This window comes from Lepisma saccharinum, chromosome 1, assembly GCF_977018435.1.
Source record: "Lepisma saccharinum chromosome 1, izLepSacc3.1, whole genome shotgun sequence".
Lineage (NCBI taxonomy): Eukaryota > Metazoa > Arthropoda > Insecta > Zygentoma > Lepismatidae > Lepisma > Lepisma saccharinum.
In genome coordinates, this window is record NC_139229.1 from 153,012,906 (window position 1) to 153,129,562 (window position 116,657).

The 116,657-nt window shown below is 38.2% G+C and overlaps 2 protein-coding genes across 2 annotated transcripts; both read left to right on the plus strand.

The window, feature by feature from the left end:
• The first annotated feature begins 396 nt into the window (after positions 1 to 396).
• Positions 397 to 22,738, plus strand: LOC145989701 (uncharacterized). Its single transcript, XM_083124942.1, has 4 exons — positions 397 to 767; positions 12,037 to 12,245; positions 13,866 to 13,986; positions 22,260 to 22,738. The coding sequence occupies exons 2-4, from the start codon at positions 12,066 to 12,068 to the stop codon at positions 22,424 to 22,426; spliced, it is 468 nt and encodes a 155-aa protein (XP_082981068.1). The 5' UTR covers positions 397 to 767; positions 12,037 to 12,065; the 3' UTR covers positions 22,427 to 22,738.
• Positions 22,739 to 36,077: 13,339 nt separating this feature from the next.
• Positions 36,078 to 79,635, plus strand: eEF2 (eukaryotic translation elongation factor 2). Its single transcript, XM_083140637.1, has 18 exons — positions 36,078 to 36,209; positions 42,153 to 42,367; positions 42,704 to 42,897; positions 44,292 to 44,500; positions 54,311 to 54,435; positions 54,901 to 55,009; positions 59,235 to 59,348; positions 60,129 to 60,275; positions 61,051 to 61,152; positions 62,445 to 62,583; positions 63,594 to 63,761; positions 69,382 to 69,491; positions 71,192 to 71,371; positions 72,721 to 72,930; positions 73,274 to 73,456; positions 73,840 to 73,972; positions 75,237 to 75,361; positions 79,323 to 79,635. The coding sequence occupies exons 1-18, from the start codon at positions 36,207 to 36,209 to the stop codon at positions 79,389 to 79,391; spliced, it is 2,535 nt and encodes an 844-aa protein (XP_082996763.1). The 5' UTR covers positions 36,078 to 36,206; the 3' UTR covers positions 79,392 to 79,635.
• Positions 79,636 to 116,657: the final 37,022 nt, after the last annotated feature.

A 116,657-nucleotide genomic window follows, 5' to 3' on the forward strand; every position in this document is an offset into this window, starting at 1 on the left:
AAGTCAAATTGTTCATCACCATATTCATTCACATTGCTTTATATGCAATTCGAGCTCCGAGAATTAGAAGCAAAGTTTCCAACGAACCAGAAGACAACGTCTGCCTCAGCTTCAGGATACAAGTTCTTCCCTTTGAAACACACAGGAGGAGCAAAGTAAGGACGATTAAAATAACAATGGGCAAATTGCTTACTATTACATTTGGTGTCGGCTGTACCGTGACGTTTTCAGCATGATTAATCATCTGGTAAACACCCACTGCGTTCGTTCTGCGCCTTCGTTAATGAAACGACTGATAATCGCATTTTAATTTGTCTACCTAGACTGCGAAGCTTTTTTCATAACTCAGCATAGTTGCCTCTGGTAAGAATTATGGAAAGCATGCGACGGAAGAAACCTTGTAGTGCAGTGAAAGTGGTACAGTGTAGTTCTTACACATGTGCGATGCATGCTAAATGAGTAAAGGACAGACGATCTTTTTTATACATAGAAAAAAAATATTCGTTCTAGTAGCTTGGTAACTGTGCCCTGACAATTCATCGTTCACAACACCTCACACGCAGTTATAGAAATCTCCTGCCCTACTTCGCCATGCCTCCGCGCCTGAGGATACAGAGAAAGGTCACAGTGGAGTTTTGACGTTCCGACTTTACTGGAGTCGAAGGACTACCGGTAGAACCACGCGGTGTGCGGCAAATTGCATCGCTTCCAGTGGCGATACACATCGCTTCGGAAACGACAGCGCATCGGGCTCTCTCCCAGCATAGGTAAGTACCTTATGATTATAATTTTTCGTTTAAAGATAAAATCTGAAACTTGTTAAAAGTGTTTCCGTATTTATAATAGTAGATGTCTTTGATGTTCGTGAATACTTGCAAATTTAATAACGTGAATTTCGATGCTCAGATATGTACAACAGTACTGAATTACGTGTATCGCAAATGTAAAATGTTGAATATAACTTTTGGCCTGTAAAAACTGTCACCTATTCGGAAGTTGTGATTTTGTTAACATAAATGTATTCCAAGATACTTAAGCATTCAAGCAAATATGGAGTTTCAGTTAATTAATGGAACAAAGCTTGTACGTACGAAAAAGCACTTTGCACATAGTTTTGATAAGGTCAAGTGAGAAATAGAGGTTACAAGTGTTGTTTTCAACAACGTTAGAACTATTGCGGTTTATCTGATTTTATATTGAAGTTCATTATTATATTGTGAGCTAAATTCTAAATTTTGAGAAAGTAACTATTATATAAATTATTAAAAGCGTATTATTTCAAACTATTTGAAATAATACGTTTTAAATAACAAAACATCTGAATTCTTATTGAATTTTATGTGTCAGTGCTGAAAGTGAGGGGATGCGGGAAACATCATTACTCAAAATTTGCCTAAAGCTTTCCCTACTTGATCGATTATCATCATTATCTATCTACCTATTAATTTCACCCTAAGCACCTCATTTATTTGCCTTGGTGAAATTCGTTTACCTATTTGTTACATAAATAAAAAAACTGTTGAGTGACGTCGTTTTATGTTTAGTTTTAACACTAGCTGGTGTTTACACCAATTAAAAAAACACGTGTTCCTTATATATGTACACTTACTGAACGCATATAGTGCGTATAGTTTTCAGTTACAAGCAGATATTCCGTTAATAAGATGCTTTTAATGTGAGGCGTAAGTTCGAATGTTGTCTGTATATATCTGTTTGACGGGAAATGTTCCTCCATGATTAGTACATTTAGTCTAGAAGATATCTGAGGCTCGTCTGTGGGAGGTTACTGTACTTTCTCTAACTAGACAATTCTGAATAGAACACAATATTTTTAAGTTTCTTGACAACCTATGAAACCTTGGCTTCTGAGATAATCGAAGCAAGTTAAGTGAGATTTGCGCATTCATAACTGCAAACCAGGCCAAAAGCACAAGATGTGTATCTCTTCAATTTTTTTCAGCTCCGAGATATCGCATTTGAATATTGGCCAATATAATCACGGCCTGTGCACGTGTGAATGTACATTTCTTGTAAGTACGTTTTCTATTCATGCGCAGATAATAATGCTCGACGATTGGATCTATAGTTTAAAGTGGAGTCAGATCTGAAATGTGTCACCATCTGGAACCAGACTCGGGATATCTACAAGGTTACCGTGGAGAAAAAGTAAATTAAAAGTCTTGTCCCCTCCCCTTACCTCCACGATAAAATTGTACTCAATTACAGTAGTCTTCGAGTCAGAAGACGAAACAAAGAACTATCAAAAACTTTTTCTAGGAAATGCTTTTCTCTTCTCAGTTCCCATTCTGTCCCTCATCCCTCTCGCATGCTTGTTTCAGTCTGGTTGAATTTTTCAACGTATTTTCTTAAGCACGGCATACTGTAAATTCTTTCGAGAACAGCGGCGCACCTCCTATCTCGGTGTAGCTTTGCAAATGCTGCTGCGGTGAAAGCAGCTCATGCGACCCGTAACATGAATTTGACGTTCCATGACATCATTGTCATCCGCAGTGCCTGAGGTCTCTCTAGCAGAAAAGATGCTTGTGAAATGTCCAGTGATATACACTGAGCTGCATCGCAATCTCCGCTTTTCCGCATTGAGCCGGTCCCAGTGGCAGAGTGGTTATCACACCGCGCTACGACGCCAGAGGTTCCGGGTTCGAATCCCGGCATGGGTGTTCTTTGTATGTCCCTTCATCAATTTCATCATATCATCACTCGTTCTCATCTGCGAGGTTAGCCAAGAGTGGCAGAAATGCGAATTAAAATAAACCAAATCAATCAATCAATTTTCCGTATTTAGACAAGATGAGGATTTACATTTGTACGTCCATAAGAATTTGGTGTGGGGGAGGGGGAGCAGAACATGAATCTCAGGTTTCTGGTTTAAAACATATCCCTAACGCAAATTTTAATAATCCTGGGAATTTGGGGTGAGCAAGCATGATGAGCGTACATTAAAATAAATGTATGTAATGAATACACGTATCTCATTGTAGTCTTAAAAATGTACCATGGCACCAACTAGGGGGGGGAGGAAGGACAACGCATTTTGAGGTTTTATTGTTACACTTTTTATACCATGAACACATGAATAATTTTGAATCCACAGTAATTTTTCGTTAATTATTTTCTATTCGCCATTATATATATATATATATATATATATATATATATATATATATATATATATATATATATATATATATATATATATATATATCCTATATTAGACACAACTTTCATATTTAATTATTTAACTTAGAACATTCAGCAAAGTCAACTTCATGTGAAAATCAACACCGAATTCTGTAAATCGTGGTTTATGATATAAAAACATAAACAATCCGGCATGGACTTTGAACAGATTTATGCTCCGTCTGCCACCTTTCCTTCCCTCCATTTGGTATCGACAGTTTTTAAAATGTTACTCTAAAACTACTTATTACTATAGTTCGATCTCAGTTTTGATCTTGGTCCGGTAGTTCTTTAAAGAAAAAGACGTCAATGGCAGAAAAGATGGCAAATTGAGCACTGACTACTAAATCTTGTGCAAATGGGGGCACTTATACCTTCTGCTGCGAGGACAACTTGCGGTTGTAAGCCTTCAGATTAGAAAATGAAACCTCGTTTTCATGACAATTCGCAAACTTCCATGGTGACAGCTTTCACAACGGTCTCTGTCATGGAAAACGCCATCTAACGGATGCAATGCGCATTCTTACCCAACCATTCACTCCGTTCCGACAAGCAAATTCTTGGAAAAAGCAATTTCTCTCCGGTCGTGTTTACATCCTTCCCATTTTCAGCAATTTAGCCCGCTGTTTCGAATTGGTACTCCCAGTTCGAAACAGCGGGGTAAATTGCTAAAAATGGAAAGGAAGTAAACACATCGGAGAGAAAAGAATTTAGGAAGGGGACATTTTCATCCAAAGATATGTGCGCAACTAAGATATATGTTTTAAATTCACTTTGTGCTCAGATATGCTATTCGGGACAATGTGCCTCCACCGGGGATGGATCCCGAAGTCCTTCATCTCATCACATTGGCGTCCGGAAGAGGAGGAGTAGCGGAGGCCACACCCACCGAAAAGTGAATGACAGGTGAAAATGTCATATTTCCTACACAAATTCCATTTCAACGGAAATACATTGTGTTAGTAGCCAACATGAACGTCCGCAGGATTTTTTGCAGGGAGGGGCAAGGAAGGTATTTTTTTCCAGGGGGGACAAACGAAAGCAAAATTTCCCCCAAAATAGTGTTGTTCCCTAAAAAACATTGCTTAAATTTGAATTTATGGTGTTTAATGCAATAATTAACACAAATTATTGTGACTAAAATGAAATTATATGTGTGAAATACATATTTTTTGGTTGACTTTCATTTTCCAGGGGGGGGAGGCACGCCCCCCCTTTCCCCCCCTTCCGGACGCCCATGGTAGCCAACCTCCATGGCGAGTGGTTCGAACCCTGATCTGGCATTGATATAACATTGTGTTTGTCCCATCAGCATTTCACCTGTTTATCATACATCCTCATCGTCGCAACTAACTTAAGATGTAGAAAATCGACGTAAAGCAATCGAAATGGAAAATTACAGATAAAATTGTTACAGGTTCATCGCAGATATTCCATAATTTCCAATTCGAACATTGTTTGGGAAAGAGTAACCTATTCTGGAAAAAGTATTTTCCTACCCTTCAAAATTCTTGTTCTATCCACATTTTCGTGTCCAAAGTACAATCTGCCATATTATGCACTTGTAGGGGTACACAGTGCATGTGTTAACGTTCAATGCTCGAAATGTGGAATCCACTGTAAATAACCACTATATTTGTGTCATTAGCTGTAGCACGTTACATATTTTTTAGTGTAGCTTCACTGTAATCACATCCTCCCTTAAAGAAAAAAAAACAGGGTTGCATTAAATACTTTTGTACATTACTGTACAGCGACAATCAGTTTACGATTTTACAGCGAGTCAATTACCTTCACTTCGGCAGAACTACAAGAGTCGTATTTTTGTTCGTCAGCTAGAGTGCGCTGTCTCATTATAAGCAAGAGAAATAAAGGGCAGTCGCTTGTATCAGATACACAGAAACTGGCAACACTTTCCCGCCGGGATTGCGAAGGAAAAGTTTAGTGTAAGATGTAAAGAGAACGCGGATTTTAGCCAAGATTTCCTACCTTTCGTTTGGCGAAGGGTTCTGTTTTCTATTGGCACGTGTAAGTATAGTGTTGACTATTTTCAAGGCTGATATGCACACAATATTTATTCACGTGTTGTGTTTTAAATGTCGTGTTTATATTTCACTATCCTTAACAAACAGTAAATTTTTCCTCACGCTGAAATGAGCTCAATTCGCTACAATGCAGTTATAGTCAGGTTTCTTTCAGGCTTTCTCTAAAAGTGCCAAGTTGCGTTTTTTTCTAAATACCTAGGTAGCTGTTGGTGCAGAAAGCTCGAAACTGAAAATTGAATTATTTCTCCTTTCTCTGAGAAACTGCAGCTTACAGAAAGGTGAAACAAGAATGTAGGCTACTGGGCTGATAGTTAATATGCACGTATTGTTTGCAGCTGACTATGCTTCCAGTGACTTATCTAGCATTAGACAGTGGCCGATAACATTGTTTGGTTGATTCACGATCTCGACATCGAGGTTTCCCGGTTTGAGTTCCAGTCTGCGCATGTGCATTCCTTTTTGAGGGCCTCCTTACTATCTCGCTGATTAGTCTAGATGATGGATGATGTGACAAACACCACAGTACATCCATTCTTTACCCAGGGTTTGGACCTGTGACCTTTGGCTTTGTAGCACGCTACGGTAACCACTCCACAACGGAGGCCGGCAAATTAATACGGTCTTATAGAATTTTGGGTGATTCTACGAAATTTGTGGGTAAGAGGTGTGAAAAAAATGTAGGTAAATCACTGTAAGACCTCTTTTTCCGACATTTTCAGTTTGAGAGCGTTCTTTTACAGGATTATAGGCGCCAACTTCGGGACTTTCTACCCTCCTCTCAAAAAAAATCTCGTAAAGTGACAAATATTATATATATTTACAATCATAAAGTATTGTTTATGCCATCCTTGCCCCCCCAAATTATTTTAAGTTGATACAAATAGAGCCTATAACCCACAGAAACATATTTTGGGCTCGCCGCTCTATAGAATTTAACATGTTGACCATGCCGTTCCCGCCATTGTTGCTGCAGAAATGTATTTTGAATACAATAATAATGTAATTTCCTAATAACTGTTCGGTTTGCATACATTATTTAGTCAAGTGACTGAGGCCCTGTGGGATAATTGAAAATACGCTTCCTTTTTTTTAAACCTGGAATGTTGCATTTGCATTCAAGGTTTCCCTGAAAGAATCAGCTATTGTTGCCAAGGCAATTTTGAAGTGCAAATTTGACAGGGGTCTCCAAGTAGCTCATAAAAATAGTTTTAAAAAAAATAACTCTCGCAGAACAGGTCCATTTGAAAAATGGAAATTAACAATAGTTGCCCACATGTATCTTTCAAAAGCAAAACTGTGTTAGGAACAGATGACCTTCAGCTGTTTTAAATGGAGCATATCTTTCCACGTCGCTTGCAAATTATTCTGCTCACAGATCGTCGTCCTTGCAAATGTCTGTCTAGATGCACTTTTTTGTTTCGGCGAACCACATCCTGTTCCCATCGCCCTGTGCGGAATAGACAATCACTAATGATGAAAGGATAGGTTCGGCTTATGCAAACCAATTTTGAAGTTTTGAAAGTGATTAATACACGCACTGGCCATTTAACGACTTGCTGGTGAATATGCATATTACATTGTTTAAAAAAATCATGTTTATTTATTAAGGCTATAAGAAATGATTGATGAAAGCACGATCATTTGTCTTTTAATTTTAAAAAAATACTTTTGTATATTTGCCAGGTGCAAAATCTCCCCTCCCTTTTCGTCCAGTTTTCTTCTTCATCTTCATTAACTGTAATCCAGAATCCCAAAACTATTATTGTTATTACAACTAACTAGGATTGTGTTTCAAGGAAGAAAATTTCTATCATTAATGTGAAATTTGATATCTTGCCATGCACTCCCAAAGGTCGAATTATGGAGGGATTACTTAACCTGCTAGAATAAGGAAAAATTGTACACTTACCCTTCCTTGTTAATTCTATTTGCAACCTCTCCCTTTCATTTTCCTTTTTCAATACCTACAATTTAGATTTTCACATTGCTTTTCCAGTCCTAGAATATATTTCATATTGCCTACTCCATCTCGTTCCTTATTATTCCTTTTACCTAATTTTCAGTTCTTCGTCTCGTTCCCCTTTACACACGCACTTCCTTTCTTTATCTCTCTCTCTCTCTCTCTTTGTCATTCTCTTGCTTCTCTTTCTTACTCTATGTCCCTTGCTTCTTGATTTCTTTCTTTGTCTAACTCTCTTCTGCCTCTTTATTTCTTCTTCTCTCTCTCCATTATTTCTTCATTTCCTATTTCGCTTCCTGCCTGTCTTTGATTGTAATTCTGTTATTTTTTCCTATCTCTTAAAACATTTATATCTTAAGATTGCTCGTAAACGTTTGGTGACATCACACATTCAGTGGCTTGGCGATTGGGTTCCAAAAGTTGGGGCAAGGACAATTTACTTTCCCTTGGCACATAAGGTTTAGCATAGTGCAGGGGCAAAAGTGGCAAAAAGTGAGGGGGAGGGGTGGTCAACTGCCGCCACTGAACACACACTTCCATTTTTGGGGAAGGTTAGAACATAGGTTTATAAAATCGGTTTTGAAATACAATTATAATGTATCTATGTACTAAATTATACTCTACAATTATATAATAACCAAACCATATTACAAAATTACGGTCATCAATATTACATAAATAGTTTCGAATGGGATATTCTGAATTTATGTTGTTCATTATTTACAACATGTTACTGCGTATATTATCGTGTCCATTTTTCAAAATATTGGTGACCTTTTTGACTGCCTCTTGGACAGTTATTGGAGCCTAGAAATCCTGGCTAATTATTATTGAACGCATTACAAAATAATATAGCGTCTTGATAGGCAAGTGAGTTCTCCGATTTTAAGAACTGAAGAAAAAGCTCTTAGACTTGGTGGCACCCGGATTAAAAAGAATGTTAGCCGCCTCCGTTCTACCCTAAATTCTCGAACGACAAGAACAGTATATTTTAAGACGGATCTACGAAAAAAAAAAAAAAAAAAAAGGACCTGCCGTTTAACAATCCTGGCTTCAAAAATGTTGGCAACATTGCAAAATGTTAAGTCCTATTACTTGTGCAAAATTTTTTTTTTAACTAAAGTATAATTTTTTGTTTTGAAATATTGTTCTTTAAAAAATAAAAAAAAACAATGGTCATTAGGCTAGAGGAACTGTAATAGCTTCCATAATCGTTTACCTTTTTTACTTGTAACAGATATTTGCAACGTTGAATAAAGAAATAAAGTATTAAATTATTTTACAAAGTTTTGCATCGTGCCAGAAAATGTAAATTAAAGAAAGAAATTTAGTACACGTGAAGAAAAGTAAGATTGTCAGGTTGGCGTCCCCAAAGCCGAACGCGCCAACGTCAAGTGTTGATGTTGCTTGAATCGCTGGCAGTTGGCCAACGTCTTACGTATCATCCACATCACGTAAGCGAAAGGCAATCGTCTTACCCAACGGAAAACGAGCATTGCCAGCGAATAAAATGACATTTACCTTCACGTGACCCTTTTTATGTCCTTGGTTCGAGCAACCGTTAGTTCCGAAAGTCAATAATCACGACACCTTGGTGCGTGAATTATGCAAGTTACATTCAGTCATTGCTAACTTTGGTGTGAATGACTCACTTCCAACTATTTCGCTTCCTGAGTTGTGGAAAAGCGCAATTAAGGAAGGAGAAAAATAGCAAAGAAATGTACTGAAGTACCACAATATCTTACATTTTTCCCATTCTGATCACGTTCATTCCTGCAGTTGCAATGGTAGTAGTCACATCCACTCCCTGTGATCTCCGTTTGATGGCTATACTACTATTTAGAAGTTAAATTTGATTTGATTTCTTGTTATTTAGCGTCGCTTTTCTGCCACTTTTGGCTAAACGCGACTATGAGGATGAGTGATGAAATGATGAAATTGATAAAGGCACACTCACAAACAACACCCATGCCCAGGCTGGGATTCGAACCCGGGACGCCTGAGGTCGTAACGCGCTATGCTAACCACTCCGCCATAGAGGTCACGCTTTCCAGAATGCACGGGTGCACGACTCATGAATCACTGATGCACACTTCGGCGTTCCGAAAATCACCAATGTCCAACAGCTTTCACCAGATTAAACCATAACGTCATCATTTTGCACCAGCCTGCAGAACTGGTGCTGATGATGCATCAAAATGGTATAGTCTGATTTGGAACTTGTTTTGATATGTAATATCCGTTCTGTAGTAGGGATTGTCACGTCGATTTTGTTACAATGAGGGCGAATAAAGTTGATCTTGGCAACATTTTGTGCAGTACTGTGCCTTAGCTTAGATGCAAAATAATATAGACGTTGATTCATTCATTCATGCAATGCATGAGTCCATTTTCTACTGTAACTTGCAGGAGAGCACCATAGGCCAGCCATCTTCGCAATTTATACAAATAATACCAATTACATTTCTTATGCTGTTCGGGAAAATGCAATTTTACAGCAGACTGTTTCGTTAAAAAAATATTTAAATAGCAAACATTACGGACATGATATGCATGTTGGATCATCACTGTTTAGAATCATTTTACATGTCCAATATAAAATTATACTGCAAATATTTTCATTCTTAGTTTTGGACTTTTAACCACTGTGTTAATCTTTAAATACCAACGTTTCGGAGACTGATTCTGCCTCCTTCTTCAGGGTAGTGTGTTAATTTACTAAATCATAGTTCAGTCCCTGGACACATGATGTGTTTGGGGACGGTGTCTATTATGGATAGTGAAAAAAATTGTTGCCTTGGGGGATTATTCTCAGTGGCCAAGGCTCCACCTCGTCTGCTGGTCACAAATATCTCTTGTACATGAAGATGCCAGGGATGATTATATTGCGGTGGCCCAGGCTCCACCTTGTCAAAGGATTGATACTGCTGGAAATCAATCCCAAAAATGCAATATTCTCCATCAGTGCCGTTTACGTGCAACTGTCAGACCCTGAAAGGTTGTGGGCATACAATTCTCTCAATGCGTGTGCTACACTGATCCTCGTTTGTATGCTGACTGACCAAAGCAGAGTGGCAAATGCCCACTTACAGTGTCTTGTACATGAAGATGGCGTTGGTATGTAAAGATTAACACTGTGGTTAAAAAATACAAAACTAAGAATGAATGAATCACCACTGATCAGCTACAAAGATGAAAATATTTTCTTTAATTGATGTGACTTATGTGCCTTTTCCCGAACACCCTAGATTTGTGGTGAACGTGTAATATGAGATATATGGAAGAGAGATGATGTGCAATGGTTTATCCAGAATTTTCCGTCTGGGGGTATGAATTTGTATTTAGGCGTGGTGTAAGGGTAAATGTAGAGCCAGAATAACAAAATTTGAAGCTTTGAGAAACATTTTGAGGTGGTAGGTGGATGTTGGAAGTGTGTTTTCATAAAATATCTTTCAAAATTTCGTCACTCACTGATTTTTTCCTAATAAACGCGAAAATATATAAGCTTTCGAAATCAAGTCTTCACTTGTTTCAGCAAGGAGCTTTCCAGAATATCAACGAATTTGTTATCATTTTTAGTTAACCATTACCAGTCTGGGGAATTCTGGAAAGTGCAGTTTTCGTGGGGTTGTCCTGATCAGCTGGTCGAGTGCATTGTCACGGCTACCCCGTGCCCACTTATATCCTGGCTATTTCACCTTCTCAGGCTATTCCGTTACATTTGTAGCGGCATACAAAATTCGGAGTTTTGTAAAACGTTAGTAGGATTGTAATATTTGTAAACCGAATTTGAAAATAGTAGGCAATACCAGGGCTCGAAAAATCCCGGTCGCCAGGTCGGCATGGCGACTAAAATTTTCAGCCTGGCGACTGTGATCTTTTGCTGCATTATGTACGAAATTTTGAAGATTCTTTATTTCCGTGGGCGAGGTTCAACCTGAGGCTGTTCTGTCACCTAACCCGTGTCATGGAGTACGGCCAATATTTAAGCACATGTTGCGTGCGTCTGTTGACAAAATTTCGACCTGCTAGTGTTGCCATTTACGGAGGATATGTACCAAAAATGGCACTTTTTCACCACTCAACCCATAAAATCGCCAGTCAAAAATCTATCAAATGCTGCACATGATCAATATTGGTCGCAAATGACAGGGCATCCGACATCTAATTATAACCCTTTGATAATTTCTTACATATTTTTCTCACTCAAAAATACATTTCTGGAAAAATTTTAACACTGCCTTTCGCCAGTTATTAATTTATCTCATTTTCTGTGTGGTGTAAACTGATATTTTTTAGCATTGAAAACTATCTCAATGATGAGGCTTTATAATGCAGCAAACCCGGTGTAAATATCGCTTACGCTTTTCAAGATATACATTTTCAAAGTTTGGGTTGCGCGACTTTTGAAACACCGTAGTATGCACAGTTGCTAGTAGGTGGTTTCCTGGCGCCTGATATTCAGAGCTGGCTCCTAGCTCTGAAGAAGATTTTTCGCTCACTGGGCAATACGTATGTTGGATTCAATCGTTAGATTTTGATTTAATGAACATGGGTTTGAGAAAACGCTGCGTACATTCGACTATTAAGGAGAAACTGGAACAACTATACAAAATACGCAATGTACAGTACATGAAGTGAACTTAAACTAGGCAACGTCTAATGTCTGAGAGCTTCTCGTCTGACTTTCATTGGCTCGGACAAGTTCTCTCCTTATTCTAGATTTGCACATGCGCTCTGGCGGGAAAACGTCACTTGCACCAAGTCCAAGTCCGAGCGTAGAACTTCAACGTTGCCATTTTAATGAACAACTATTATTTTCATATTTTGCAGACAAATAGTGAAAACAGGAACAAAAGACAATGGATTCAATTTGGAAATCCCTGGCTGTGCTTACATTTGTGTCGCTTGCCATGGAGTCACAGTGCAGCGAAAGGAATCTAAAGGCTAATTTGCAGCAAGACAGTCCAAGACTACCCTCAGAGTCGTCATCTCTGGCCAAATTTGTATTAACATTCTCCAAGCCAGGAGCTTTCGGAAAGGTACGTTGCAATATTTTGTGTAATATTTCACTTATGAATAACCGGGTATATAAATTGTAAAGTTGTTGCTTTAAGTCCACTTTATGCACAAATAGGTTAATTAAAACTGAACCTACAATTTAAAGTGAGATCCGAACCACTAGATGCCTCCATCGGGTATCGGACTGCATTGATATTTGTGTACAAGTACAGTCATAGGCAATAAAAATGAGACACCTTTATTCTGAAATACACGCTTCCCTGAAAGGTGTTGTGTGTGTTACCTAACTCTACAGCGATTAGTGGATTTTAATAGCAAATTTTCAAGGGCAGGTTCTGTCACCGCCGTTGAGTTAGGCCACACACATAACGCCATTATTTCAGAATCTAGGTGTCCCATTTTTATTGCCGGTGACTGCAGGATGTGACATATTTTAATCACCTGGTATATTTTCCTTGACAGAATTGATTTATGAACTTTCAGTAATTGAACAAATGTAATGTTTCTAAAAATACGATTGATTCCCATTCGCTTAAAAAGAAAATTTCTGACTTACTTTTTTCTCCATTACCACTAAAATTTTCATGTATTCAAAACATAAAGGAAACTCTAAAACCTAAAGCATTAAATTTCTCAATAGCATGTTTCACTGCAGTCACAATCCTTGTAAATTATAATTAATCCGAACCGAAGCGTTTTATTTTACAACATACTTTACCTTCATTTCTTCAATTTACGTATATCTCACAATCGTTTTTTATGCCACCTTTTTCACTTCATTATAATTATAATTACATAGTTGTGATTTTGCTAATAGTATCTCGTTTTCATATTTGTAATAACGCGTTGTAAATATAATAAAATTAAATTAAGTCACCACATTTTACATAAAAGATTATATGTAGATGTAATGAAGAGTATTTAATTGAAAGGTTACGAAATGAAATGTATTGTAATTTTGAGAAGTTCGTTTGTAGTGTGTGTTACTGAGTCAGGAAGTGCACTGAATTTTTTTTTGACGAGAACAAATCAATATTTTGTACTTTTCAGAAGTCTAAGTGGGGCAAGGCACTGTATGAATAAGTCTTGCCCTTGTCTGGATATGTCCACGATGCAAATGTTAAGCCCCACGACAGGTTAAGTTTGCAGCAGGTTTTATACTGCACTCAGAATCTTCCGTGCCAGTCTTGTCTCAACCGCCGAGCTGTTCATATCGCAGCCAGTGACAAAATCGGCAGTATTGCAGCGGAATTATATTCTGTGCGCACTTTTGGGTCTATAGGATGCGAAAAGGTGCTGCAAACGTAACCTGTTGGGGTCTTATTTCGTTTCATTTTCTTGTGACCGATTGGTGGATTAGGGTGCTCTTTGAAGGGCAGAGGGGCTGAAGATGAATTCTCCTATCCGGTCACCTCTCCCTCTGTGATTGTAAATTATTGGTTTTAAGGGGGAGATGCTATTATATTTAATTTATATAATATCTGGGTGTTTCGACAGAAATTACTTGAATCCTTCTCTCCCCCTGAAGATTTTCTAATACGGCATAGTTGACGATTGTGTAATCTTGCTCTTGTTTCGATAAATCGTATGGGTTTGGAAGCATATATTGTTCTTGTTTCTACAAAATATGTATTTTACAGGGATCCGCGGTCGTTTTCAACGAAGATACGCCCGTGAATCTGACATCTTGCCCACCGGGAGACGAAGGGTTGTTGTGCAGGAGAATGGAGGCTCTACGCGGGGCAGATGAGTGCTCTGGAGGTAAGTCACAGTCCGGATAAATAATCATAAGGTCCATATAGGAACACAAATTTCCATGTTCGATTTGAAGTTTGAAACGTATACTATACAGCACAGATAAACATATATTATAATACGTTTATCTGTGTACACAGTATGGTCATTTGTCTGTGGTATAGCTAACCAAATAATAGGTAACCAGTTCCGTCCTTTTCCAGAAAGTAGTGCTTATTGAGTTTAACTTTCACGTGCATGTTCTTTTTCCAAAAAAAACAACATAAACATTCCACACGTTTTAAATGTAATGTGTATCGAAATTTCTATAGAGCGACAACAAGGAAAGAACCTTCGGCGAAAAGTCTCCGCGCACCTTTCCCTTCTTCCGTTCAGCTCGGGCCATAAGGAAGCATGCTTCACTCTGCCCCTCCCCTCCACGGGGGAATACGGTGCACAGGAGTCGCTGTCTGCGCAGGTTGTTTTTTTTGTTCCACTATAACATGAATGTTATCTGAAACAGTTTGACTTGTAAATTTTCAAAACACCCACCCTACATACCAGATTTGAATCCATGTGATAATTCTTAGTATTTGTATTTTTTTAATATATTTAGACTAATTGCGACGATGAGTATGCAAGATCATGAGGAGACAGTCACAAAGGAACTCGCAACCTTCGGTGATGAGGTCACGGATCAACACATCATTTCTTTGTACTTCTAAAGGAGTGCTCCGGAGAGACCAATCTAGCAACTAATGCGAGCCTGAACCACACTCGCGACTGCATTATTTTGCGGTGTTATAGCACAGCATATTAATGGCGTGCACACGACGGCTGCGTGGATAATCACATTTACTTTGAAGAGGCCCCAAACCAATATCCTGAAGGGACCCCAGCGACAGAGAGACTGCAGCAATTAAAGATCTCCTGGCCCCGGTTGTTTGTTGAATAAGACATTTCACCTTGAGGTCTCCCGATATGGCGAGTGGCGACTTCCGTTTGTCAATTTACATCTTCCTCCTTCCTTGAAAACCTCTTTCTTGAAATGCAGGTCAGCGAGTAGTGTCAAGCCACGCCCTGGTTTATTTGACTTTCGTTAATAGTCTCCTTTCAAGACCTTTGTTTTCCTTGAAACTACTTGGCACCTACACGGCCAGTGATGCGGCATTCCTGCGATATCTGTCTGTCGGCGTCTCTCCAGTGGCGTGCCCAGGTGATGGGCTGGTAGACCTCCTTAGACTTAGACCTCCTTAGACTTAGACCTCCCTCCAGCCAATCCAAAATAGCCTGCGCGTTAAAATTTCAGGAACATTTATAAGAATCACACACAGAAAGAGAAGGGAAAATAGGATTAAAGAGAGATAAATTAGAGAGAGAGAGAGAGAGAGAGAGAGAGAGAGAGAGAGAGAGAGAGAGAGGTAATATAGGAGAAAAAGATGGAGAAACAGAGGAAGAAGATAGACCAAAGGAAGAAAGGGCGAGAAAAATAATGAGAAAATAAACAAAGATAGCCAAACAGATCAAGAAAGAGAAAAGGGGAAGAAAGAAAGAAAACATATTCTTAGCAGTCATGAGTACTGAAGTAGAGCCACATGAAAATATTTCGTCCAATCATTGGCGAATTTAGCGGGCGCACAGGGGCACTTGCCCACACAAAGGCAATAAGTAAGTATTATGAAAAACTGATAATATCATCGTTATATCCTAACGAACATAGAAAGTTCAAGCAACATGAAATGGAATCCTTCAGTAATATCCTTTTCCAGACTGCCAAAGAATACAAAAGAAAGGTTTAGCACAAATAGGCTATTCATAAGTGATCTATTTGAAATTGAAGTGTGCCCCACTGAAATTTTAAACTGAGACATTTGATTACAAGTCGATAATGTTAGTATACGAGTAACGTTAATACATACCAGCAGCTTTGACATAGGCATAACTTTGCGGGGGCAAGAGGGGGCCCCTCAAATTTTTATGCTTGTTAAAATTTCAAGTTAATGGTTATTTTTGTTAATTTTAGGGCCTGAGGAGCAAAGTAATAAAGACTAATTTTTATGATTTCACAAATGTAATGTTTATTTAGCTAAATAGTGCTGGACGTTATTTTTATGTGATGGAAAATCTCTTCGATTCGCCCCCCCCCAAAAAAAAAAGAAAATTAAAGTCCAAGTTCCATTCTGCCACCTCAAAGTTAGGCTTCAAGTTACGCCCATGAGGTCTGGACTCCCCTGCAGAACTGATTGGACCCCTATGCAAATCGAGTTTCATATTTCATCTCAAGTTTCCAGTTACATTTTACCTACTCTGTGGTGAATACTACAAGGTAGAAGAAATCGTAAGATATAAATTCTTGTGCTTCGCTAAAACATATGTCGGAGTTTACCTCGGACCCCACTTGCTATAAAAGGGAGACTCTTCACAAAATTGGAATACGACTTGATAAACACCTTGTATTATAGTAATATCCAAATAGGCTAGTCAGTTCAGCCGTTAGCATTATCGTCTTGCAGTGTTTCGAAGTAACGAGTTGCGTGTAATGCACTTACAAGTCAGAGTTACGTTTTTCGGGTAACGATACGGGTAACTACTTACTTTTCAAATAATTGTAAATCAGTTACTCTTTTAGAGAGCAAGTAACGAAATTAGCCGTTATTGTTACAGTTACGTTTCAACAGCAATGAAGAAAATCATGGTTTGTTTAAAAGAAATAAGATCCCTTGGGGTAATAACGCCAAGTGCACGAAAAATAACATACTTGGGGAGAAATCCGAGAGATGACATATGCAGCAACTTGATTGAAGCTTCTGAAGTCACAAAAAGAAAAAAAAAACGTTCTGGAATATTTTCTGTGACGGTAGTATTTCTCTATATTGTGCAGAAGACAGTTGATTTCCAGCCCGTTGTAAGATAACTAAGGTGAGTCAGTTGTATGTAAGAGTGTAATTTAAATGTCTGTCAATTACAGCGTGAGCACAAAAACACTCCCTGGTTTCAAGATGTCATAAAATTAATAGTTACTTGAATGTTTTGATAAAATTGATATCCAAAGCTCAGTTAACTCAAAATATTTTAATATCTTTCTTTTCAGAATCGCTAGTTGTGAATTCGGTAGCTAGAGGGCAGTAACATCGAAAATGGCGTTCACTCCGCAGCAAAGAAGCTGGTGCGTGTTAGAATTTGCCAAAACAAGCACTGTTGTGAGAGTGCAGCGTGCATTTAAACGGAAGTTTAATGTTGATGCACCTACACACAAATCCATTCTGCAGTGGCATAAAACATTTGTTGAGAGAGGATGCATTTGTGATCAAAGAAAAGAACATTCTGGCCGACCGTCCATCTCTAAGGAAATTGTGGAGCGTGTGCGAGAAGCCTTTGTACGCAGTCCCAGAAAATCAACACGTCAAGCCAGCAGGCAGTTGCAGGTGCCACAAACTACCGTAAGCAAGATTTTACGGAAGCGTTTGCGTTTTCACCCGTACCGGCTGCAATTGGTTCAAAAGTTATATCCACAAGACAAGGTAAAGCGACGTGAGTTTTGCGAGACTATCCACACTTTAATGGAGGACGATGAAACCTTTCTGACAAATATAATTTTTAGTGATGAGGCGACCTTCCACTTGAGTGGAAAAGTGAACAGGCATAATGTTAGGATCTGGGGAAGCGAGCATCCGCATGCCACTCTTGATGTGGAACGTGACTCACCCAAGGTGAATGTTTTTTGTGCAGTGTCCGAGCGTCGAGTGTACGGTCCGTTCTTCTTTGAGGGGCCAACAATCACAGGTGAAAGCTACTTAACAATGCTACGTGACTGGTTAATTCCTCAACTTACTGCAGAGAGAGGTGACTACATTCTACAACAAGATGGACCTCTCCCACACTGGCATCAATCTGTACGCAACTTTCTGAATGACAACCTCCCACACCGTTGGATAGGACGAGCTGGACCAAATGATCAAAATCTATGCAAGTGGCCCCCACGATCACCGGACAAGACAGTTTGTGACTTTTTCCTTTGGGGGTTCGTGAAGGACCAGGTCTATGTACCTCCACTACCCACAACCTTGAATCATCTTCAGGAACGCATCAGTACAGCTGCCAACTTCATCACACCGGATACGCTTGAGAAGGTGTGGTTGGAGCTGGATTATCGTCTCGATGTTTCCCGCGTAACAGGTGGCGCGCACATGGAGCATTTGTAATTCCAATGAATACCACGAAAACTTTATGAGTTTTTACAACTACTGTGAACATTTCTGTAGAATACTACTTTTGGTATTAAAGTTATACCCTTTCAAAACCAGGGAGTGTTTTTGTGCTCACGCTGTATATTTAATGTATTACCGTTATACGTATTCTTCTGTGTGTTCAAGAACAAACTCGTAAATAATATAGAAAGTGTAATGGTATGGTATGGTATGGTAATATGGTATGGTAATAACGACAGCTTTTGATGTTTTCAGTTTATGAAGACGGGGGGGGGGGGGGGGTTGGCTGAGGCTCTGTCCGAAAGGTACAAAGTATAGACTTGAGGTATGGTCTTGACGTAAGTGACGTCACATAGTACAGTTCGAAAGCACCAAGCGCAGAAGTGCACAAGTGCACAACTCGCAGCACAGATAGTTGCTGACTAGGTCACGTGATTTTCGTACTCGTTGTTCGTTTGTTTTACATCACGGAGGTATGAAGCCAGCAACAGAGATTAACCCTTTCACCCCCAGACAGAGAAACGTGAAAACCCTCTACATCCCAGGTTCTAATGTAAAATCTTCAATAATAAAATCATTTAATATTGCATGACAAATATTGCCTGAATCTTCATCCCAATTAATATTGTATTTCTTTGAACTTTGTGGGAAGTTCAGTGATGACCATAATTTGTTTTTGTTTTTATATACTGTGTTATATAATAGTACATAAAGAAATAACAATACATAATAAACATTATATGTAATATATATTGTTATATATTGCGTCGTTATTCACTCGCAGCTACACATTATGTAAATATTACATTGTTATATGGATATGCATAATATAATACATATAATACATAAACAAATGCATATTAGTATACTAAAACGAAGTACAGAGTATTACATCAAGTCCAGATGAAAACTTCCTACTTATTCTTGTCCATTCTCTAATTCTTTGTTGTTTTTCTTAACTTTGTGAAATGTTCAGTGATAACGATAATATGATTTTTATAATTTATTTTTTAAATTTATATACTGCGTTATATAATAGTACATAGTGTAATAATAATATGTAATAAAAAATATATATCACACATAATAGAAATACATTGCAATACATATTGTGTCTTTATTCACTTGTAGCTACAAATTTTGTAAATTTTACATTGTTATATGGATAACATAATAAATATAATACATAAAACAAGTACATAGTAGTACAGCAGGTCCAAATGGAAATTTTCTACTTCTTCTTGACCTTATGGTACTTAGCAAAGTGTTCTGGAGAGCATGAACCAGGTTCATCTGGCAAAACTTTCCACCCATCATATGATAATGGTGTGTCTTCTTCATCTTCCGAAATGGATTCCGAAGATACTTCAGATTTTGTAGAGGCTCCAGAATTCTCCGGAATATAGTCTGAATCACTAGAATCACTAAAAGAATTCATTTTCGGAATGAAAGAAATCAACCGTCCTTCTTCGTCAACTCTCAACAAATAGGCCCAAAAAAACGCTCGTTGCTTCTTTACATATATGGTCATAAGAGGCGCCACTGTTTCACACACCTGCTGGTTATTACGGAAGGCAACAATAGAACCTTCACGGTAGAGCGTCCCAGAAAGAATTTTCTTTTTCCCTGCCTCAAACCAGATACCCACGTTTACAAAGAAAACAATACACTACGAACACATCATACGTGATGTGCTTGGTCTGCACGACCATCCTGTCAACACATCATACGTGATGTGCCTGGGGGTGAAAGGGTTAAATATACGTTATATGGGCCAGCAAGTTGTTGGTGAAAAACAAGTGTTTAAAACACGGGGAAAACAACGTGTCCTCAGTTTTATCTACTGATCGTATTTGGCGCTTCAGTCGAAGAACAATTCGAAAGACTTTCACTTTCAGTTCACTACTTCAAGACCGCACTGCAAGACCACGGAGTAAGACCATACTCGGGGGATGCTCGCTTCAAGTACAGTCTTGCACCTTTCGGACACGGCCTGAGATCAGCATGGTTTTGTCTTTTTAGATGCGAAGGACCTACAAAAAACAAATTTTACATACTGCATGCACGAAGAGGTGCTTGAAGCTATCGCTAGTTTTGCAGCAATTTTAAAGACAGTAATCTTCCCAAAGAATAATAATTCCGATGGGGTTGGTAGTGCATCTTCATCAACTTCTACTGAAAACTGCTCAAAGTGAACAGAACCCAAGAAAAGAGAAACAGTTCATAGTGAAAACGAAGAAATATCGTCCAAGGACGCAGTCGAATCATGGTACCGTTCAGTTTGCTGTGAGGACAAAGTTCTCGATATGAGAAAGTGTATAATGTGCAATGCTTATGTTCTTTAAAACTGTATTGGACAAAGAAAAAAATGCGTGCCTCATTGTTCTTGATTTATAATGTATACAAGACCGTAATTATTACTATCCAATAATATTATATTAAAAATATCTTGAAATTAATGCGTCGCAATGTTTCATCGAAAAATCATAATTTGTAACCTGTACATATAATTGGTATTTGTCCGAAATGCATTCCAACTATAATACTATTGATTAGGATTTAATATTGTTGAGTGCAAATGTACTTTCCTTAATTTATTGTCAATTTAAGAACTTGGCGTTATCATGGCCGTATTTAGAGGGGGGGTTTCTAGGGTTCAACCCCCCCCCCCGAAACTTCTGACATGTTGGATTAATGGATGTTCAGAAACCAAAATCTGTAACAAATTTTCAATTTTTTTTTCGAAGCATCACAAAAGTACAAGGAGACAATGTTGAAACGATCGAGCTAGAATTTTCATACATTTGGAATTCTGAAAGTTGAGTGAAACAGGATTTATTCTCGGGATCGCAGCCCACCGGCGACCCCTCCATTATCATTTCTGCTGTCATCTTTCCAGTGTTGTTCCTGCGTCACAAGGAATATAGACTGAAGATCCCCTTATGATTGTCCCAAAATTCCCTTTCCAGCTTCTAAATTTCCCGTCCGATAAAGTCGAAAATAAATCCCCCTTGATAGGAGTTCAAACCTAGTACCTCCAGTTTCGTAGCGCATTATGTTCGCGATTGAGGTTACAATCCATGCACCAGGCTAAGCTTTTAAAGAGAATAACTGGTTCCACACTTTTCAAAATTCCAAAAATTTAATTTTAAAGTCAAACAACAAAAACTTTATGACTAAAATTTCCATCTAACTTTTAAAGTCTTTTCTTGAAGGTATCTAAAGTTTAATGACGAAGTAAAATAATTGTGCATTTCAGTACACACTGTATGAAACGTAAAAAAAAACAAAAAGAAACTTATGCTGGATATTCACTCATCTGCTGGATTGAGTAAGCCCCCTCAAGGATATAACAATAATATAATAATAATAATTATTAGTATTATTATTATGGAATAAAATTGTTTTATTATTATGAAATTTGAATTATTATTATTATTTCTATTATTCAAATTTCTGGCGATGCCCTGGGAACAATTATGAATTAACCCCCCCCCCCCGAAAATTTTTCCTGCCTACGGCCATGGGCGTTATTACTCCTTATCTAGTGGCGTTATTACTAACGCAGTTCGATAATGACGCTAGTTTACAACGTTTTCTTTAAAGTTCCCTACAACATTTGTTTTTGGAGTTCAGCTACCCTTTTGCTATTCTGTGGGTACTACATAAGCTACTCTATACCCTGTGCTTGTTTGTGAAAAATAACTTTCATCAGTAGAGATATAATTGACAGAACCTTAACGTGGTGTTATTATTACCCCAGAGACCTTAGAATAAAAGGCAGCTGGGATGTAGTGCAGATCACATCACCTCCACGCAGGCCGAAATAGTGAATGGATTTTGTATTTTTGTTATTTCACGTCGCTTTTCCTGCCACTATTGGCTAATCGTCAAGATGAGAATGAGTGGTAATGAGATAAAATTGATGAAGGGACACTCACAAAGAACATCCATGCTCAGGCCGGGTTTTGAACCCGGGAACTTCGGGTTTGTGGAGTTCCTATTTCCACCCCCCCCCCATGTGCCTTAATGTCATATTGCAACGTGCAGGGAAGGCTTTATCTTTTTATCTTTTATTTTCCTTCTTTATAGGGGACTGCGAAAGCTGTAGAACCTGTGACGTGAAGGCAGCTGGACTTTGGCCACAGTGTTGCAAAAACCATTACAGATGTTGTTCGGAGTTGGCTGCTGCCTGTCAGAAGTGTGATCGTCCTGAGTTGCATCCATTTTGTGCCAAAAAGTTCAAACGCTGCTTTTGAATGAAAGTACAGTGAATTATTGATTCAAACTTTTCTATAAAACGACAGACCTGAGTGTTGGACCCAGGAATATTACAAGAACCTGCTTGAAGACAGAGATATGCGTGCGCATCTGCGGAAAGGATCCATCCTGAGGTCTCTGGATATGTTGTCATAATGAATATCTACATTCTAGTGTAGAACTAATGAGTCCTGCTTCATAACCCCAACATTACTGGATCAACTAACATGAGTGAAACATATTTTGCCCAGCTAAAATGTATCCAGTGCTGTATAGAAACAAGTAAAAAGAGTGTAATTAAATATTTATTTATTTCCCCTTTTGTGTGTTAGGTGAGGTAGAGGTTTTAGAGAGGATGAAGCCGTTTCATGGCCGAGGATAAGGGGGTCGAACTGTCCTTCCAAAATGAATATCAGCCTAAAATTACATATTTCACACATAAAATGTAAATTATTACAGTAATTTGCATGCATTACTTTTCAAACTGGTAATTACAAGTAAGGAACACGATAACTTCAAAGTTCAAACTAGAGCAGTGTTTTTCGGATGTCAAACACTGTTTTGAGGGCGGAGTTGGCCTTGAACGTGTCGATTTAGTAATTTGTTTGGAATACTTTAGCTTTACATTGCGTAATCTTATTTAACCCAGAGGGAACTGTATTTTCTGACTTGGCACGCTTTGTTTCTTTGTACCTGCAGCTGCAGGTGGCTAAAATCAGATTAATAAACGTGTTACGTGATATACTCGAGTAGAACTATTACAGAAAAATCAGCAGTAGCCAGCCTCCTCTCCCCAGTATGTTAACAACAGATTCATATATATTCCGTAGACATGGACCTAGAGTAGCACGTAATATGTTACTTGCCACGTTCCCTTTTCGTTAACAACGACTCGAAATACAATTACCTGTTGCCTTTGGCTTTAAATCAAATTAACCCCTAGACTGGGATTGGCACGAAAACCAAGAGACTTGCCGAGATAAAAACAAGAACGAATATAAATCGAGACTTCCGCTTCGTTCGAGACACTGGTAAACAATTTCGAAATTTCATATAGACTAAAACTTTTATTACACTGCTCATTACACTGGGGTGAGTCACTGATATTTATAAGTGAGTTGTATATTTTGTTTATTGTAATTGCAAAGTAAATCGATGAGTTGAAACTGGATCTGTTCAGCGTGGTTTCATATATTCAGCACAAAATGCACTTTCTAGTGAATTTGTTGAGTCGAAACAAGACATCGAACAGAGAACAGGACTAAGAGTAAGTTGTTCCTCAATACGCATTTCTCTTGCATCACATTGTTGGTTACTAACAAACTGAAATTTCAGTCTGTAATGAATGAATTGTTTGTTTTTTTAAAAAGTTCACTTTATGCACAATTCGGGACTGTTATCTACAGTTTATAGTGGGATCCGAACCACTGTGCCATGTGCCTCCACTGAGTATTGAACCCGGGACACCTTGGTTACAAGGCGACTACGTTACCACTATGCCAACGTCGTCGCCAGTCTCTAATGAAAACGGGATCAACAAGAACAGCACTCTACATGTCATAGTGTATTTTGCAAACATGTTCAATACATTGATCAATATTGTTAGATAATTTGGCCAAATTTCTGTAGGGGCCAAGCTCCCGAACTCTTGTCTGGTTACGCCAGTTTAACCGGCTTTGTTTGTTTATTTATTAGATTTTTTTAAGTCCGCTTGATGCGCAGAAAGGCTAATGGGAACTGGACCTACAGTTTAAAGTGGGATCTGAACTACCGAAACACTATTATCGAAGCCGGGACCCAGGGTGCGAAATCCTGGGGGGACGGGTGGATTCCCCTACACCAACAATTTTGGTCTCAAACCCCCCCCCCCACCAAAAATTTCCGGGGGGAGAGTTTTTGTTATAACAAACAAAAGATACGCCTTTACTTTTAATTTCAAATATACTTTACTAAGAATAATATCGAAAACACACGATTAGTGTTCGCAGTTGTGAGTATTGAATGCAATTGAGTTGAGTTGAGTTGGTGTTTTAAGTCCACTTTATGCACAGTAAGGCTAATCGGGACTGGACCTACAGTTTAAAGTGGGATCCGAACCACTTGTGCCTCCACCGGGTATCGAACCCGGGACCCCTTCATTACAAGGCGGCGACGCTACCACTGCGCCATCGGGAAGGCCCGAGTATTGAATGCATTCTCTCTCCAGAGATCCCTATGAAATTAATTGATTTATCATAAAGCACAAACTAAATAAAAACTTACACATAATAAAACTATTTCATAATTTATTAATATCTTTAACCAGTTAGTTAAGGAATTAATTAGCTGCTTTGCAATATCTAATATGTATAAAAGTAACAAATTAGTTTCCTTTATGTAATTAATAATAGTTGTAGTAATAATAATAATAATATATTTTAATTGAGTAATTTATTTTTACTTTTAATAACATTACAAATATGTATCGTATAATTTATACCTATGTTTGTGGGGGAGAGGGTTTATAGATGAAGAACTTTCTCCCCCCACCAGTTTTCAATGATTTCACACCCTGCCGGGACCCCTTGATTAAAAGGCGTCGGCGTTACCACTACGCCATCGGGGAGGCCCAACCGGCCGGGAGGAATGAGCAAACTCGAACTTGTTTCTGTTTAAGGGCTTTCGTAGAAACGCAGATGTAGATAACATTTGATGTAACAATCAAGACGGTATCTTTAAAATGTGTGTGTTCAAAAAATTCACAATAGAAAATGATAACTTATCTTCATCTATCGCACGAGTATATATTACATGCACCAAACATGTGACTAGAATTTTTGCACGGAACTAGCTCCACAATTACAATTATTTATGAAATATGATACAAATGCTTTATTTCTTATTTTTATATGTTTAGTTAGTTATAAGTTGTACCTGAATAGAATAGAAAATCGCCTTTATTGAGCAGACGTGTTTCTTCCTCCCAGCCCGCTCTTACAACGAACCTTTGTCAAATACATATTACAACTCACACATTACACTTTCTGAAAATCACTGTTACAGTAGAAAAGAATATAGAAAAATTAAACATTTATACTTATTATGTAAACAATTAATATACTGGAAATACAGAGTTAAATCTAAAATCACAATTAGAATACTATTATTACAGAGTTAAAACAGAAACTAAGACCAATACCTCATTCCTCTTCCTTACAGAAATGAGAAAGCCAGGCACTATTGTTTGAACAGTAGTGTTTGTAACTGTTAAATTGATGAGATGAAAAGTCAGGGACGTCGGAACTTATTTTGGGGTGGGGGGGAGCAGGTTTTCAAATCTATCAACCAGTTTTTACAATCTCATCCCCCATACATATATATACACTATGTGGAAGAAAGTCATTGGACACCACATGTCAGCGGATACCATCAGTTTTCTTGCAATCAATAGGAGGTCGGTCCGCCTTTTGCAGCTATAACAGCAGCCACTCGTCGTGGTAAACTGCCCACAAGGTCTTGTAGTACACCGAGTGGGATCTTCCGCCATTCCTCCTGCAGTACAGTCACCAACCCTTTAACTGTAGAAGGACAAGGCGATCGCGACCTCAATTGGCGCTCCAGTTCGTCCCATAGATGTTCGATAGGGTTGAGGTCAGGGGTCTGAGCAGGCCAATCCAGTCGGATGACATTATTTTCTGCATACTACTCCGTGGTAGCCCTGGAAACATGACAAGTCGAATTATCGTCCTGGAACACACATTCTTCGTTTCCTTGGAAACTCCACAATGTTGGGAGCATGGACTTGTCGAGAATATCTCGGTAGGACGCAGACGTCATGTGGCCATACACCGGTATCAGTGGACTCACGCCATGCCAGCTGAAACAACCCCAGAACATGATGCCGCCACCACCATATTTCACTGTGGGCACTACACACTTGGGTAACAGACGTTCTTCGCCATACCCACACTCCCCATCTGATCGAAACAGTGTGAAGCGTGATTCATCGCTCCATAGGACCTTCCGCCATTGTTCCACCGTCCAGTTTCTCCGCTCTTTACACCAGCATAGTCTCTGCCGCTTATTGTTTTTTGTTATCAGGGGTTTGTGGGCAGCGGCTCGACCATGATAACCGAACGCATGGGCCTCCTTGCGAAGGAAGTGTCTTCGTCGAAACAGTCAAATTGGTCGCACTTTGAAACTCTTCTGCAATCGAATGCATCGGACGGCTCCTGTTTTTCCGAATCTCCCTCTTCAGCACTCTCCTGTCCCGGTCGTCCAATTTCGAGGGTCTTCCACTTCGTGGTGCATTGCTGCAGTGTCCCTTTTCCTTCCACTTCTTGATGACAATGGTTACAGTTGATTTAGGGACCTGTCGGGCATCAGCTATGCTACGTATACTCATGCCTCCTATGGAGCAGCCTACTATGATCCCTCTTATAAACATGCTGAGCTCTTTCCTGTCCGTCATTTTATCAGCGAATGATCTGAGAAGCCTCCTGCTGTTGTATATATACCCGTCTGTAGTATCTTTTCCATGAGGAGTTCGTTTCAGAGTTGAAACCGGGGTGTCCAATGACTTTCTTCCACATAGTGTATTACATAAATAATAAATAGTATATACGAGTACTTATTGAATATATGAAAATTCACAGTGACGAAGCCTCATAAAGAGATAAGAGAAGGCCCAGAGACCTCTATTACGGAATATTTTATTACTTATAATTCCATTAAACGGCGCTTAAATACATGAAAACTGACATTTTAGGTCTTACGATAATTACCGCAAATTTCCACCCCTGCCTGGCACTCGATCTTCGCATGCAGTGAGGCATGATGGTATTGAGACATTCCTTTAATTAAATTATTAGTAACATAACTGAAAACGCACTACTTTTAAAAGGGTGCGAAGTACACGTGCAAACGTATTGAGAAAATCCATGTTTCTGAAGCTTTCTGATCGATGTGTTAGAAAGAAAGTTGCCCGTGGCCGTGTTCTCATTTACCATTTCATCATTTTATAAATCTTAGTATAATTTTAACAAAAACGTCGCATACTAAAGAAGAATTACATGAATGAAAGAGTTAAAAGGAAATAATTTAATGATAGTTTCAGATTATTTTACTTCACTTTTCTACCATTTTTTGGCTAATCGCGAAGGCAATCGATGAGATTGGGGCAATATGGTATCTTTTATTTGGTAAGCGCTATATTTTTCATATTTCAACATATAAAACATTTCTGATTCTCAAATGGCGTAACAAAATGATTCTTTCACCTTTTACTGATATTTTCAAATCCCAGACTGCTATTCAGAGATTAAGATTAAGAAATGAAACTATCAGTAATCTTAGAGTATTTCAAGGCTAAAGTTTTGCATCGAAGGCCTTCAAATTGTAATGGTCGGATTGACCATTACTGGTTTCTTTTGTGTTATTATATTAATTAATTGCTGGTCAGCTACAAGGTATAGGGTTAATTAATATGTTTCCATGTGTGTACTTTTATGTTATTATTGCATGAAAGTGTATGTGCTTAATGAATTGTGATTTTTACTGGATATTAGATTCCCCTGTTTTTTAGCTTCCCGGTTGGGGGAGCTAGCTGTCTTTCAAAAGACCGTTGTAGTGGAATTTTTCAGTGCTACGGGGTCCACGTTCACGGACGTTTACCCCGACTATAAAAAAGGCTAGTTGGGCTTTAGAAAAAAACAGTTTTTTACCGCCTTCGAAACAACGAGAAACCTTTCCTCGAGTCTTGTCCATTTATGGTAGCTGGACAGAATGATTGGAAACTAAATATAATACTTGACAAATGAACATCTTCGGGAGTTTAGTCCACTTATGGTGGCTAGACTGATGACTGAAATTAATGTATCTTTGGCTAAGGAACCTACTTCGAAAGTTTAGTCCACTTATGGTGGCTAAACTAATGATGGAAAATATATGTAGCATTTGGTAAAGCCAACCCCTGTTTGAAATCCCCAAGTTTCCCAATTAGCAAAAGATTTGCACTTGTACGATATTGCCGAGTCGCATCAGAATGCCTAGCGGGCTGAATGAGGATGCTGCGTAAGGAAACGCAAGACTAGTCGGAATATCAAGTAAGTCGACGGTAGGTCACAGAGATAGTGAGGCTAACTCTGTGTTAATGAAAGTACCAATGGTTAGGCCATAGGTACGCCTTTGCTTGAATTAAGGAAATTGGTTGATTATGTAAATGCACATATGGAAACACTTTGTAAATATGTAAATAATAGCAGCGTATAATAAACCCACATAATCCTACTACATATGTTATGATTGCTGAATTAACTCCAAGAACTTCAGTACTGTCTATTTTAAGCCAAATATTTATTCACTTTCTGTACATGTGTAACGAACCAGGGACTAAAAATATAAATGTTATGTGGAAACCCCCTTTTTATAATTCCGGTGTTAATATAAATCTGCCCGCTTGGCACCCAGGGTGAGGTGGAAGGAGAGATTTGAAAGGATAATACAAGGAAGTAATCAAGAGGGCCGGAGTTAAACCGGGGAGTGGGGGGCCGCACCTTTCACAAAATATAGTGCACGTTTGGAGAGGGCCGAGGTGTCAACTATAGGGCAAGTCGCCACGCTACGCCAACAGCTTTAAATTTAGATATTCGTATCTGTAATTATCGTAGCATCTAGATACTTGGTATTGCGTTTGAATGAAATCAGTCTGAGCTTTACATGTCTTTTCAGATCAATGGCCCCTCTTAGATGTTTCAGATTTGAGAGAAGAACCTAAGACTGGCCTCGACCTTGCCACCTAAAACTAACCTCCCAACATAAAAATAAATCACCCGTGAACATAAGAATGAACGGTATTACCTTACTCTGAGGTCTAAAACTAAGCCATCAGCCCTAAACATGACGTTTAAAATAAAACAGTAAACTTTTAATAAATGAAAATAATATTTATTTTGGTACACACGTAAAACTAGTATGGATAATTACCAATTACATTTTTATGAAAAAGAAATTATAATTGTTATAAACTCCTACAGATAAGATTTTAAACAATAATTTTTAAGTTTCGCGAGTTGCAATTCACATCATGAAATTTGAGCATTGCCAGAGATTTACGAATGAAATATAGGGAAGCTGCTGTGAAATTATAAATAACTATTAAAAAAAGAAAATAACATATTCGACCGTATCATGATTAGCCAATATGAGGGCGGGGGTTAATTCTTAGGAGCAAGAAAAGGAATTTTCAAAACTAAATAAAAGAGAAAAGTAATTGTTTATTGGTTTGGTTTATTTATTATACTTCGCTTTTCTGCCACTTTTGGCTAATTGCGAGGTTGTGGATGATTGATGATATGATGAAGGGACATTGACAAACAAAATCCATGCCTTGGCCGGGATTCGAACCCCGGCAATCATGCCGTTGCAAAAGAAAAATATGCTGTCAGATAACTTTTTAGCTTAGTTCATTGACCCCTAGCGTTGTAGGACGCTGTGATAACCACTATGCCACGAATTTCGGCGAGGAGAAAAGTAAGGAATTTCAATGATTCAAACTTGCAAAATAATGTTTGCATTGTTTAACTTGGTAATTTTTCCTTATTTTTGAGGAAGTCTTCACGGCGATAAAAAAGGGGGGAAGGGGGGGTAAGCGGACACGATAATTCGCAATAAATTAAAATTGGCCTGTATTTTGTAAATGTATTTTCGCTAAGCACTCTGGCGGAGTGTCTAGCACAATGCGCTTCAAAGCAGTGGCGCATGAACGTTTTTCATTGGGGGGGGGGGGTACAAAATTCAGCCTCCCATATATATACTCTATTCCATTCCTAGGTATAATGTGAAGGTATGGGAAATATTCCATTTTAGAACCGCAAATGCTAAATTTGAACAAATAATTTTTATTTCTTTGTTTTTCTTAAGATTTATGATAATTTTAAAAACATTATTTAAGATCAGATAATAATTCCGAAACATATAAAGCTCTGGACCTTGTTCTGGGCTCATTTTGAATTTAATGGAACGGAAAAGCAGGAGTTCGAAATGTGAAAATTGCGAACAAAGATACATCTATTCATTTTTATGCAGATTGCGATTTAAAGGGTGTGAGGAAGATTCCCACCCCACCCCTCTATCTTGAGCCATTCCAACCAGGAATAATCATCTCCCACCTACTGGATATAGAAACCATATTATTGAATATATCATACTTATAGAGTTCCACTTCAGTTCAGATCATTTTAATGTCCCATGCCTACATATAAAAATAAGTAAAAGTAAAGTGTTCCCCTGTGCTTTGCACCACGTCATGAAGGCATATAGGGGTGTGGGGTTAGGGCCCCAAACTTTCTTGATGTCGGCCGAGCTGGGTGTGATGTGATCAGCACTACGCCCCTGGCCGCGTTTAACCCCCAGAGTTTCCTCCAGGTACCCACTTTATACGACGCTGGGTCGGCGCCGGAGCAGCTTGAACAGGTTGAAAAAGTCCCGGTTCTTCCCCGCCGGGGATCGAACCTAGGTTTAACGATTGAGCTACCGCATCTTTAAAATATTCATGGCAAAGCATTTATTTGTAATATAATTAGCTGTAACTAATGACGCTGTTCAAGCACTGAAAGTATCCCTTCATCAATTTCATCACTCATCCTCATCTTCGTAATTAGCCAAAAGTGGCAGAAATTCGAAGTAAAATAAACCAAATCAATCAATCAAACATTCCCATCTCACTCAAAGACCTTGTGAATCCAATCCAAAATCAACTGAATGTGAAAGCGGGTTCAATGCCATAAACCTAACTTAACTGATTAGAGAAATTATTTAGAAGTTTTAAACCTACTTTTCCTTTCAATAAATAGACCCCCAGTGCATTGTTTTCATGCAGAAAAATTTGCAAGAAGTTGGACCAAGTCTAAGACTCACAGTGCCCTTGACAAGCAAACTGGCAAACCATAGAACCTGCAGTGATTCTGATTTCTCTCATACATTCATCTGATTTTCTTACAGTTTGACTTTAGGGTTTAACTTAAAATGGCGTTGTGTTTGTGTTTCATTGGATATCAAATTTGATTTTAAGCAATTAGTGTGTAATTCTAGGTATATCTGATATGTTGGTAAAAATAAGTCCTCCTCCCTCTGATAAAATCACAAATGTCTTAATGTCTATGAAACATTTCATTTCACCTAGGAATAATATTGCAATGAGACGAGTCGAGAATTGTCACAGCCTCATCTCGTCTCCTGTGTGGTGAGGTCCTTCTCGTTCTTGTTTGTGCTTATTCTTGTCTCGGTTTCGGTCAGAAGTTATTAAAACTTTTTCTAGATTCACTTCATGCTCAGATAGACTAATCGGGACTGGATATACAGTTTAAAGTGGAATCCAAAGCACTGTGCATGTGAGACCTTTTAATTACAAGCCGAGGTATCTCGTCCTGACCCACGAAAGGTTTAGTATAAGCAACATGTACATTGTGTCACCACTCTTACAACGTACAATATCTTATTAAAGCAAAAATATTTTAAGTATAGTTTTCCGAATACCCTCTTACAAAGTTATGAACATTATGGGTGAGGTACAGGAGTAGATTGTACCCCCAAGTTGGTCAGTCGTGTCTAGTCTCGTTTGTGTAAGTGTTTCGTTTCTGAAAATTCCATTTGAAAAATTCAGAAGAAAAGGAGGTCAGTCATGTTCTCTTCTGACTAAGATTTACATCGTATCTTCGAATAGACGCGACCGTTTCTTAAGAAAAGTGTACCCAGAGCATTCGCCTGAGAGTGATTTTCTGAGAGTAGGTTAACTTTACCTGATTCCACTGTTCCACACACATTTTAAACAATTTTCATCTCCTTAAAGAAGTTTTCAAGAACACAGGTCAATGAACTAAATCATAGCAAGCACAATGTAGCAGAATAAGTTTACAATGGTTAGAATTTCTGTGGTAAGGAAGATAATGCTTATAAGTTATAAACAATTTAAACTTTTTTTTATTGAGCTAATTGAAAATAGGTTATTTTAACAGTAGCACCTTGCGTCTGTCAAATTATCTAAGGGGGTACAATTAGATTTACGGATTTAAGGGGGTACAGTACCCCCTTCAAAAATTTAAGGGGTGCAATGTACCCCTGTACCCCCCGTTTCTGCGCCACTGATTCCAAGTCCCAGGTTCATATCCTCGATAAAACATGCGCTGTTATATTCGTACTTTTGTTTTGCTTTTCTTGCTTTCTTCGACATTTGGCAAAGGCACTCGAAGAAAAAAAAGGAATCTTAGCTTCGATTCTTGGCTAAAATTTCGCCTTTTGTATGCTTGATTAACCAATGTCACTTAGATTCACTGTTCTCTTCTCTGCGATGGTGATCAATAATTGGCATCTCTGCGTGTTTGTAGCCCCCTCGGTCTGGGGGAGGGGGTGTAAATTTTGTCTGATTTTAGGCTGGCTGTGAACACCCAAGGATTTACACCATGCGACGTCGCTGCCTTTATCGCCAGTGTCTGTCTGTACCTTCCAATTCCTCCACAGTAGCAAAGACATAGAGATCGTTTTCAAAATCTATAATTATAAAAATCTACATACGCAGTACTATGTCAGGAACGTCTCTAGCTTTACTTTCAACTGAATGACAGAGAAAAAAAATCAAATTTAACAAAGTAATCGAACCGTCAAACCGTGCCACCGCCCAGAGCGGCAAATTTTCAGGGCGGCAAAATTTGAAGAGATGAAAAAAATAAGCCTATTGAAAACTTGAAAGTTATAATATTATATTATATAACTTGGGAGTTAATATATGCCAATCCATCGTTTTGAAGGAATATGTCAGTAGTCTCACTTTAAAACCATGAGTGCCACAAGGGGGGAAAGCAGATTCGATGCCTAACTCCGGTGAGATATGATGCGCTCCTTCAAATATAATTGGCGACAATAAAACTGTCCAAACGGTCGCACTGTCGCACATAAGGCTCAGTGTATTGCAAACCAGTTGTGTGGCTTTACATTCCTTTGCTCACTAGTTATCTGGTATGACATTTTACTCCACGTAGTGAGCAAATGTCTTCAAAACATTACTCTACGATGTGTCAGATGCTGTTAGATGATTTCTCGCAAACATACCAGTGCTTTGAAAAAAGCAGGAGTGATTAAAAATTTCAAAGTCCCTTAGACGCCACTTGGCAGCCTGTCAGGGCCTTCCTACCTCCACTCGTGGCGTCGGGGGGCGGCGACCTGTGAGTCCTGGTTGATGAAAGAGAATTGGCATCAAATTTAGATATAGACTATCCAAAGATAGGCAACACTGTACAGGGTCGAAATCGAAAGAAGAAGCAGTTTCAGTGTGATGAAACTGTTGAATATCCACCAAAACGGTACAAAGTTGTTTTTTATTACCATGTCCTTGACAATTATTTTAGCTCTAAGAGAAATATTTGAGCAGCTTAAGTATCATAGTGAATTTTTCAATTTTTTTATGATATTAGTAAGCATGCCATCTGATCTTTTGTCTGAAAAGTTTAGAAAACTTGCAAGAATGTTAACACATGAAGGCTACTGAATTAAAAAATGAACTAAAAGCGTTTTCGTCTATAATAAAACAATTACACCAAAGGAGATCTTAAACTGATAAGGGGTCATGATTTTGCACCTAATGTGAGTAGAACTTCGAATTTATTAACTTTGTCGGTAACCGTGGCAAGTGGCGAAGAAAGTTCTTTATTTGGAAATTAAGGCTAATAAAATTACTATCTTCTGTCAGTCATGTCTGAAACACGCTTGTTTCCATTTTATGCAAAATAGCATTATACGAAAAAGAATATTACATGCAAAGGTAAACGTAAAGTTCCCTGTGGATATAGCACCATGTCATGAAGGCACATTGAGGGGATGTGGGGGTTGAACCAAACACATTCTCGATCTCGGCCATTTTGGAGGTGATGTGATCAGCACCCCTCTCCGGCCGCCTTTACCTCCCAGAGTTGCTCTCAGGTACCCATTAATTTGAGGTTTGGTGAACCCCAGAGCTGGTTTATGCAGGGTCAACGCAGGAAAGAATTCAGACCTCAGATCACCCATGCAGAAGATCCGAGAATATTACATGTAATTTTTTTTAATATCCAATCGTATATCACAGACATACAACGGTAAACGTATGAAGTGAAGCCTTCATTTCTTTCCTGATACTTGTTACATTTAAGATACGTTTAAGAGAGAGAGAGAGAGAGAGAGAGAGAGAGAGAGAGAGAGCGAGCGACAGAACTTTCATAAAATATAATAATATTGTAATATAAAATTAGTGTCTCATTTTTTAAAGATTAACTGTGATCTAGCGATATATCCTTTTGTGCTTAATAGTATTGAAATAGCGTAACAAGTCTCATTATTTATTTTATAGTTTGATGTTTTACTTAGGAATATATATATATTTTTTAATTTCCCGTTGCTGCGTAATGACGGGGAGTGTGGGGGGAGGGGGGTTGAAAGAGAACGGCATCTGCCGCCACCGCCCAGGGCGGCAAAATGACTAGCGCCGGCCCTGATTGTAATTAATCATAAATCTTAATTTATTAATGAGTAAAGAATATATTTCCCAGTATCTATTTTATTAGTTATATTTACTATTCGTCTCTAGCATTTATCAAAGACAAACAAATCTGTAATCATAATAAAGAGAGTTAGTTATATTTGCTTATACTCCATATGCTAAAATTACGCATTGTTTCGTATTCGTAGTTACAACCACTATAATAGCAGTAACTGAGTGCCCCAATTTAGTCGTCTGCCCTGCAACGCTGCCCTTACAAATTTGGAAGCATAGTTTCTGCCTTAAAATGAACGCAGAGAAACGCGAAAATTTGCAGGGTCCATTTTCCTATGGTGTAGTTGCAAGTAAAGTTTAGTGGAAATGTCAATTATATCTTATTTCATCGTTTGCACTCATTTTCACCAATTCTCGCCCCCCCAAAAGTTTTCCGAAGGCACAGATCTAATGAGCTTCACTGGCACAGCTAACAGGAATGATAATGATAGGCAGATTGTCCATTGCTATTTTCATTCCTTTTTTATGCCACATTCCATGTTGTTTTAATGAATGGAATTCTGTTGATTCGAAACAGATTTTACCTTTTACTTATTGACGCTTTTATTCCAATTCATTATCATTGTGGAAAATAGACTACATGAAAATGGCGATAGAATATTCTCCTACTCTTTCTATTGCCGTTGGGTGTACCACTATGAAGTACTATAATAGTACGTTTACGTGATTTGAATTCCTTGCTACAGAAAGGTAATTTGGATAACTACCTAAACTGTGATTTAACGTTTAACAAGTTGAGATTTTTTCAACAGCAAATTATTTTTCTGCCAATTTTACTTGAAGGGGTACAAGGGTTACAATTTGAATCTAATGATTTAGAGCGATAATACTGATGTCCATCAAAAAAATTAGGGGGTACAATGTACATCTGCACCCTCCCGTTCTTGCGCCACTAACTGTTCGGGATCCACTAAGCCGAGAAATAGTTTCTGGAAGTCGAGATCGTCACGGGAAGGTTTTTTCAATACTGGCACCGACTTTCATGAATCTCGCGCTCCTCTACTTAATATTTCTTAATTGAAGCAAACATGGATAAAACATGGAAGACGCCGCACCGTGATACTACCCATCTCTGACACGTCGCATGGGAAGATCTCTTTTCTCCTTTGACGCAGGCACGCTGGTAGCGCTCTCTGCCAGACCTGTTCCTTTTCGAGTGGAGTCGGCCATTGTTTCCTGATCTTACATTACGGTGGAAGGGAAATCGGAAAACATCCAGGATGGTAAGTATCCGACAAGTATATTATTTATGCAGTATTGTGCCGACAGTGTGACACTACTAATATTATGTTTTTAGTATTTTTTCAAATTGTATGTGTCGTTATATGCGAGTTGACAGATTGCACGTTTGAAACCCAAAAGGAGCGTGACATCTTGTGAATATTATACATTAATAAACTACACACTGAAGTTATAAGGAGTTATGCTGTTATTGTTGCTTCTATTTTATGCTTCATATGATTTACTCAATAAATTGAATGAATTCACTTTCCAAAACTCAAATTACAACACTAATTAACCACCACTTAATTGTATGGTAAGGTAGGTCAAGCCGAAATTTTATATATATATCCACGTTGTTCATTTTATTGTGATTAGTTCTGTCCAGTACAGGTATTAGAGACACTTAATACTTTAAAAAACTGAAAAGATAAATAGTTTGTGCAATACATGTACTGGAACGGGTACAATCTTCATTACGTTATGTTACGCAATACGTGTCACCGTATGGGAAAAGTTGAACGGATAGATTGTTACGTAGAAATTTCGGAGAAATTCAGACCCGGCCAGGTCTCGAACCTGGCGCTCTGGCATACTGAAAATATAGAGGTTATTATTTGTTGGCAATAGGATAGGTTTATTCAGCTAATATTACACTCAATGTTGAAGCTTGCAAGTGCGTAGTTTTAAGTACTGGACATGCTTTATACTATCGATTGTATAAGTACAGAAGAATTTGGGAGCATCTTTTCCCAATTGCGGATATGGTATTCTAGTGTTAACATAGTTTCACTGCGAACCTTGGGGAAAACTATAATATGCTTTACACTCTGATGAACAGTTTGCTTTCTTTAACGTTGCACAACAATTGCAATGATAAGATCAATTTGGACCTTCGATTTCAGCAATGATTGAATTATTACACAATAAGATAGAATTAACTCTACTTCTCAAAACTGAAAACTGCACTGATGACATCTAAAGTATGTCATGCAAAATAAAATAAGTATAGCAGGCATGTCCAATGTGTCGATCGCGGGGCGTTTTTTGGTCGATCGTATTTATCTATTGTAATTATACGAATATAGCTACGTTATTTGAATTCAACTTTTATAATGTATAATGGCTGAGTATGTACAAATTTTTGCAAAGATTAATGATTAATAGTAGCTCACTGCCTGTTGTGACAATAAAAAGTAGATCACTATAGATCGACCACAAGGAAAAACACCTTGGGATGAAAAGTCCCCATGCAGCTTTCCCTTCTTCCCTCCACCTCGGGCCATAAGGAAGCATGGTCCACTCCCCCACCCTTACTCGCGGGGTACAGCGCACAGCAGTTGGGGGTCTGCGCAGGTTGTTTTGCTCGTGGTTCCACTATACTTGATTGAATCTGGACATGCCTGAAGTATTGGATAATTGTGGCATAGTAAGTAGAAAAAAGTATAAAAGTAATCGGTACTCTTTTGAGACTGTGGTGGAATTGCTAGTGCAGAATAGAACTGAGTTTTCTTTAAGATAGAACTGCAATGCGATCCATTGAAGTGTGGACCACCCATTGTGTATGATTTTCAGCAAATCTACATGCAATGATGATTAAAATGCATGACCTTTGGATTACACTGTTATACTGCAGACCCAATCCTGTGATTGTAATCATATCATATAGGTATGGTTATGCTGAGAATTGGGCTTCAATGAATTGATTTTCTTGGCAGAGCAGTCAAGTTGAGGATACATCTCCTCCTCTAGTAGAAACAAAATTTCCTGCTTGCGTTCTGAAGAACATTTGCCTAGGAGTCATGTTTAGCGTGTAAATTGTATTCTCGACAATATCATAAGAAATGGAATACGTAAAATATAGGGAAACGCATGACTGCATTAAGCTACATATCTCCTCAACCTCATACTAAGAGCACAAGACACAAATCATTCTCTGCTCGAAATCATTTGGTCCATTTACTTTAGGACAAGAATACATAGTTTTACATATTTGCTGTTATTTGTCTGAAACCAGCTTTTATGCTAATTAAAGAAAAATATAGAATTTTTGAAGCCTTCTAATTCAATTAAAATTTATGATAGCTCTATAAAACAAAAACAATAATTTAGCAAATTTTCTGCTCTTTCAATTTGGTTATCTTCACTTTTTGTGTACAATGCACAGGTTTGGAGATATTACATTTTTTACTTTTCAAGGTGAATTTTTGGTGCCATTTTGGCTCCGGTACCCCTTTCTACACCCTCGATTTCAGGCACATTTCAAAAATATTTAGTTCCTCATAACAAATAGTGTGCAAATAGCGCGGAAGTTAATTTTTTAGATCTACGTGCTACGAAACTTACGTGTCTTATAAAATTAAAATTCCTTGTGTACCGTAAAAAATGTTTTTCAGAACTTCTATGATGGCGGATGATGGATTCATGTCACAGGCGCAAGTCTGATTTTTTCTTTTTCTTCTTATGATTGACTTGTGCAATGGGGACATTTGCGGTTGCGATGTTATTTGTGTGATTTATTAGCGGATTGGACATTACAGACATTGGATTTCATTTATGCGACTTCAGAAATTGGAATTAATTATTTATTTTGGCAACTGCAGACCGTAAAGGGGTGGGTTGTTTTTCTAAATGACTTGTGGGTTGGGATAATTTGAGACTTATTTTTATGATGGGAAGGGAGTGGAGGGTGTGGAAAAGGACAAGGACTTCCAACATAGGATTTATTTCATTTTTGTACTTAACAAATTTAACTTCGACCTGCAATTCAGTGCCTGGCCTTGGTAAAAAGGGTAACACTTTACTATACCGGAGACGGATTTCTTCAAATTTACAGGAGAAAGTACTTACGCAAATCATTTTCTGTAGCGTTGTTGATGTTCGGGAATGTAGTTTTGATGGGCACATTCTTTAAAAGAGTGGGTACGACAGCACAAGTTTGCAATCTTTGTGTACAGTTACAACTATCACAAAACTAGTTACAGTATTGAGTTTCTTGGAAAATCCTATTGTTTTGATACCCCACATGTCCTTGTCATTTGAAAAAATTGATCTCTCTCCAATATGGCGGACTTCAAGCTGTTTCAGCTCTTGTTCTGGACAATGTTAGAAGATTCCAACTATGTGCGCTGAGGTCACAAAGATAATTAGTGTGTACATAAATACTGTTTTGCGCATATTTTAGTTCCTTGATCTATTCAAAATAAATATGTTCATTTGGGGAAACTAGCAGATGTCGCACACAGGTAGCAAACAAAGAAGTTAGTATTAATGTTGGACATATTTCAGTTTTTGCCTATTATGTATAATTTTTCAGCAAATCTACATGCAGTGATGATTAAAATGCATGACTTTGGGGTGTACTGTTTTAGTGCAGCCAAATCCTGTGAGTGCAGTTATGTCATAGTTACACTGAGCATGTTGGTTTATAAAAGATCATAACAATTCAATCTCATTTAGCCACAAACTAAAACATATTCCTAGATTTTTAAAAAATTTTAAATTTCTTTGTAGGAAAAAATAATTTGAAGGACATTCCAAGAGCACTGAAGCAAATAGGCTGAGGTTTTAACATGAGAAAGGTTTTAGCTTCGTAAATGTTCCTTTGCATTTCCAACAACTGCAAGGTTTGCAACAATATGAATCAAGTCAAAACAGTGTATATTAGTGAAACCTTTTAAAAGTGTCAGTTTCAGTGCTGTGCATTTTGAGGTGCATGACTTGATGTAGTGTCAATCTCAAAGTACACGGTACTTCAAAATGAATGGTGTAATTTTACACAGTTATTATGACATTAATATTTGTCCTCAATATAAAGAAAAACTGCAAGTTTTCTTTTCACTAAGCAGGCTTATGCTGCTTTGCCTCTGTTCCACCAGGATCGCCAGTGTTGCAAAATGGCTAGGGACCAGTAGAAGGTGTATTGTGGGTTTCCACATGCATTTTGGTAGTAATGCAAATGTTTCACCTTTCCGAAAGATTTGCCAAAGGTACAAGTGTGAATTGTTAGTGTCTTCGAAACCATGGACAATGACTTGCTGTCTCATGCATAGCATGTACTTGATTATCGTTTGGATGTTTACCGCATTACATGTGGTTATCATGTTAAATTTTTGTAATGTGAGTCATATGAGTAAAATTTTCAGCTTTTCTTCATGTTGATGCCTTAACTGATTTTCTATCATAAATAGTAACGTCATGATACGTGTAAAGTTGCACCTTCATTTTTAATTACCCTGTATAATAGACAGACAAGATACATAACTGAATTAAAGGCATAAACCTCTTGGGAAATTTCAGAGCATTCAACTTGGTACTATGTCTTTGTGGGGTAATCAATTATAACATCTCACTGACATAAATGTCTTCCCTGTCTATGTAGTTTGTGGTCCAGGAGAAAAATCACAATTTTCTCCTATCATCTTTCTTGTAGCTGCCCCTACTGGTGAATCATTCAACATAGCCGGGGCAATTTGCAGACAGTGGTGTTGGAGAATTTAATTTGCTACAAATTACACAAGTGTTTGTTGAGGAAAAATATGAAGGATTATGTGTATAAACCTGGATATCCAAATTGGAATTTTTGCAATGTTTCATCACTTCAGCTGTGATGAGTAGTGTACTTGTTGTTTGTAAAGTTTTCTTTTAAAACTTAGAATTTGAAGCACTAAATGCACCAGACGTGTATGTGCACACATTTTCAATTTTCATGTTTACATAGTCGATCGAGATATTTACCTGTAACCCCTCGGGTACCAAATATCTCGATCGAGATATTTCGACATGTTCGTAGTTTTTACGTCATAATGTCGCTATTATTTGCTGGATTTGTAATTTTCTTCTTTTATATTATTGTGAACACACATTCTGCACCGTAAAGACTCTTGCAGGTCTTATTCTTCCATAAAAAGCAGGGAGGGAAATGGCGGCTTCATTTGAAACTGAGTCAGTGGGGCATATACATGTCGTGTGGTGGGGGTACAAGTCGTGTTCTATTGCTCGTATGATAATAGTGCAATTATTTTCTTGTTCGGAAATGCCAGCGATCATTTCCATGTGTATTTTGACAATGTCCTGTACTCTGTTCAGGAAATTTTATAGTCTGATTCTATGGTTCATTCCACGTATAACGATATATCATTTTATCTGTCTAGGGCAGTTAGCCTCCGATCTACAGTCATCGAAATGAAACTCTGCATTTTGCTTAAAATTGACCTGATACCAGGGAGCTTACCTGGCAAAATGGGCTTGGTAATCAAAAGGTTAAATCTGAGAATGTATCATGAGGCTTCTCACTTGAAGACCTTGTGTGTAAAGGTTCCAGAAGTAGAAAATTTATATTTATCTTGCAACAAGTCCCTTTTCTGTCTACAAATGCATACTGTATTTTGTGGGTAGATTTTTATCATTAGATAGGAGCTCGTACATCTGGACTCTTGGCTAGTATAAGTCTCTGTGGAGACTAGTGTTTATGACCATTTTCTTGATTTGCCAAAAGTTGTAGAAGGGCGAAACAAAATAAATTCATAGTATTTGATAATTTATATCTAAAGAAAGTGCTTTTAGTGTAAATTGGTGATATCTTTGATGGCTGAACTGGCATATCTAGTGAATAAAATGTATTGCAGTGGAGGAACAGAAGTTGTCCACATATTTTTCCCTAAAACTTAGATTGCTCACATAGTATCAGTAAAATTTTCTTGCAAACATAATTTTCAGATATTGCGTAAACATGAAATCCTGTGCACTGTAGACAAATGTTTTTTTTTGTTCATTTCATTCAAGTTTCACATGCAGTGCGCACAATCAGCAGATACACATTTTGTTGCTGTTACATTAACACAAGTTGGATATACACGCTGAAGGTGAAAAAAAAAGTATATAGTTGTAGACTTATAACGTGTAATTTGTTTGCAAATCCGAGCATAATGAATTTTCTTTTTCAGGTGAACTTCACAGTAGATGAAATTCGAGTGATGATGGACAAAAAGCGGAACATCCGCAACATGTCCGTCATCGCTCACGTAGACCATGGCAAGTCAACACTGACAGACTCCCTTGTGTCCAAAGCTGGAATCATTGCCAGTGCAAAGGCTGGAGAGACCAGATTTACAGATACCAGGAAAGATGAGCAAGAAAGATGTATTACAATTAAGTCAACGTAAGTAATATACCAGAATAATTTTCATAAATATGAGTGCATAGAGAATTATCAAATGTGATCATATAGCTAACTACTAGATTGAATAAATGTTTTGAGTCCCGCCTAAGGGTGCGGGATAGCTGCGAATAAGAAATTCTCTTGTATACTCAGTTGAATAAGCACTGTTACAGATAGTAGAGATCGTACATTCTTCAATATGTAATACCATTGTTCCAGGTTTGTTATAGATTACAAGTTTACAGATTGCAACCTGAAAGCTCCTAATACGTGCTTTACTCTAATGTACTAATATAACATATGCAAGTTTAATAAATTTATTCATTTTCACCCTAGGGCCATTTCTATGTTCTTTGAGCTTGAAGACAAGGACTTGGCATTCATTACAAACCCTGACCAGCGTGAGAAGGCAGAGAAGGGCTTCTTGATTAACCTCATTGATTCCCCAGGACACGTTGACTTCTCTAGCGAGGTGACAGCTGCGCTGCGTGTCACAGATGGAGCCCTGGTTGTGGTGGATTGTGTGTCTGGTAAGTAATCTTCTTGCTGTTTATTTTTGAAGTTGCTTTTTTGAAATACACTCCGTGGCCAAACAGAATCTCCCCCTAGTGATAAAATGTAATATTTTCTTTCAAGCAGTATGTTTTATTTTTGTAATTATTTTGACAATTGTATATACTGTACGTAATTTTAACATTTTCTGATATTGACTTGATTTGACCTTGAAAAGAGACGCAAAAGAGAAGTCCCTTATCCCACCTTTCCCCCTCCGTTTTCATGAAGACTAAAAAAAAATTTCTGTTAAATACATGTGTTAGGAACAATATAAAAAAAAATCTAAATTCTAGCCAAAAATAGAAAAGTAACGTAAAAACTACGACTTTGACACAGCGTCTCGATCGAGACGCTTGGGACAGTGAGGCTTACATTTGGGTATCTCGATCGAGACGCTTGCGATCCAAAAGGTTAAGTGTTTCAGGCAGTCTTACAAGCCAAAGCTTGTCGGTGCATGATACAATGAGAACCAATGATGTTAGGGTTTTGCTTTTTGCAAGCTGAACAAATTCAGAACGGCATCCTATCATGGCTTGTGAGCCATGTCAATATATCTACAGTAAAACAGCAACTGAGAGTGGTTTGAAATGTCAGTTGTCTCATCACATTGCAGAGAAAAGAACTGAGGTTTCTTTAACTTTTCTATTACTTGTTCTTTTAAATCTTGTGCCATCTCATCAATTCTAAGTTTTACTGTTGTCATTTGAGAGCGGTAGTTTTGCAACTTTCCTCCAAGTAAAGTACTGCATGCAGTTAGTAAACATGGTTTTATAAGTGGCTCACCAATGGTATGTTGTTTCTTGGCTTTTGCTATAAGCAAAGTGAGATTGTAAAGCGTGCCCCCCAGGTTGAGAACCCCTGTTCTACTGAAAGAATATAAAATTCCACGTTTGGTATTGAGTGGTCAACATTGGATCAACCGCCCAAGTTGCCGAAGTTGGTGTCATCCTCATTTAGATCAGCCAAAAGTGGTATAAAGCTGACGCTAAACAGCAAAAATACAAATAAAACTCCTCTTTGAAGAAATTGCTTTATAACCTCCAAAATGTTTGTAACCAGGTGACTGCAAAATCAACTATATTTACTCACTTTAGAAAATGAAGATAGTTATGCGTAAATAATTAAAAATAACAATAGCAGAATTTGGCACTAAATTAAATTTTTGAATATATTACAAAGGAATCTGATACTGATGCGTATTATCAAACAGTACCTATAGAAGAATACAGGTTAATCTGCTTCATTCTTGATTTATTTACAAGACAAAGTATAAAATATATTCCATTTGCTTGCAAGCAAAGTTAATGTTTCTGCATTTCACATTTGACCATTCTCTTTAAAATGTCATTACAGTCAAGTTCCGTTTCAGGTGTGTGCGTGCAGACAGAAACTGTGCTCAGACAGGCCATTGCTGAACGTATTAAGCCTGTGGTATTCATGAACAAGATGGACCGTGCCTTGTTGGAGCTGCAGCTGGATCAGGAGGACCTGTACCAGACTTTCCAAAGAATTGTAGAAAATGTAAATGTAATCATTGCAACCTACAGTGATGACACTGGCCCCATGGGAGAAGTGCGGGTAAGTGTTTTTTTTAAGGTAGTACAGTACATCTTTCATTGGTAGATACCAGAGTTTATTTTAGGTTTTCCAGCTTTTATTTTCCCAAAAATTCATTTTCATACAGAAGCCAGTTTTGATTCAATACTTTCGCTTTTTGTGCTCTACAGAAATAACTGCTTGGTGCTTCAGATTCAGAGCCTTGCTAATTACCAAATAAGATTGTCATAAACGACTTTGTTCTTAAAACCTGATTTATATTATATACTATTCAGTGAGAGGCATGACATTTTTTCCTTCCATTGTTATGTGAATTGGCTAATTTTACTTTGCTTTTTGTGCCACTTTTGGCTAATTTGCGAAGATGGGGATGAGTGATGACATGATGAACTTGATGAATGGACACTCTCAAACAGCCATGCCTAGGCTGGGATTCAAATCCGGGACCCCTGGCATCCTTCCATTGCTATGAAAAGCAGTGATTACTGACACAAATTTGAAGGGGGCCTTGATAACCAACCCCCAGGGCCAGTGGGTTGTGTAAATGCCAGCCCACTGCGGGAAGTGTGTTTACTTGTCAGAATATTATAGTTATCTAATGCTTGAGTGGCTTCATATTTACATTATTTTCTGGTGAATGGAAGAAAATAATTATTTCGCAGGATACACGAATTGTCACATAATGGATAAAATTTGAGTTATTTCAAGATTTATGAATGTAAAATTTTTAGTGTGACATTTTATCTACTTATAACTTTCTGGCAACATTAAATGTTTCTAGTGTTTCTACAAATTGCAATAACTTGCTTAAATGTTATTGGTAAATCAGAAATTGTGAATTATTATTGTGCACTGCTATAGTTTTGCACATTTGAACTTGGCTAGACTCATGTAGATCAAACTGTTACTGTGGAACCCCAATTTTACGTTTTTCAGGGGCCTGTAAATAAAAAACTTATAAAGCAGGAAAGCATAAGGGAGGGGTGAAACTAGTGTCAGTAAGAAATGACTTCACAATCAACTTTTAGAGGGTATATTGTGTCAAAAATTACTCAACAATGGAAAAGAAGTATGGTTATGAATTTCTAGGGGAAAAAAGCAAGACTTGCTGTGAAAATCAGTGGCAGATTAACGTGATCCACTTTCGAGGCTAGGGACGGTAGGTGACTGGCTTCTATCTGCCACCTATTAGGCTCAATGTATGCTTCTGATTGTGTGGGATCTTCATTTACTCTGTAAACTGGTAATTAGTTGCTAGTTTAGAAGTATTGGATAATTGGAGGTGGGCGATCATTTATAGTGGACGTCAAGTATCTTTATGTACTGTAATCATTGTGTCCTGGATTCAGTTCACAGTGGAGACATGTAGAATATTTCAGATCCCACTTCAAGCTGCAAATGTGTCCAGTTCTGATCAGCCGAACAGCATAAATTGAACTGAAAACAAGGTTTTGTCAAACTTAGGCATTTTTAGACGTCATAATAGGGTGCTTGTTATCAGTGATGTGCCCAGGATTTTCAAAAGGCTCATACTTATTCTTTTTTAATAGTCTGCCCTCATTTTGCATTATTTCCTGCCTTTGACATTGTGTTGTTTTTTTAGAAATACAGTCAACTCTCGATTCAACGACCTTTCACAGTTCCCGGGAAAAGGGTCGTTATTGGAATTTGCTCCAATTTTCAGCTTAAAGGGAGCTCAAACGGACACAAAGATGCCTAGGAGATGGTAACACCATTTTTCCTGGTAGTTATACAACCTGTTATGCACAGGATGCATGTTGTGAGAAGGAAAATAGAACATGAAAAAGTTTTCACAAAAGAGAATTTAAAATAATGTTACTTTACTTACGTGAAATTTAGAAGATTTCGTACTTCCGCGTTGCACAATTTAATGGTTCAATCCTATTAATTACGAAGATCCACTGTCTTCATTCACAAAGGGTACGGCGTTTGAAGCGGAGATGGTACCGCGTCACTACATTGTTTGTTCCCGGGCGGCGGTGGTTGCGATTTTTCCCGTTCGGCAGCACTGGCGCGCGCATCTTGGTTTGTGTCGTCTGCTTCCTGTTGTCCGGTGGCGTTGTCAGTTGGGGGTTGGGGGGCTGGGCAGTGTTGCTTGGTAATGTGCCGTTCCTGTTTCCCGCGTGGCTGGAGGGGGGTCGAGTATGTGCATAGCATCTTTTCTTTTTCAGGTCGGGGATCTTTCTGAGGACAGGGTGCCAAGTTGGGTGTGCTTGCCCATTGTCCAGGTTGAGTGCTGGTTTCTGCTGGATGATGGCATGGGTTTCTTTGATGGTGTTTTCTATTACAGAGCCGGTTGGGTGAAGTATGGATATGGAGGAGATGGTGTGGTTAGTGGAGTGGAGGTGTTGGGAGAGGCCTGATTTAGGTGTGTCGTTTTTGGCATCTTTTACATGTTCGTTAATCCGTTCTTGGACGGTGCGGATGGTTCTGCCAATGTAGGTGTTGTGGCATCCAGAAACTGACCGCCCACAATGACAAACTCGCCTACTGCCTAAAAAACAGCCTCGAAGCAAAAGAATTTGTCACCTCTTTTGTCAAAGCCGACAACTGCAAGGTAGCCAGCATAGACGTAGTGGACATGTACTCCTCCATTCTGATCAGCCTTGCACTTGACTCCACCAGAACATGGCTACTCAGCAATAGCACGCCTCCATTTGTAACTGATGAAATATGCAACCTTCTACAAGCCTGCCTCACCCACAACTATTTCCAGTTCGAGGACAGTTTCTTCCACCAGACAGGGGGCCTAGCGATGGGCAACCCCCTTTCCGCACCCCTATCCAACATAGTGCTGCATGTGGCCGAGAAGTCAATTCTCACCCAACCAGAGTTTGCTCATATAAGATACAAAAGATATGCCGATGACACCATAGTCATTTACAAACAGGAAGAGGACCTAACCCGTCTCCTAACTGCCCTCAATAACATACATCCCAACATAAACTTCACCGTTGAAAGGGAACAAAATGGCCACCTCAACTTTCTCGACCTCAGCATCCGACGACTCCAAGACAAGTTCGTCACATCCGTATACAGGAAACCAGGTTCGGGCACCCAGTATATCCATGCAAAATCCAACCACCCACCAAAACAAAAAGCTGGAGTATGGATGAGCTTTTACAGAAGAGCATTCACACACAGCTGCACAGAAGATGACCTGCAAGATGAAATAGCGTGCATAACGGAAATAGGCCTAAACAACGGTTACACCGAGCGCCAACTATCCATGTGGTGCGCAAAAACAGAAGCCCAGTTCAGACACCCAAGAAACAGAGATATCCCGAACCAAAATCATCCTAAACCCAAGTGGATCGCCTTTCCCTACCACCCCACCACATCTGGAAAATTTGCCAAGGCCCTCAAACCCTTCAACATCCGAGTAGCACACAAACCAATATCCCAAATCGGAAGGGCACTTCCCAACTTCAAGAGATACTACCTACCCAAACTTGCATCCCCCGGTGTCTACAAGACCACATGCCAATGCCACAACACCTACATTGGCAGAACCATCCGCACCGTCCAAGAACGGATTAACGAACATGTAAAAGGTGCCAAAAACGACACACCTAAATCAGGCCTCTCCCAACACCTCCACTCCACTAACCACACCATCTCCTCCATATCCATACTTCACCCAACCGGCTCTGTAATAGAAAACACCATCAAAGAAACCCATGCCATCATCCAGCAGAAACCAGCACTCAACCTGGACAATGGGCAAGCACACCCAACTTGGCACCCTGTCCTCAGAAAGATCCCCGACCTGAAAAAGAAAAGATGCTATGCACATACTCGACCCCCCTCCAGCCACGCGGGAAACAGGAAGGGCACATTACCAAGCAACACTGCCCAGCCCCCCAACCCCCAACTGACAACGCCACCGGACAACAGGAAGCAGAGGACACAAACCAAGATGCGCGCGCCAGTGCTGCCGAACGGGAAAAATCGCAACCACCGCCGCCCGGGAACAAACAATGTAGTGACGCGGTACCATCTCCGCTTCAAACGCCGTACCCTTTGTGAATGAAGACAGTGGATCTTCGTAATTAATAGGATTGAACCATTAAATTGTGCAACGCGGAAGTACGAAATCTTCTAAATTTCACGTAAGTAATTTTAAACCGCGTTTACCGCAATCACCATGAATAATGTTACTTTGTTTCAATTGTACACAGTCGTTGCTTTTCCAGGAAATTCTTACAATTCTAATTAATGAGAAACCAGTTTCCACTGAGACCTATGGAAAGGAAAACAATCTCTCGCTTATTGCAAGCGAAACTTGAAGAATCTTGACACCAGTCAGACTGGTGCCAGCAAAAGTCGGGAGATAATCGGGCAGAATGAATGTTGGATTTTATACGGGTTTACTGGAGCATTGTCTGTTAAAAGATTAACTGGTAAGATTAGATCTCTCGGGAGAAACAACACAACCTCTCTAGGTACCAGACAAAAAAAATAAAGGCAGGGCTGTAATTTTCATTCTGGTTCGGCTGTGTAAAATACATCGTAAAAAAAAAGTCACTTTTCTTTTTTCTTCAACCAACTTCATTCACCCTCCTTCCCCATTCAAGGGAGCAGTCCAAACTCCTTCCTTGACTTGCATTGTAATCCAGCGTGAAAAAGGAAATGCGCAACTTGCGATCTATTTTTACCCAAAGCGTATTGTAGGACAGGTCATTAATAGAGGCACATATTTTTGGTAAATAAAAAAGCAAAATTTCGGTACAAAAACTGAGTCAATTTCGGGTTCAAAAGCGGTAAATAAAATAAAATATCGGTGTTATAGCGGTGAAAAATTGGATGAAAAGTGGTATATAAAAAGACATTTTGGTTTTAAAATTGTGGATATAATCCTAAATTTGATTTAAAAACTACACTTATTCTACAGAATTAACATTTCACTTCTAATAGCACATTTATGTAGTTATCAGAGTATTAAGTTTATTTCTGTGTAAAGGAGTCCATTTTTGCTTCTCCAATATTAACAGCAGAATTAAGCAATTTTCCGGGAATTGCATAACTCTCAGGATAATTCAGACCTCGGAAGGTGTCGCGTCGGTGAATAAACCCTAAATTTCGTGTTTAAGAGTTAATTTCGCTTTTTGCAGTTCATTTCGCATTATTTCGTGACAAAACATGGTCAAAAAATGCATCTCACACCTTTCAAAAACATGAAAAATTAACACTACAATGTGTTTTTTCAAATTTCGTTTTTTCGTCAAAAACGAAATATACATGCCCCTAGTCATTAAACAATGTGGCAGTTGATAATCATTCGGGTTTGGAATTGAATTTCACTTTAAACTGTATATTTAGTCCCGATTAGCCCATCAGCATAAAATGAACTGAAAACAAGCTTTATGAAACTGCGCATTTTCACATATCAAAATGGTAGATCGTTATTTATTTACTCTCACGTTAATGGACGATTTAATGTTGGATTTAGGAGTATTCTCGATGTCAAACACCCACCCCTCCAAACGTTTTAACCTTGAATAATGTATTTTTAATCAGTCTCAGCGACCATTCCTACATTGAACACACTTTTTTTTCCTCCACATGAATGGTTCTGAAGAAAGGTAAATTAAATTTACAGTTGTGCTTATCAGAAGGCGCAGAACATGAAGTTATTTTAACTCTTGTTTTGCTTTCTGGAGATCGAATTTCGTTATCGCACCAGCTGCATGGTAAAAACAAAGAGACCGGCTGGAAGTTCGAGCAACAGGTGGCGGAAGAGAGGTCCCAGCATTTTAAAGATAACGCAACTGTCGAAGACTGAACTTTTAACAGCAGTGTAAAGAAGAAAGAAATGACCCTTGCTTTACGTTTTACCATGCAACAGACAATAATACGGGCAATATTTCCTATGCAGACAACAGCATTAAAAAAAATATAATAAATACATTTAAAAAAACAACTGAATTCTGCAATTATCAACATTGCCGTGCACACCAGTGGCGGAGAATGAACTGGGGAAAGGGGGTGGTCCCTTTTTGTTTTACTTGTTCTATGGTTTTTGTTCGTTTTCAAGAATATATCCAGAACTGGTTGCCCCATTTTAGACGTCAAAGGAAAGGAAGAGGGATGGGTCCTTTTCCACCCTCGCCTGTAATCAGCCCGCATCAGCAAGAAAATCGTGGCTGAAACAATCTGCATCGCACCCCCCCCCCCCCCTACGTTTCCTGACAGGAAAAGAGGGAGAAGTCAGTAAGCCAACGGAACACTTTTTTTTAGCAGATATTACGACATCGACACAATTAGGAAAACATATGAAGTGGGAAACGGGAGTTATGATGCACGTAAGATCGAAGTAAACTTTTGTGGAAACCTGGATGTCAACGCAGTAAGCGGGTTGACGATCTTCAGTTCACCTATGTGGTTTTGATTATCTCTAACAGTTTCGCTTTTTTATGAAGTGTTGCAGGGAACAAATAACACATTTTGAATGAAAGCGGTTACCGGAAGTTGTCGGCTACAAGGCCGAGAGTTGCTCACTCACGGGAACCTGCTGAACTGGACAGATGGGCCATACTTCCAGGCGCCACACATCTGTATTTTCGAACATTCCTGCGATCTTATCTCTCAAGGTGGTGTATTTATCGATGAAAGAGCTTGACCTGCCATACACATTGGCAAAGACTGCAAGTCCAGCAGTCATTTCAGGCTGCTCCCACCCTCCCCGCGAGTTTTCAGCAGCTCTTAGGACAAGGCAACAAAAGGTCGATTTAAAATAACATCCAATCTTCTCTTCTCGCGTATCCAAGAGAAAGCGTGACAAAACAAGCCTGTCGCGTTGGGTAGCGGCCGTCGGGTGCGAGGAAACATTGGTGCGCTTGAGGGAGGGGAGGGCAGAGGTCAAGTGCTATTGGATATCACTCAAGCATGGTGTGGTGGTGTCTATTTTTAGTTCAGACCCAATTGTGAGCGGTAGAGCGCTCGTGAAGGAAATGAGTGGGGAAAAAAACAACGCATTTTTCGGCCGATTTCCTTAAATTTTTCAACTTTTTTTTTTTTTCAAATTTTTCTATCTTTTTCTAAATTTTTCACGGTTCCCGGGAAAAGGGTCGTTACTTCGAGAGGGTCGTTATACCCGGGGTCGTAGAATCGAAAGTTGACTGTACTCTGCAAAATATGGTTTATGACCCCCATCAAATCCTCCCCTGGGCATGCCACTGATTGTTATTGACGTCAGTATTAATGTACGATTTATTGTTGGATTTAGCAGTGTTGTGGAGGGCAAACACCTCTTCCACCAATAGTTTTCCCATAAAAAGTTTTTTTTTGTCTTCCCTCCAAGTTTAATATTTCACAAATGATTTTCAGCACATGAATGGTTCCCAAGAAAAGTATAGAGCATATTATTATTAGCATCGTGTGCATTTCCTTCCTGAACTCTTCTGTATGTTCAAGATGTTTATCAGAATGCAAACAAGAAAAGAAACTAGCTTGTCTTTTAACTCGTTTCTTTGTGTCTGGTACTAATGTTTCAAAATCTTCAAAAGCAAAACAAACTGAGGTGAGATTGAAAACAATGCCATTTTTTTTCCGTTTACGATGGTCATTGCTCTGGAGCCAGGAGACAAAACACTGATGCCGGCTGCCCGCAAACACCACTCTGAACGGGGATAACGGGAGGGAGGGAAAATGAAGACTAACAGGTGGTGCAACGGCGCAAATGCAGTTGTTCAACAAGTCTTATCAGAAGTGTGCTCATTCCTCATCAAGTTGCAGAAAGAAAGGGGGGGATCACTGCTACTGACATACGAGCAACATTTCTGATGCAGATATAGGCATTTAAAAAATAGAAACTGACTGAATGGTGCACACCAGTCCCTAATTAATGAGCTCGTGCTGGGGAAGATGTGGTCAGCATAATCCTCTGGCTGCCTTTACCCTCCTATTCTTGATCTCTACCAATTTAGAGGTATCAACACCATGCTTGGGCAGCCTCTACCTTCCAGGGTTGCCCCAAGGTACCCATTTATTTGAGGCTAGGTGAACTCCAGAGCTGCTTTATGAGGCAGCTTAGATCACCCACCCCAGGAATCGAACCCAGGTGTCCAGTGTGGCAGTCAAGACACCCTACCGACTAGGCGATCACGGCTCCCCAGCAAATGAGAAAGAGTAAATAAAAATAATAAATATACGCTCAAGGCCGCGGTGGCTCAGTCGGTAACGCGTCTGACTACCATGCTAAAGGTCCCGGGTTCGATCCCCGGCCGGTTCAAATCCGGGAACTTTTCTAACGATGGAAGCGGCCCCGGCGCCCACCCAGCGTCAGATAACATGGGTACCTGGGGGAAACCCTGGGGGGTAAAGGCGGTCAGGGGCGTGATGCTGATCACATCACCCCCACTCACGACCGGATCAAGAAAGTGTGGGGCGTTACCCCCACACCCCCTATGCGCCTTCATGGCATGGTGCAATGCACAGAGGAGCACTTTACCTTTTTAAATATATGCTCATATACTCTTTTGGCTCAAACAAGCATTTTAATGGTATTCAGATGTGCACTAAATTTTACTGCCCCCAGAGAATATTGCCACACCCCTTGTTTATCCTCATTTTTCTCGACTCAGTCACTACAACACAAGTGTCACATAATCTGCATGAAAGAAACCGTTCTCTGCCCCAAGCATAATAATGTGTGTGTCCAAACTTTGCCCCCCCACATCCCCCAAATAATGGATTTGACAAGAATAATTTTCCGTCAGGGAGTACAAAATCACTCATCTGCCCATAGAAAAAATCACTAGCATATTCATTTTCATCTTCATTCTGATAACTAGAACCCGGATTTTAGGCAAAATGCCTATTCGTTTCAGATGCTGGTAGGCAAAAATTGAACACAAAGGTACACCGATCTGAAGGTTAACTGTCTGAACAATACTTTCTTGCCTTATTAGTTTGATGCTGGTAGACAAAAATTGAACACAAAGGTACACCGATCCGAATGTTTTTAACATTCTAAACAAGACTTTGTTGCCCTTTTTTTTCCTATTTCACCTTATGCTGTCTTTTTCAAACATTTTTGCCTCTTGTCATTCAGACAAGGCATTTTTTTAAATTATATTTCTTCTATTGATTTAGTTTTTCAATAACCCTTGTTATTCAAACACCACAATGTATTTAATTTATTTACACTGCAACAAATCATGCACAAGTTTTAAATTCAATACCGGGAAGTTTGGCAACAATGCATTCATTATCGGTTTTGCAGAAACAACACAACTGACTACATTGCTGTAGCAAAACAAACGTACTTGATCTCTTGTCGTGATAAGTGATTATTCTCTAATTCGCCTTCTCGAACAGAAATTCGCTGCCAGTTCTCTTCTGTAATTTGAAGATCAGCAAAATCATAGCGGGTGACAATACTGTCAGAGTTGAAATCTATCCATTCGTGACAGCATGTTTCAAATATGCCCCTGTAACATCCGTTGACGTGGAAAAGACAGTATTTCATGACTGACAACTTTAAGAAAAGCCTAGTTATGTGCAACAAGTAAATACGTACTGGCATTACTAAAGTGTTTGAAATGAGTTTTCTTAAATGTTATTGTTGCAATATCTTTGAGATGTGTGTTTATTTGTGTTTATCGTTGCTAAATCGGCAAATTAAGAAAAAGAAACATTCATTGAAGCATGAATATTTTACAAATATTCTGAAGGCAGTGGGTATGATAAAACTTTTACTGGGTCGTGACTGGATGAGCATATTAAGCGGGAAAACTTGCAGGAACGTAAAATTGAGGTTTCACTGTATCCTCTTATATGAAGATAATTTCTGATGTTTCATTTCAGGTTGATCCCAGCAAAGGAAGTGTAGGTTTTGGATCCGGATTGCACGGTTGGGCTTTTACATTGAAGCAGTTTGCAGAGATGTATGCCGAAAAGTTCAAGATTGATGTAGTAAAACTTATGAATAGGTAATGTAGTTGTTTGAATGTTTGAGTATAGATAAAAAAGTGTTCTTTATTCAATTCCTAAACCATATTACTTATAACTGGACGTTTGTCTGAAATGTTAACACTTTTTGCCTGCCTACTTGAGCAGACTCTATTAGTAATAAGGTTTGAGTAAAAGTTCTCCAACAAATGTTCATCATAGATATTGTAATAAAAAGAAACACAAATAGGTAGGTCTCTTGTTCTTTTCTATTCAGCTCAACCAATGCACTTTTTCGTACCAATGTCTAGCTTAAATCTAAATGGAGAATTTTTTTTATTTTGAACCCTCTGAGCTAGAGGTGGCTGCTAAGGATAGATTTAAATTTTGTTCTAGTAAATAATTTCGAAGAAAACCTTTTTCAGGAATTATATTTTTCAATTATTGAGAGTAAATTAATATTTATTAACCCTACATCGAAATATAATTCATTTATTTTGTTACAGGCTGTGGGGTGAGAACTTCTTCAATCCAAAGACAAAGAAATGGACCAAGCAAAAGGAGTCTGACAACAAACGATCTTTCAACATGTATGTCTTGGATCCAATTTACAAGGTAAGAAGCTCCTTTTTTAATACTGTTAGTGTATAAGTAGGTAATCGAAATGTGAGGTCTAGGAACAGAAATCAATGGAACCTCCAAAAAATGCAGTAACACCACAACAGTTAAAAAAAAAAAAAAATTGGACTTGTTCTGCATTATAATTATATATTTCTTAAATGGTCATAAATTCATGTTGCTTCAATTGTGTGTGTAGTTTGAGTGGATTTAATTACCGTATTTACTCTTCTATAGTGCACTTTTCCCAAAATTTTTGCTCCCAGAAACTGTGGTGCATATTATACAAAGAATAATTTGGACAGCCAACATAAATCCGTACAGGCCTTTCCATGATTTTGTGACACTTGCATTGCATTGATTTTACATGTTTACAGAACCCTATCATGTTATACAGGATGGAGCATTTTCGATTACCCAGTTTGAAAATAATATACTCATCCCTAGATTCAATGAACTCCAAAAATGTGATAGTTTTCACTACAGTTGTCCATTTACATACATGCCACGTAGACTTTACTACTGCACTTTGTGTGCATTTGCTGCAGTTATTTATGAAACACTGTCTACCAAACATTTTTGAAAATTGAGAGTTGGCTACACTGCGTGGATGGAGGACGACTGAAACAGGTTTGTGGCCTTGACTATTAGTAGCCATGGAGCCCTGGCTCATTCAACAGCGTGTTTGTTTTGTGTAGAGAAGTTTATTGAATAGAAGTCGATCATAACATTCCAGCATGCCAGACACAGTGTTTCACAAATAACTGTAGCAAATGCACACAAAGCACAGTAGTGGCATGTATGTAAATGGACAAGTGTAGTGAAAAGGATGATATAAAATGTTTAAGTTTCATTGTGTCTAGGACTCAGTATATTATTTTCAAACTGGGTAATCGAAAATGCTCCACCCTGTATATTGTTGTAAAGCCTAAATTATGCAGTTTCTGAATGACAACAGTATTCCATTCAAGATTGCGATACTAATGTGCAATGAGATTGAAATAAGGTCATCACAAAATGAGGGGAAGTTCTGATTTCTATTGTACTTTGGATGAAAGAAAAGATAAGGAAAAAGAAAATAATCAAAATGTGTTACTGGACAAATAATACACAGTGCTGTTGTGGCAGAATTCAAGCATGCACCTTCCTTCACGTGGGATGCATATCACCGGTATTTGTTGGGTGAGAAATAATAGAAAATAACTTCCTAAACACTAAATCCATAATGTAATTTTGATCTTGCTTTCTACTATTACACAATAAATAAGTTGGTTAAAGAGTAAATGCTATGGGATGCTAAACACAGTGGAGGTAGAGGGGGGAGGTAGCATGGGTTAGGAACTTATTGAAGAGGATATTCTTCTCATGGTCCACATAGCTACAGCTTTACAGCATACAACTAAGAATGCTATTTATTGAAACTGGTTTGTACTGTACATTACAAAACGAGATATAATTTTTGGCACTTTTCCCCATCAAAAACCAATGCACATTATACATGCGCAAATACGGTATACAAAGAAATATTGTTTTGAGGCACTCATTTATGAATTTTGTGATCTGTATTGTTTTTTCCTGTGAAATTTGTAAGGTACCTCCAGGCTGGTTGTGGGGTGAATTTCCAAAATACACCATGTATTGTACCTGTGTCTTCATGTTATGACTAGGGAAAGGAACTTTAGGTAAATAAATGTTTTTTCTGCGATAAGATGGAGACGCTCATTTTTGCCAAAATTCTGATCATAGCCTTATATGTCAACACAGCAAATTTTATTTGACATAAAAACACATATTTTCCAGTTTTCCGTATGTAAATACATATTTTGCGAATTTTCATTTTAAATACATAAAATCGCTCATTGACTTCAGCTACCTCGAAATCCTCGAAGGAAAAATGTTTATTCTCCGCACCTTTTTCATATCGAGAGTGCTAGGTTTATTTTGTCTTTGAGCACCCTCGCTGGCAGACTTCTGGCACCTCGCCTACGATCCTATTGGGAGAAAATAGCTGTAAGTAGCTGGGGCTGGCTACACGTAACGATAGCAAGGCTTTTTAATGAAGCAATGCAGCTATTGTGGCCGGAAGGCATAACATTTGACAATGTTCTTCTCTTGACAGATGCTGCAGCTTACATGCAGCAGGCCTTGCCGTTAGCTACCTCAAAAGGTGCACGTTAAATGTGTGACTCATGCGTTGCATAGAATATGTGAAAAGATAAGAGCTCTTTATCCCAATGTCGATGAACTGGTTTCAAATGGGAAGAAAGTTTTTATCAAGTCGCCTAGAAGAATAGACATTTTTAAACAAAAATGTCCTGAAGTTCCCCTTCCCCCTACACCTGTAGTTACGCGATGGGGCACTTGGTTGGATGCAGATGTTATGCCCAGAACTTTGAAAAAAAATGAGTCTGTTGTAAATGATCTCGACAAAGAAGAATTCTGTAAGAACTGTTGATGGAGCCCTCCTTAAAAGTCGAACTGGCATACATCTCAAGAAACCTGTCCTTTCTCTCCAATTCCATACGAAAGCTTGAATCGTCCGCGTATAGTAGAAACGAAACTGAAAGAATTCACTGGATCTAACGCACGAGTGCAAATGTCTAAATGTACAGAATTTTTTTGGAAAAAACAAGGTTTTCAAACTTTGTGCCAAATTGCACGTGTTTTGGAAAGTGAAGTAGAGGAAGAGGAAGCTTTGGAAAACTTCAGCGTTAGTGACATTTCGTGCTTCAAATATGCAAGAATTGTTTCTTGTGACGTGGAGCGATCTTTCTCACAATATAAGATGCTTTTTAGAGATAATCGTGACAGATTTACAATGGAGAATTTGGAAACAAACTATGGTGATCCACTGTTAACTCTTCCAAAAAATAGCTCACTAAGAGGTAATCATTTAGAAACTGATTTCAGGTGTTTAAAATGCATGTTATAGTTTGTTTTTGTTACCAAATGTTTTTATTTTTGTCACATATTTTCCTGTTTTTATCACATATTTTCAACATTTATGACACATAAAAAATAAATATTTCTGAGTTTTTTAGCACATAAAGTTCCGTTCCCTAGTTATGACATAATCCTATTTTTATGGTTTTCTTCATTTTGAGCATAACCTGCATTGAATTAGGAACTCACTAAAACCATGTATTAGTTTTTGGGTGTTCATTCAAAAACTGTGTAGCAAAAGGAAATTATTACAAAAATTTGTTGAAAATCTATTAAATGAGGTCGCACAATTCCTTTCACCATTAAGATATTTTAATCCCTCCCCAGGTACCCTGCTAGATGTATGTTGTTGTATCAACAAAGTAGCACAGTTAAGTTTTTCCTGCACATGACTTCATAATTGCTGAAAAATTTATAAATTTTCATTTGAGGGCTAGGTTTGCTTCCAGTGAAAACATTCTTACCTTCATAAAAATTATGCTGTTTAACCTTTACTCGGCCAATGGGTCATCCCATCGTGCTGATTATGAAGTTCATGTACTTTTAGCACCCTCATACTTGTATGTGAGGTTGTAAATGCTGACAGATGTTCAGATAAGATTTTGAAATGTCCTGTCGAAGAAAACCCACTTACCCATGACCCTCTCCCCTCCCCTCCCCTTCCTTTCCTGTCACGTTTTCGAAGTGAGGTTTGACAGCTGGGAAATTAATGCAATGCAATATATGAGATTTACGAGCTTGTTTTCTGCCTCCCAGCTTGGGAAACCCGAGCTATCTTTTGTCACACCCTTTTCCCAAAATAGCTGGAGAAGAGGGGGCAAACGCCAAATTTTAATTTTTTTTCTTAATTGAAATTTGGGGACTTAGCCCCCCACCAACCCTGTTTTTTCTCATTTGGGGCACTGAATTGTATACGATCATCTGCTCAGATGTTTTTTGTTCCAAACAAAAGTTAGCCGAAGTAGATTGCTCAAATAGTCTGAGATGTAGTGTTTTTCTGAAAATTTCTAAATTGCACACAAAGGCTGCGGCCAGAAAGGAGTTACTTTCGAAAACCCGCTCGGCCGTGTAAAGGTTAATAAAAAGTTGTCGTGACTGTGTTGGGTTATGTTAGATGCCAGTTAATAATTTTTCTGTAATAAATCAATTTTACTTTTAAACCTGTTCTAATTATAATTTCTGATAAGTGTAGGACCATTTGAATATGCCTCGCGATGGCATGTATGTGTTGCTGTCCCATCAAGTAAGATGGTGTCATTGTTTTTCTTTCTTGTCCTAGGTGTTCGATGTTATCATGAACTACAAGAGGGAGGAAACTGCAAATTTGCTGCAGAAGTTGAACATTGAACTGAAAACAGAAGACAAGGACAAGGATGGGAAACCACTTCTCAAGGTAAGTTTGAACTTTATATCAAAGCACTATAGTAATTTGTCTAGTTTTATAAGCACAAAAGTAGGCAATGTAATTTCCTTATTCTGGTACATGGGATTGCATTGTTGCAGAGTAGTGAGGCTCTTGCAACTGGACTCTTGGCCAGTATAGTTCTCTGTGGGGTTTGTGTTGTTTATATATGTTGGTGATTCTCCCTTCATCCATTTCATCACCATTCATCCTCATCTTTGCAATTAGCCAAAAGTGGCAGAAGATCAAAGGAAAATAAATCAAGTGGATCAATCTTATTCTGGTGAACACTTGTGAATTTTTCATTTCTATTGTATTTTTCTTTGGTTGATTGGTATTTTTTGGCTAATTTATCAAAAATGGTGGTTGGATTAAATCGTTGGGCACTTGCAGAACAAGAATTACCTTCTGTAGAGACCAAAGTAGTGAAAGATACCAGGATGGAAAAAAATGCACTTACAAACACTGAAATCATCAGGCTTGAAACAGTGTACCCTAGTAATGATGTGTGTGGTACTAACAGCAATTTTGTCGGTTTGCCTAGGAAAAAGAAGTTTTGCACTGTAAGATAGTACAGTATTAAAGGAAGTCTTATTACCATAGTTTGATATTGAACACATTATCATCTTTGAATAAGATTTGGCAGAATATCCATACATTATGGAAAAGAAAAGAAAAAAAAGTGGAGCTTACACGTGTTTTGAAATCAGCTTTTATCAGCTCATTTGTTCAACTGGAATTAAATTTTGGTTAATTGCAATTGTATTGCAGGTTGTGATGCGCACCTGGCTCCCAGCTGGTGAAGCTTTGCTTCAGATGATAGCCATCCACTTGCCATCTCCTGTTGTGGCACAGAAGTACCGTATGGAAATGTTGTATGAAGGTCCACATGATGACGAAGCTGCTATTGGAGTAAAGGTAGGATTTCTTTATTAGTGAATATCCAAAGTTCATCCTACGATAATTAGTTCTTGATCTACTATGTTTTTGGTACTTTGTGACAATTTCGAGAAGCACACACTTAAAAAGGTCCGCTAAAGGTTGAGGGTTAATGTTCAATTTGATTTAGAAGCTTAATGTTTGAACATAGCAATTTAATAGTGTGCAGAATATATATAAATTAGCTTGTCTTTAATTTCAAAATCCATTTTTCCAGTCAGTACAGGTGCAAAATGAATTGAAAATATGGTTGGACCAAAATGAAATTACATCAATACTGGTAACTGATATTCTACTGATCCGATGTGGAATTGTATTTTTTTTTAGGAATGTGAATGGTTCATTAACCTTGTTAATGTATGTAACCAGGTTACTACATGTGGTAGTTTAACTTTTGAAAGAGGAACTGCGTATTTAGGCATTTACTTTACAAACACAAGGCATACGAATTGTCCGTAAAAATGAAATGCAGAATTTTGCCTCTAGAAATTATGTATAGATGCTGTCATCACAATTTTTAGTATACCTATATAAGCCAATACTTAAAGAGTAATTTCCTGACCTGTCATGCAAATTATGAATTTTGCTTAACTCTCTTAATGTCTTGTGGGATTTTAAGGATCCTGCAAGTTGCCTAGACTACAGAAAAATATTGACTGGTATGTGATTAAATTCCATCTGTAAAAGTGTTGGTTATCTATTGTCCTTGTGTTTAGAGAACAATAGAAATGTTACGTATTCTTCTTTCTTTCAGAACTGTGATCCAAATGCACCTCTGATGATGTACGTGTCGAAAATGGTACCAACTTCTGATAAGGGAAGGTTTTATGCCTTTGGAAGAGTGTTTTCTGGAAAGGTAATTTTTTGTAAAATTCATTTACTGTGTCTGTTCCTTAAAATGTCAATTTCTAAATGTGTCCTAATGCTAACAGTAGATTCCATTTAGCTTTACAACCCTAGAATTAAATGACTTGCAAATATACTTTAGATATAATGTAAAAGGTTGTTTTCTGGTGATATTACAAGGTGTTCAACCTAAAAGCATACAGGAATGAATGTTTTTGTGAAATATTATTTCAAGACCTCACTGGAATATCAAAGCAGTTGTCACTGACCTATGGGGTCTTAATGACCCATTGATAGAGGCACATATTTTTGGTAAATAAAAGAGCAAAATTTCGGTACACAAACAGTCAATTTCGGGTTCAAAAGCAGTAAATAAAATACTATATCGGTGTTATAGTGGTGAAAAAATTGATTAAAAGTGGTATATAAAAAGACACATTGGTTTAAAATTGTGAAAATAATCCTAAATTTGATTTAAAAACTACTTATTCCACAGAATTAACATTTCACTTCTAATAGCACATTATCAGAGTATTAAGTTTATTTCTGTGTAAAGGAGTCCATTTTTGCTTCTCCAATATTAACAGCAGAATTAATCAATTATCCGGGAATTGCATAACTCTCAGGATAATTGACCTCAGCATCTGTGAATAAACCCTGAATTTTGTGTTTATGAGTTAATTTCGCTTTTTTCAGGTCATTTTGCATTATTTCATGACAAAATATGGTCATGAAATGCACCTCACACCTTTCAAAAACATGAAAAATTAACGCTACAATGTGTTTTTTCAAATTTCGTTTCTTCGTCAAAAACTAAATATGCGTGCCCCTACCCATTGAGTGTGGAGCAAATGTTTATCCATGGTTCCATTTGCCTGAAGTGGTTTATAGTGATGTAACTTCTCACCGGAGTGTAGGACAGGCAATGCCAGAGGTAATGACCCCCCAAAATAAAGGAACTGGGGATAAAAAAACTAATAAAAATGTAACTGGCTCAAATGGTGGCCAGATATGACGTGTTCCATATATTTGTAGAACAGAGTGGACGTCTGACTTGACATTTGCTGCAACTTATGCTGATCAAAATTCACAGTAATATCAATATTCATGATCTTTTAGGCCAAAGACACTGTACATTAATTTGACCAACAGAATTTTGGTTGATTTTAACTACTGAAACTACTATACTTATTTGTAGGTAAGTCGGTCAGCTTTTGCCCTTGCACCAGATTACTTTTTCCTCTGAATTGTTTGTGAATTTATTCCTCAGTAATGCAACCTGATGTTTCAATTTCCTTTCAGGTAGCAACTGGCCAGAAGGCTCGTATCATGGGACCGAACTACATTCCTGGAAAGAAGGAAGACGTGTACGAGAAGGCCATTCAGAGAACAATTTTGATGATGGGTCGTTACGTAGAGGCTATTGAAGATGTGCCATGCGGTAAGTTGTGAAAACTGTACTTGTTAAAGCATTGGGTACTGGTACATGTGTAATACAAATTTCCATATTTGTAGAAAACATTGATCCACTTAAGTTCAGTTTCTCTAAGGAATTAAGCTCTTGTCATACTTACACAGTAAGGTGGAATTTAGCGACATTGTGATGCAGTATTCATCATTGTTATGCAGTATTCATCCCATTCCCTTAGTGTACCGATGTAAAACACATTCAAACAATTGAATACTTCAGGAAGAACATTGTCACAGTGAGGTTACTGCCTTCAGGATTGCACATTAGCTTTCCATGTAATTTTTTTCACAATAGAACATTTTACCAGAAATTACTGGAAAAAGTTGTCAATTGTAATGCTAAGACAAATTGATAGGTGTGCTACTAGCTAAGATAATGAAAGTAAGTTTATATTCGGGGCTAATTTTTGTGCCTATTTATTTCAAAGTTCTGCAGTGCCTATAAATCTACCCCTATGTATTATTTAAACTCAAGTGAAACAAGACAAGAGGTGGAAACACTGCATGCATTGGTTACTGTTGTAACAGCACAGAACTTTGTCAGTCTGTGCAAGACACCTGCTAAGTAGAGGATGTTCCTCACTGCAGTGGTCAAAATCTTTTGTTGATGCAAGGTGTGTAAGAGAAATGTACTGTGTAAGTGGTGTTCTCAGGAGGTTGGGTAAGCATGGCTGATCTTGCACAACCTGGACAGGTGCCAGTAATTAACGGGGGGAAACAATTTAAAATGTGGACATGTTGCTATAGGAAATTTTCTGTGTAACCATACATGAGCTTTCAACAGCTGTTACCTCTGCACTGAAACTTTTCGCAGTGTGCTGTGTTTATACATAGTGTTTTGTTTCTAGATCTCTCTGTTTCATGTAATTGACCCTTATAATATGTGCAAGGTGTTACTTGCATTTCTTAACCGCTATAGCTGTATTTTAGACAATTTTTATTCAACATAACAGACTACATACTGACACTTGTTTTCTGCAGGTAACATTTGCGGTCTTGTTGGTGTTGATCAATTCTTGGTGAAGACTGGCACGATTACAACATTCAAGGATGCTCACAACATGCGTGTAATGAAGTTCAGCGTGTCGCCTGTAGTGAGAGTTGCCGTTGAGCCAAAGAATCCTGCTGATCTTCCAAAGCTGGTTGAAGGTAGGTTCAAGTTGCATGGATTGAGTCTTGTATTTGGTTGAAGGTAGGTACAAGTTTCATGGATTGATTCATGTAGATCTTTGCCATGCAAATGATGATCTTACCAGTAAGAAGTGCCGTCTGATCGACATATGAAGCTGGATTTGCACTGATGCATCGCAATGCACTGTACAAGAAAGTACCATTTGGGTAATGGAGCAGATGTTGTTTATTAAAGTTCAAATTTTACATTATCGTACTTGATGAAATTGACAACCATTTAAATATCAATATATTAACGAAAACTGATATAAAATTGTAAATACAAAGAATTTGAATACTTCATTTATCTTCTTGATATATTCAACTACCAGGGTTTCTACCAGTTTGGAAATCTTGGAAAAGTTGGGGAATTTACTTTTTCTGGTTCCTGAGAAATCAACATTTTTGGTAGTAGCGCACTAAAAGTAGGTTTTTCAACAAAGGAAAAGCGGCAAGCCAGAAATTTAAGATTTATTCTGGATGAACTATACTTCAATTTGATGTACTGAATATTACTGGTAGTCGTCTGGCATGGGTTACAGCCCCTTCTCTGAATTTTTTTGGAACCACAATTTTGTAGTGAAAGGAGTAGAAAAACCGTGGGAAAACCTGTAGTAAATTCACCCCCCTTTCGTTCCAGAATAACCCTTTTGCCTTTGAACAACTTTTAAAACTATAGTTAAAAATTGTAATTATGAAATATTTTGTTGTTTCCCTCCCTTAGAGGGTGTCTACCATTCAAGAAAGTCAAGAAATCAGCAGTAGGTCAAGGAATTGTGCTTGTGTGTAACAATTTTTGCTATTTTTTACAGTATAGTGAATTTAAATTGTTGTATACCTATACTTGGATTTGATAAAATTGAAAAATTGGAAATCTGAAGTTGTATTGAGTTGAGATTAATATTGAACTTATTTTCGTAAGAATTACATTCTTGTAAGTTCTTGTTTTTCCAACTATACCTAAGTAGGGAGACGATTAAATAAATATTAGAAAAAGGAGGGTTAAGTTATTCTCGTGGGTGGGTGGAGTGGGTTGCATTTACTACAGATTTTTTAGTGTTCTTTTACTCCTTTCACTTGAACATGTTAAAAGAAATTCAACCATATCAATATATCTTTTTTTTAAAAGTAACAATAATTGGAAAACCAAACATTCTAAAATTTCAAGGAAAAAAACTAGCCCAGATAATACAGCCTAGTCCCCTGAAAAATGTAAAATTGAGGTTCTGCTGTAACCACCAGCTCTCATGCAAAGTAACCACCAGCTCTCATGCAAAGTGAAAATGAACTTCATTAAATATAAAGTAAATAGGTTTGTGGAGAAAATATTAAAAGTTACGGTGTGCGGGATGATCTCAAACTTCGTGCAGCAAGCTTAACGTGTTGATTTTCACATTTCCTTGTGTTTGGGCAGACATTTGACAGACTTCTGTGGCTGAGCAGGTGAGTGGTCAATCCACATTCTCTCCACTGACAATTCTGAATGAGGCATTGGAGTTCCTTTGTAAGAATAAGAAAATTAAATTCCCCCCCCTGAAAAAATTAATTAAAAATGGCATGCCCCTATGTTATCATGGTCTCTCAGGCTTGACTCTCTATGGGGCCTAATATATTATAATATATTACGCAGAACTGCAAATTTTCATTTGAGTCCTACGGAGCATAACATAAGGCTTGACGAAACTGAAATAATATAAAATATATATATACTAGGGATGGGACCGATTAATCGGTACTCTATCGGTATCGGCCGATATAGGCATATCGGTTTATCGGTAAAATTACCGATTATTTTACCAATCCGATATATCGATAAATATCTGATAGTTTAGTGCAAAATTCTGCCATTTTTGTTGTAATTTTTATGGATAATCTCCATGCCCTACTTTTTTTAAAAAGTAAATGTCTAAATATGCAATTTCTCTTGCACTGCAGTCACTTTGAAACACATTTTTTAAGGAGGTCAATGAACCTTTCAGGTTCTTCCAGGACCATTTCTAATTTTATATCGGATCGGTAGAATATCGATTATCGGTATCGGTAAATTTTATATCGGTACTTTATCGTTATCGGCCAAAATTTCATATCGTCCCATCCCTAATATATACGTAGTTTACTTAACCGTAAAATGTTCCATAAAGTAGTCAATGGGGTCCACCACTTGCCTTGTTTGTTGCTGATATAGTGCTGGTTAGTCTAAGTTCATTGCTTGACACCAAGGTTTTGTTTTTCTATTTCCCAACTGGGAAGAACAATCACACTAGTAATGAAATTAAATGCCACATAGATGATGGATAATAAGAAGTGCCGTCTGATCGACATATGAAGCTATAGTGAATCTGATGTGTGGTACTATCTTACAAATTTTCGTAATAGGATTATATTCTGAGTGAATAGTTTCAATTTTTATTTTTCAAAAGAAAATGCAAGCTAGCCTTCTTTTACAATTTTTCTGAGAGAATAATTATTTTAATATTGTACAGATGAAGTTAGTACCCTGCAAAAGTTATCAACATCATGTTTTTCTGCGATAACTTTTCAAACTTCATAGATTTAAGTGAAATTTTTATGTTGGGCAGCAAGGTACATTTGTATCAACAGGTGGCAGACCACAAAATTATTATAGGTCTTTATGAATTTTTTTCAACCTGGTAAAGAAATGACTTTTATTCTTTTTGCGGTAATGCATGAATGCTTCGAGCAACAATCACCAAACTAGTCACCAGTTTCAAAACCCACTCTATAGTATTTGATTTCAAAGCCCTTAGCATTGATCACAGCCTGGCACCTGCATGGCATTGAGTTGATCACCAACTGAGGGATATTGCCCCAATCTTCCTTCAGCTGGACGAACCTCATGAGCGTTCTTGTGTGTATTATGCTTGAGGTGTTGCTGCAGCTCATCTCATGTGTGCTCGATGGCATTCAAGTCCGGATTCTGGCTTGGCCACTGCATATGAGCCATGTGGTGGTAGTAGATCCACTCCTGGGTGAAGCTACATCCGAGGTGATGGGCAAATGGGTACATGACATTTGCAAGAATATTGCCTTCAATACGGTGAAGGGGACCCATCCCAAGTGCAGAGATGCACCCTCACACGATCACATTCCCACCGCCATGTTTGATGGTGGGCAGTTGGTACTTGGGGGCATACCTTTTGCCTTTGGGACGTCACGCACACTCCCTACCTTGTGTTTCAAAGATAAGATACTTGCTCATGTCAGTCCACAGCATGTTCCACTGACTCGGTGTCCACGTCAGGTGCTCCTTCTCCCACTTCAGTCTGGCCTTTCTGTTCTTGAGGGATATCAATGGGTTTTTCACAGGCTGACATCCAAACAGTACACCCATCCTCAGCTGCCTCTCCAAACAGTACACCCATCCTCAGCTGCCTCTCCACATGGTCCACGAATGGTGGCTTTACTCCTGGTGCCGTTATTTGTAGAGTAATGTCCCTGGAAGAGGGAAGGGGATTGGTATGGGTAGAAACTCCGCAGGCGGCTGATCTTGAGATGCCAAACAGCCTCCTGAACTGAAGGAAGAATGGGGAACAAACCCTCCGATGATAGACTCCATACCACGAAGGTGCCAGGCTGTGATCAATACTGAAGGCTGTAAAATCAAATAGTGACTAGTTTGGCGATTGTTGCTTGAAACATTCATACAATAAGGAGGGAAAAAAAGTGTCATTTCTTTACCAGGTTAAAAAAAAGATTGAATGAAGATTTTTAATAATCTTGTAAATAGTCTGATCTGGTCTACCACCTGTTGATATGGATGTACCTACCTTGCTGCCCAGCATATAAAAAAATTCACTTGAATATATGAAGTTTGAAATAGATTACTGCAGAAAAACTTGATGTTGATAAACTTTTGCATGGTACTGAAGTTACATGCCACATGATGATGGATAATAAGAAGTGCCGTCTGATCGACATATGAAGCTATAGTGAATCTGATGTGTGGTACTATCTTAAAAATTTTCGTAATAATATTAAGGAGGGAATAGTTTTCCATTTTTATTTTTCAAAAGGAAATTACAAGCTTGTCTAGCCTTGTTTTACAATTTTCCTGTGTAATTATTTTAATATTGTAAAGATGACATTTTGTATATCTGCATTACATACATAATTTCTAAGGAACGCTGCCTTCAGTAACAGGGGTTACACCATCTTGGATGGAGATGGTGTGTTTGTGTCTCACTGTTTTGTTTGTTTCCAGTTGTCACATACAGAGAAAGAGAAAGAGAAAGAAGGGATAGAGGAGGCAGTTTTCTGCTGGTGGAGGTTTCTTGGCTTCAGTAATCTGCCGAGCTTTATGCTGACAGTTCTGGTTTTATCATTGTCGTGGGTGTACCAAGAATAAAGGTGGGCATGGAAGAGTTGAGGGTATTGTGGAGTTTCAAATATCTAGGAAGCATAATTGAGAAGTGGAAGAGAAGAATAGGTGAGGAGGTAAACAGAAGAGGACAAATGGGTGGTGGACTCGTATCAAAGCGTTCGAAGATTAATATGGAACAGGGATGTACATATGAAATTTAAGAAGGTAATATATATATATATATATATATATATATATATATATATATATATATATATATATAACACTATGTGTCAATAATTATGTATGGAGCAGACACTTTGACAGTGACTGAGAGAGAAAAGAAAGATGCAGGCAGTGGAGATGAATTTTAAAGAGTATTTTGGGGAAGCCTAGAAGTGATAGAATAAGGAATGAGGAGATCTGACAGACCATGGTGGTGGTGAAGCCTCAGGACAGAATAGATAAGTGACAGATGAGATGGTTTGGACACATGGAAGAGGATGGGTGAAGAAAGGCTGCCAGTAAGAGCCTACAATGCACAAGGAGTGGGAGTAAGGCAAAGGAAGGCAAGGGGGAAAATGGAGAGGCTAGACTTCTATGCCGACCCAGCCAGAGGCAGGAAACTGCGAAGGATGATAATGTGTGTGTGTACACACGTTCATTTATGCACAGATGTAGGTACTTCATATGACTATGATTATTACGAGGATTCATAATAATGATTTAATACATAAACAACTTTTGAAACAATTGAATGTTGATAATGAATTGTAACACAATTCAAATATTATCCACATTTACGTCATCTGGTTGCATTTGAGGGTGGTGATTGGCAGGTTGGTCTGCTGCATTGTTCTGCTTAGCGTAGCATGGTTTGCTTTCCTTAGGCAAGTAATAGGGAGTTTTGCAGGTAGTCTTCCTCTGGCATCCTGTACTAAAGGAAATTTGACAAGAACAAGGCAAACCTCCCTCTCAACCTCACCTGCCCAAGGAATGCAAAAACTGCTAAATGGGAGAAATTGGAACTAGCAGGAACAAACAAAAACCATTGATGCACTACCATCTCCATCCCAAAGGTTTTAACTTCTGTTAATGAAGGCCCTTCAAGATAAATCTGAGAAACAACAATTTGCAATGTTCAAATACGGAACTTTGCCTATACAAATGTAATATCTTGAAATGTTGGTGGGAACAGTTTTTGGTTGTAACACTAAATGCTGCTGATTAGGAGCAAGTTGAATTATTTCCATGAAATTTTTTATAATTTTTTTGCAGGTTTGAAGCGTTTGGCAAAATCTGATCCTATGGTACAGTGCATCATAGAAGAATCTGGTGAACACATTATTGCTGGTGCTGGAGAGTTGCATCTTGAAATTTGTCTTAAGGTAACTTTCTCATTAAATAGCAAGCTTTTTGAGATTTTTTTTAAAGTTGTTCTTAGTGAAGAGAAGATTGGGAGCAAGAATTGCATGAATGAGGCAGAAATTTGTCTGTACGTGAATGCATATAGAGATATAGCAGAGAACTAACTTGTTTTGAAGAGAACAATGCTTTTACAGAGAAAGGAAGAATAGTTATTATGGTGTACCTGAGTAGCCAGTAGGGAGATCTCATATCAAAGTGACTAGTAACACATCTGGTATCAGTGACATGTCATTTCAAAGTGAACCCTAACAAGTCTAACTTTTCACACTGCAGTTACATGACTTTTTGTTGCTCGGATGTCGGATAGTCTCACAAAATCTAGGGAGTAATGGCTAATAACTACATTAGCAAGCATTTGAGTGATTACCTCTTCTCTGCAGGAGGGACAGTATGCAGAATGCCATGCTCCATGGTTGTCTTGACAGCACAAACGTTGTTCAATTGCCTTATCTTAGAATATTACTCCATCCACAGGTTTATACTTTTTTACAAAAATGTCCGGTAAAAACTGAGAATTATCTTTGGTTCACTCAGGCCAATTATGGTAAATACTTGTCAAGAGGATCTAATATACCGTATTTACGTGTGAATAATGCACACCCTGGTTTTTTGATGGGGAAGAGGGACAAAAATTATGTCTCCTATATAATGTATAATATAATCCAGGTTCAAGTTTCTTAGTTGTAGGTCGTGAAGCTGTTGCTATGCTGATCAAAAGTGAATGACACCCTACGTATTCAATGAGTCACCTGTTGCTATGTAGACTAAGAGGAGAATATCCTCTCATGTAAACAATGTCACCAACCCATGCCACCTCCCCCCTCTCCCTCCACTGTGTTTAGCATCCCAAAGCTTTCACTTTTTAACCACCTTATTTTTTCTGTAATAGAAAGAGATCAAAATTATCTTACGGATTTGCAGATTTCTCGCCTAACAAATACTGCTGATACGTATCCCATGTGACGGGAGGTATGTGCTCGAATTTCACCAGAATGGCACTGCTTTTCTTGGTGTCACAGGATTGCCTTTGAACTTTTGTACGTGGTTTTACTAATTTCCCCTACTTTTCTAAAAAAAAACCTTCAAAATGTATATATTTTCTATGAGTAACCGTAACATTTATAAGAGGCAGAGGCATTCAGGACCCTCAAACTAGCAGTTAGCAGCACAAGACTTCTTCCATTAAGGCATTTACACACTCCATACATGTCATATTATTTGGCCAGTAATACATTTTAATTATTTTATTTTTCCTTATCTTTTCTTTCATCCAAATTACCATAAAAATCAGAAAGCTCCTTCATTTTGTGATGATCTTATTTCAATCGCATTGCACATTAGTGTCACCATCTTGAATCGAATCTGTTGCCATATTCAGAAACTGCATAATTTAAGCTTTACAACAATATACAACTTCATAGGGTTCCGTAAACATGAGAAATCAATGCAAGTGTCACAAAATCAACGCATGACCCTGTACAGTTTCATGTTGGCTGTCCAAATTATTCCGTGCATAATAAGCACCACAATTTTTGGGTAAATACGGTAATTGGAAGTGTCTAGTTTTTCAATATGCATTATGTGCTACGTATTCTTGCTTTATCATAGACTATATATGATAATGTTCTATTAGCATTGTAAATTGTAATTTTGTTTCCAGGACTTGGAGGAAGATCATGCTTGCATTCCAATCAAGAAATCAGACCCAGTAGTTTCCTACAGGGAGACTGTCTCTGAAGAATCCGATCAGACGTGTCTTTCAAAGTCTCCAAACAAGCACAACCGTCTGTTCATGAGGGCTGTTCCAATGCCTGAAGGTCTACCAGAGGATATTGACAAGGTAAGCTTGCATTTTTGCAATTTCATAGTAAACCCAATCTATTTGTTCCTTGTGTTATGGATGAAGCATAGTATCCCTAAAGTCACTACAGTGGAACCTTAATGTTGTTTTTCAGGAGACCAGGATGAAAATCTTAAAATGCAGGAAATGTAAATTCTGGGAAAATTTTAAATTTTACTCAGTTGGAACAGTGAAAATTGAATGTAGGAGAAAGTAAATCGGGGTCGCAGCATACATGTTTTAATGAAAATGTTGACATTTAATTATTTCATCGTACATAACATTTTTTTGATACGTTTGTTTTTGACACGAGTGGAGGTCATCAATTCATTCATGACCATATGATTATGTTGAAGTACACATTTCCTTGAATGATAGCAACTTGAACACACTATAGAGAACATTATTCTGGTATATAGTGTAAGAATATAATTTGCAGAGACATGTCTGTTATAGCTGTTCTAATCACAAATTAATAGCCTTTGGGAAATGTGTGTTTACACTTTATCAAGTCGCACTGCAGGTTCAAGTTAAACCACACTCATATTGTCCGTGACACAAATGAAGACCATACGTAGTCCTGGGTCCTTGGGTTACTCTCTACTGCAACATCGGAAATGAAAATCAGGATGCAGGATCAAATAAGAACAAATATAATTCGGGCTAATTTTTATTAGAATGCAAAATTTCTACTTTGAATATACTTCTTGGCACTCAAACAGAACTTAGTTCTTGTTTCTGTTAGTGCATCTGTGGGTTACAATAAGAATAAACCTAATCTTATATTTGTATCAACACCTCTCATTAAAAGCTATTACTAATTGCAAAATTGAACACATTATTATATACTTTAATCTAGCAACAGTAAGTTTTGTGATCCATTGGCAACATTGCAAACTGCCAACATGAAAAATATCATTCCCCCACTCCACAAATCTTGCATCCAATGAAACAACAATGCCTTTGCAGGGTTGGGTTACACGTGTTCCATCTTGAAGGCACAATTTGGAAAACTTGCATAACAGGAAACAGTAGTTACTTAACATGCCCTTTTGCAGGGAACAGTGTGACTGAAATTTGGTGGGAAAATGTAAAAAAAATCATAGTTCCAGTGTGTGGTCTTCACATAATTAGTATTTGGTTTACATATATATTCTAAATAAGAATTCAATTGTAAATGCAAATGGCACAACAGTTATAAGAAATATGTAAATTGTAAAATTCTAGTTGTGATGTCATTTATAATAATCTTTTTTGAAATGCAGTCATTGTCAATTTCACTTGGGAACCATTTCTTGTATTTGTGTATTCATGTGCATTTTTTTAGTTCTACCTAACTTTTCTTTTAGGGAGAAGTGAATCCACGAGATGATTTCAAAATCAGAGCACGTTACTTGGGTGAGAAGTATGAATATGATGTCACAGAAGCACGTAAGATTTGGAGCTTTGGTCCTGAAGGCACAGGGCCCAACATTATGCTTGACTGTACCAAAGGTGTACAATACCTCAATGAAATCAAAGATTCAATGGTGGCAGGATTCCAGTGGGCAACCAAGGAGGTAAGTTAATTACTTGTCCTTTGTTGAATATACTTTACCACAAGTCAAACAGAATGCCATAGTTGAGCCCAAATTTTTGTTAACTTTCAAGTGGTATTGTATTGGCACACCTTATAGAATGTGTGTTAGTGTGTCCATGTACATTTGTATTATTTAGTCATTACCTTGTAAATTCTTATTGTAAACATTCTTCGTCATTTTTATGCAGACATGTATTTTTAATGCATACTCTAGTAAATAACCAAATTGAATGTTTTCATTTTTTTAAAAATAATAAATGAAAAATGAAATACAAGCACCAGAGAATGTGGTTTAGGACTTTGTATTTTTTTCTCCTTTCCAGGGAGTCCTCTGTGAAGAAAACATGAGAGGTGTAAGATTCAACATCCATGATGTAACACTCCATACTGATGCTATCCACAGAGGAGGTGGTCAGATCATTCCAACTGCAAGACGTTGCTTGTATGCATGCATTCTAACAGCTAAACCACGTCTTATGGAACCAGTGTATCTTTGTGAAATCCAGGTTAGCATGAATCGGGTTTACTACATTACATACATTGTATGTAAATAGTTTTGTTTGTAAATATCTTCCAAACAGTATTTGTTATTTGTCTAAGGAGGACATGGTTGGAGAAGTAATTTGCTGGATAAATAATTAAGAAGTAAATTAAATCGCATAGGAAATATTGTTTCTTTTACACACAAAAAATATCCTGCATTCAAAAGGATCTCAAAACATTTGAATGAATTCAAGAACATGTTTGTATAACTGTCACATTTTGGGTTCAAAAGTGTTGTATAAAATGTCATTTCAGTATTTAGGTGTTGAATACAACCCTAAATGTAACTTAAATATTATAGTATGTTCATTTATTCTGATATCTAACAATCTCCCTTCATTTCCAGTGTCCAGAAGTAGCTGTTGGTGGTATTTATGGTGTACTGAACAGACGAAGAGGTCACGTATTTGAAGAAATGCAAGTTGCTGGAACACCTATGTTTGTTGTTAAAGCTTACCTTCCTGTAAATGAATCTTTCGGTAAGTATAATCTTGCATGTTTGTATCCATAATTAGCTAGGAGAGTCTTTTTTTCCTTAATGCAAGTATCACTTAAGCTGAAAATCTGGCTTCTATTGTTAATTCCCTGCAAATAAATTTTTACAATTCTGCATTACCTACCTCCGTGGGTATAGTTTAGTGGTTTGTGACTTTCTTACCTAAAAATTTCAGCTCCTGCACTGAAAGAAGAAACAGTTTGTATAAGAATTAAAACTTGTTCATTTCACTGTTAATGCACTTGTCAGGCTCCAACACTGTAATATCTTATACAGGGACTTCGATTTTTCGCAAACACAGGAACTCCAAAAAAATGTTCATTTCTTTGCAAAATGTTAATGAATGAGCACATTTTTCATACTGCAAATTGGCATAAAATGTAAATCGTTTCCTTCATGAATTTAGTCTCATTTTGTGCTTAAAAAATTTAAAATGCCACATCCTTCAATAACCTTGTGGTTTAGGCTTAAAAAATATAAATGTCATATTTACAGTGGAACCTCAATTTTACATTTTCCTGCATTAAACATTCAATCTTGACAGTCCCAACATAATATAAAATGTTAATAATTTTTTCTAGATTTTCAACCCCCCCCCCCCAAATTTAGTGCATGTTATATGTGGAATTATTCAGATGGCACGTGAATCCACTTGTAGATGGACATTTTTGACCTATTTGTATGTTTTTGCATCACCAAGCAAATTGGTGGAGTTCTGGAAGTAGATAAAATGTGCACCTACTGTCACACGGCAGCTGAAACATTGCTATTTGTTATGCGAGAAATGGAAAGTATCTTTCTCAAAAATAATTTCCAACATGTGAAACTCGTAAACAGTCATATGTCCTACTAATTTAAAAGTATTGTAGCAATGGCACAATATCTACATACAAGGAGAATGGTTATGTAGTCTGCACTGCATTAGAAAACTTGCTAGCGTGTTTATTTTGATAGTTTGTGGCATAAGTTCTAGTGTTGGTAGGGATGACAGTTGACAATTCAAATTCCAAAAATGGCTCTGTAAAGCTATACACTTCAATAATTTTGTTTAATATGGTTAGTTCCAGGCAGATCACTGGTGTCCAAGTCAGAAAATTTGTAGATGAAAATAGGGTATGATTTATTTTTTTATTTTTACCTGAAACCTGTTCCTTTGTGAAAAGGAAATTGACTGGCATGGCATTATAAAATGTAAAGTGTACTTGTTTCAATTGAGCTTCAGTAATGTGACAATTTTTTGTATGCAGGTTTCACAGCTGATTTGAGAAGTAACACTGGTGGACAGGCATTCCCACAATGTGTATTCGATCACTGGCAAGTCCTTCCAGGTGACCCAGTAGAATTGGGCTCCAAACCATACAATGTTGTACAGGTAAGTGTAAATATTTTGCACAGTTCAGTAGGTAATGTGTATTCTGGGTTGAGCTCCAGTTTTGAGTATTTTGAACTTGCTTCTAAATTCAACTAATGTTATGTTTTGCTGACTGTTACAAACAAGCATTAATTAATATCACATTCCAGGTTGATATAATGTGGCAAGGTTTAACGAGGCAGGCATATGTATTGCTCAAATGCCATGTGTGATATATATCACATGGCAACAATTAGCATATCGTATCTTCAAAAATAAACATTTTTTTTTGTTAATGTGTGTGTATACATATATATGAGGGTAGGACAACTCCAGTCACAATATACGTATATACAGCGTAGTCCTCTTAGAGGGACCAAGAAATAAATAAATGCTCACCTTCCTCAGGTTTTAATTTTACAAGATACAGAAATAGAATTTATGCAACAATAGTGAAACACACCTGCATGTGCATGCCAATGTGTAATTGTCGGAACAAGTCTGGTGCTAGTGTCTCCACAGATGCTACAGAGCACTTGATAGGAGCTTGAATACTGTTGAGTCTGCAGGGCAACTTAAGGTGCACACATAGTTACATTGACAATTTTCCTAAACTCATAGTTTCTACATCAAGTTATGTAAAAAGGTGTGCTAATAATTTATGCTTCCTTTAACTTTTGTTATTGGGAGGTAAATTTTATAAATTTCATCTCTGCTAATAGTCCTCTTATTCTTTCAGGAGGAAAACAATTTCATCTCTTGCTACTTTTTTTTTTCTCCTGCTAGTTTGAAAAGCATGCACCTCAAAAGTATGCTAAATGTTAATATACGTATAGAACCACTTATTTATGGTGAATAAAAGATAAAGAAATCAGCACAAAAAGGGGGCATATTTCAAGATCAAAAGCAAGTGGTGCATAAAATGACATTTCAATGTTGAAATGATGAGTAGAAAACAAACTTTGATATAAGGGCTACTTATTACACAAAATTAGCCTTTCACATGTAATAACTAGAAGCATGCTTATTTCGTTTGACAAAAACAAGGAATGTGAAATAACACATTGTAATAATTTTTCATGTTTTTGAAAGTTGCGAGTTGTATTTTCCTACACTGTTTTGTCACTAAATAATGCGAAATGAACTGCAAAATAGACTCTTAGGCATGAAATTTAGAGTATATTTACCGACACAAGACACTTTGTGAAGTGTGAATTATTGTGAGAGTTATGCAATTGTGAATTATCCTGAGAGTTATGCAATTTACGGAAAGTTGATTATTGCTGCTGTAAATATTTGAGATACAAAAATGGACCTCTTTATACAGGAATAAACTTGATATTCTGGTAACATAAATGTGCCATTAGAAGGGATATTTATGTAATAAGTGCAGTTTTTAAATCAAATTTAGAATTCTAATTCCATTTATATAGTTATCCGAGTATTAAGTTTATTCCTGTGTAAACGAGTACATTTTTGCTTCAAATATTTGCAGCGGAATTAAGTTTCAATGATTTTTATAACTTAGGATAATTCAGACCTCGAGTGTCGCATTAGTAAATAATCTGAAAATTTTGTGTGTTAAGTCCATTTTGAAGTTCATTTCTCATCATTTTGTGACAAAACATTATAGCAAATGCACCTTGCCAATTTCATAAACATGAAAAATTAACATTACAGTGTGTTATTTCACATTTCGTTGTTCTTGTCAAAAACTAAATATGCATGACCCTATTAATGTATCTAAGAAAACGTGGAATGAGATTTTACTGCCCTACCAAGAAAACAAACTCTGGCACTTTGTCATTTTAACTTGAAAGCAGACTGCAGTCTCTCTCTGCTCAAAAGTATTTTTTTACAGTTCTGTAGAATTGTCACAGAATATTGCAAATGTTATTACTATACTGACCAGGAATTGCTTAAATTCCAGGAATTCTGCATGAATTATTGGCTCGGGGAAATTATATGTGTGAATTCCTCATGCATTTTTCTCATAGACTTGAAAAAGTGCAACTTTTATTATTCCAAATGCCATTGAATTTAGACATACAGTGAAATCTGTTATAAGTTTTATTGGGGACAGAAGGGTAAAAATGTATAACTGAGACCTTATTATTGAAATATAATTAAAATTGTAAAATTAAGTACACTGAAAGAAAAGAAGTACTACATATACACCAAAGTTTGCTGACTAATCTGTTCTAAATCATTATTACAAATTCACGAGAAATAAACATTGAAGGTACCGGGGGTACAAGCAAGATTTACCCACTTGATCCATTCAACCAATTCCCTTCGAAAAACTATGCTCTACATTAGGATGTTTATCTCGATCTTATGTTTAATGTAACACACATTTCCCTGCTTTATAAGTTTTCCAAACCACGCAGATGACAAAATTTGCCAGAAGCCTGTCCCATATGCAAGTGGAGTTAGCACAACGAAAGACCACTCTGCGAGGATATGTAATGCTTGTGCTGCAATTTTGAAAAAAAAATATATAATAAAACTGAAATAACGTCATTTGGGAATTTTGCATAATTATGGAATTTCGCTTCTAGCTTCGACCCTATATATGCTGGATGGACCAAATTTTGTGGGAAACACAACAAAAGACCACTCAATGAGCATATGTAATGCTCGCACCACAAATTTGAAAAAAAGATTGACATTACTGTGTTCAAAAATTTTGCGTAATTACGGAAAAATTCGAACTTTAGGATTTTGCCTCTGCTTCCCCCTGGACTCTTAATTGTCGGAAGTTACTTAAAATGTTGCTTTTTGTTCATTCTTACATTTAGAATTTAATTTTTTTTAAAAGTGCAGTGGTTGAATAGTTATAGCATTTTATCTTCAATTTATCCCATAGTAACAAAAGGGAAAAAGTGCTCATTTAAAATGGCGCTTGCAGAAAGAAAAATACACACTGTGTATGATCGCTGCAAGATATCAATCTCCGATGTGCTTCAGGCAGATACGACTTGCGGAAGGCAATGCAAAGAACAAAAGCAGGATTATTTAGCACAGGCCAATCTTGTTCAAGGGTGCATAGCTCCTCGCCTTCTTTCCGATGCAAGGGACAAAAAGAGAATTCCAAGTGGAGAGTCGGTCCCATGGTTGCAGCTGATAAGAAAACCTGTATGAGAACTCCCAAGAGCAGCATTCTTTCAAGCAAGCAGAGTTGAAAACTTATATCTTTAAATCATATGACTGAAATATAATATGATGCACCCTTATGGTAATTGGCAGGGACCGCCAGAAAAAAAACTTATAATTGCAATTCACGGTATTTATAAATGCCTTAAGGCAATTTTTTCAGTTTAGCTTTGATTTAGCTTTTATTTTTATCAAGGATGGAAAAGAAAGCTGCGTGGAAAATAGGACTGAATTCTCTTAATCGGTTCACTTTGTTAGTATCCCTTCCAGAACAATCAACTGATAGATGGAATATTATTGCAAGATATCTTAAGAAATTTGAGTTTGAAATTCTTAGACATATAATTACAAATTTTTCGCAGATTAGTATATCTCACTCGTAACATTTGTGACCGGTGTTTGTAGATTTATTTCTAATCTGAGCATGTGAAATGGCAAATGTAAACTTGTGTGCCTTAAATTAAATATATATGCCATATTATTGAATCAAATTAAAATTTTTGGATATATTAGAATCACACAGACCCATAATAATATATTTGAATGTCTCTGTGGGGGTTGAAATAGAAAAAAACCTCTTTTATCCATGAATTTTTAGAAAGTTCGCCTTGAAAACCAGGAATTATACTTGAATTTTGTCATGGTCAGCCACCCTGTATGAGTAGTAACACACGGTTGTTTCCATTATATTTCATGCATAAAGTTGGCATTCTTTTGGCAGTAAGACAAGTTTCATGTTTTCCCAGATAGTGATTTATATTTAAGTTATCTAATCAGAATAATCATTATTACATTGTATTGTAAATATTGTTTTTATGTTTTCCAGGAGACAAGAAAACGTAAGGGATTGAAAGAAGGGCTACCAGATATTACACAATATCTGGATAAATTGTAAAGATGACAAAGAGCATAGGTATAAATATTTGAAAGTTTCACAATGGAAGACTGTGAATATGGGAACATCTTGGAAAGTACATTGAAAAAATTCAAAAACCTATCTGCAAGACACCCTAAATATTACCAAGCAAACCATGGCATGGAGAAGACTTAATTTTTATCTTGGGTAATTTATCGGAAAAGGAAAGACAACTCTAGAGGTATAAATTGTGAAGAAAAAAATAAAGAAATAAGGAAAATAATTTGGTCTTTCCGTTCCACCTGTTTCTTTAGTTATATTTTTTTTGCATGGTTCAAGTGCTTTATTTTTGGGGCTTTCTGGTCTGAAAGCTTTCTTGCGAAAACAAGGACTTGTAGTATTGTAATATATATTTTTGTTTTTGATGACACAGGTTTGTCATCTGGCACATCTTAAAATGTACAAGCACTTTGCAGAATACATTATATATTCAGCTCATGAAAGTTTTTTTTTTTTTGTTTTGTTTTAAAGGATTTGTAATTCATAAGTCTGTAGGTCACAACATAGCTCCAGGCTTCGGTAGAACAAGAAATGTGCAGTAGCACTCTGCTCATTGACTCCTACAAATGCATTTTTCATCTGGTTTATAGGTAATCAATAAGGCTCTAGGGTTTTCATGACTGCATAGTCCTGAAACACAAATGTTTGTAAAAGAGAAACAAATTACGAAGATACATTAGTGTATGTGTTCATATTTGGCCAATTCTACGAGATTAAGCCTTTTTTTACTAGTTTTCATTCGTACGTGTTCATAAGCATTTTTTTTTTACTATTTTCATTTGTACGTGTTCACTGAAGTTTCTGAATTAGAAGTATTCTCAACTCTGTGACCTTCCAGCTGAGCAAGTAGGTGAGGAAACTGTTACTCTAGTAGCAGCATAAATATTGTACTAAGTTAAGGCTGGAATTCGAACCCGGGACTTCTGGTCTCCCGGCAAGGTGGGAATGTGTTTTGGATTTTCTTTGTAGATGCAAAACCTGTAACTGTGACAGCGCATGCTTTTGCTCCTTTTAACATATACGAGGAATTAATGTCACAGTAGAACACACGCATGTATCTGCAACATAACTACATACAAACCAAAACCTTGGCCGGCTTTTCATATTGTCCACCAAAGATTGAAAAGAAGAAAAACTTTCGAGAGTATGGTTTTTTCTTGCTTTCTCTTGAGATTTAACCTTTTGAGTCCCAAGGCCATTTTCACAAGTAAGCCTCACGGTCCCAAGCAGATTTTGAGCAAAATGCATAGTTTCAATTAAATGAGTGTAGATCGGAGACTAATTGCCCTAGAGAGATGAGTGATATACCGTTGTATGCGGAATGAACCAGAGATTCAGACTATGAAATAGAGATTCAGACTATGAAATTTGTGCAAATTTGGCGTATATATGGATGGGGAAAGGGGGGAAATCCCCTGAACATACTTTTTTTAAAAAAAAAAATGGTTTCGACCCCCTCCCGCCCCCTCGAAAAAAGTACATGACAGTGTCGACATGCACATGAAAATGATCGCTGACATGTAAGGAGCACACAAATATTTGCATTATCATATGACCAATGTAACTTGAGTTGTACATCCCAAAAGGAATGGTCGGCACACCACTGATTCAAGCTTCAAAATGCAGCGGTACCTTTAAATGACTTTAGCTCAGACTATTTGCCCTGGAGATATGAACTATATACCGTTGTACGCAGAATGAATCAGATTCAGAGGATATATAATTGATGCACATTCGGCATATATATGGAGGGGGAAATCCCCTGAAAATACTTTTTTTTTAAAAATTGTTTTGCCCCCCCCCCCCCCCCCGGCCAAAAAAAAGGATAAGAAAAGTTCAAAATGCACATGGAAATTATCGCTGGCATGTAAGAAACAGAAAAATATTTGCATCATTGTCGTATGACCAATGTAACTTGAGTTGTATCCCCAAAAGAAATGGTGGGTACGCCACTGATTCAAGGCGTATATATGGAGGGGGAAGAGAGAACCCCCAAAAATTATTTTAAAAAATTGTTGAAATGTTTGAAATTTATATTTTCCCTTGAAAAGAGACGCAAAAGAGAAGTCCCTTTTCCTGCCTTTTCACCTCCATTTTCATGAAAAAAAAAAGTGCAAGAAACATTTCTGTTAAATACATGTGTTAGGAACAATATAAAACAAATCGAAATTCTAGCCAAAAATAGAAAAGTTGTAACGTAAAAACTACGACCTTGACACAGCGTCTCGATCGAGACGCTTGGGACCGTGAGGGTTACTTTTAGGTATCTCGATCGATATGCTTGGGATCCAAAAGGTTAAAGGATTTCGGTTTTGTACGTACTACCAGTGCTTGAAGTGTCATGAGATACAGCTAATTGTTACAAATATTCCAAAGTTGGTCTCTTCTCCTTAGACATCTCGTGAGTTGATTGGGAACCATCTCAACTAATTTGTTTTATTTTTATAATAAGTCCTCTAGATGTCTGAGAAAATACTGGCTTCTAAAAGTCACTGGATGTCATCCAAAAATTGTTTAAATATATTTTTGTATAGCTATGGAACTTTAAAATTAAAATGAACTGAATGGAACTCTATAATTGTGATATAATCAATAATATGGTTTCAATGTCCAGTGGCTTGGAGATGATTATTTCTGGTTGGGATGCCTCAAGATAGAAGGGGGAGAATCCTCCTTAACCCCTTTAATCTCACCCTGCATTAACCCTCCGTAAGCCATAAAATTTAGAATGTTTTCCTTACCAGCACAAGAATGGTCTGGAAAGCACTAGGTAACCTATCTACACTACTCCCATGATAACTTAGGGGCATTTGCATTTTTTCTCTGGCGTTTTCAGTTGCTTATATTCCTCTAAACTGACTGGTCCCCCTTTGACAGTGCTTGGTTCCATGGCTGCAACGTTTCCAGGGTAGTTGAAGGTTCAGGAACCCATAAATTCTGATAGGTTCTATTGGGTTCCGCTGCAGGCCTGGAACCTTTGTTCTCGCACAATATAAATTTGGTACAAGTTGCATATTGTTTCATTGAAAAAAGGTTCCTGGACAGAATTTAAATTCATTCTCGAAAAAAAATTTTGACCGAATTTAAATTAATCTGAAAAAAATGTATCTGGACTGTATTTAAATTGATCCTGAAAAAAGGTTCCTGGACCGAAATTAAATGCTTTAAATATGAAAAGGTTATACACTGTCTAGAACCAATTTACGTTGGCTGATTTTCTCTCCCAGTCTGGGATTGAATTTATTTAAAGTTCCTGTACCAGGGTTAACCGATTAAAAGTTGACTTCTAAAAATGTCCGCATCCGGAGGAGAGGTCCCCCACCTCTCTCTCTCTCTCTCTCTCTCTCTCTCTCTCTCTCTCTCTCTCTCTCTCTCTCTCTCTCTCTCTCTCTCTCTAAAAAGAAAGAGGAGAGAGAGGGTCGAAAGAAAAAGAAAGCTGGAGAGAGCACACTCTCTCTCAGAACGTCTCCCCTCTTCTCTTTTTAGAGAGGGAGAGGAGAGAACAGGAAAGAAAGAATCAAGAAGGAAAAGAAAAAGGGTACCTTCTTCCTCTTTTCTTTCCTTTTCATTATTTCTTTCTTTTTAAATGCCAGGAAGAAAGAAAAAAGATGGCGAGTGTTCTCTCTCTCTCTCTCTCCCAGTGAGAGCGAGAGAGGGAGCAACCTTTTTCTTTTTCGTCCTCTCTCTCTCTCTCTCAGGAAGAAAAAAGAGAGCATGCAAGTAAGTTTTACATTGGAATGTTACACTGCGTTTGTAGAAAACTTAGCACAGGGAATAAATCATAATGATACTGTTGTTTCATGGGCCAGGTTCAAGAACTCACTTGTCGAAGAGTTACTGTACATAACGGAATGGACTATTATTAGTGTGATGTCACATTAAGTTCAAGCAAACGAGTCACGTGTTTCACCAGCATCCAATCGAGGAACCGCAGTGGATGAGGTAACGTGAGGCTGCTGTGATCCCAGCAGATGTCGCAACAGGAACAGGCAGTGTTGCTACAACCAAAGGAAGGAACGTGTATGAGAGAATGGGACTACGTGGAGAGGGGTAATGTGACTGCAGTGTTTGCATTTCGCCCATTTCTACTCTTATGCACAGCCTTGTACATACCTTAGCACCTGGATTAGGCTTTCATGCTCACAAGTGGATAATTGTTTATCATCAAGTTCGTATTCGATACAAGTTGCGTATTGTTTCATTTTAATACTGAACTTTGACCCTATTTAAATTGATTCTGGAAATAAGGTTCCTGGACCAAATTTAAATTGGTTCAGAAAAAAGTTACCTGTACTGTATTTAAATTCATCTGGAAGAAAAGTTCCTGGCCCATATTTAAATCATTTGAAAGAGGTTCCTGGACCGTATTTAAACTGATTGGGGAAAAAAAAAAGGTTCCTGGACCAAATTGAAATACTTTACAGATAAAAAGGTTCTGTATGGTCCAGAACCCATTTACACTTGTTGATTTTCTCTACCTTTAACAACCCTGAATGTTTCCTACCTTAGATCATAGCACGCCAACCATGACTGGTGGAAATAAGAATGCAAAGACTGTACGTTGTTGCAAATTAATTGTATGCAGAAACCATTGCAGTACCCATACAAAATGTCAAAAGTTCCTAAAATAACTATATAGAAAAGTGACATTGGGTTCCTTTTATTTCAGTCAACATGTAAAAGTAGGAGAAACTTATTGAGATTTGAACATTTTAATATTTGTAAGGTTTTTAGAGTTTGATGTTACTCATTTGATTGCTTTATCTGAGAGTCCGTAAGATTTTGGAACAAAAAGTTCCTTTGTAATCTGTGATTTCAATTAGTTTTGAAAAATACGTTGAAAATATCGTGAATGATGTTTCATTTTTTAGTACATTTATTATATGGCAAAATTTTAATTACTTTTGCAATAATATTTTGGTGCATTTCTTTCAAGAGTATAATTGTATGGTATGCTTTCTCTATTCTTTTAGTTTATACACGGTGTCATTTTAATGGCGACCACTGAAACTTAAGAGACAACTGTGCTTATAGGGGCTATCCACCGGAAGGAAGTGCCTTCGCGCGGACGCCATACTTGTAGTACAACTACTTCCGGTTCGTATGCTCACAACATGCCGCTAAAGGGAGCTGAGATTGTGTCATGTATGAAAGGAAGGGATGTACAAGGAGGATGTAAACTACAATCAGGGCTAAATAATCTTTCAAGGATCTCTCTTCATCCATTTCCTCGAGATCTAGGCGCCAAAATTATTGCATTCAAGCTGTCAGGCGTGAAAATTGAAAGTCCATTAGAAGGAGTAGACTCCGCAGTAATGACAACGGATGTGCAGGAACCCAAAAAGTCGGGACCTGAAAAAAAATCCCTTTCCGATTCAGACTTCGGAAAAAAATATAGAGTTTAAAAGTAGTTTATTCCCTACATATTTTTTTGGTACTAAATGTCCGAAATTTATTGAAATTAGCAGTTTTTATTCCAGAAATGCAAAATAAATCATCATTTTTTTTTAGTATCGTATAATGTTGAATATTTTCCGCTCCTATAATCTCCCAATTTAGTCGGGAAATAACATTATTTGTCCCGTTTTGAACGTCAGGACTTTAAATATCCCGTCCTGTTTCCTTCCCAACCAAAAAATTTTGCGTCCCGCATCCCTTGCAGTTCATTAAAGGTAGAAGAGAAATCATTCAAATCTCGATTTTCTCTGTTTTAGTGATATGAGCAAAAATATTACTTTTCCTTTCAAAAGATGGTCGGTCATTGTCAGATACGTTACACACGTTCTTGAAGAACACACACACTGTATTAAATTTTTGTGCAACCAGAGGAAATATTTTTTTTTGTGTAGCCAGAAAATTAAGTGCGGGTACTGTTATTGTCGTCTTTTGCAATGGAAATCCAACATTGATAGAGTGCCTCCCCGATGGTGCAGTGGTAGCGTTGTCGCCTTGTAATCAAGGTTTCCCGGTGGAGGCATATAGTGGTTCTGATCCCACTTTAAACTGTAGGTTCAGTCCCAATTAGCCTTACTGTGCACAAAGTGGACTTAAAACACCAATTCAATCAATCAAATCAACATAGATAGAGAAGAGGTCCTAGGTTTGAACACCATGGTGCGGCAATGGTGTGTCATTGTGTTTGTCCCATTATTAATTTTTCCAGTTTATTATTCATCTTCATCGTCATGTTTAACACAAATAGCAGAAAATTGACTTAAAATAACAATAAGCATTTTGTATTTCTGCGTTCAAACGGGAAAGAAACCAGCAAGTGTGCATTACCGCCATCCCTCTGACTCGCCCTGACTGAAGAAAGAAGAAAATAATTCTTCCCTTTACATTTTTTATATGTCCGTACATCTCACACTTTATCACTTAAAACATAAATGTATGCATTTAAGCGCTCTCGCTCTGTAGGAAAAATTACTTTCTATTTAATATGTAGGCTACAAATATCGCCAATGAAACGACGATCAACAAATGGAACTCATCTTGGAATAATGCCGTATTACTTCCTAGTTGCTCATCCAATTGATATGCAAAAGCCTCTACTTTGCCCTGATATCTCTTATTCTCCTTGTCTTCAAGTGCTTTTATATGATCCATTTCATCCGGTATACAAAACTAGAAGAAATGCCACAAGTATAAGCACTTGAATTACCCGGCTGCCGTAAACCGGAAGTTGTGCTACAGTTCCACAATCGATTGTGCTGTTCGATATGTTTTTGTTTACTTGTGGATAGCCCCTATAGTGTCACTAATGTGACATAATATTAAATAATTATAATAGAAGAAAATGTTCTACACTCTTTACGTTGTGGAACATAGGTTCCTCAATGACTATAAAACCAACCATATAAGGGGCACTTAGCTCTCCATCCGCACCACAAGGTCTGTGATCCCTTTTCGCCACTGAGCAGAAGGATAAAAAGTTTTTCTTTCTCCAAAATCAGGGGTTTTCTGCAACTGATGTCCATTCTGCCACTCAATGGCTTAGGGTTAATTAATAGTATGTAAATAGGGAAATCCACTTCACAGCAGAATCGCTGATAGATTTTTGGGGCAAGAAATTGAGTACGTTATTATTTACGAAATTCTGTCAATCGGAATTGTTTTACTGCAACATTTCTTCTTTTCTACTTGTAATTGTCTTGATCATAAATTCACAGTGGTGAGACATTACAACAGAACTGTCAGGGTGTGCAGAGGCATCAAGGCCACAGATTTCAACCATACAAGCTGTTGATAATGGCATTTTCTATCCCACATGTATGAAACCCCATTTAATAGCTTCTTGGTTACCACTGACATTTATTTTTAATGTCAAATAATATTCTAAGAGCAAAAATACACCATAGAAACAATATTATGCCAGCAGATTTGTAACCGGAAACACGTTTAGTTTTATCTTCCCAACAATCTTCCTTTTGGGTAATATTACTAATAGAAAGGTTATTTCATTTATTTTCAAAAATGTTCAACAAACGTGATCCATTTGATAACTTACAAAGTTTGTATAATTCTTATTTTTTAGCATGTTAAATCAATACAGTTACTTTGACAAACAAATGTGAGGGTCAACTGCAAATATTTGTCACGTGGTTGTACATATAGGTCAGAAAATTATGTTCAACATTTCATAGCAAAATGAGCAAATTTCTCTAACCACCCTCTCCCACACTACATAGTGTATAATGTGAGAAAATTTATGAAAATTCGTCAATGGTTCTGCCCCCCCTCAAAAAAAATCCTGGGGAGGGGCCTGGTTCCAAGTTCGTTCACCCGACGCCTGACTTTTACTATTAACAAACTCTTTAATAAATACTAGCAATCACTCTGTCATCTTTGCTTAATTTCACAAACGGTATGAGCCACTGGCGTAAGCAGAATTTTCTTAGGGGGGATGGTGGATAGTGGGTACGTACCTGCTTTCTAGGGAGACAATATTTCATATATTTAGAACTTTCCAATCACAAAAGTTAAAATTGGGGGGTCAGTTTAAGGGGAGTTTACATTTACCATTGGGTTTTTTCGAGTTCTTCATAGCTTTTATTTGAAAATGTTGCAAAAACTCAAAATTTCGGAGGGAGCTGCATCCCTGAAGCAGTATCATTAGAGGTGATGCAGAAGATTCACCTGTCGCTAACAGAGTTGAACACAAGTTTCAACTGCACAACCCTACCATAATGGAAGATACATATAAGTCCCGTGCATCTGCATACATATTTGTGACATGGCGCAACGTACGTAAAAGACTTGGAAAAGAGTGATTATGAACTATAATGGTCACTTAATAAAAGTGATTGCGCCCAATTGAATCTCATCCACACAATCGTGACACATTTAAATTTACACGACATTCAGGCGTACTTCTTTAAATGACTAGTATGTATTGCAGGAACTGCATGACCACTATGCACTTTAATTTCACTATTTTTTCTGACGCCTTCTCCCATCAAAACTGCTATTCTATTCAAGTCTCTACGGCTCTTTATCATGTTAAAAAAAAATCAATTGTAGGAGGTCATTATTGAAAAACTCAATTTACGAAAACCACTGGTGTGCACAGAGGGGCTAACAGGGCTACAGCCCCTCCAAAAATTTTGAGAAAATCGACCGCCACCACAAGAGTACCACATGGAAGATTCATGATGAATTTTCTATTTTTTTGTGTGGACCATTTCTCTTTCATTATTATTTTGTGCATATGCCGCATGCGCTTCAGGGGCTAATGTCAGGCTCTGATGGGCTTAGCCCCCCTAGCCTCTACCTAACTACACCTATGAGTTGCTGATTGACTCTTCACAGTCGTGTGGTTTCTACTATTTCCGGCACTGAAGAATCTTCGTTAGCGTCTGTGGATTCAACATTTTTCTTGAAAAACCGATAAAATGGTTGCACTTTATAATGTCCTCTTTCTCTCTTAACTTCATTCTTTTCCTGTTTTGAGCCCCAGAAAGTTTCTTGGAAGACATCACTTATAATAATTACACAACTTCGGATACACACAGCTTCATCAAAAGCAATGTTGACTATACAATAGTCCTCGCAAAGTAAGTGTATAGTTCGTAATAGCTACATCTAAACTAGAATAGCATGAGTGCTTTTGTGAAGTTATGAGAGCGTCAATTCTGATTCCCTTTTACCCGGTCCCTGCCTTTTGTTTCATCTTAATGCTCTGAATGGGCCATTGTCGCATGCGAGATCGCAGCCACTACTGACAAAGATCAAAGACGTCCGAGTATTATTGTGTCTCGATGCCAAGCAGCATAGACTTTTTTATTTGTTATTGTTGTTCTGAGTGACGTGTACTGTGTACTCTCGTCCTGTACACCTTTTTCCTATTTGAAAGCTGCCTTGAAAGAGCCAAAAAAAATCACGACGTATTATTTTAAATGACATAGGTTTTTTGAAGAGATATTACAAAAATTGTAGGATGTTAACAGACACTTCCAAGACAATATCCAAAGAATACTGTCACATACGCGAAATGTAAAACATTTTTATTTTCTCGTTTCAACTACATCCCTGGGGAGTAAAAACGGCTGGAGCGTGATGCTGATCATTGACCTCCAAAATGGCCGAACTCGAGAATATGAGGCGCCCTACTGCCACATCCCCTAAATGTGCCTTCATGGCACGGTTCTATACGGACGACGAACTTTGCCTTACCTTTACTACTACTAACTACTCATGCCATGAATTTTTGTATTTTTGATCCTTCATTATGTCTCCATTGCTAACCTGGTTCATACCCAGTCACAACAGCAATTAGTCAATGCAATACAAATAAGTCAAACTTAAAATGAAACAGGTGTTGGCGCGCACACACACACAAACACAAGGAGAGAGAGAGAGAGGCGGGGGGGGGGGGGGTAGGAACACAAAATCCTTCCATAAACTGCCAAGACTCCAACAGAAAGCTTGCTGGAAACAAGTTTGCGTGCTGGCCTTGTCTGCTATTGCCCTCCCCCACTTTCTTATCTATACAGGAGCAATGAAGAGTTTCCAACTCGCTTCTGAGTTGGTAGGAAAAGGGAAGTACATTTCATTTGATCCCGTCTGTACGTAAACCAGTAACGTTATTTTGAGTAATTCAATTAAATCGGTCTCCTTGGCAAATATTACGCTATAATACGTAGAACAAGTTTGCTGGGGGTCCGGACCCCCCGAAAGGATTATGAAGTACTAAAATTAAATAATGTAAATATACTCCTTTAGCAATTTTTGCATATTCGATGGATAATTTCCTCTGAACGCTTATTGGAAGGGAAGGATTATAGCTATAAATATAATACGGCTTTGAAGTATAGCACCAGAAATACTTATCAAGTAATACTATTTTTACTCTGAATATATTGGAAGGCAATGATTAGGATTGACATCATACGGCTTTGAAAGACAAAAAGGATTTATTTAGGGCGTCTTGACCCCCTCCCCCAAACGAAAAGATTACCAAGTAATAAAATAATAACAATACTCGTTTAGCATTAGTGAATTTATTGGAAAGCAAGGATTATATTGGGATAGCACGGCTTCGAATGATATTACAAAGAAGGTTTATGCATACTACAACTCATAACAATATGTATACAATATTAATCAGAAACTGCACTGTATCTAACATTTATTTCGTTATGCAATAGTATTAAATTCTTCTTCTATTTGACATTAATTTAATTGCCAGGCACTTGATCTTATGTAAATGTTTCTACTTTTAACTACAGGTAAGCTACAGAATGAATATACACTGTTTGCCTCTTTACCTAGTCACGTAATAATAATATATTAATTTATATATTGAAATTAGTATTACTTTAATTCAATTAAAATATTATTATTATTATTATTCGTAGACATTTCGTTCATATCCACCCCGAAACATTTCTGGATACGCCACTGATTGTGCAGAATATTCTTTGTTCCACTTCGAAACGGTTTATTACGAGGTGTAAGAGCTATCACGAACACAACACAGCGAGCGAAAATAAAACTACACAAACAAACGAACACAGATGAAATATCACAGCATTGTTTACAGCTTGTTTCTACCTGCTTCCCTTCTCGCGTTTGGAATAGTCCTTCCAGATGGTTTTGTCTCACGTGGCCAGACTGTAACTGCTACTGAAGTGTCGTGTGCGTTTCATCTTTTAGTGGAGTTTGCAACATGAAGCCGAATATAATTGTGGAGGGCTTTAAACGAAGTTTGGAGTTGTACGGTGTGAAGTTCGCTACTATTGTGGCTGAGGGGTATTCAAGCGTGTATGCAAAAATTCTAGAAGCCAGACCTTACACCGATGCCATAGTGGAAAAAATTGTGTACTAATCACTTACTGCGGAACTATTGTAAGAAACTGAGACTCATAAGCACTAATAGTAAACTGAAGTATGTTCACCTGAGAAAACGAATCGGATCCAGCATTCTGAGATTAGGAGGAGGAGTAACAAAGGCCGTGAAACATCGTATTAGTAAGGACGGTTTGACACCTGCTTGTCGACATACAGATTTGTATAAGGATACTATCAACGGGCCAAGCCATGTCTTCGGTGAACATTTGCATTGCTTTGAGCGTGGCTACTTCTGCTCTGGAAAATCTGCAGAAGAAATTAATATTGTTCCCGAACTTCAGGCAGCCAGTCTGTACCCGCTCATCATGGAAGCAGTGGGCCAACTCGCAATTCACTTCAGAAGTCTCCTCAAGAACTTAGACAACACCCCTGCGGAACAGTTCAACTCCATAATAGCAAAGTTTCTTGGTGGAAAACGAGTGAACTATGGGTTGAAGAGGTTTTACGCAGGGAGTCGTAACGTACCCAATTTGCGTTACACGTTACGTTCCATTTTGTAGGAGGAAGAGTATGGTTCAGCTGCTGGTACCCATGTAACGTAACGAAATGCAATATGTTATAGACTGACGTTACAGAGAACGTAACAAAATGTATTATGGTAGATATTAACGTTATAAAGGAACGGAACGAAATTAGCACATTGGAACATAACGTAATATGCAATATGGTATATACTACCGTTACAAGGAAGAAGGAACGTAGTAACGAAATGCAATATGGTATATACTAGCGTTACAAAAACGTAACGAAATGCAACATGGTAGTAAATAACGGTACATAGGAACGCAATGAATGCAATCATCCGTAACGGAATGAAGTGAAAGGCAATATGGTTAACTAACGTTACATAGGAATGTAACAAAATGTAAACCACTGTAGCGGAACGGAACAAAATGCAGTTGGGTACATACCATCTGCATAAGGAACGTAAATAAATTCAGTATGGTAGATGTTAACGTTACAAGGAAAGAACAATTCACAAATGTTAGCTAGTAACGTTATAGGCGCGTGATGAATATAATCTATTTAACATCAAGGAAGAAAAAGGAATAGCCAAAATCTCTTATCTTTCATTGGAACATTGCGAAAAATAACTCAGTATATCGTATGGGATTAATGTGAAATAGCCGTGAAAAATATGGTTGTTTGTAAAAAAATGAATTTCAACCAGGGTTGTTAAAGGGTCAGGAATTTTAAATCAATTCAATTCCGGTTCAGCAGGGAATATTAGCAAGCATAAATGGATCTGGACTGTAAAGACCCTGTTTATGTATTTCAATTCGTTCCAGGGACATTTTCTCCTGATCAATTGAAATACGGCACAGGGACCTTCTTTCCGGATCAATTTAAAGACGGTCTAAGTTCCATATTGAAATGAAAGAATACGCAACTTGGACCGAATTTAAACTGTGCGATAAAAAAAGGTTCCGGTCTTGTTGCGGAACCCAATAGAAGAACCCATTAGAATTTATGGGTTCGTGGACGTTTAACAACCCTGATTTGATATTAAATTACATTTTTGGCTCGAAATTGAATAAAGCTTCCAACTAGTGTAGAAATGAGTAGCAATAGGCGTGCGCACGGGGTGCAAGGGGGGGGGGCAAATGCCCCCCCCCTCGTCATGGACATCTTTCGATATTTTAGACGCAGGGAAATATGCCATATGCAATTGCATATTAACCCGATAATAGTGTTGCCCCCTCAAGAAACACCACTTGAATTCGAAATTATCGCATTCCTGCATCCCCATTATAATAATTAATGTAAATTACTATGACAAATCAAATTATACGTGTGAAATATATACTTTTAGCTGACATTCGTTTTCTAAAGGGGAGAGGGGGCCATCCTCGCCCCCCTTGCAGATTTCCATGCCCCTATATTATTATACTTTATTCCAGAAATTTAGGGTAGAGGAATCATATCGCCGGTTATTAAACGATATTATGCTCTTGAAGAAAATGAAGTATTTTGAAGCCGATGAAAGTTCACAAAGGAACAACGGCGGAAGAAGGTGCAGTGGCACAACCACAGGGGGCAGGGGAGATTAGCCCTTCAACTTGTACAGAACAATTCTAGGAGGTAAGGAAGGCAAACATTGAACTATAGAAAGAAATGTTGCAGAATCTGAGGCTGTGTCCGAAAGCTGCAAGACCATACTTGAAGCGAGCATACTTCGAGAGCATACTCGCAGTGCGGTCTTGAAGCCTGGAAGCGGAAAGCTTTCGAACTGCACTTCGACTGCAGCGCCAACACAAGTGAGGAATGCAACAAAAGTTGCTTCGAAACTAAAATTATCAAACATCGACTGTATGTACCACTCTTGTTTTCCCTGAACAACACGCACATGACTCGGCGTGCAGTTTATGTAACACAGCACGTTATTAATTATGGAAATATGAAAGAAATTTGCTCTTTCAAATTAATTTTCACACATTCCGCAACATGGTTTACGATCGCGGGAAAATAAATTGTTTTCTCACTTTTAAACACCTTCTCACTATAGAAGAAAGAAACCACGCATATATGAATAAAACCAATAAATAAAATTACATAGTATTTTAAAAACTTGTTTACTTACATTTCCACACAATGGAAGAACTACAACTACCAGCTGATTGACTTCAGACGTCCATTTTTTTTAACAAATGAAAAGCAAGCACAGATCGCAAGTGTGCACCACTCGTGTGCTGCGTCCTCTGGTCTTGTACACTCGTTTGCTTGGCGCTTTCGAACTGCACTAGGTGACGTCACTTCCGTCAAGACTGTACTTCAAGTATGTACTTTGTACCTTTTGGACACAGCCTGAGAGTAGCAAGACAAAAGGATACTCAAGATGGATTTAGTTTTCACGGCTTTCGTGCACTATTTCTTCCAGACGGCCAAGAGCACCTGCAAGGGGGCACAGAGGGGCAATTGCCCCCTCTCGATTTCTATCTTTATACCAATTTAAAAATAGTTATATAAACTTGGACAGTTGCTGCTGATTACGGTGTAAGTTTTGCCCGTGTAAGGTAATAAATAGATTTATTATTAATTTTTGAATCCGCACCGTTCATTTATAAACACACTGTATATGAGCCATTGTGAATTCGAGTCAATTTAAACATTTTGCGTTGTTGCGAGATTATCTATTAGGATAAAATTTGGACATAAATAATCTAAGTAGAAAAAGTGCAACTTGTATATCAAAATTGGCATGTCCATCTGATCTCCGAAAGTAGTGTTTAGCACGTCACATTTCAAGTATATGATTGATTGATTTGGTGTTTTGAGTCCACTTTATGCACAGTAAGGCTAATCGGGACTGGACCTTCAGTTTGAAGTGGAATCCGAACCACTTGTGCCTCCACCGGGTATCGAACCCGGGACCCCTTGATTACTAGGCGACGACGCAACCACTGCGCCATCGGGGAGGCCATTTCAAGTATAGTCCATGATTGTATCTAGTATATGAACGAGATTTGTCCCTCCTCTCAAACAATTCGTGGCTTGTCCCCACCGAACGAAGTGTGTCACTTATAAATTAAGTTTCCGAAAGCAGGCATTATGCATGAACAGAACAAAAAATACTCCTGAGAAATTACAAAAATTATAAGCCAGTTCGTGACCGGGAATTATTGACGGTCTTCCCCCCCCCCCCCCCCCAACCTATCCGCTTTAGGTTCCGGGTTCGAGTCCTGGTCTGTAAATATCTTTTTTAGGTGTCTCTTCATCTATTTATCATCCATCTTCATAGTTTCGATTAATTATAAAAGTGACATAAAAGCAAAGCAAAATAAGAACAAATAAAAATAATTGCAAAATGACTAGAATGTCAGAACTACAGTTGAAAAATAAAATGCGAGCAGAAGATTCATTTTCAAACAGGTATTTGGGTAGAATTGTGTAGACAGACAGCATGCTCCCGAAAGTTGCCAATCCACGTGTAGCATGACCTTCGATACTGGGGTTGCGCTTTTTCAGGAAAGTTTTCTCGACCCTCCTCAGGCGTCTTATCAAGAATGCCTCGGTGTTCGCAGCATTGCCAACTTATTTTCCGTCGGAAAAAGTCTTTTTCCTCCTATTTAATCTGCGGTTGGCTCTACAATATATCATATTAAACAAGATACAACAACTGAATTACGCCGAAGTAGGTTAGAAACCCTGCGTGCTCAAGAGCAGCTTCGATAAGGCACCTGAATTGTTTCGAGCTGAACCAGGAAATGGGCGATCATTATTCCCGAAGGCCATTCCGTAAAACTAATGCCACAAGAAGTTTTCTGTGTGGATTTGAGAGCATGAAATTGTAGGTTGATGATAGTACTACAAGACGTCAAGTGGATTTTTTTCTGTTTCGTTATTTTATATAGCTTTGCTACCTATATAGTTTGAATAACTAATCAATCATTTGATGAGCAGACAGACACGAAGAAGCCGATCCCGTGGCAAATTAGTTAGCGTAATACACTGCGAAGTCTAATGTCGGATTAGAAAATATGGATGGGTCATTTGTCTTTATACCACTTCCATCACCTATCACATCCTTTATCATCGCGATTAACCGAAAGTGGTAGACGCGAAATAAAAATAGAACCTTTGCATGAATGTCCGAAAAAGAGGCAAGGACACGACCCACCTGGAAAAGGAAAGTCAACCAAAAATTATATATATCGCGCAATTGCATTTTAGCTATAATAATAATGTTAATTATTGCATGAACATGATAACTTCAAATTAAAGCAATGGCTTTTGAGGAGACAACACTGTTATGGGGGAACATGCACCTTGTTTGCCCCCCCCTGGAAAAAAACTACCTTGCTTGCCCCTCCCTGGGAAAAAAAATCCTGCAGACGTCCATGAACCTTTGGTATCGACTTCGGAGTATAAAGCTGCAACGTGCCACCACTCGTAACTCCAGGGTATGCCGAATTGGCAACACACCGCTCCTTGCTCCGGCTGGTCAGTTGGGAGCACCAGTTCTCACCCAGGGATCGGGATTAAGACGATCCACCCTTCCTCCAGGAAGGAAACCACCGAATTGCGACACGTGACAGTAAATAAAATTCCAAATACTTTATAATTAAAATGTCCAAAATCTTTAATCACGAATCGCGCGCGTACATACTGATTCGCACAAGTTAAAAGTTATAATTTATTGGGTCATGCACGCTCGCAGGCAGTCATAAGCAATTTATTTAACACGAGAGTCCGCGCACCGCCTTCACAGTTAATAGCAAAACCTCAACTGCCTACCTCAAGAGCGAGGCGCAGCATAACAGATTGTTCTAACTTACAATACAAACTCATAACATAAAAAATCACAAGAAAAACTGATAATTTATGTAACACATCAATGTTAATTAGCGATAGTAAGCTAAAGTTAAGGTTGGCAATAATTAAAAATGCCAACGTGGAAGTTTTTACATCGCCAAGAACACGAAGCGTGGTTCCCCTACTCCTAACATAAACAGCCAATAGGAATACGATATTTTATTGAAAACGAGGGAGAAATACTTTGCTATAATATTACAATATTACAGTCGGGACGCGCTAGCAAGCGGCGTGGGACCACCCACTCTGGTAGCGACGCGCTGTTGCCGGATTGACCTACTTCAGGATTTTCGCGAGCCCACCGAAACATGAGGAAGGCTGAACTACTACAGCTCCTTATGTTACACAAACCCCAGTTCCCCATATATCGAATAGACAAGCTTGCAGAAGAAGCGGGACATACGGGGGTCCGTCTCCCGCCTTATCATTGTATGTACAATGCAATCGAACTTATTTGGGCACAGGTCAAAGGGCTGGTAGCACAGAGGAACACTTTGCCACCTTTTACACCGTCTAAAATGTTGCAATTGACAGAACAGGCTATCGGGGATGTGACAGCAGATAGGTGGCGTTCGGCTATAGAACACACAAGGAAGATTATTTCCGAAGCATGGGAAAAGGAGGGAGTTGAAGAGCAGCAAATGGAGGATTTTGTAATTTCACTTGGGCGGGAAGACAACAGTGACAGTAGTAGCTCAGATGAAGATGTTCCTTTACCAAACAACAATGAAGATGATCTTGGGATAGCGCCACTGTAATGGTAGCCGGTAAGCAAAAACAACTGATTATTTAACTACTACTTCTGTTCTTTCATTCATTTTTTATGTTTTTACATACAGGTAGCTCAATGCATTAATAACACATGTACCAAATGTATCTATCATTAATGTTAAGGAAATCGAGCAATTGCCAAGCGTTTCGTTGTAATTTATTGAACTCTGTATTGCCAGAGCCTGTATTCTCATATAGCTCACAAATTATCTCACTTCACACACCCACATGCGCCTCCGCGATGGCACAGTGGTAGGGTACAGTAAGTGTTGTCGCCTTGTAATCAAGTAGTCCTGGGTTTGATACCCTGTCGAGGCACATAGTGGTTCGGATCCCACTTCCAACTGCAGGTCCATTCCAGATTAGCCGTAGTGTGCATAAAGTGGACTTTAAAACACGAACTCAATCAATCAATTCACACACAATTGATTTGTTCTTGATAAATTCTTCTCCGTAATACAGTAACTCAGTTCTGTAAAATTCTGTTTTGGAGGTGAATTTTTGTAGGTTCCTCAAAATATAATTTAAAAACGTGTTAACGAAACGAAGTTGTACGTAATTTGTTTATACGTAATTTTCAAGAAATACATTTCATTTGTACGTTCTGAAGCTTCAACAATCGCGGCGTGACAAAGAAGGCAAAGAGAGGCGGCATGAAATCAAAGGAGAACGATTTGCCACAGTGTTGTTCATAACACAAGACGCATTTTCTTTTGTTGGTAATTGTGATACGATACAACATAAGTAAAAAGATGCCGGTAGCTGATGCTTGCAATGTACCATAATAAAAACTCAACAAAGGTTATTTCAGTGAAGGTTTTCGGTTGCTGTGTAGAGCAGGAAGATAAAATGTTTCATTCTTGCCAGAATGTAGGCTATGATTCGTTAAATTATCACTTTACGACGGAAATAATATATATTAGCATACTGATACATACGTGCTTAATTTCGCGTGACGCTTTTTTCCCGAGCTTGCCAACAGCTGACTAGCCTGTCCGTGTGTTTGTGCGAACGTGGCAACGTAGAAACCCCCCCCCCCAGCCACATGGCAGCCAACGAGGAGACAGAATTTGGTCACGTTCTGCCGTTCTGCGTTCTGATTGCACGCCGCTTCTTATCGCGTCCGTACGAATAAACTATATAGAAATAACTAAACTGATTTTATCAAATAAATCATATTTGCCCTTGTACATAAAAAAATGATTAAATAAATATTTAGTTTATAAGGAAGACAAATTACTTCAATCTTGTACATTGTTGAACAAAAATCGATATTAAGAAGAAATGTATTTAACTTGTGCTTCAAAAACAATGAAAACGTTGCATATATTATTTGGGATCCTATAAATTCTGAACAAATGTTGCAAAAATACGCGAAAAAGAAAGTAAAAAAAAAAATACGTGAATAATATTATAAAATATAAAGAAACGTAATATATACATGAATTATAAAAACAATTAACTATAAATAATTTAATCCAAGTTCTAAACTTGAAAATATACGAATAAGATAAATGCCAATATACAACTGAAATCTGCCCGACATGGCGGTCGTTAGAAAGCATTGTTTCTTCAATGTATAGCGCGGCAATAGACCGCGACAGCCTCTTATTTGCCAGGAAATATCAACACGAGAACAGGGATAGGAATTCCTCTTATTTTAGATTTTCTCAAACTAATGGAGTGCATACATTGCTCTAAGCAGGATGCTCTCTACCTTATGATGGGAGCAATGTATGCGCTCGAAACATTGGACGCTAACGCCGATTTAAGCTGGCTCGCAAGCCGAGAACACTGTTCGAATCTCCACAGGAATATAATAAAAATGTATCATACCCAAATGACACATCTGGTGTAATACCTAACGTGCCAAATTTTGGAAAATAGGAGCTGGTAGCGCCACTTCCCCAGGATTATTATCCGTGGCCTGCAAGCAAGGTTCTTGTATGTGTGACTTTTCTGTTTCTCAGACTACGTGTGACTACCTACAAATTATGTGAAACAATAACAAACAACTTCCCGACCGATTTCCAAGGCTCGTTTCACCCTAGCTACAAACTACCACTTCGATCACTGCATCCACGAGTGAGTAGTGGTATTCGCGTGTCTTCCCTTTAATGCAAAACCACAATTTGCTCCACAGCATGCTAAGATTTTCGAAAGCAATACTTGTGTGTTAATTTAAATTTTGCCCTGTTCATTCATCTATACAGTATTTACTACTTCCAAATTTGTGTGCCTGTCTTGAGTTTGCATTCTCGTGGCTGCTGCCATATTGCGTAGATGAACGAAAAACACACTCAATATACCAAATTGCTTGTATGTAGACATCAGACGATAAAAGATGAAACAATTGCAGCCTACAATTTCCCTCAATCAACTACAATTGCCATCTGAGTATGAGAAACCACTTGCATTCTAACCGGGTTCGATTCCTGGTGGAGGCACAGTGGTTCATTTCCCACTTTAAACTGTAGGCCCACTCCCAATTAGCCTATCTGTGCATACAAGTGAACTTAAAACAAGACAAACTTTCATTCTAACCTCAGTCAATTGTGGGAGCTGCTTAGAAGTAGTAGTGTTGCTGGCATGGTGGACTTCGGTTCTTACTTTTGCTTTTAACAGATAGATACATTTTGAATAATAGTGAAATCAAAGTAATCGATTATTTTACCGAATGACAAAGTTATAATGGAATTGTGTTATCTCCATTACAGAACAACTACCTAATCTCATTCAATTCCAGTGTTCTATCTGGTAGATAGATATATCAACCTTTGCAATGATGTAAACTTTCAGTGCAATGGCGACAAAGGTCCAATAATTATAATGTAAAACTTTAAAGATTTCCTGACAAAATAAAAAATGGACAGATCATTTACATTCTCAATGGACATGTTGAAAAAAAGACATATTCATTTTTTTTAATTTCTTTTTTTAGCGTAGGTAAAAGGAAGTCACTTGAATAAAGTGGGAATATAATCAAAATGTCCATCAGGTATTCATTGATTTCAAAAAAGCATATGATTCGGTCAAAAGAGAAAAATTATATAATATATTAATCGAATTTGGAATACCTAAGAAGCTTGTTAATATGATAAAAGTATGCACCAGTGAAACAGAAAGTAAAATTCGTGTGGGTATTTATGTGTCTGACAAATTTACAATTCATGATGGGTTGAAACAAGGAGATGCATCATTATCTCCATTGCTCTTTCATTTTGCCTTAGAATATGCTGTTAGGAAGGTAACAGAAACTAACGAAGGACTAAAATTAAATGGTGTGACTCAGTTGTTAGCATATGCAGATGATGTAGACTTATTAGGGGATGATATAAATACAATTAAGAATAATGCTAAAATATTTTTCCAAACTGCTAAAGAGATAGGTTTGGAAGTTAACAAAGAGAAAACTAAATATATGCTTACAGGCCGAAACCAAGTGTTAGGTAATAATCAAAATCTAATTATTGATAACAACTCGTTTGAACCAGTTTCCAAATTCAAATACTTAGGAGTAATATTAACCAATGAAAATTATATTAAAGAGGAAATAAAAAGTTGGCTTAATTCAGGAAATGCATGTTACTTCTCTCTTCATAAACTTTTGTCTTCTAGTTTAATAACTAAGAAACTAAAAGTTAAAATATACAAAACAGTAATTTTGTATGTAGTACTCGTATTATATGGGTGTGAAACTTGGTCCGTTACATTGAAAGAGGAACATAAATTGAGAGTATTTGAAAATAAGGTTCTTAGGAAAATATTTGGAGGGATGAGGAGACAGGTGAGTGGAGAAGGTTACGTAATTTAGAACTACATAATTTGTATTCATGGCCAGATGTTATTAGACTAATTAAATCAAGAAGACTTAGGTGGGCAGGCCATATGGCACGAATGGGAGAGGAAAGAGGAGTTTATAGGATTCTTGTTGGGAAACCTGATGGTAAGAGACCTATAGGAAGACCAAGACCAAGATGGAGGGACAACTTTGAGATGGGCCTAAAGGAAATCGGTAGGGATGGAAAAGAGTATATAGATCTTGCTCAATATAGGGACAGATGGAAGGCCTGTGTTGCTGCAGCCATGAACCTTCGGGTTTAAGAAAGCTAGGGAGTTAGTTAGTTAGTTAGTTTAAAAGGAAGTAGCTAAAAATGAGTAAATAAAAATATTACGTGGCAGAGTAGTTAGCACAGCGCACTACGACGCCAGGGGTCCCGGTTTCGAATCCCGACCTGCACATGAGTGTTCTCTGTGTGTGTCCCTTCATCAGTTTCAGCATTCGTCGCTCATGCTCATCTTCGCTTTCTGAACCGCCAGGTGTACAGCACGTGGCGTAGCGTTTCGCGTCCGAGTTCCAGGACCAGGCAACTTACGGTTACCTGACCAAGTAGCGTTTCGTCCGAGGGCTACCATCCTAATTGTGTTTAATGAAGCAAACTCTTGCTAACACTCTTAAATGCTCCATCCAAGAAAATATATTTTTGTTGTTTTAATATTTCTTTCCCTCTGGAAATTGCAAATCTCACCTTCATAGTTGTCAGATAGTAAGAAAGTGTTGCCATCTGACATGACTAAAATTTCTAGATCCAAGTTCACTTCCTCGACGATTTGTTTTGATTTGATTTGTTGTTTTAAGTCCACTTTATGCACATTAAGGCTAATAGGGATTGGACCTACAGTTTAAAGTGGGATCCGAACCACTTGTGCGTCCACCGGGTATCGAACCCGGACCTCTCTCTCGACAATTTCTCTGGAGTCTGCACTCCGCTGTCTATGCAATGTAGTTTTAAAAGTTGTAAACCGAGGTATACTAGTCACCAATTCCATCGCTGCCAGTGGTTAGTCAAGGTGTGACTCATCATCAGCCAGGCTAGAACGAAACGCAACTCATTAAACCGTCGCAGACGAACTGTAGTATTTTTCCAGAAATTTCGCTTTCCGACGAAACGCTACTGAACCGTACAGCAGTCCCAATGCCTGCTCCAAGTTGCCCAGCTGCTTTCGGAGCTCTTGGTTTGGAAAGGGGGTGGGGATGAGGAAAGGGTCTTGATTTTTTTATACTGAAGCTCGTTCATTTTGTTCTCCTATTTCTCTTGGTTGAATTTTCTGAGATACGGAATCTACCTCATTTTGCTTTTCATTATGTTTTATTGCATCACCCACGGTACGCTTACATGTACTACTTAACATTTTCAATTTCCCTGTACCCTTTGGTTAGGTACGGTAAACATAAATAGCTGCCATTCGTCAAATGTTGTATTTTTGTTTTTGTTACCCATTTTTCTCGTACTTCAGTCAGGGAGCAATGCAGCTACTGGTAACAAATGTAGTCAGGAAGTAGCATCAATTGTTTCTTCCCCGCACTGTAGTTGACCAGTAAAAAAAAAAAACTATGTAAAGGCTCGTTTCTATTACCACAAATTTGCCGTGCAACATGACGCGCGGCATGCGACGCTGCATGTGCCAAGCATTTGTTGAAATGGAAACTGTCTGCAACATGCCGCGGCGCAAGTGCCGGGGACAAAATTGCCCCAACAATTAAGACGCACAACATGCGCCGCGGACAATGGAAACAGCCTGCAGCAAGTTCCTGGGGCATGCGCACTAGAGTAGAAACAGACGACGCGACTACAATCTGTGGTCCAACAAGATTTAATAACAATGCAAAATCACTTACAGTCATTCTTACAAAGTTTTCGTATCCACTTTGAAGACGTAAGTCTCTCATCAACGAATTATATGCTCCTTCCGAATTTCTTTTCGCTAGAAAACTTCTAATCCACCATCTAGGTCGTTTTCGCCTCTTATTTTTACAAGTTCATGGTACGCGCCTGCCATAACCACAAAACCCGCCATAGTTGTATTGTTCATCTTTACACAAGTTAAATCACTACCAAATTATTACAATACAAGAGAAGAAACACTGACTACTCTAAAGCACAATGGAACAACGCTACACTCAAGTCCTGCACTCCGGTGCTGTTGCGGGCGTATTTTGCAGAAGTAGTTTTGAATTGGAAACAGTGCACTGAATGACGCGCAACATGCGCCGGCACATGTTGCGCGTCATGGGTCTGGAACTTGTCAGAATGGTAACGTAGCTTAACAGAAACAGAAGGCTTTCACGATTTGTCTGAATATTAAAGTGATCTCTTTTTTCACACCCAAACATAAATAACTATTTTCAGATTTGAAAACGTAACAGGGGTGTAAGGGGTGACCTTCCACGTATTACAAGGGTCGTTCAAGATTGACCGGGATTTTCGTACGTAAAAAATCGATGAATAGCCGGATCATGATGAAACGTGCGGGTGACGTAATGTATTCCTTCGCGAGTAACTAGCGCCCGGCATGACTTATTTCGCGCATGCGCAGCAGTTACAGCGAACATGGCGGCAAGCAGTGTGTCTGTGGCTGTGGAGCAACGGTGTGTAATCAAATTTCTTGTGAAGGAGAAAGTGAAACCAGCTGAGATTTTCAGACGATTGCAAGCACAGTATGGTGAACAAACGATGTCGCGGACAAGAGTGTACGAATGGTGTGAGCAGTTTCGCGAAGGATGGGAACTGGTGACAAATGAAGCGCATGGACACCTTCGCCCGACATGGTGCAGTCACACCAGTGAATATCGCACGTGTTGAGCAAATGATTCTTGAGAACCGGCGAGTAACAGTGCGGGATATTGCTGCCGAGGTGAATATCAGTGTCGGGAGTGTTAAGACAATCATTCACGACCACTTACGCCTTCCGCAAAATCTGTGCAAGCTGGGTTCCCCGCCAGCTGACATTCGATCAGAAGTGGACATGCAGGACGGTCTGTGAACAGCTTCTGAATCGGTTTCGAGCAGAAGGTGATGAATTGTTGCAATCCATCATCACGTGTGATGAAACATGGTTGCACAATTCAACCCCAGAGACCAAAAGACGCAGCATGGAGTGGCGGCATAAAGGTTCCCCGCCCCCCAAGAAAAGCAAAACGCAGCCGTCCGCTGGAAAGATCATGGCAAGTGTCTTCTGGGACATGAAGGGCGTTATCCATGTGGATTTTCTGGACAAATGGAGCACGATTAATGCTCAGTATTACTCCACATTGTTGAGTGGTGCTGTACGAAAGTCCATTCGCAAGAAAAGACCTGGGATGTTGTCTGGAAATGTCATTCTTCTCCATGACAATGCCCGCCCTCACACGGCCAATGTGACAACAACAACTCTGGCCGACATTCGCTGGGAAGTTCTGCCCCATCCCCCCTACAGTCCGGATTTAGCCCACAGTGATTATCATTTGTTTGCACCCCTTAAAGACCATCTGGGAGGGAAGAAATTCACGACAGACGAAGTACTGCGGAGCGATGTCCGCCAGTGGCTACGACAACAACCAAGTTCTTTCTACGCCAAAGGAATTCGGGAGCTGCCAGAACGATGGCAACGGTGCCTCGGCGCGCACGGAGAATACTTTGAAAAACTGACATAGTTTGGTGTTTCTTCTGCTACCTATTTCCTCTGCAGAAATAAAAGTCCCGGTCAACCTTGAACGACCCTTGTACATCCAATCCTCAACTTCATTCCACGTAGTACACCCTGGACTGCTCTTTGCAGACTAACGAGAGACTGGCGACTGGCCCTATGGCCAGTATAATTCTGTGTGTTCTCCTGCTTTCTGTCATATGCGCTGAGTGCCTCTTTACAGCCTCAGCTTTTAACCTGTCAGAATATTTTAATATTTCAGTTATGCGACATTACAGTTATGTTATTTGTTATGGTAAGGGGCTGCACCCCGTATAACGTGGCGGGTGCAAAATAGCCTAAGTGCTGACGCACCCAAAATTTTAAAAAAAAGTTACATATAACTTTAAGAAATGAGTATAAATATTTCACCACCGTTTATATTTATGTACATGTTGTTAATTTTCAAATATTGTGAAGAAATGCAGCAAGATGCTACGTATTTGATTACTAATGTGAGCCACTGTATATGTTATGTTTTTATTTCATGAACAATGTATGGTCAAACATTACTTTGAGCTCCGTGGCGGAGTGGTTAGCACAGTGCAATACGACGCCACAGGTTCCGAGTTCGGATCACAGCCTGTGCATTATTTTCTTTGTGATGTACTTTCATCAATTTTGTCATTTCATCACCCATCCTCGTCTTCGCGATTAGCCAAAACTGGCATAAAACCAAAGTTAAATATAACAAATCAAAATCAAACATTACTTGGCATGACAAGAATGGATAGGTTATTTTGAAGCTGCTGTTATTAAAAGCAAATTGTATGTAGCTTTCCTAGACAGAAGTTTCAAACACAGAAACTGATTGATTGGATAACGGCTGCGGATTCCTACTCGAGCAGAATATATATATATTTCCATTTATTACTTACAACAATAGCAGACTGATTTCCTGCTAAATCAAAGAAAACTTCCATTCACAGTTACAAATTGACGTGTTGAATGAAGTTAACTACAGATTTATCTCACTCCAATTCTGATTAATCGAACAGCACACCACAACGTGGGTCATTATATATTTCCAACTTACTCTCGAGTTCCTCAACTAAAAATATATTGACTGCGAGACAAAAACTCCTCTCCGATAACACATTATATGCAGAGTATACGTAAGTTGAAATTCCATCATAATAATAATTTGAATTCTTTAAGTAGTAGCTAAAAATATAATTTTTCATACATATTTTGTTAGCAAAATATGAAGTTCCTCACTTCACAAGGATAACATATACACAGTATTTCACAAGAGTTTTTAGTTCGAGCTAGTCGTAGGCCTAATATCAATATAAACGTCACTTCATTACTTAGTTAAAAAAAAAGTACCAGGCAATCGGAATTCGAGGGTATGCCTGAAATTATTTGTAGTATCTCATGTATCAAGGGGGCTTTTTAAGTAAAATGAAGGATACATACCACATGCTTTGGTCAATTCAGAGTAGTAGAAACGTAATTATACTGCATGTTGCAACTGAAACCGTAGCCTCGAAGGCCGAAGTCGTTTAGTGATCCACTCATACACTCGGTACCAAACATTTCAAGTTCGAGTAGACATCTGGGCATGGCTGTTTTTTTTTTTTTTGTTTTTTTTGTAAGCATCCCTTCATAGATTTAATATGATCACCATTCATCTTCATCCTCGCGATTATCTACAAGTGGCAGAAAAGCGATATAAAACATGAATAATACAAAAGTATAACAAACAAAAGAGGATAAAAGGATGAACTGAGTTTGAGTTAATGATAGGAAGTTTTATAAAATTACTGTTTCTTGAATAATCTTGTCCTTTGTTCCGATTGTATTTCTCAGTCACACGTTGCTCAATGTCCATGTCGACTGCCGTTCTTGCGTTCTTGAAAATTACTTTCTTGTCTGTCTATGCCCTTCTTTCAAACGTGGTAGGTAGGCGGGCGTTCTGTCTGTTTCTACACCAAAAAGTTTAATGCACCTCCTGTCCAAGAAGACAAGAATTACTGAAAGTAATTTTCAAAATTGTAAGCGGATGAGGGCCCTTGTAAATGATAAATATACTGTCCTTTTATTCGCTTAGTTTTGAGAATCACTTTCCATACAATTCTTGCCTTCTTGAGAGTCCAATGGCCCTGTCTAGCTACAGACCAGTTGCACAAACGCGGTTTCGTTTGTTTCGTACAACAATTACATCTAACATTTCGTTTCTACGCATTTTCTACTTGCCAAAAGTGCCTTTCATATCGCCCCAAGGCGTTGTCTACTCGGATGCTTCGTGATCGAAGGTCACGTGTACAAAGTTTCAGGATTCAGATTTTCCGATTTTGCGTGGTGCTGCTGCTATCAGTTCTGTTCGCCTTCTCAAGGTCGCACAGCAAGCAATTATTTTTCGTCTTCCGATAGGAGAAAGCTTGCCTCTCGCTTAGGTGGACGAACGCGTGGCACGGTTGATTTTTTGGCTCGACCATGGTGGGTCCTTTATGTTTCGTCCTTCAGCAACTTAATCTAAGCACGAATCATTCTCATCGCCAAACAAATGTATTTTTTTTAAAAAAAAATATGTAATACATGTAAACAGAGAGAGAGAGAGATAGATAGATAGATAGATAGATAGATAGATAGATAGATAGATAGATAGATATAAACGTTTTCCCTCAACAAACGTTTGCTTTGCTATCGTATAAAGTGAACGTACATGTTAAAATTCATCTAGCATAGATAATCAAATTAGAACAAATTCACATAAAGCGATTAAGTATGCAGAAAAGAAATATATTTGTGATAAATACATAGTTAATAAGTAAATTCCAATAACCAGAACTTTAGTCACGCCGAATCTTGTTTACTGATGTTTTCAAACGTTTTGTTTTACAATTTAATTTTTTCACTGACATCCAAAACGAAAATACGTATTATAACTTAGTGACTTTCAAGGGGTCAAAGTACTGTAATGTTAGTATGCTGCCGATCATAATTATGAAGCTTCTTCGAAAACGCCTTCGATAACGGTATTTGCTATTCGTAACGGATATGTGTATCACTTTTTCGAAACAGACTTTTGTGGAGGAAAAGAACTGTAACGTTACAAAAGTAACGAGCACAATTATACGAGAGACCTATGTTATTCTCTCCGGAACACGGCATCGGACACGGTATTGCACATCGGAACGTCTGTATCATACCAGCTATAAATAACGTTGTTGCTTTGAAAAAAGGAGTGTAACGTTTTTACAGCCGTGACCTCAATTAAGTTACTGGTTAATTGTAACGTTACTATCACTTTGCACACACACAAAAGTTACTAGTCAATACGTGACGAACCTCTTTCTTACCCTGTAACGTTACTGGTTGCCGGCAATGGATGTAACGTTAAAGTGTCACGTGAAGACCTACTCCTTTAGAGATCAGTTATGGTTCGGTACCGTTATGCACACCTGTAACGTAATGTTCATATACCTGAGGTAACGTTTCTGTTCACGAAAAAAGTTATTCTGTTTCTGGTTGTAACGTAACGGAAACCGTAATTGAAAATACCGTTCCATTTCGTTACGTTACGACTCCCTGGTTTTACGGGGCTAGATGCTCCGCTGCTCTGGTCTCTCATAACACACACACTCCATTATACAGCCTACACAAAGAAATGTGCGCCGAGAACAGCCCAGGATTTTTCACAAAGTTGCTGCAGTCAAAGTGAAATCGTCGACTAAGCCTCTCCAAGAACCGGCAGCATCCCAGAACCAGAAAGAGGTTGCGACTTGAGCCTACGTCTGCATAATTGGTAATACGCATAACAAGGAATTACGGTCAAAATGCCCAAAAACCAGACCTTTCGTCTGATATGCTATAGCAAAGATATCAAGAGTTCCTGCAGTCGTTATCACGCACAGAACAGGAACGCCAAGAGCTCGAAAGGAGCACTGTAATGCAGAGGAACTGCGGGCTTTGGAAGCATGAGAGGCGTAAGTTACTCACAGCATCCCATTTCGGGGTAGTGTGCAAGAGAAAGCCCTACACTGGCTGCGAGAAACTAGTCAAAACCCTACTCTACAGTGACTGGGACTGTGAAGCAATGCGGTACAGTAGGGAAAAAGAACTCACTGCCATTGAACATGTGGAAAATGAGGTTAACGTGACGGTAACACCGTGCGGCCTGTTTGTTGACCCCACCATTCCATATTTAGGAGCGTCCCCAGACGGCCTGATAGGTGAGGATGGCATTATCGAAATTAAGTGTCCCTTTTCTGTCAAACATGTAACACCTGCACATGCCATCAAGACGAAGAAAGTAACTTTCTGGAAATTTGACGAAGAGCTTAACGCCAATATCGTGAACACCACACATAATTACTATTACCAAGTGTGGGGTAATAGTAATTATTACACGGAGAAGGTACTGTATCTTTGGTCTGTGGACAGAGAAAGGTGTTAAAATAGAATACATCCAGAGAGATGATCTATTCTGGAAGAAGAATATGGAAACGCAGCTACAACAATTCTATGTTGAGTGTCTACTACCAGAACTTGTTTATCCACGGCACACACGCTCAATGCAGATCCGAAATCCCACGAGAATAATCCAAGCCCAAAACAGAAGGAAGGCGAAGACGTCAGATGGGAAGAAAAAAAATCACCGGCAAACTGATCATGATGGAGAATCTTTCTAAACGAGGTAACCTTTCTATGTAACGTATGCACTGTTTGTGGCATAGTTGGAAGTCGTTGTTTCTGGGAGGCCTACACATAACGTACAGCAACAGATTTCACTTTTGTAAGTATTTAGAGGCTAATTTCTTCATGAATTTGAACTTATTTATGTATTGCAGTGCACAGGAGGAGTTTTGTATAGCAACAGAGAATATGTTTACCTTTGAGACTGATTTTGTCATATAAATTGTTCGCAAAGTATTATTACCTTATGTAAGGTAATGTACAGTAACACAGGGCGCTTTCCAATTATTGTGAGAGTTTCGTTGTCATGTATTTGTTCTTATTGTATTACATAGTGTATCGACGTGCACTGCTGTTCATGAATTTTTAAGAAGCTCATTGTTTGTGTCCGTGTATTATTTTTTGTAGCCCAGTAATTTTTTACCTGTTTGTCAGAATTTTTTTCTTTTCTTGTTATTTGTACTTCAAATAAGCAAAAATTGGAATAGTATACAGGGTGGGCCAGACTAAATTGGGCAGTTTTCGAACATTAGTAACCAATAAACCCAACAGCACACGGAAAAATTGGAAAGTACATTTTGTTGTCGATAGATGGCTGCATCATACGGTATGCTGTGAACGAGGTTGATCGTTGGATTGGCCGTCGAGGGCCTGTGGAGTGGCCAGCCCGATCACCCGACATCAACCCACCATACTTTTTCCTTTGGGGTTACCTCAAACACAAGTTGTACGCTAATCCCACTGACAGTGAGCAACATATGCGTGAGGTGATTGTTCAGGAGTAAGGCGTGTGAAAATGTTGCTTTGCGTCTACAAGCCTGTGTTGACTTAGATGGTGCCCAGGTCGACCACTATCTTGAAAATCAATGACTTATGTGTGTGTGATTCCATTTTTGTAACGATTTTGTAGCCATTGGAATTGTTAACATTTGTCAATAAAAATAAAGAAAAAATAAAAATAACATCTAATCAAAAACTGCATAATTGAGTCTGGCCCACCCGGTATATATACATAAGAAACTGTTACTGAAGCAAGAAAAATAAATGTACCTCGAGAAAAACCGGTCTACTCCGTTCCCTGCGGTGTAGATGGCAATGTCTGTTCTCATCATCCCATTCATTACTCTTCACCACGAAATAAACTTTATCTGCAGAAAATAATACAGAAAGACTACTAATTCAGTAACGCACAACTTTGCTCTTCCAGTGTGAGCGTTGTTCGTTGTAAAAGCAAAGTTGTAAAACTACAATTTTAGCATACGTGTAGTTAATTGTACATGGTCAAAATGATATGTGTATATCTTATGGAACACTGTCCATTCAATGAACCTGTTGGGATCACTGACTGAGCAAACTGAAGAAATGTTTAATTCGTGCTCTGTTTTAAACTAATTAGTGTAACATCCAGCGAAAATATAAACAGTTCATATAACTAGATTACTATTGTTAATAAATGTTATAATAAAAACAATGTATTGCCGGCCCTCGTGGCGGAGTGGTTAGCACATCGCGCTACGACGCCAGGGGTCCCGGGTTGGAATCCTGGCCTGGGCATGGTTGTATGTGAGTGTTCATTCATCAATTTCATCATATCATCACTCATCACAATCTTCGCAAATTAGCCAAAAATGGCACAAGAAGCGAAGTAAGAAAAAGTAAATCAATCAATCAATCAAAAAAACAATGTATTGTTATTATTACTATAAATACTAAAATCTAAACAAACTTGAAACACCTCGCGACAAAATTCTGCGTAAGCCAATTATAGGTACAAAATAGGAACAGTTTTCGGTTTTCCATTCACTGCTCTTTATGGACGATTTAAAAAAGAGATATACGTAATAATATAGCCAAGATTCAAGACATGAAATCGCGGCTGTGATTACCATCTTCCATTTCATAAATGTTTGAGAATCTTTTGTCATCAAATTACAGTTTTACTATCCATGAAAAATTCGTTACGTGTTAAAAGAACGATAATTCATGTTTGTTTTCTTTGCTCGCCTGCGCGCCAGATGGTCAACTGCTTCACAACAAACACATTTTCGTCCTTCCTCCCTTGCAAGCGATTGTGTTTGTTTCCCCTCAGGTACCCCACCCCACCCCAACTGCTCTCAAGTCAGCCGTGAACAGTAAACAGCGAATGCCTACCTTCAACGATCTCATATGAAGATCTGTTTCCACGTGTACGTAATAATTTATACTTTTTAAAAATCATTTCGCTGTTTCTTTAACATAACTTGTGTAGGTTCGTTAGGTACTATTTACTGTGTCGGAGCTCTACGAGGCAGTAGAAGCTGAGACCCAAGAACACTGTGAAGACTGCCAATCTCGTGACGTATTCTGTTACGTCAGAGAGAGATACGTACAGAGTAAGCCACACAAAAACCAACCCATATGACCCTCCTTTTTTGTCCTTCTTTCTCAGATTCGACTTTCGTCAAATGTATGAAGGAGCCTTAAATACGATATTCGGAATTTCTCGAAGTCTGGATCTCATCATGACAATTCACGCGCCGTCATTTTGATTAATTTTTTACAGTACCCTTCGGCTCGTAAACAGAATCAGATTAAGATGATATATGTGCATCGTGAAAAAGGTTAAAGAACGACTTTCATGGAAAGGAGGAAGCAAGGCGAATTCAGTTTATATTTAAACAGTGGACTAGAGTCTGAATTTGCCAACGACTCCATGGTATTTTCAATTCAATTTTATGATAATAAACTGTAAAATGTAAGTGTCTATGATGATTGAAGTGCAAGATGTGAAATCTTACTCTGCTCCTCCTGAGAAAAAAATATCCTGATGGCGCCCTTGCTCCAAAATCGGTGCAGTGTTACCACCTGGGGAAAAATAAGGCCTGATACTTTTTAGACAGACAGACGGGCGTGGTATACGTATCCAAGTGCGTATTTCTTTGTTTCTTATTGCCATTGTAAACTGTGACATTCCAAAAACAGCAAGAGCTAGATGTGGGTTGACGTTGACATGTTCTGTAGAATGTGTGGTCGTGCTTGCCCTACCATCACTTTATTCCTTATAATTGCGATTGACTCGAGAGGTAGAAAAGCGACCAAAAATAACAAAAATAGAAACATTACCGGATAATTGAAGAGCGCGCGAGATGCATGCTATAAATAAATTACTGCAGTTCAGTCTGCAGCACAGATTATACTACGGTCTGCAGTGACTGCGTTCAATAATCTACACGGGAAATACCCTTTTTCGTAGTTGCTAACATTCGGCGTGAATCGATTCCATCGTAAAGCTGCCCAGCATAATCTATAGTATGAAACCAAGGTCCGTCGAAGCCCACTTTCCCCCGCTAACACAGCTCAACGGACCTCGGTATGAAACTATTTAAATATTAGCACAGTTGTTGAATCTATTCTTGAAATAGACGGACTACGCGTCTCTTTTTTTTCTTTTAATTGGACAATAAATACGCCATTGTATTATATGATTAGGGAACGGATTTTAAGGTGCAAAATTATGGTCGGGAAAGGGAAAAAAGGTTCTGAAAATGTTTTTAAAAAGGTGCTGATAAAATGCCTTTATGCAATGCTCTCTTTTTCTCCGCCTTGTGTATAAAATGTGCGCGGACCGCGTAGCGAACTGTGGTGAACTATTGGGGCTGCAATTATTATATTATACCATTTCAAGCCCGTACCCAGGATTTTTTTTGAGGGGGGCCAGACCCATAGGCGAATTTTCATAACTTTTCTCTCATATTATAGGCTACACTGTATGTAGGCTGTGTATATACAGGGTGTCATTTTAATGGCGCCCACGGACCACAGATTCGTATAGAGGACTTTAAAACAAACAACTTTTCTCAATAACATTTTTCTCGTTGGTAGTTTAAAAAAAGCCCGTTTTGCCGCCTGGATGCTGGCAACCCAACACAACATTTGATCGTATCTGTGACGTAATTTCCTGCGGTGAAACTGCACACGGCAGAGCTGCAAGGAACACACAAATTTTGTGAAAAATGACAAACTGCCAACCACATTATTAACTGTAAAACGAAGCGAGAAACGCGTCCAGTAAACCGAACATCATAGCCTACCAGCCAGAATATCAGCAGTCATCTCAGGGGAAGGAGGAAGTGAACAAACAATATGAGAAATGGTAAAAAACGTATTCAAAATGAACATACACACAAAACGTTTAGTGATATTCGGAGACATTCAAAATATTTACTCAAAACAAGGTATACTGAACATGTAAATAACATAACAGCCGAGTGTGTTGCTGAACCGAAGAAGTTCTACTAGTTATTAAATTCGAGAAAACAGAATCCTCGTGTGCCTATGGAAATTGTAAATAATTGTGACACCGCTGTTGGAGACGAAAGAGCACAACATTTTAAAACTTTTTTTCATGAAAATTTCTCCTCAGAGACAGTTTCCGAACCTCTTCCCCATGTTATGTCTGTTAGTTCCCACACTCTCTCCTCGGTTAAAACCTCCCCTCAAGAAGTCAAATCTCTCCTCCCCTCTTTGCCGTTGCGCCGGTCCTTAGGGCCCGATGAAATTCCGACAATTTTCCTTCGCAACACTGCTGACTCCCTGGCTCACCCTCTGTGTGTCTTACTAAACAAGTGTTTTTATGCAGGTGTGTTTCCTGAACTGTTCAAACGTGCAAATGTTGTACCGATCTATAAATCTGGAGACAAACATTCTGTAAAATCTTATCGACCAGTCTCTCTTTTGTCACCTCTCTCTATCATCTGTGAGAAAATAATCAAAGACAGGTTGCTGAAGTTCACATCTCCCCTTATAAATACTGCTCAGCATGGTTTTCTTCCAGGCAGCTCTTGCTTGACCAATCTCATGCTACTCAGTCTATCTCAAACAATTCCCAGCTTGACGTTATATATTTGGACATTTCAAAAGCTTTCGATAAAATTAACCATAATCTCCTTCTTCATAAATTACAATCCGGATTTCACATCCATGGTAAACTTCCATCTTTGCTAACAGACTATCTGCATGCATGAGAGCAGCGTGTTATCCTCCCTGGCTCCTCTTCCAGCTTTCTACCCGTCCTGTCCGGTGTCCCCCAGGGGAGTGTTTTAGGCCCACTTTTGTTCCTTCTTTACATGGATGATCTGCCAGACAGACTGTCTTCTCTTCCCATAAATGTACTTCTCTTTGCCGATGACTGTAAACTCTTCAAAGAAATTTCATCGAAACGCGATTCACTAATCCTACAACAAGCTCTTACAAAACTACTTGTGTGGTGTCGCCAGTGGAAACTTGAATTGAACCCTCAGAAATGCTCCTGCCTCACCATTTCCTTAAAAAGGAACAAACTGATCTCTCTTTATACTCTCGAAAACTGACCCATCAAAAATGTTTCCTCTCAAAAAAGATCTTGGTGTTATCATCGATGAAAAGCTAAACTTCAATGATCACTTTACATATACTCCTTGGTATTCTGTACAGGTTCCCTGAAATCCAAAACCAATCAGCCATTAGCATATTTTTCAAATCCTTTATCTCTCCCATTCTTGAATACTGCTCCCCCATCTGGACTATGGCTTCTAAAACTAATCTTTCCAGGATTGATTCTGTCCTCAGCTTTTTCCTCGCCATAGAATTCCTTCTCTCAGACACCTCCATAAAACAGATATTATGTCTATTTTGAAGATCCAGTCACCACACACTCGTCACGAACTAGCAGACATGAATTTTTTGCATAAAATCATTAATGGCAAAATTAAAACCGAATTCCTTGTCAACCAATTTCATCTACGAGTACCCACACGGCCAACCCGCAACGTAAAGCTCTTTTACATTCCTGCTACAAGGCTCTCTCTCCTACAGCGGTCTCTTTACTATATGCTCCTCACTTATATAATAACCTGCCTGTAAATACCGATATTTTCTTGTCAGAACACAGGTTCCGACAATCGCTAAGAATGTACGTGTAACAATTTCTTCTTTTCGTCTGCCATCTTGTATTGTCTTTTTTTGTTGTTGTTATTTTTATTATTGTTTTTATTTTCTTCTTGTTCCTACAGTTTCAGTATAAAATGGTCTTTCAGTGCTGTATCTGAAACTTTAAATAAATAAATAAAGTCTCAATATCGGATTTTGTCTCATAGTCAAATATCAACAACAATAAATTTCTTTGGACTTACAGCCTACATATGGCTGTTTACGCCCAGCTACATGTAAATTATATTTGCAAATCTCGTTGCAAGGTTGATATCTAATGGTTTGTGTCCAGATGCCTTATTGTGCTTTTGTGCTGATAACGGAAGTATCCGAGGTTCACGTTGTTACATTACGGCTAAAACACGTACAACCACAGTAACAATGTAATGATGAATCAGTATCGAATATACTGTCCTGTTCACAGTTGCAAACTATTACATGTGTATCCGGTGCGTAGATAAACACGGTCGCCGGAGAGCTTGTTTTACTACTACTTATATCCCTGTATTTTCAACAATTTTTGCCACTAATTTATCCACACTTTCCCTCCAACCTCCACCCCCCCAAAAAAAATCATAGAATAAAGTAACACAATTTCAACACATGTTCTTACACGCATTATTCCTGCACATTGTAATAGCCAATAGCATGGACGTCTGAAAGGGGGGCAAGGGGGGCCGCGGCCCCCATGGAAAATAAATATCCGCTAAAAAGTATATATTGTTGACAAGAATTAACGTCTCACGTAATTATCTCTTTATGCACTTCATTTATTACACGACTACCCTTCGGGCCTCCCCGATGGCGCAGTGGTAGCGTCCTCGCCTTGTAATCAAGGGGTCCCGGGTTCGATACCCGCTGGAGGCACAAGTGGTTCGGATCCCACTTTAAACTGTAGGTCCAGTCCCGATTAGCCTTACTGTGCATAAAGTGGACTTAAAACACTAAATCAATCAATCACGACTACCCTTCGCCGTATATACATTTCTTGGTAACAAATCCAATATCAACTGCTCCCGGTTGCCTTTTGCCCCATAACACAGAGAATTGCACTTATCAAGACTTCACTCTACGAGCGCACTATTTACCATAGCGCTAACCCGCCCCCTCAGTTTATCACGTATAGCTAAGTTACGCTCTGTGTGTATTGCTGCATCCAAAAAACTGTCTTAATCCATTGACGGACGGCCACTTTCTGCCATCTGAGAGCATAAGAGCGAATTTATAATTTTTAACCGGTATTTATACCTCCGACAAACGACCCGCCTCCAAACCGCCGGGGCAAGGCCCTATTGTTACCTTACTTGCCGCTCCCTGGAAAAAAAAATCCTACAGACGTCCATGGCCAATAGCATTTTCCACAAGCTACGTGTATTTGTTTATATTGGCATCGTTCTTACAAAAGACACAGAGCCGAAGGTACATAGAGAGAGCCCACCTCCGGGGCGGAGTGGTTAGTACAGCGCGCTACGAGTCACCCATCCTCATCGTCGAGGTTAGCCAGAAGTGGAAGAAATAAATATTTTTCGATCAACAACAGACAGACAATAGTCTTCATCGCTTCGCTCGCAAAAAAATGCGTCACAATAAGCCTAACCCGTCCATCTAGAGCGTTTGTATTAATTAATTATTCTAATGCTTCTAATTAGTTTTGTGAAGAAGGGAGGAGCAAAGGCAGTGGTTTGGATTCTACGTTAAAATGTAGGTCCAAACCAAACT

Excerpts from the sequence above, each read along its gene's own strand:
- LOC145989701 (XM_083124942.1), top strand. The coding sequence starts at position 12,066 with ATGGATTCAATTTGGAAATCCCTGGCTGTGCTTACATTTGTGTCGCTT. Across the intron at positions 12,246-13,865 it reads AGCCAGGAGCTTTCGGAAAG|GGATCCGCGGTCGTTTTCAA; the intron begins GTACGTTGCAAT and ends TGTATTTTACAG. Across the intron at positions 13,987-22,259 it reads GGCAGATGAGTGCTCTGGAG|GGGACTGCGAAAGCTGTAGA; the intron begins GTAAGTCACAGT and ends CCTTCTTTATAG.
- eEF2 (XM_083140637.1), top strand. Across the intron at positions 62,584-63,593 it reads TATTGAAGATGTGCCATGCG|GTAACATTTGCGGTCTTGTT; the intron begins GTAAGTTGTGAA and ends TGTTTTCTGCAG. Across the intron at positions 73,973-75,236 it reads TCCTGTAAATGAATCTTTCG|GTTTCACAGCTGATTTGAGA; the intron begins GTAAGTATAATC and ends TTTTGTATGCAG.